General features: G+C 47.0%; 9 protein-coding genes across 17 annotated transcripts in view; 5 read left to right on the top strand and 4 right to left on the bottom strand.

Annotated features, from left to right (window-relative positions):
* Positions 1-336: 336 nt before the first annotated feature.
* On the bottom strand, positions 337-3,300 carry LOC122185961 (secretin-like). Its single transcript, XM_042882204.1, has 5 exons — positions 3,212-3,300; positions 2,090-2,194; positions 1,723-1,827; positions 1,494-1,598; positions 337-409 (listed from the first exon to the last, which is right to left on the bottom strand). Exons 1-5 carry the CDS (start codon positions 3,298-3,300, stop codon positions 337-339), a joined length of 477 nt encoding a protein of 158 aa, XP_042738138.1.
* A 9,473-nt stretch (positions 3,301-12,773) lies between these two features.
* Positions 12,774-18,600, top strand: DRD4 (dopamine receptor D4). Its single transcript, XM_042882087.1, has 4 exons — positions 12,774-13,040; positions 17,179-17,291; positions 17,422-17,975; positions 18,330-18,600. Exons 1-4 carry the CDS (start codon positions 12,774-12,776, stop codon positions 18,530-18,532), a joined length of 1,137 nt encoding a protein of 378 aa, XP_042738021.1. The 3' UTR covers positions 18,533-18,600.
* Positions 18,601-20,244: 1,644 nt separating this feature from the next.
* Positions 20,245-37,616, bottom strand: DEAF1 (DEAF1 transcription factor). Of its 4 annotated transcripts, none has more exons than XM_042881884.1 (13): positions 37,388-37,616; positions 36,810-36,907; positions 36,355-36,484; positions 35,471-35,617; positions 34,301-34,440; positions 33,962-34,027; positions 33,282-33,408; positions 31,947-32,075; positions 31,105-31,233; positions 28,942-29,192; positions 23,060-23,125; positions 22,032-22,121; positions 20,245-20,927 (listed from the first exon to the last, which is right to left on the bottom strand). In XM_042881884.1, exons 1-13 carry the CDS (start codon positions 37,614-37,616, stop codon positions 20,823-20,825), a joined length of 1,707 nt encoding a protein of 568 aa, XP_042737818.1. In that variant the 3' UTR covers positions 20,245-20,822. The 4 variants fall into 4 exon arrangements, with proteins under 4 accessions (XP_042737818.1, XP_042737819.1, XP_042737820.1 ...); XM_042881885.1 differs by having other exon boundaries at positions 22,032-22,118; XM_042881886.1 differs by lacking the exon at positions 22,032-22,121.
* Positions 37,617-37,929: 313 nt separating this feature from the next.
* Positions 37,930-43,166, top strand: TMEM80 (transmembrane protein 80). Of its 2 annotated transcripts, XM_042881888.1 has the most exons (5): positions 38,291-38,310; positions 38,672-38,688; positions 40,443-40,536; positions 40,640-40,732; positions 42,037-43,166. In XM_042881888.1, exons 1-5 carry the CDS (start codon positions 38,292-38,294, stop codon positions 42,240-42,242), a joined length of 429 nt encoding a protein of 142 aa, XP_042737822.1. In that variant the 5' UTR covers position 38,291; the 3' UTR covers positions 42,243-43,166. The 2 variants fall into 2 exon arrangements, with proteins under 2 accessions (XP_042737821.1, XP_042737822.1); XM_042881887.1 differs by lacking the exons at positions 38,291-38,310; positions 38,672-38,688 and adding an exon at positions 37,930-38,266 and having other exon boundaries at positions 40,464-40,536.
* A 2,445-nt stretch (positions 43,167-45,611) lies between these two features.
* EPS8L2 (EPS8 like 2) lies at positions 45,612-87,539 on the top strand. The gene is made up of 21 exons (XM_042882098.1): positions 45,612-45,901; positions 59,504-59,568; positions 60,277-60,332; positions 68,965-69,029; positions 71,469-71,630; positions 72,378-72,527; positions 73,018-73,097; positions 73,248-73,387; positions 74,726-74,805; positions 75,254-75,380; positions 75,645-75,733; positions 76,680-76,754; positions 77,527-77,675; positions 77,836-77,962; positions 78,175-78,290; positions 80,973-81,084; positions 81,373-81,480; positions 82,514-82,655; positions 84,465-84,648; positions 84,901-85,033; positions 85,347-87,539. The coding sequence occupies exons 2-21, from the start codon at positions 59,525-59,527 to the stop codon at positions 85,416-85,418; spliced, it is 2,211 nt and encodes a 736-aa protein (XP_042738032.1). The 5' UTR covers positions 45,612-45,901; positions 59,504-59,524; the 3' UTR covers positions 85,419-87,539.
* Positions 87,540-87,940: 401 nt separating this feature from the next.
* On the top strand, positions 87,941-93,877 carry TALDO1 (transaldolase 1). The gene is made up of 8 exons (XM_042882139.1): positions 87,941-88,145; positions 88,968-89,091; positions 89,382-89,489; positions 90,307-90,438; positions 90,890-91,065; positions 91,675-91,872; positions 92,828-92,973; positions 93,640-93,877. The coding sequence occupies exons 1-8, from the start codon at positions 88,049-88,051 to the stop codon at positions 93,670-93,672; spliced, it is 1,014 nt and encodes a 337-aa protein (XP_042738073.1). The 5' UTR covers positions 87,941-88,048; the 3' UTR covers positions 93,673-93,877.
* A 10,523-nt stretch (positions 93,878-104,400) lies between these two features.
* GATD1 (glutamine amidotransferase class 1 domain containing 1) lies at positions 104,401-113,780 on the bottom strand. Of its 4 annotated transcripts, none has more exons than XM_042882011.1 (8): positions 113,672-113,760; positions 113,331-113,407; positions 110,555-110,660; positions 110,021-110,128; positions 107,198-107,292; positions 106,494-106,587; positions 105,761-105,872; positions 104,401-105,325 (listed from the first exon to the last, which is right to left on the bottom strand). In XM_042882011.1, exons 1-8 carry the CDS (start codon positions 113,727-113,729, stop codon positions 105,322-105,324), a joined length of 654 nt encoding a protein of 217 aa, XP_042737945.1. In that variant the 5' UTR covers positions 113,730-113,760; the 3' UTR covers positions 104,401-105,321. The 4 variants fall into 4 exon arrangements, with proteins under 4 accessions (XP_042737945.1, XP_042737943.1, XP_042737944.1 ...); XM_042882009.1 differs by having other exon boundaries at positions 104,401-105,251; XM_042882010.1 differs by having other exon boundaries at positions 104,401-105,248.
* The window catches only part of NLRP3 (NLR family pyrin domain containing 3), a 26,553-nt gene continuing 18,277 nt past the window's right edge, over positions 113,621-121,896 (top strand). For both annotated transcript variants that reach the window (XM_042881975.1, XM_042881974.1), the window contains exon 1: positions 113,621-113,703. The gene's annotated coding sequence lies outside the window, so the exon portion shown is untranslated. The remainder of the gene's footprint in view (positions 113,704-121,896) is intronic.
* Positions 120,339-121,896, bottom strand: part of CEND1 (cell cycle exit and neuronal differentiation 1) — a 12,869-nt gene continuing 11,311 nt past the window's right edge. The window contains exon 2 of the mRNA XM_042882018.1: positions 120,339-121,896. This exon is cut by the window's right edge and continues 2,564 nt beyond it. The gene's annotated coding sequence lies outside the window, so the exon portion shown is untranslated.

Here is a 121,896-nt window from a genome sequence, read left to right as displayed (position 1 = left end):
AAGTAGACAGTCAGATGCCAACGCATCAGAAGTGATGTGCTTTGCACAACCTCCACCTATTGACACCAGTTCATACCAACATGCATTTTAATCTTGATTATCTAAGAGGTTTTATTGTTGGTTGTGGGGTTTTTTGTTTTTTTTTTTGTTTTTTTTTTTCTGCTTTCCAGAATTTTGTTTTATTTGCTGATCTCAAGAGCTTTTCCAAAGAAAAATCCAATGACTTTTCGCTTTATTTTCAAGGTTGTTTACATGCAAAATCATCTCCTTGGTTGTTTCTGACAGAACATTGGTTTTCCTTTCACCTTCAGTCAAAAACAACTCCCTTCACATCTGTCACCAGCTGCAGAGCGGGCAAATGTACCGGCTGGTAACTGCAGCAGCTTCCTTGGCATCGCTGTCTGAGTGACTGTGGAGAGGGTGAAAATGAACAGCAGTTTGTTATTTCTGTGGGAAAGGACCACGGGAAAAGGGAAAAGGGCACCTGGCAAAATTCAGAGGTGATAATAAGGAGGAGATGTGTGATGGGGGGGCCTGGATTGCTGCTACCTGATGTCAAACACCTCACAGATGTACAGACAAGGTTACTGACCTCACCACAGAATCACAGAACCCCATTATGGTTTGAGGTAGAAGGAGCATTTATAGACAATCCAATGCAACCCTTCCCATGGGCAGGGACACTTTCCACCAGACCAGTTTGTCCTAAGCCCCATTCACTTGGGGCATCCCTGGTCAGCCTGTGCCCTTACCACCACATAGCAAAGTGTTTCATTCTCACATCCTATCTAAATCTACCCTCTTTTATTTAAAGCCCTGACCCTTTTCTTGTCAGTACAATACTCTTATAAAATTTCTGTCTCCATCTTACAATTCCCCTTTATGTACTGAAAAGCCTCAGTAATTTCTTCCCTGAGCATACTCTTCTTCAGCCTGAACAACCCAAGCTTTCTCAGCTTTTCTTCATAGCAGAAGTGCTCCAGCCTTGTGACCATCCCTCATTATTCTAGGCAATGCGGGCAGCTGGCATATTCCTCCTATTTTTAGTGGTTTTATACTGAGATGTCTGGTTGAAAACAATTGGCCACTGGGAAGATGCAATGTCCAGACAAGGGGTGTGCTTGAATCATTTCCTGAATCCTGAATGGATTGGGTCTTCTGATGAGCTGTGCCATCAGCTTAGTCCAGAATAACAACTCTACAATTAGAAAAGGATCTTAGCTCATTTCCCTGGGTTTTATTATTTTTTCGTTACTGGCTTTTATATGGCACATCTTACCTGTAAATCTTAATGTCAACATTACTTCAGATAAAGCACAACAGAGTGCCAGGCAAGCTCAGCAGGTAGAAATAGAAATTACCATGAATGCGGAGACAAAAATCAATTGAGATTGCACACATCTTCCTGCCACCTTGCAGTCTGACCAAAACATTTGATTTTTTAGCTCTGCAAACCACCCCTGAGAGCACAGCTTTTGGCAGAGCACACGCACCTGCTGTTCAGAAAGCTCTGGTACAGCCACATATAGCAAAGGTCCTCATTGCTGCTTTCTCTCTCCTTCTCCTGCACTTCTGTTTTGACCAGGCCTGAATTGCTGCTTTAAATAAAGAATAATAAGAGCAGTAATAATAAAGGAGGGTAACCACCACTGCTGTGAAGCAGCACTGCCCTCTGGAAGGCAGGTTGACCCACCAGGAAGCCCAAAAAAGAAGAGCTCTCACCTGCGCTTGCGGCCCATTAGATTTTGGATAAATTTCTGAACCTGAGCGTTTCCTCTCATCTTGCTGTATTCACTGGTGAACAATCCATCTGAGTGCCTCTGAGTTCTGCAGCAGGAAAAAAACAACAGAATGACTGCAACTCCCAGCCATGCAAATTATCTCAGCGCTCGGAAATTTCTCCACCGTTTGGGAGACCTGTATCCCTCCCCTTCTGTCTCCTCCCATCTTCTGCATCCACTGGATGAGGCCACCACTGAGTCTGGCATTGGAATTGGAAGAAACTCAGCCCCATGGACTTCTCATTCATTGCTGGAATCTCATCTCCCACTCTCCCTGTGCCAGGAGGTTGGATTCAGCTCCTTCCTACCTCTCCTTGAGGCCCACCAGGTGTTTCACTAGCTGCTGCACAAAAGCGTTGTCATTCATCTTGCTGAGCTCACTGTGGAAAAGCCCATCAGCATGTCTCTCAGTCCTAGAGATGAGAAGACAACGAAAGACATGGTTTTAAAACTGGAGAATAATGGGCACTTAAAATTGCTCTCTCAAGAAAAGAGGGTCCCAGGCAAAGATGGGTAAGAATTTGTGCTGATTTGGCAGTTTCACCAAAAGAAAAAATACACATCTTAAGAAGTTAAAAGAAATCTCTCTCCTAACCATCACACAGCAAAACCATGCTCTTGTTTCTTGCTAGTATCGTCAGCTTATCAAAAGGATGTGGGGGTTTGAGGATGTCTGGTTAACACTTAACTGAGCACAAAAGTGTGGGACAAGAGAATGGAGGAGGAAGAAAAAGAACATCCAGACACACAAACCCTGAGGACAAGGTAGGTTATGGTAGTCCTACTACATTCAGCACTCACTGGTGGCTGATTCACAAAGCACTGACAAACGTGCTCAAAACCTCAACGATGTTCAACCAAAGCCAGCAGGCTCCAAAGCAGGCTGAGCAGTGGGTGGGATAAAAGGTCTGGGATGCTGACGTTGGTCTGGACCAGCTTCAGGAGAGGGCCCCTCATGTGAGTGTGTGTCTACAGCAGTGATAGCATTATGGATAGTGATAGCTAGGCCAGGCAGTAGTAGTGGCCACGGAAGGGCTGCAAGGGTCTTAGCTCTGCCCTGCAGCCTAAGACCTTTAGTTACTCTGGCCTTAACTGCTCTATTTAAACTATTTAAAAGAGAATTCCCCTTTTACCAAGTACTTAGCAGGACAACAGATTCAGAAGTGTCTTTTTTTATGTAGTTTGATCTGTTTGGGGTCATGATTTTAGTTCTCAGTGAAGTCCAATCAATGCTTCCACACTTAAGCAAGAAAAACAATGTTTACGATGTTTACATTCATTGAACTAAATCCATCTGGGGAAGAAAAACAGAACAACAACCGAGCAGCTGCAGCTTCTGGAAGGAAGATGAAAAGTTGGCATTATGGCTGGCAGGCTCTTCCGACAAAACAACACAGAGAAAAGGAAGCAGAGGCACAAGGAATGCTTACCTCTCTTGGGATGGAAGAGATGCTGAGAAGTGCGACAGGACGATCATGGGAATAATTAGCCGACTCAGAGCAGTCATCAAGGAAACCATGTTGGCTCCTGAATTAAAGCACAAAGTTGTATGGTGGGTGGAACGAATGACCTGTATCTTTGGTAGAGATCATATGCCACAGAGAAGACATGGCTACATAAATAACATAACTCTGACTAAATTAGGCAGGAATTCCTGCCAGCAAAGATAGCGTTTCTTTAAAATATGAAAGATGAACAATTCAAGTCATTCATGTTGCCAGGAAGTCGTAGCTGTCACTCTACCATCATGACCAGCATGCCATTTTGGAGCTTGGACCCAAGGGTGCCTTTCATAGACGATGTTTGTGCTGGGACTCAGTATAACACGCCTTGAATACGCAGGGAGAATGAGTTAACATGAGATAATTCATTGGTGATACCACCATATGAAATAAACTCCACTCTACTATAAGCGCCTTGAGAACTGAGTCTGCAGGGAGAGGATTTCAAACAGCTAAGAAAACTTCCCGCACCACACTGACAGTTAGCAATATACCTCGAGGGTGTCCAGGAGAAATCTATTTTTCTCCACTTCTAAATTATCAGGCAAAAAAAATTGGCCTGTAACAAAGAACTCACCTACACATAAGAGAAGGAAAAGCCCCACACTTGTGCTGATATCCATCCCTCCTCTAATCTTTCAAGAGGGAAAAAAGAAAAAACACACGTTTTCAGTAACAACAACAGCTTGCATTTTGTTTTCTTACTGAAATAAGAAGAAAATTGCCTTTTGTTCATCGCAAGCCATTGCATTTTCTTCCCTTTTACTTCCAACCTCTTCTCATGGCTCCGTGCCTGCAGAGATGCGTACGTGCCTTTGAAAGAAGATGCTCACATTTCCCCAAGGGATACCCAGAAGCTATGTCTTTAATTTGAAATACTCTTCTTTCTCCTGCAAAGGAGTGGGCTTTGGTTTCTTGGCTGCACTCTGGGAAATTCTCGGGCACTCCTTGCTAACCTAATGTCAAAGCTCTTCCAATTTGGTTTTATTCCAGCCTGAAACTCGACAGTACAAAGAGCATTAAAGGACTTTTGGTTTCCTGAACTACTTTCGTTCTCCCCGCACTCCTGGAGTAATTTTCTACTCTAGAGATGCTGCAGGATGAGATGGGGCAAGAAGAGGAAAGACAAAAGAGGAGATTTATACAGACGTTTGTTTGCAGCAAGCCATGGCAACTATTGAATACGAGCGGCAGAGCAGAGAGGTCTTGCAGAAGAAGTTCATGGTTAGAAATCTGTGAGCTCCATCTCACACGCTTTTGATGCTTTGGGTTTTGTTTTTCCTGCCTGATTTCGCCTCAAAGGAGATGAAATTAAAAAATAAAAATAAAAAAGTAGAAAGGGCATTTCAAATATGACAGCGACAGCTGTTGGGGAACTTCTCCTTTATGTCAGTAACTTTATATTGCATTGTTGAATTGTTCTGATCATCCAGACCTAGGGAGGAGGTAGATTTTCAGTTTCATAACTTCCATCATACACCTCCAAGCTTTTATTGCCCTCCTCAGCAATGCTGGCTTTCAGTGAATGCAAACTCCTTCAGTTGCAAGTGCTTTTGGCTGAAAGTGCCCATCAACCCAGTCAACCTAAAACTAAGGACCATGTCTCTCTGGTCCAGCTGCTGTTTGGTCTTTGTTCTTTCCTCTATCTGCTCCAGAGGAACAAAGCCTCATCTCTTATCAGCACAACTGCTCAGGAGATGGATGTTCTCATGGCAATGGCTCTGCAATCCAGCACCCAAACCTGCACAGCAGGGAGGATGCAGCCCACCCAGCCTGAGCACGCCAGCACAGCAGTACTTACCACAAAGTGCTTGCTCTGGTCTCAGCCAACTCACAGTGTGCCACTGGCCCACTTCTCTCCACAGCCCCCTATAAATCTACAGCCCTTATCAAAAGCAATTATTTGTGTAACGAGATGAACATGAGCAATTGTAGTTAACAGCAAATAATGTATCCGGGTTGAAATGTCCTTTTAATTACTCTTGAAACCAATCATGTCTTTCACAGCAGTTCAGTGGGCCGCATTTCTGCTGATGCTTCTGTTTGTGTGTCTAATCACAGTAATTTGTTGGGCAAACACCCCTGTACCAATTGATTCATTATTATTGGCATCATTATCTCTCCTCCTGGCTTTAATTACTTCTTGATAGGAGCTTCATCTTCTGTTCTTCCTTCCTTTTTAAATTCTGGCATGGGTTTTGTTTGCAATTACCAAGACGATTCAGTGCATATGATCTGGCTGAACAACAAGTAGTGTTTCCTCGGGCAAACGCTCTCCAATCAGTGCCAATGGTGGGGCAGGAGAAGACAGTGTTTTTCAAGCTGTGGTTTCACAAGCACAACCGCTACAGGTCTGGCAAGAGCAAATTGTACTACAGATTCAAAGGAGGGAGAATACTGATGCATACATAGAAACACCCTGGAAATACTCCCTGCCTTTGCTGGGTTTTAAAGTTCGCAAACACTACTGCTACTGATGACATAGAAATGGTGGGAAGAAGATAGGACTACGACTGTTCTCTTTATTTATACTGTATGAAGATGCTTGGAAGTGGCATCAATGGTGATGGGATCAGATGGAACTCCTGGGGTTGCCAGGCAAGAGAGGAAAAGAGCAAGGTGGAAGAAAAGAGAGGAGACCAGAAGAACAAGAACTGAAGGAACCCAGTTTATCTGCTTAGCAACAAAGAACGGGGTTTGCCTTGTGGCAGTGGCAGAGAGTGAAAAGGTGGGATAGGAAGGAGCGTGGCCAGGCCTAGTGCTGCTCTGGCTTGGCACTGATTAACACAGCATGGAGAGACCCGTGATGAGCTGCATTAAGGAAATCCCATTGCAACGGTCGTAAGGGCTATTCACAGCCTGCTGTCAGCTGAAGTCACCCTGGTGAGAGACAGAGAGGATAGCAAGCCTGCAGTGTGACATGCATCAGCTTATAACTCTGTTGTCCACCAAAATGCATCTCCAAAAAGCTGTAAGAGCAAGCCAGGTCTTCTAGTATATTGTTGTTGTGCTTCTTGTGTGTTGTGTGGATGTTGTAACTCCTGCTGTGGGCTGGGAAAGCCTGTTCAGCCTTTGGGGTGTCTGCTTATCCAGGGCAGCCCTTACAAGGTAGCATCCGTTGTCAGTTTGTCCACTGTCCATACCTGGGATGTGTTACAGCAGCAACTCAGGATCTTCAGGGATTGCTCTTCATGGATAGACCTTCCTTGGCCAAAAAGCCCCTACAGCCTTTGTGCTGCTCTTTGAGATTGGTGGCCCTGAGATGGCTAAGTGCACAGGAGCCCAAGTGGGCTGAGAAGGTTGCAAGAGACCATCTCATCCATTACACAGGTCCAGCAATGCCATCACGAGCCCTGATGAAGCTGTCAAAGGGAAGCCCGCCTTTGAGGAGCGCAGCCTGTGCCAGCATCCAGCAGAACGCCCATGGATGGCATGGGAATTTATTGAGGTCAGACAGTACACCGAACTGTGTGGCTAAATCCTTCCTACGTAAAAGTAAAGTACCCTTTAATCAGCTTACAGGGTGTTCAGGAACTTCTACCTCCCCCGTTCTTTCTTTTTTCTTAACATGTATGTGTGTGAGCCCATGTGTGTCATAAAGATTTTCTCTTTCACGCTTTCAGGTGAGCCCTCCCCAACACCCAGGGCCTGGCCACAACGCTGCTATCTACAGAATGAAGGTTGGAGGTGTTTTCTCAACCCTCAAATCTGAAAGAGAATGGACCCTAATTGGAATAAGGGGATTGACTGGTGGATTTAGCCTCCCAGATACTCCCTTCTTGCACAGGATGGTTTCAGGAGTGGTTTTAATCTTTGCCACCTGATCTGCAATTTTGGCTGCAACAGACAGGAGTGGGATATGGTGAGGGCAGCTGTAGGTGGTCTGGAGAAATGGAGAGAAGAGGACAATTAGAATACACGGCTAAGTGGGACCTCAGAAAAATGCCTACTCAGCTCCCACATCCCAGGGTGGACTCAGTTATTCCCAGATCCTGAGCAGGGTAGGCAGCATTCCTTGTCACCCCTGATACAGAAGCCTGACAAACTATTGCAGTCCCCTTTGGAGGCTTGTGCTTAAAGCAAAGCATAAAACAAAGGGGAAAGCTCTCTGTTTTGTTGGCATCCCTGTGCCTCTTGTCTGTGCAAATGGTCTACAGCAAACCCTAAAGGATCCCCCTGTGAGCAGGGAGTATGCACCTTCCCGTGCTCAGTATGATAAATATCTGGGGTTCATTCAAGTCCCAGCCTTGGAGAGGGAGAAGGAAGGAGAAACATTCCTTGAGGCTACGCATCCCTCCGGAGCAGCAAGTGATGTAGCAAGGAGCAAATAACCCCAAGCAAAGATGTTGGAATTTAGAGTTCTCAGAAGAGAGAAGTATCTCCCCCCATTCTATCATCCTCTAGGGATGTGAGGAATGTGCATGGCTCTGTCTGTCTATCTGTCTGTACTGCACTCAAATCCTAAGATGTTTCAGGATTCCCTTGGATTGCTTATGCCTTCCTGCTTTCTTCTGGGCAGCAGAGCCCAGAAAGGCATGGCAGAGATGTGCTGTGCTTTGGCATATCATTCTTCTGGGTTGCACCTGCTTAAAGACAAAGTTAAATATGGGGGATGAGAGGAAATCACTGGCATAAGATGTCACATTCCTGAAAGTGTGCCCATTTGCTCTGAAGTCTGGAAGATGCTGGACATGCTAGTTATCTCTGAAATTGACAGCAGTACCTGTGGGGAAGGACAGCAAAACCTTTGTGTGAGGAGATTTGGGCTGTGCTAGAGCAGACCTCAGCTATTTGGATCAAAGCCATATCTGCTTTGAGCCAAACCCTTGGGTGAAACCTGCCACAAAATCCAGTTCTTTAGGAATAAAGTATTAGGTACTTGACACACACAGGAAAAACAAAATCCTTTGAATGTTTTGCTAAGAGCTGGGAGGAGGGGGGGTGATGGCACGTCTCATCTAGCATGCTGGCAAATGTACTGCTTTCCCAAGGGACTGGGATGAGAGATGCTTTGGGAGCAAGCCAAGCCATCCCTTATCCAACTGCTTGGGGGAGGACAACGTGCAGGGACAGGGCTGCCCAGGCTGTCCTTGGGCTCTTGGTCTGGCATGGCTTTTCCCAACTGGACACTGCCTTGTTCCTTAATGCAGAGGAGCTCTGAGCACAGGCTCTCTGCAGCAGAGCTCTGCGCTAATGCTTCCCATGCACTTGGCTTTGCCACAGCTCTAATTGGCATCAGCATCTGTAATCTCAGCCTCCAGCTGTTTGCTGTGTCTGGGGAAGAGGAGAAAGTACTTTGGGGAATTAATTTTAAGTATAAAGATAACATGCTCCATGACCTAGCTGGCGGGTGGCCCGGCCCAGCTGTTCCAGGTGTGCAGTGCCAGCAGTGAGCATGGCAGCTCCCAACACCTGGATGTCATTTTGGTGTCAGGTGTCAGGGACCTGACAGGGTTTGTGAGATAAGTTCCTTCTGAGGCTCTTGCTGATCACAGGTGTGCCTTTCCATGCCTGTTTGATACCGTGCACGTCTCCTTCCCAGGAGCTTTTTCTTAGGGAATAGCCCCAGTAAGCTCACTGATGTTTCAAGGGCAGGAGGGGCTCTCGAGCTACATTAATTTGATCCATCCTGTGACACAAGCCCTTGTATTTCAGGAGGTTACCCTTGTATGAGATCAATTATATGGCTTAGTCTGAAGCCAGGCACCCACAAAAACATCTAGATGTGATTATAAGCTAAAAGAGACAGTAAATCTCCCTGCCTTCTCTGTAGCTTCTTTCCCACAGCTAATCACCATTAAAAATGCATGAGATTCTATGACTTACATGGGTTTACATCCCCGTAGCTTCTTGGAGGGGGGGGCTTGGAGAGGCTGGAAGCCCGGAGAGCCCTGCTGTCTTCTTCCCTCCCTGGCAAAGACAGGACACTGTCTCGGTCTCTTTTCTTGGAAATGCATTACAGGCAGATTTTGAAGCAGGACAGTTTCGCTGTGGATGGTGCTTTCACAGAGAATCACTCAGCTAAATATGTCAAATAAAAGGAATAGGATTGGCAGTAAAAGCTCTTTATTTTCCTCCCTTTGTTCTGAACCTGAGGACAGCCTCAGTGATGTGTTGCCCAGCTATCAGGGTACTATTCAACAGCTGACTTCAGGCAAATTTGTGCTGAAATTTTGACAGGTAATTTTGTTCTCCTTTTCTACGTAAAAATTCAGTACCTCAGGCTTGAACAACCACAGTGATCAAAGTTCTAAGTGCCTTGGGACATTCTGAGACATCATGTCTCACAGGCAACCTCCCTGGTCCATTGAACTGATTAACAAAGCAGACTCGCTATAACCTGAGCCTGGGGAGCCTTTGGGGTTCTCCTTCTGCCTCCTTGGCTCCCTGCTGGGGTTGAGCTCAGAGCTGGCTGCTGGGCAGTGATGGTGGCATTGCACTCTCTAGCAAAGTCCTTGCATGCCACAGGCCGTGGTTGCAAAGAAGGAAAGAAGGAGGTCCTGGAAAATACTGAACACCAGAGTCTTGTTACTGAAGACTCAATGTGAATCTGCAGAGGGTCTCTTCCCTTCCTGATGCAAGGGAAAGAGCCATTATGGGCAGATGGTTCTTTGATGGACTGGTCTTACGTGACGCTGGGGTGGTTCTGCTGGAAGAAATGTGCCACTGTTCACCCCTTGTGTCCTTCACAGTGCCTGCTTAGTACAGAATAAAGTGTTTTTTGTATCAAGAAAAGCAGCTGCAGGTGATTTCACAACCTCTCCAGCCCTTGGACTGAGCCCAAAGGGTGTGACAGTGTGCCTGGTTAACAAGGACATTCTGCAAACTGTATACCCAGGCAAAAAAAACACTGTTCAAAATTACCTATCTCATCAGGAACTCTTCAAAGGTGCTCTTAAATATTCACCGTCCATCACTCAAACATCCCAGCCCTGGCAGGGATGCCTAATGATGCTTCTTGCTTTCTGCAAGGGTGACACACAGCTCTGCCGTTTGCATTTTTGTGCTTTTTATTTTTGCAGTGATATGAGATGACTTCTTTGGGTGCGTTGACGTGTTGCCCTGTCTCTTCTGCTATGAGCACAGTTCCTCTTAGCCAAGCAATGGACTGTGTCTAATGCTCCAATCTACTAGCAGAGAAGAGAAAGCTTTCTGGGGACACTCACAGCAAAGCTACCAAAACCTTCTAGCTCACGACTGCTTACATGGAGCTGGGGATGTGGTTTACAACCACTGTATTTGCTAAGGGTGCGCTGCGGGCAGCACACACAGAGAAACCACTGGACTTAGAAGCAGTGGGCAAGCATTGCTGTAGCCTGGGAGTTTGCACTGGAAGAACTGCCCTAATAAGCGCCTTGCATGGCTGCTCTCTTTTGGAAGTCAAAAGATATATTTCACATTAGATTAATCTACTCCAGGATTAAACTGGTCTAGGATTAAAGCACCGCTAGCCTGGCAAAAGGACTTCCACGCAGTTTAGAGCCATCCTGCGCTAACCCACGGGGAAAATCAAGATAATTAAAACAAATTGAGTGTTAAAATAGGTTAGACAAATGGCATTAATCCCTGTGGGAAGGCAGAAGGCCTGCAGTTACAATTCAGTCCTGATCCCTGTGCTGCTCAGGGTGGTTAAATAGAAATAAATTAAGGGCACTCTGTCCACAGTTCCACTAATGCACCTCAAGGCCTCCCTTGACTAGTTTGAGCTGTTTCCTTGGAGCCCAGAAGGGCTCTGCTACAAGTGGTGTTGCCAAACCAGCTCTTCTTGACCTGAGAGATGAGCAGCCCTGTTTGTGCCCACCTGTGCAGGAGGTGAATTGTTCCAGAGGAACGTGGAAGCTCCAGGCAGAGCTGAAGGCCGGAAGGAATCCCTCTGCGACTGGCAGGGAGCCAGCAGGACAGAGCTTTGTTCTGCCTTGCAGGTTTAATTCCACATCAAAGTTGGGTCATCTCCAAGGAGCAGAACAGACTCACACACAGGGATTGGGATCAACGGGAAAATGGCAATGCTATGCGGGGGGTAGGAGGCAGCTCCCAAAGAGATGATGCTCCTGTTGATTTTGGAAAAAAGCTTGGAAATCACATCTCTGGGGACAATATTTAGCGAGGCAGAGTGCCCGCTGAGTACGTAAGCCAAGGTAATTTTCTCCTTCTCGCATATGCAGCGAGCTGAAGCAGCTGGATAAAACAGTGGGATTAAGTGCTGTTAGCTGCAGGGCAAGGATGGACCTGAGATCCAAGTCCTCGCTGCTGGAAATGGGGCTCTGGCTTTCCCGTGCTGCAGATGCTGAGGATTGATTGTGTCTTTCAAACAAAAGTAAAGGAATTTGGGGATAAGGGGCAGAGAAGGCTGGAGCGAGGAATTTTATGTCAGTCTCCTCCTGGGTTAGATGGAAGTGATATCTGGACGTTTTAGCAGCTCTGAGAAGCTTCTTGTCTCATAAAAAGCAGGCAGTAATGCAGTTTCCCCCTTCCTTCTGGTGTAAATGATCCTTTCTTGCAATGCCTTCCCTTGCTGCTGCCTTCCACAACAGAAGGCTGATCAGGATGGGATGGTCAGTGGCTGAGCAGAGGTTTGGCAGCACAGCTGGAAAGATGCCCATTGATGGAGGATGAGGTCTCACATCTCCCAGCCCACCTGAGCTAGAAATGGGGGTCACAGCCCTCCTGTCCTTCCCCAGCCTCTGGCTCTGCTAGAAATGCAGTGTGTTTCTCCACCAGCACAGGGGTCGATGCAGTGATATGCCCTCTGAGGGGGCAAAGGGATCAGGTCGGGACATCTCAGTGCCCCACAACCAATACCCTCCCCCATCAACTCCTCATAGGGAAATCATTGAACAAGGTCTGCTACTCAAAACAACACAGATTGCTCTTTAGTTCCCTGATCTCCTGACTCTCTCCATTTAAAAAGAGGTAGCGTTTGCCATTTTCTGCACTTCCAGAGTCTTCACAGTCCTTCAAATGCTCTTGGAGATCAGAGCAATGATTTCTCTCATCACCGTTGGTACCAGTGCTTTGAATCTCCTGGGCAAAATCTTCAGTTCGGGCTAACTTGAAACAATTTTCTACTTGAAGACCTGTCGGTTTGTGTGTGTGTTTTTTTTTCTCCTCTAGCTTTGTCAAGGCTTTGCTAAGATCCGACAGCGCTTTGATCCACCGCCGTATTCGCAGCGCAGCGCTTGTGGGACCGATGCCTCCGCTATTTCCTAACTCCCATCAGCGCAGCCAGGCTCATGACAAGGGAGACGGCTGTGTTCGAAGCACACAAACACGGCACGGCTGGGCTGGAACGGATCTCACAGTCCCCCTTCGTCATTCCCTTCCCCCCCCCGCCTTATCCCGGTGAGCCGCTTACTGTCCCGGGGCGGCACGGGGGAGGCTCCTCCCATCACCTCGCAAAGTTCGGAGCCGGCGGAGCGCCTTCGCTTCTCCCTGCCGCGGGGGGCTGAGCCGGGGAGGCGGCGGCTCGGCGGCTCCATGCCCCGGCGCCATGGGGAACGGCAGCGCCGGGGCCGCCCCGTGCAACGGCACCGCTCCGCCGCCTCCTCCTCCTCCTCCTCCGGCCGGCCACAACATCGCCGCCCTGGTGCTGGGCATCGTTCTCATCCTGCTGATCGTCGGGGGCAACGGGCTGGTGTGCCTCAGCGTGTGCACGGAGCGGGCGCTCAAGACCACCACCAACTATTTCATTGTCAGCCTCGCCGTCGCCGACCTGCTGCTCGCCCTCCTCGTCCTGCCCCTCTACGTCTACTCCGAGGTGAGAGATGCTCGGGGGCGGCCGAGGAACGGGGGGGTGGGGGGGGGGGGCGGTTCTGCCATCCCTGCTGGCGTCCTGGACCGCTGGAGGTGACAGCAGTTGGCTCTGCACAAGTACGGCTACTCCCCCTTGTCCTGGCTGCCCCGGATGCCCCCCTGATGCCCACAGGGTCCCGAGACCCAGTGCCCCAAATGTCCCAAGCTCCCAAACCCCAAGCCCCAAATGTCCTGATCCCCAAATTCCCCAAGCCCCAGTGCCCTGGGATATCTGCTCTGGGAGCCGCTGCACTGTGAGCATCCCAATTTGCCATCAGCCAATGTTTAGGAAGAGATGGTGAGCTCCCATTCTGTATTCTGGCTGCTGTGAGTCGGGTTGTGAGGAGGTCTTTAGCCAGGTAGCAGATTGCTGTGACAAGTTGAGGAGGGGATGCTGCCTCTTTAGAGATGTGGTCACCCTTGAAGTGGCTTTGGTGGCTTCCTGTTTGATTCCTCCTGGCTGGTGTGCTCTGTTTGGCAGGCTTGGAGTCACTTCTGAAACCTGCTCCCCTCCGAGACCATGACAGCTGAGGGAAAGGGAAGCAGGAGCGAGAGGTAGGAGTGTGCAATTCAGGTGCTCCTGAGTGGTTTTGCATCTTGTTGTGAAATAGAAATAAATTGATTCTGCCTGAGGACTGATGATGCTTTGAGATTGCAGGGAGATTTGTTGCTCCTCTTCCTGGCCCAACCTGCTATTTCAGAGGGGTTTGTTGGACCTGCACGTGGCTCTCCCTGCTCCCATCGAAACTCTATTAGTCCTCAGACAAATGGAGGATAGCACCCATAGGCCAAAAGAGCTGACTTTTTGCACCTATTCTTGCAGTAGCTGGGAGTGTAGAAGACAGAGGACCTCTTTTCAGATGTGGGAAGAGCAGAGGTGTAATGCCATGCAGAGGGAGCAGCCCCAGAAAGCTGTACCTGCAGGCTCAGGATGGCTGTCAGTCAACTTTCCTGAAAGTGTGATTTTTCATTGCCATAGGATTTGTAAGAGCTTCCTAAGGGATGGAAGGGGCTGTCGTGTGGCAGAGTGGTGTTCCTGTCCCTGAAGGCCAGCACAGGATCACGCTGGCTGTGTCCCAGCATGAGTGTCTCCTCTCCTCTGCTACACCAGGGCTGGGCCTATATTTTCTTAAGCGAGGAAGGCAGCGGATTAGAGCTTAGGATGCTTTTAGTCCCTCTACCTAGTCCTAGGATTTGTTGGGACATTGTGACCTGTCTCCCCAGAGCTCTTCTAGAGGCAAACGTTCTGCTAGGGACCCATAAGGACCAGTGACAAACAGGAGTGTAAGAGATTCCCCCCTCTTTCCCCTGCACCAAGAAGAGCCCCGCCATACTGCTTGGGCTGGGTGCATTTGCTTTTCCCTGCATGTCTCAATTTTGGTCCTTAGGAAGCCTCTGTGTTTTATCATTCTTCTTAGCTATTTCTTGCTGATTGGGTTTCTGCCCTTCTTCTGCCCTTCTCTTCCTCTTCCCTTCCCCTTTCCCCTTTCCTGTCCCCAGCTGACATACCCTGCTGTGCCCCTGAGAAGCATTTCCAGCTGGCCAGCGCATTGTGGATGTCTCCCTGGGGATGACAGACACTTGCTGAATGCTCAGGATGGGTGGTCAGCCCTGCGTGAGCTTTAGGAGCCTGAGCTGCCCTGCCTGTGCCTTAGCAACGATGCTCCTTTAAGTGCACTCACTTCAGTACCTGTCCAAAACTATCAGTTCTGCGCTGTAATCCTTCGGTGTCTTTGCCTGCCTTAAGTAAATAACCAGCCCAGGTTAATACTTGGGGGTGTTGAAATGGATGTGATGAAGCTCGTCTTCCCTCAATCCAAACATTGCTGTCCTTGGTCAGCTCTGATCTTCCAACCACCATGGGAAACTGAGCTTTCAGTCTACAGTCATGCTGCTCAGCTGTAGCTGTGCCTCCTACCTGCTTTGCCCTGCTCAGCTCCTTCCCTAATCCTTGCCTGAGCCATGAAATGGGGCCGAGCCAGGAAGCTGCTGGCAGGAGCTGTGCGAGGTACAGTTATGTAAACATCTTTGCCACTAAGATCTGTGTAAGCATTTACGAAAAAGAGGAGACAGTTTTAGCAGCTCTGCACTCTTACCCTGCACCTCTACAGGTCGGAGAAGATGATTCTCTCCAGCAGGCACTCTGCCCGCAGAGCAGAAGCAGAGGCAGTCAGCTTCCTCTGGACACTCAGGAAACTTATGGAATCAGATGTAGTAGACTTTGCACTCACACACCAGGATTATTGCTGGTGCCACATCCTTCTCAGCAGGCTCGAGCTCTTCAGATCAGCACTTTCTTTGTGTTACACCCTTGAACTGATGGTTCCGTCAGCCTTGCTGATGGTAGGCAGGTACCTGGAAATCCAGCTGGGCATCTCAGGTCAGATATTAGGGAAAAATTCTCCCCCGAAAGAGTGGTGATGCATTGGTACAGGCTGCCAAAAGCGTGGTAGAGTCACTGTCCCAGAGGAGTTCCAAGAACGTGGAGATGTGGCACTGAGGGACAGGGTGGGGGTGGGTGAGGGATCTTAGAGGTCTTTTCCAACCTTAGCAATGTTAAGATTCTACAGCCTCCTAATGTTTGCAGCCTGCTACTTTCTGAGCATTGTATTTTGGATGCCATCCCCGCCGAAGTCCTCTTCATGTGCTCCCATTGAGCCTTCTCACAGGGATGGCAAGAGGACAGCTATGAAGCTCCTGTGTGGCAACAGAGAGAAGCATGTATTTTTATCACATGAAATAAGAGTGAAACCTTGCCAGATCTGTGCAGAGAATGCCTTACAAAAGACATAGGCTGGCTCATGGGGTTATATTTGCAGCTTTGTTTTATTTTGGTAAGGAAGACAGCTTGCATGCTTTGCTGTGCAACTGCCTGGCTGTCTCTTCTCAGCACCAGCACTACTGGGAAAAAAAATGGAGGGTCTCATGCAAAAAAAGCAAAGAATGTGGGGGGGGGGGGGGGGAAATTAGAGTTGTTCTGGAGCACTTGTTAAAGGCGGCTTGAGCTGTTTGTGATCCGTAAAGCTTTACACTGTGTACCTTGATGGGCTAATCTTCTGCAACCTGCTGTAATGAGGTACCATTCGGCCACATGACCAAGCAAAGCCAGCTCTGCCTCTAATCCAAAGTCACTCCTCCACCAGAGGGATTCCAGGCACATTTTGTGGGAGTGCTCAACTTCCAGGGCGCCCAACACGAGCTCCACAGCGAAAGCTCTTGGAAGTCCTTGGAAGGTGCTGCAGGTCAGCAGCTCAGGGCCTGTTCAGAACCCATTCATTCCATGAAACCACAAATGGGTTTTGAACACCACAGCCCAGAGTCAAATTTTCTCCAATGAAACTGGACAGGATCCTGGTGAAGCTTTGGTAAAAAATGTGAGGGTTGTGTTTCAGGATTCAGCTCCCAAATTCTGCTTGAAGCAGCTGATCTGCCCTAGAGAAAAGCCCAAATGAAACTCCCAGGTCTGACTCCACTGTTCTTCTGGAAGCTGATGGGGCCTCTCAAGGAGATGGGTGTATAAAAATAGCCCAACAGTTTCTCCAGAGTCTCCTTTGGCTTTGCAGCTCCACTAATCATAATCCTGTGTGTGACATCAGTGCTGACTGATACTAATCCGGGAGAGTGCCTGCTCCTGGAAATGCGAATGGGGAGGACCATGAATGTCAAAAACCTCAAGTTTGCACAGGTCTCTAGACAGCCAAAGAGCACAAGGAGACACAAAGTGCTTGGACCAGACTTAGAAAGACTGTGCTTCAAGCAGGAAGAGCCCTGAGGGAATTTCAACCCTAATATCTCTGCTGGAGCGCCAGACAGAGCTGTCTCAAAGGCTGGTTCAGAAACACAGCACAACTGGAAACCTTCAGTCCAGTGGTGCTGCTTGGGGCCACAGCTGGGAGAAGAAGCCTTTGGTTTGGTCCCTGGCCAGTAGTGCTGGCCTCCTGGTACCCGGCACAGGGTACAGATGTACCTCAGGAATGCAGGAGCAGAAGTCAGGGGACAAGCCCTGCCCAAAGGATGCTCCCGGGGGCATTTTATACACGTATATGCAGAGCTGTTTCCCTGCATGTTAGAGGCACCTACTGACCAGGGATCTTGTCGTTAAGTTTCAGGGTGGCGTGTGGTCCCTCAGCACTGTGCTCTGCGATGCCCTGATGACCATGGATGTGATGCTGTGCACAGCTTCCATCTTCAACCTCTGTGCTATCAGTGTGGATCGGTAAGTGCCTTCCTCCTCCTCACGCCGGAGGAGAGGGCTCATGTCTCTGCATCAAGCTGCTGCCATTCTCTTACCTTACCCTACTAGTGGTGCCACCTTCACACAAGCACCGACCCACCTGTGTTGGCAGGTTTATTGCTGTTTCAGTCCCGCTGAACTACAACCGGCGACAGGTCGACCTGCGGCAGCTGATCCTCATCTCCACCACGTGGATATTCGCCTTTGCTGTGGCATCCCCAGTCATATTTGGCCTCAACAATGTCCCAAACCGGGACCCCAGCTTGTGCCAGCTGGAGGATGACAACTACATTGTGTACTCCTCCATCTGCTCCTTCTTCATCCCTTGCCCTGTCATGCTGGTGCTCTACTGCGCCATGTTCCAAGGACTCAGGCGCTGGGAAGAAGCCAGGAAGGCCAAGCTAAGGGGTGGCGTCTACGGGGGCAACAGAATGCTCTATCACCCCTCACCCTTCATTGAGAGAGAGCGGGTTGGCACGGAGCCGGACGAGTACCACCGTTATGTGCACCCTGAGCACCCCCTTTCTGGGGACTATGTGATGAGCAATGGGCTCCAGACTGTCTCCTACCCACACCTTAAGTACCCACACCCGGCGCACAGTCAGAAGCGGGCCAAGATCAACGGCCGGGAACGGAAGGCCATGAGGGTACTGCCTGTGGTTGTTGGTGAGTGGCCGGTGGCAGAGGCTGGTCGAGGACGGTGAGAAACGTGCTGTGTGGTCCGACAGGGTTTAGGATTTTGTTGAACCCAGTCCAGGGAGTGCCTCAGTCTCCCTTTGATCCAGAGTAGCATCACTCCTGGGAAAAAACACACATAGGGTGTTTTTAATTCAACCTTCACTTCAGCTGTCAGCTTTGTGACTCCTGCTAACCCAAAGACGACACACAACTTACACCTTTTCTTCACTAACATTTAGGAAGTTGACCAAAATTTTTGTCATGGAGAGATCGTAGCTCTGCGTTTGTTAACTCCAACCCTTTTTAACACAATGCTTTCTCTCTTTAATTTTCTCCTTCCAGGTGCTTTCCTCTTCTGCTGGACACCTTTTTTTGTGGTCCACATTACGAGGGCTCTCTGCAAGTCCTGCACCATTCCCACTCAAGTCACCAGCATCGTCACCTGGCTGGGTTACGTCAACAGCGCTGTCAACCCCATCATTTACACCATTTTCAACACCGAGTTTAGGAACTTCTTCCGCAAAGTCTTGCACCTTTTCTGCTGAGCTCACGGAACTGGAGGGAACAACCAGGATATCTTTGTATAGTTCATTAAAGATCTATTTCTGCCTAAGGTCTGCTGTCTTTGTTGGGGAGGAAGGAGAGAAGAAAGATGCTTCCAGGATGGCAGCTGGAGGACGGTGGTTCCCAGCCCTGTCTCCACTGCGAGGAGTTGCAGGCGAGTGCAGTGGTTACAGCTGGGATATTCCCCCCACTGGAAGCTGCAGGCGTCGCCGCTTCTTTAACACTCGGTGCTTGACGTAGACATCAAGAGACCCCACAAGACAGTGGATATTGCACAGCATGGCAATCTTCTGACTAATGATTTTCATGCAGGGCTGTTGCTTTCCAAGGGGTAATTTGTGTGCTTAGAAATAAAAGACTTGCTGGGAGGTCTGGGGGTTTTCTTCGACTAAGGATAACGATTGCTTTGCCAATTTATCATCAACAAATAAACAGCTTACGTTGCCACAACAACTATAATGCAGTCTTACAAGTTCAGTGTGCTGTAGGGGGTAGCTCCCCCAGATGCCAGGGCCCTGATGAGAAGCTTCTAGAGAACTTTAATCACACATGAGTCATACCTACACATCTTCATTTAGGACTCTTGTCCCACTCACGCTCTTCAGAATCTCCTTAATCAGAAGATGCAATAAAAACAAAATTCAGACTGTAACCAAAGCATTAGATACACTCATCCACAAGCTGCGTAGTGACGATACTGGAGAGCTTTTTGCATTGGTATAAATTGCTGCTCAGTTATCTGCACAAACGTGGGTTTGGCAAGCACGGATGAGGTATGGCTGAGCTCATGTCTTTGCGTAGCTGCAGTTGTCCCTGAACCAACACACAGCTCTTCTCCCAGCCCAGCACTGCTCTGCAGAGATGTTCCTCTGGGGAGAATGCAAGATGCAGCTGAGAACAAATGGGTGCTTAAACTAAACAGCACAGGGTGTTCAGCACGACGCACTGCTTCCTTTAGTCAGAACCTCAATGCACAATAGATGGAGGCAAGAAACCTAGTAAATTAGTTGTGTTGTTGTGGGTTCAATTAAGAGCATCTTTTCCATTAAGTAATTATCTTAAAGAGTTTTCTAACTGGCACTCGTCGTGTAAGAAGAAATGACTGCAAATACTGAAGAATGACTTTGGGGAAGCTTGAACAGTGGGTACGTTGCTTGCGATGGGTTTCTACAGAATTGCCTGTTTTCCTCCCCAGAGTACTCTGTGTGTGATTTCTGTTCTCAGCCCGCAAACCTCATGCTTGGCTTCCCACTAAGGAATGGTTTCCTTCAGAGGAGGGTGGCACACTGCTACCTTCCTTCCACCAGCACTGGTGCTCAATCTCAGCACCAAGATGAAAACTCATCTCAGTGAACGACTAGAAAGTTAGTAATAGCAACCATAGCCTAAGTTATCAAAGCAGCATGTTATTAATTAAAGCATTTTGGAGTAGTGAATAAAGCCAATAACCTCTTAATGCTCACCACTGCTTTAATTAGGAGCTAGTAAGCAGCAGTGAGAGGCCAGAACACTCTGTGCACTCTTACCTTGGGGCTGCTCGAATTTTGGCGCTGCAGTCAGGGCATGCTGCCGTGCTGAGAGTTGCTCCTCCCCACTGCCACATCACATCCACACTGATGTCCTGCAAAGACTAAGAGCCAACACCTCTCTGTGCAAAACTCCCTGCGGAAGCACCCCTCACATGCTGCATTTGTTCACGTGCTTTTATCAAATTTTATTGAACAAGATGTGATTTTTCAGTCATATTCAAGTGCAGAAGCTCCAGTGTGTTCCAAATTTCTCCAGCACAGAGGGAACACAGATAAACAAAACAAAACAAAGTCCTTCCAAAGGCAAATTAAGAGTTTGTACTTTTTCAAGGCAATTAAATAAACCAAATGAGGGATCATTCCTTTTTTCAAATAAGAGGTAGGGAGGCATGGGGAAAACAGAACAACAGCAAATCTAATTGCAGCAACTATTCTTAATCCATCTCAAGAGAGACGATGAGGTTCTTGTTATCCACACAGTGGAGATTTCAGTCTGGCAAAATCTAAGCTTCCTCAAGCTGGAGGAGGCTCCTGGAGGGAAGGCTGCAGTTTGCCTCTTCCATCCGGATTTCTCAGTCTCTGCGTTATCCAGAGGTTTGCAGTAGGACTGGAAGTAGGCAAACACTGTCACAGTATGAAAAAGTCTTTCAGAAATGAGTTTGTTCGTAAGGACAGACCGCTGCGTCAGGCCGCCGATCCAGCCGGCTGCACCACACTGCCATGGGGTCAGAGGTAGGTGTGTTCAGACAGAGACCTTCTCCATCACATTGTCTGCCACATGCACATCATCAGCCTGCACTGTCACCGCGTTGGCCTCACCACAGATGTGCTGGTGCTCCTTCCAGTCCTGCAGGGAAGAGCAGATGGAGAGGCCATGAAGAAACAGCCCAGAGATGGGGCACCTGCAGCTTCTCTGGGTAGCTCATGCCAGGGCCTCACTGCCCAATGAGTAAAGAATTTCCTCCTCACATCTAACCTTTACCACCCCTCTTTTAGTTTAAAACCAACCCCCCTTTCTTATCACTATCTGCCTGTGTAAGAAGTTCCTCTCCCTCTCGTCTGTAAGCTCCCTTTAAAGGCTGAATCTTCATGGAGCAGTTATAAGCTGCCTCAGAGGGAGACCAGCACATGACCACTTGGTGACATTTCCCAGCACGTTTCATACTGACAGAACAATGGGGTGAAATTACTGTCTTTGAGATGCTTGGGGACAGTAGGCAGATTTTGTCATTTATCTGCAAGAAGCAATCATTCATTCTTCTGAAATTTCAGCCTTCCTGCTGTGCAGGGATGGCCATCATTATGCTCTGGTATAGGCCAAAGAAACAGTCAAAATTCTTCAGCTGCTCTGTTCAGTTGACAAAGAATGAACCTGGACAGGTCACAGAAGCTGTAGCTAAACCAGATTATCCTCTTTTCTAAAGCAAGAGGTGTCAAGGGTCTTTGTAAGGAACCTATGAGCAACACAAAGCCTTGCAGCTTCCTCTTCTTACCTGTTTCTACCTCCCATTTTAAAGTTATACAGTTTGAGTGTGCTCAATTCATCCTATCATCCATACCAGTACAAATAATAAGATGAAGAATAAGAAAACTGCAGCTTCAGTGGCACAGGATCAGAGGTACTGAGGAGCATGCAGCTTCCAGGGAGCAGCTGGGAGGGCTTGTACAACACTCCCACCAAGCTCACCCCACATTTTCCACAGTGAGGCGCCCACGCCTCACTGCTGGTTGTACTCACACTTTGACATCCTCTTTCAGAAGGGGTGTGCAGATCTTGGGGCCGTTCCTTACCTGTTTGACCCACCCCAGCACCGCACCCTGGCTCACAGTGACCCCCTACTCCACAGCATGTTCCTGCCTGTGCTGCGCCCTCAGCCCGCACGCAGGCTGACTCCAGTGTCATGTGTTCCCTCTGCACGGCTCCACCTGCAACTCAAAGACACTCTTGTACCTTCCGCTGACAGAAAGTGGAGCAGTAGTTGACTTTATGGCATCCCGTGCACTCATTCATTGCCTCGCGGCCACAGTTGACACACGACTGCTGTGAAAACAAGAAGCAAAGGGACCACATCAGAGGGAACAACAACGGAGGGGTGACTGCAGTGAAGCAGAAGGCAGAAAAGTAAACGTAAGATTGTAAGAGGAGCACAAGACTTAAACCCAGAGGTTGAGGTAGCATACAGAGATTGAAAATCACATCTGGTTTTTAAAGGATGCTTCTGTGTCTAGCAATTTAGTCTTAGGCTGGTGACATCAATTAACATAGCCTGTATCGTTAGGTGGAGATTTGCTGATCTCCATTTTTTTGATTGGCCATCCCTTGATTGGCACAGCAGGAAAGCTGAAATTTCAGAAGAATGAAAATCTGATTATTTTTTTATCACAAAAGTAAGTACGCTGCAGAACATTCCGTTCCCAGCTCATTAAGTTACTGACACATTATTAGCACATCAGAGCTAGTCTGGCACAGGAAACTTTCCTCAGCTTGAGAAGCACCATCAGTGCAGGGCCCAACACAAGCACAACTCAGTGCTGCAGACTCACTTTTCTCCTGAGCACTACCATCCCAGTCATCGGCGCCCCGATCAGCACCGAGCTCATCACACCACTGGCTCACAGCACATCCCAGTACCTACAATTAGCAGATGGTGTGACTGAACCACAGTCGTGTTCCTGATGTACAGCCATAAACGGAGGCTACCAAAACAGGGCTTGAAACCCAGCTTACAGGGCAAAAAGGAAAAACCAGTTGGTGCTGCACTGCCATTACTTGGAGCTGCCTCAGACTGACTAACCTTTCCAGAGGACCATAAGGGGCTGTGAAAACATGGAAATAGAACACACTTTGCCAGAGCAGAGCATGTGTCCTGCCAGGGAAGGCTCAGAAGATGAGGCCAGCCACAGAATATATGATTTCTGGACCTTTAAATGCAACAAGACTAAGGACTCCTCCTAAAAAACGACTCAACCAGAGCTTACCTTGATGATGATTTCTGTTTTCCCATCCACATCTTCTGTTTGTTGAAATAACTGGTTCTGATATTGCTGCAAGGAAAAAGCACAGCAAGCGTGTCATTTCACAGCCAGCGTATGCAACAAGGGCTTGAAAAGTGAGGTCTGTACGGAGGCAGTTCTGTGAGGACCAAAGGGAACCTCACTCCTCCCTTACAGGAGAGGGACTGTGTGTCATAGTGCAGTCAGGTGAAGAAGCCAGGCATAACAAGCTGACAAACTGTCAATTAAGTACATTTATTCAAACCTTACTCCATCCAATCTTAAGACATGTGGCCTCACTGTGTACAAAGAACTGCGTCCCACAAGAGACAGTGACAAGTTAGCAAAAGAAACCCAAGGAAATAGGGCCACGTGCCATCTTCCTGGGGAAAGTTATGAGTTGAGCCTTGTGATCCTGATCCGCCAGCAGACATGGGAGAATCCTGTGGGGTGGAACAGCCCAGAGGATATGAGATTGGGTTAGGAGAAAAAAATCAAGACAAAATTAACACACTCAAGACTCCAAAAACAACATCAAACATAACGACTATTCTTCCTTTTAAAAAAACATGATAGGGCTTTCAGACACTTTATTCATTAAACAGCCCTCTAAAGGTGAATTTTAAAGTCACTCTGGATGTGCTGAAAATCAAGTCCAGCTTGGTGCTCCTGCACCTTGTCCTGCCATGCTCAACAGCCAGTGCTGCTGAGAGGCAAAGTGCTCAAACAAAGGGATGCAAAACTAGCCCCGATTTGGTTACATGCAAAACCTGATCTAAACTCTGTGAGGAACAGTTAGAAAGTAAGGAAAAAAACAAACCCTCACCCTCAAGCAAAGCAGGTTTGTCAAGGAGTGATATGACCTAACACGTAAGGAGATGAAAGGCTTAACTGAAGTGCCTCCATGACCTGACATCTCAGTATTTAGTCTCATGTGAAATTGCAACGTTGAGAACCTTTTTTACCATGACACAAAGTTGAGATAAAAATGCTCTTCAGGGAGATGGAGGAGGAGATGGGGAAACCTCTTGCTGTTTGGTGCAGGAGCTATGATCTGGTTCTACCACGATTAGACAAATAGGCAAGATCAAGCTTATTACCAAGACAGCACATGCACTTTACAGTGCTTTTAAACTTCTTTTTGGTGAGAAGAGTGTATGCACATGTGCCAAAGCATTGTGAGATGGCATTTCTTGAAAATCTCTTCATAAATATACCCTGCAACTACAGCCCCTCTGTGACACCGGCACAGAGATAGTCATTGGGTGGAAGATGCAGAACTCCAGTTCTGAGAGCTGCCACAGCTCCAGAGTCCACTGCATCCTTCATAAATGTGGCTTATCCTGTTTTCCAGTGGGATTGCCAAAGAGAAGCCGAGCAGAAGTCCAGCCACCCCATGTTTGTCAGACCCACGGCACCCCCTTCAGCTCTGCTCTGGGTCCCTGAATCTTGCTGATGGAAACATAACTCCCTTCTACCTCCTTTTTATCTTTGAGCCCTCTGGTTCTGCCTGGCCCATGGTGCAAGTCACTCACTTTGTTGAGAAATTGTGGAGAAGGGGAAGGAGTGGGAACAGAGACAGTCAAGCCAGACACACAGAGATTTCTTGCAAAACCATCTCCAGCAAACTGATGAGCCCCAGCTCTCAACCATTTCCACAGCTGCTTTGGAGGATATGTCATTACTTGCTTACCAGAACTACTTTTCGTAAGTGCCCGATCCTTTTTAGATTAATTTCATGCTCTCCAGCCCCAAACTGTTCTAATCTGTCTAAAAAAATAATTCTGATGGCCCAGCTGTTAACAGATTTAATCTTCCACCTTGTTTTCAAATGGACAGGGCTGCATAGGCATCACTGCATCACAACAAGACAATTGCAATTAAAACACTTGTCAGATTTCAACCCTGATTTTATCTTTATACTGAAGATCTGCATCCTCCAGCTGTGTTGTACAGCACAGAACTTGGTGGGTTCATGTGTGATCCCCCTTCCGAAATTTATTTGATACAAACAACAGCTTAATGAAGAAGAAATTACATTTCCAAAGATCTTTGTGAAAAGTACAACCTTTACTCTGCTCCTTTGGGGCCAATCCTACAAGTGGTCAAACATCTTTTCCAAGAGACCCTAAGCCTTTCTTGCCCTATACACCCTCTTCCTAATCGTTTTCTTCTCCCTTAATTAAGAACTGCAAAAATCCCAGCAGAAGCCAAAGGATCCAATATCCTCATCTACAAGCTATTTAATTACAACAGGGCAGAGCTCTCTCTGAACAGCTGCGCAGAGTTCTGACACAGCAGCTGTACTTAGTGAATCCCATGCAAAATGTTGCAATTCTATAAAGCCTACAAGTATTTTGATATTTTAATTTTGTGTAATGATGCATTTTAGATAAACTGAGCTGGAGAGCTTATGGCTTGGTTTTCTTTTAGAACCACCACTCCTCAAAACTTCCAAATAACATTGATGTTATTGATGGACACTCTTGGTGTCCCTGCCAGCACAAAGCCACACACAGGCTGAGCACCAGCTGCATGTTTACTCACTGAAAGCATAAGGTTTATGGCATCCACATTTCCCAAACAGAGCCCATTTCGTGTCTGAACCAACTCTGTGAGGGCTCTGCTCGTTAATTAAGGAGCTGTCATCATCAAGAGTCACATGAGATGCTGCAGACAGCACATACAACGTGAAAGGTTTATTCAGCCTCTTCCTTAGGCTCCAGGAACTGTTCTATTTTAAAAGAAATGATCGCAAAGGAGATACTCTCACAAATGCTGGAACTGCATATTTTGGGGTTACAAACTGTACATATTTCAAGGACTTGACTGGTTGGAGCCTTTCTATAACTTCTTTTACCCAGACACCCTACCCTGATCTTTTGTTATGGCACACAGAGAAATTAAAAAGGACAAAAAATAGCAATAGAGCACATGTGGGGACTTCCAAATTACAACATCTCATGTCTGCCATTCTTTCACATCTGACAAGTGTATTTTTGGGTATTTTTTCTAATCTTACACAAAGACAGGCTTTTATATTCCACTTCTGTGCAGCCCAACCCTAAATACGCAATGCTGCCCAGCTCAGCACCTCTGTTGCTTTTGAAGATGCTGTCTCTAGGTAGGACCATGCGTTTGGAAATGAGATCAATCTGCAAAATTAATTAGACAAGCCGTCTTAAGAAAGAAAGGTGACTGTTGATGCTTCTAAATTATGCTGCACTTATTTGTTATGGTTCTCATTTGCTATTTTTAGCAAATCCTCTTCCTGCTGCAGCTACTCTATGATGCTGGCATTTCCACCTTCAAAATCTCATAGGAAAGGGGAATGTTCCTAACACCCCACTGACAAGTCCTTGATAACACCATTAGAAAGTGGGAGCGGGATGAAAGAGTGATGCCTGCTCTTTGACTTCCCAGGTGACGACAAAGTCTGCAGGCAGCACGAATCACTCTTCTGCTCCAGGAAAGCTTACCTCTTACAGGGGAAAAAGCTTACCTCTTACCTTTCAGAGCTCTGTGACTCCCACAAGCACCTAATGCTGTCATTAGAGAGTACAACTTGGGGCCTCTTTCTCTGAAGGGCAGGTAAAGGCTGTGCTGTCCTGAGCCTCTGCCTCGCTCTTCTGCCATAAGGCATCACTCCTTAGCAGGGAGGGATGCAGACAGTTACAGGATCAAATGCTCTTCAACTCAATATCCTCAAGAAACAGGATGCTGACTGTCTGCACTGATATGAAAACCAAACATACATATGATTTGCAGTCATGGCATAGAAGTTTGTGCATACAGTTAGGAACAAGCTTGCTCCCACTAACAGATTTCATTAATCCTGCCCTGTATGCAGTCACTCTTCCAGGAAGAGCTGAGTCTACAGCTCTATTATAATTTAATCTGTTGTAAAGCCTTTGCTCTGCAGCTCAGATATAACCATACAACCTTTCAATTCTAAATTTGTAGGAACACACTGGCACAACTATGTGTTAAATGGGTCCAAGAAAAATCAGCAACACCACAAAGTAAGGTGACACCTCTTTCCGCCCCTCATACAACTCAAAAGACAAAAGAAATGGCTGGACCAGAGACAGAAAGGAAAAGAGACTTATGTTACAAACCACAGAAGTTTTCACAGAATTGGAAAAACAACTCTGACCAACACAAAGCAGACAGGAGATTATTCAGCACTCACTGTAACTGCTTGCAGTGCCAGGTGTGTACCCAGAAAACTCATTTTTCAAAAAACATGGAACACACCGGAATGGATTAGAATAGCTACCTGCAGGATTGCCCAGCTGCTGGCACACAGCAGCGAGCCTGAAAACTATTATTTGGACATTTTAAAATATAACGCTGTGACCAAGGGGGAACCCATGATAAAATAAGAGGGGTAAGACTCATGAAGAGAGTAATTAGGAATTCACAGTTACAGGGAAAAGGACTTCCTCCAGAAATAAGCACGTGGTCATCCTTGCCTTGTGAAGTCAGCACTTAAAGATCAATACTGAGGAGTGATTCTAACTCCTGTTCATGAGGCAAGAAGATACACACTGAAGTGAGCAGGATTTGGATCAGAGGGTGAGAAGAATGGACTCTGAAACACTGCTTTGAGAAAGCTCCGTAAGGATAAACAGAGGGGATGACAGCATGTTAACTGGAAGAGCAGAGGGTAAAGTTAAACAAAGTAAGATGTCTATCTATAAAACGTCAAAGCTTTTGTGCTGTCCCACAATCTACTAAGCTTTTAGCAGCCCAAATCTGGACAGCAGCATGAATAACCACTCTATCCAGACTGAAGGCAAGGGAGAATGAGACTCCCAGTCTTACACTCTTGCACATCAGGGATGCAGTGTACAGAAGAGTTCAGCAGTGACAACATGGCAAAGAACATCAAAGCTGCTGCAGGGAATGTCATAGGGTTCTCAGCAAAACCTTCCCACACACATTTCTTCACAGCCTCCTGCTGCACACTCCTGCTATGAATGCAGTGGAAAGCTGACATTAGCAATAATGTAACAGCAAATAGTGCCCTGCACAGAAAGGGAAAGTTCCTCAGCTGTCAACAAGGGCAGAGTCTCACAGTACATTGCCCCTGTCCAGCCTCTCTCAAAATCACAGCAGCAGCTGGGAATCTGGGAGAATGAGAATGCATTCAGCAGCACATGGAGTTAGGTGTTAAGAGGAACCTAGGGTCTCTACTATGCATTAAAAAAAGGAGAAAAGAAGGGGAGAACAGGGCAGACCTGGCAGATAATTCCCTACTGAGTAGAAAAGGGCTGCTGGGTAAAAGCCAACACTTTCATCATGCCAGCTGGCCTTGCAGTCTTACTTATCACAGGACACAAGAGAGATCAGCTTCGCTTGCACAGTGCTCAGTGGGACAGCTCTAAATTTTGCTGGTAATCTTCCCAATAAATTCCACAGCTTGCTGCTCTTATTACCTCTCTGCCTCTTCAGGCCATCAAAAGCCTATCTGATAGCCCTGTTCACTTGAGAGAATGAAAGCAGCCACTGCAGGGCTGAACACTCACGATCTTCCCGATACCAGGACACATGGCAAACCATGCCTCCTAAGTGTATGAGTGTCTGATAGCAGAGCTCAGGACTTGTAACAACAAACAACTGATATTACTGCTACCCACAGCTGCTGGAATCCCAGGTACTCTACTCCTTTTTCTACTTTGGGAATAACTTACCTTTTTCTCTGCTCTCAAGACATTAAGAAACAATTTATAAGGGTTACCAGAGGTTACCCAGTGGAAAAAAGTGAGGTACAACCCATAAAATCACAGAATCATTACAATTGGAAAAGACCTCCAGCACTCTGCCGAAAAGATGCCCCATCTCACCTCCTGTGGCGTAATTACCTCTTTTCTCTCCACATCAGCTTGAATCTTGGCTTGTGTGACAGCGGCCTCGCGGAAGGAGGAGCTGGCTTGCTTGGCCTGCTCGATGAGAGACTTGAGCTGCTGCGCCGTGTTGAGCAGCGAGTTGACCATCTCTTCCAAGTAGAGCCAGCTCCGCTGCTCCGTCACTTCCAGCCCGTTCACCACAGCTGGGGATATGGCTTTGGTGGGGGTCTGGGGGGGCACCGACAGGGCAGGGATTGGGGTCAACACTGAGCACAAAAAAAGGAACATAAAATACAAACAATTAGGGTTTCCATGGGTTTCCACTGCGTTTCCATAAAGTGATTTTCTTGCTTTGTTTTGTTGCAAGGTTCACACCTAACACTTCCTGAACTCTGATCTTACAATAACTGTGGCTGACAACTGGGATAAAACCAAGACAGTTATCATTACTCCAGATTACATGTATGACACAAACGTGCAGTCTCCAAAACCACCAGTTTGGATGCTCCTAAAAAGAAATCCTCCACTGCTGTAATCTCTTTGGACTCCTTCACTTGTTTTCTCTTGTATCATCTAGAATGACACAGATACAAAGATGAATGTTAAAGAAACCCAGCAGTAGTTCTCCTAAGCATACAGAAAGGCACATTAAAAGACCCCCAAACTAGTGAGGTGCTGCAGCCTTTGTTTTTTCACACCCCGACCGTGGCCCTGCCAGTAACTACAGACTGAGTGTTATCAAGCAGGAAGCCACCAGAAAAAATGTGACCTCCTCTCCTGGTACCTAATCACACTTTCCTTGCTTAGCCCTGAGCCCCTCTCTTACTGTGGCTCTGCAGTCCTCCATTTTCCAAAGGCTGCACCAGAAAACCTGGATCTAGGATTCCAACAGGATGCAGTTCCAGCTCACATCAGTTAACAAATCCAGGAACAAATTTCATCTGGCTTTACTGGGTTTGATTTTCCAAAATGAAACTCTTAGCAATAAATACTCATGCAAATTGAAAGAATCCACAGGAGATAAGGGAATAAGTCCAAAAGCACTGTACTGTCACTGTGTGCGGGATGTGCAAAGTTTTCAGACAGCACTGAAGATTCATCATACAGGTGAGCTGATATTCTACACTCAACGGCCCTTAATTAAAACAGTAATTTTGCTCCATTCCCATGAATTGGCGTAGAACTATTTGCACTTCTGTATGAGTCAAGAGAAATCGGTCTTTTATCAGTAACTGTTTGCAGAAGAATGTTTTCCTCTGCTGCATTTTCAGAAGAGTATTTATCACAGCACAGTATTTGATAACTTATCTAACAGGAATTACTTCTGACTATGCATTTTAGCAGAGCTGTATCAGCCAAGAAAAAGTAATGATCTTTGTTTCATGGATGAAAAATAATCAATGTTTAATTAATAGCATCAAGAGCTGAGTGAGGCTTAAAACCAACAAGATTGCATTCTGGACAGAGCAGGAATGCATTCTGCTGCTCTGTATAAGTAAGAAAATGAAAGATCATTAAGTTCACGTGATTTAATTACATCTGAAGAGATATCGACCTGAACATCAACGTATCCTGTCCTACTGAAAGGCACGTTGCTTCTTGTATCATCTTTTCTTTTTTACAGCAACCTGCCTGCAGCAGGGCAGACTCCCATCACCTTCGTTAACCAGTTTCTATCATTCCAGCACAGGTGTCAGCAGTAAAACTGACATGGGACACAAGAGTAGCACAGCAAACCTGCTCCAAACTGCTTCCACCTTAAGCTAGTGGATTCAAAAATATATGTGGAAATTTTCAGAAAGGCTCCTACAGTCTGGCTTTAAATCTAAGTGAGGAGATGGCTTTCTTGGATCAAAGATTAAATACATACCCACCCACAGCACCCAAGCAGTGACAAAATCTTCGAAGCAAAAGCCTTCTGAAAGGCAGCTTCTGAGCAGGAAACAACATTTAGGAAACAAGATCACAAGTAAGAACCAACAAATCAGAATGTCAATAACAGAGCGCCTAAAGCACGGGGGAAGAAAAATCTCTTCATCCAAATCTTAACTGTGAAACTCATAAGGAAAAAATTAAAGTTTATTCCTGGCTCAATCTCTACCTCTTGCTGGAAAAGAAGGTTACCACCTAAATCCAGGCACTGCTAATTGTGACTAACACTAGGGACACAGAGCATACCGATTTTGGGATGAGACGTCGGCAGCGCAGCTTCAGGGAAAGGTGAAATCTGACAGTTGTCCTGGTAAGTCGGGTAGTGAGGCTCTGGGTGGGTGACCCGGCACGGCTGCTGGACGTTGGTATCCTGAACTGCAGGAGAACAGCAGCATTACAGATCACTGCATGGCACAGCTTTCACGCATGTCTGAAACTTCTTTCGCCAATTTGGATTGGCTTTTTGTTTTCACGTTTTCTTCAGGTTCCTATTCTCTGTGGTAATTCCAGAGGTTGCAAATGAGAACCAGCAGCAGGATTTCACGTGGACACCAAGCAAAGCAACTGTGCACTGATTTCAAGGCTTCTGCAAAGATTATTGCCAGTCTCCTCCTCACACACTTTATTTTACACTGATAGAAGGACTTCAAGCTACTATTCTCAGAGGATGCTAGCTCTCTCAGCTGCTCCTGCAGAACCCACAGCCACATACAGGAATTAGACTGAAAGAGCTGAAATTTATGGTAAGCATTTCTATTTTCTTGGATTTATTCTGCTATTTTCTAGCATATATTCAGTGTTTTCCACTCGGTTTAAACACTTTTTTGGGCAGTATTTCAGGATGAACAAGTAGCAAAAAAAAAAGCCAAAAAAACACAGAGATAACCATAAAACCGAAGAAATCAACAGAGGTGTACATAAGCAGCTGCAGCATCTGGACGAGACATTCAAACTTCTCTTGTGACAGCAGGTTATGTACAGCATCTGTGTAAGCTCTTAAAATTAAAATCCTTCATGCAGCATACAAGAGGCTTCTTTTTTTCCTACCTTCTCATGGATGTCAAGCAGGCATGCAGCCCAATCCTTACCAGTGGCTCCTGTGAAAACATCCCCCTGGGCTGGACTTTCTGAGATAATTGCTGTGGCTTCCACCGTCGACGTGCGGTCAAAGGTGAGAGCACCAGAGGTAGTGATCTGTCCAGAAGGAGTCACGGTGACTGGAAATAGCAGAAGCACTTTCATAATCAGCACTCACTGCTCAGGCCTCGGCTGTCTAGCTGCTGAGATCCCTGCTCCCAAAGTCACAGAACTCACAGATCAGTCAACGGGATGTGACAGCTAAGTTTGAATTCCCCCCAAGGCCACTAACATCAGAAATGGGAATAAAAGCCCTGCACGGCTTCTCAAGACATCGCTGGCCCTAATATACTACAGAACTTTAAGAAGAATGGCTCCTACTGCTTGAAAATTAATTCAAAAACCCCTTGGATTACAGCTAATTCCATGACAGTTTGTTTACTGGACAGGTTCAACTGTCCATGTACCCAGAGTGATATAACCATGCTCGGCCAGTGCAGGGACCAAGTCACAAAGAACATCTGGATGAAAGTAGCAGTGCAGCTCCAACGTGTTTAAAACCCTTTTTAAGCTGGGTTAGTCCAGCACCACTAAGGGGCTGATGCTGTGGAGCACTGCTCAGCCTGAAAAACCTTTTTACACACAGTTCAGTTCTAAGACACTGAGCTACATTTTTGTTTCTGAGGAAAGATGTGGCTGCCAACAAGACAAGCAGTGCTGCTCCCTCCCAGTGTTAGCACAAGCAAGCATGCAGTCCCCAGCAGCACATGTTCACAAAACAGTACAGACTAAAACTGTTTTGGGGAATGGAAGCAACAAAATCTCTGCAGAATCCTTATGCATTTCTCCTCCTGCTGTTGCTAGTAATCTAATCTTACACTTGGCTTGCTCAGTTCTTTTTTGTATTCCTGTTGCTTTATTTGCTTTCTCCTCAGCTCACTTTGTAATGTTATTGTCCAGATGATGAGAACAGGAGGACAAGAATGTGACAGGGAACCTGTGAGTTGGACCAGCCTGCAAATTAATTTCTGTTCTCACACAGATGGTTTGACTTCAAAAACATGAAGTGACAAAGCGAGTCCTGAACGCCAGAGAGGAGCCTACAGATGAAAGCATCACCTTCTGCCTCTTTCGCTAACGGCTTCCAGACTGTGGATTTCATTACAGTTGCTCAGCGTCTACTTTTCCATGTATTTCAATAGCACAAATCTTACCACATGGCCTCACCAGATATTAAAGGATATAGAAAAGGAAGCACCAAGAGATAATACATTTTTCTCAGTTGACCCCTGGTAATACAAAAAGGTATCTAGCTCGGCCATTTTTACCAGGAGCAAAGAACCTACATGTAGTAGCAGCTGTGGCAGGAAGCAAAGTGATATTTTTGGAGGATTCCTTCTTGACTGGATTTGCAGACATTTCATTTTCTTTTTTTCGTCGTTTATATGGTACAAAGAGTCGAATAGGTCCACTCTAGGGGAAAAAAAGGAGAAAAAGACATCAGCTGAGGCACCTCTTAGGGGAATATCTGTTCACTCCAACCTCTCCAGATGCAGCTACAATTAAGCAATAAGTATTCCCATGGTAGATTTGTAACAATAGACCAAAAAGTTTCTCTTGGACCTGCAAACCAAAAAGCCTCTATGATTAAAAAAGTTGCACTCAGATTCAGCTTTTTCCCACTGTTATGAGAAGACAAGAACTGGGCAAATCCTTCACTACTGATCCAAGGGGTTGAAGAAAAGAAATAAGAGTGAAAGAAGATGGGGAGCATATGGATTCAGTTCTAGACAACAAGGAAACCATCCAGTTCACAGCAGAAGAGTACAAAACAGTGCTTGAAGTGAAGTTAAACACTGCTGCTTAATAACTCTAGCATCATTTTGGAAAAAAGCAAGCAGCCTAATATGGAAACACTCAATACTTGTCAGTGCTTCTAGGACACTCCCGACCTGCTCACAGATGGCCGTGGCAGCTTGGTTGATGAATTGTTTTTAAACTAATGGATATAAAACCTACAACTCACCAGAGTCATGTCATCACAGCAGGCAGCACAAGTACAAGAGGCAGCGTGAGGATTTAAAATCCCATCCTGAAATTGGAAGATTACAAATTCAACATCAGGCGCCAAAAGCAGCGAGAGCAAGACTGTGCTCTGCTCAAAGATTCTGGCAGCTCCCAGGGAGAAATAAACACTAATTCCCTTCTGGGGGGCCCTATACAATAAAAGAAAGGCCAGTTCCCCTCAACCAAATCAATAAGTTGCTTCTCCTTCACCCCGCACACAACTCTGAACACAGCTCTGACTGCAGGGCACTCTGCCCTGCCCCTTCCAGCAGACAGAAGAAAATAAACGTAACCTTACATGAATAAGGCACTGCAAGGGCCTCCCAGCATAGCGAATGCTCCTCTTCCAGTCTTTGCTGCTGGCTCGTCCTGCCATAGCTTCAAATTCAGTGGGGCTGTACCAGTTGTCCCCTTGCTTAATGCACCTACCACGGCCTCCTGTATTAAGAAGAAAAAAATAAAAGCATTAGTAAAGGCTAAGGATTACTTTTCAATTTTTCTAAGGAATATTGAGAGGGGCTGGGCAATGACGAGCTGCATGAAGTTTAACACGCATATGTGCCAGATTCTGCTCCTAGAACAAGGCAGTCCTCTGCTCTGTGTACAGAGTGGGGAGCAAAGGAGGGAGAGCAGCCCCAGAGCTCTGCAGGCTCTGGTGAATGGCAAGTTGGACTTGATGATCCTTGTGAGTCCCTTCTAACTCAGGGTATTCTGTGACTCTATGAAATTACTGAGCAAGTAATGTACAGCAACTACCCAACCTGCTCATCTGCTGCTTCCCATTGCTGAAGGATAAGCATGCCTGTTTCTTAGCCTGGCTGTGACAATGACTGTGCGTGAAGTGAATTCCAATTCTGTGAATCAGAATAGGCTACGTAGGCTATTCTGTAGGCTAGAAAATATTACTCATTCACATGTAGGATAAGTCTTTCTTATCCTACCACAAATTTAAACCTTTCCATAATTTTTGCAAAAATTTCTAATCCATCTGGTCACGAAGTAAACTCTTTCCACAAAGCAAACGCTGTGCTATGCAGTCAGGCTTGCTGACAGTTTCTGCAACGGCTTCTTCAGCTTTCCCTCAGAGATAAAAATGAAGAGAGAGGCTAAGACAGCTAAGGAGGCTCATTAGAAGACAAGCTCTCTACTTTCCAATCCAGCAGGGATTCTGCAGAGCTTTGTAGAGACAAGGGTGTACTTCTCAGAGGTCCACAAAAAGAACATTGGAAGAGTCAGCCTACTATTGGGAAGACTCACTGTACAGCAGGCTGTATCTTCACAAATTAAAAGCCTCTGAATAAAGAACAAGGAAGCAAAAGGGAAGAGAACAGTAATATCCATGGGACTATGCTAACTAGGAAAACATACTTATTTTCTTCATGATTGGCCTTTAAAGGCAATCTGATTAAAAAGAAAGTGCAGTAAGTGAAGAAGGAGCCATCTTCCTCACACAAAAGGCTGTTTTTACCTGAGCCGAGTCTGTTTTTGTACAGAATCCCACTGATGTTCCGGCACCTCACTGGGAGCTCGTTGTCATACACAGACGGGTCCCAGTTATATTTGGTTCCAGTTTTTTCTTGGACAGTTGCTAAAGGGGTAGGAGGAGATTGCGGTCCTTTGGGGAAAAGGAAAAAAAAAAAAAAAAAGGAAGATGACAGCAACCAAAAGGCACAGTGACAACATCTTCACACGTAGTTTGGCTGGGCCAAATGCATCCCGTGGTCAGCATGCCACAAGAAAATTGCTTGGAACAGATGCTTGATGTAAGCTAGAGCCATGGGTCTGCCCTGCCAGCCTCAAGAAGTATAACATAAAGTAACACTCTGAAAATGGCTGGAAATAGAGCAATAGAAAACAGGCTTTTAACGCACGTTAAACACTCAGGCTGTAACTTGCAGCTAGCTGGATCACTTCCTAGAGGACAACGGGCAATGCGTAATTGCCTGCAAAAGGCTTGTCATGCCATCTCGTGGGCAAAACGGGGACTGCCAGGCAGCTGGGAACAACCTTGATGATGAAGGTCACCAGCTACAGTCACAATTAAATTTTAATTAGATTTTAAATTAATCAGCAAAAGGCCTGAATGAAGACAAAACCATCTCAACCAAAGGGCTCTTTATAAAGAACCCAGGTATTAATCTCCTAGTTCCAGGCTTTTATTATCAATACTAGAATCGATTTGCTTTTGGGGGTGGGTTAGGAAGGCATGCAACAAATGAAAAAGCAGTATGTTAAGAGGGGACAGACTGTACAATGCAATTTCACGTCGTGTGTGTGATGCTTCTCTTGTTTTTCAGTCACACAAATAAAGCAAAGAGGAAGCTGGAGAAGGACTCTCAGATTGCCTTATACCTGGTGTGAGGGGTGCTGACGGCCCCTTCAGCCCCGTGGTTTCCACAATGCTGCCGTCTGTGTGAACAACTATGAGAGTGGCTTTCTCAGTATTCAAGCTGTCCCCAATTTGGAGGGCCGTTCTCCCAGACTACAGAAGAAATAAAGGAAAAAATAAATAAATGAGTACTCCTGCAGATCTCTGAAAGGTACCCTAAGACACCATTAGTTAGCAAGTATATTTTTGAGCTTTCAGCCAACCACGTCGAAAGGTTACACATCCCAGGTCATCAGCTCCATGACGGAGTGCACGTACATGGGTAGAATGGCACAGAAAAGACAAAGGGAAAGCACTGCAGGTGCCTCATCTGATGGCTCTGTGGCTCAAAGCCTTGCAGCATACACACGTTCTGACCTCGTGTGCACGCCAATGAAGTCATGGTGCTCCAAGGCTCCTGGACGAAGGGCTGACTTACCAGCACGTGTCCCGAAATGGATGCTGCATTTGCCACGGATGTGGTGAACACGTTGTCTGCAGAGGCACCAACGTTGGCCACTGTTACTGTGGTGACTTCTGGAATGCAAAATAGAAATGAAGCAAAGCAGACCCAGTATGTGAACCCCATAGAAGTACATTCCCTCTTTTTCCCATTGAGTGTCAGTCAGTGCAAATATTAATTACTATTCTCTGTCAGGCTTTGGGTTGAGCAAAGCTTAACCTGTGATGAACTAAGAGGGAAAATGTTTATTTATTCTAGAACCATTCTCTTTTTATTAAAGCAGGGAACGGGCAGAAGAGCAGAACAAACTGAGCATTTTTAGGCTCCGCCTTACACCTGACCCAGCGACCAACGCGTGGCTGCGTTTTGATATGACTTTTGAACGGGAATTTTGCACACAGGGCCACAGTGACTTCGGGCGGGCCGCTGCTGGTCTCTCAGCGCGGTGAAAGAAGCGAGAAGGCGGCGCTGCCCGTACTGAGGCGGCCCCGGGCACCGCGGAGCGCGGGCTGCGCTGAGGTGAGCGGCGCATGCGCAGTGCGGCCCGCGCTGACCTGCGAACGCGGCGGCCTCGTCGGCGCTGGGCAGCGGCTCGGTGCCCATCTCGATGTGCTCGGCGTCCGCCGCCATCACGGTCACGGCCGTCACCTCCTCCCGCCGTTCCGCCTTCCCCTCCGAGCTTTGCGGTTGCTGCCGCTCGGGTTCTGCCGCCGCCGCTGCCACCGCGGCCGCCACCGCCTCCGCTAAGCCCAGCCGCTTGGCCGCCGAGTCGGCGTCCTCCATGCGAGGACGGGATGGGAGGGAGCGGGGCTCAGCCCGCCCGAGCAGCCCCGAGCCCTGCCGCTCCCCCCCGCGAGCGCCGCCGGTTTGGGGGGGGGCGATGCTCCGAGGTCGCTCGGGCGCTCCCGCCGAGCGGTGCCGAACGTTTCCGACTGCGCTCCCCGGGTCGAACCGAGCGTTTCCGATGCGGCCCGAAGTGTCCCGAGTCCTTTCAGGCCTCGTCCGAAGGGGCTCGGCGCGTCCCGAGGCGCCAGGGCCGCGCTTCCTGCCGGCGGCCAATCGCAGCGCAGGACGCGGCCGAGGCCGCGGCGGCGCGGCCCGAAGCGATACCTGACAGCTCCCGAGCCCGCCCGAACACGGCCGAGTCCCCGAGCGGTCCGGCCCGCGGAGTCGAAGAATTCCGAGTCCGCTCGAGTCTTTTCCGATCCCGCCCGAAGGCGGGTGAGGCGGTCGCGAGGAAAGCCGAGATGTGCCGAATCTTTTCCGAGCGCGCCCGAATTCCCTTTCGCCGTCCCGAACGGCGGCTCCCGAACGGGCACTGCCCGAAGCCGCCCGAAAGCGACCGAACCGGGCCGAGCGCTCCGATCGCAGCCGAAGGGAGAGAGGCGGGGCGGCACGAACGGCGCGGGGGCTGCCGGGATGCTGGAGGACTGGTGGGTGGCGGGGGAGGGGGCCGGCATGGCGGGCGTGCGGAGAGGTGAGCGCCGTGCAGCGTTGCGCCTACGCGGAACCAGCAGCATTTCACACTGTAACATGGCGTGCCTGTTTGCACTGCGTTCCTAAACACCTTAACCAGAGCTAACGGGGGATTCGCCGGGCCCGACTGTGAGGGGAAATGGGCCTTGGGACGCTGGTGGCAGTGCGATGGTACAGCCACGTAGGGCCTACGGCTCTCCGTGCCTCTGGAAGGGGCTGCGGCTGTTAAGGGCTACTTAGTAGGTGTTTTCGTGGGCTATTGCTGTCGTATGGTAAGGAAATTCTGGGCAGAATGTTGCTGCAGTGCTTTTGGTAAATATTTGGGCTCATCTTATGCTCTCTTTTTTCTTTTCAACGGAAAGGAAGAACTTCATCAGTTGTATCCTTTTTTTTAGTGTTTGTTACCCTGTGAGGCTTCTGTCACCACCACCCACATGAAGCACAAGCTCTTACCCAGCCTGCAGGCCTGACAGAGGGCTGGCCAGCACTTTCTGGTCGTCTAACTCATTTCCTTTGGAAGCAAGGCTGCAGATTGACTTTGTGGACGTGCAGACACAAGGTTCACTCAGCACACTGCAGGCAGCTGTTTCTGCACAGCCAACAAGAGGCAGTAAAGCAGCTTCCTCTTCTCACTCTATCTTTTCCCATGATCTGAGTAGCCTCCTAAAGGAGACACCCTTGTCTTCAGAGATTTCCATACTTAGAACCCGTTCAGTAATTTTTTTGTTCCACCTCCCTTCAACTGGAAAAACACAAAAACCTGGTTCTGTTTGAATAGAGATTCTCTGGGAACTGGAAGGTGTTCACTGGGCGTGGGTGGGTGCTCTCTTCAAAAACCGGATGGGTTGTTCCTGTAAAAGGTGCCTGGGATGAAGAGTGCCTGCTTAGAGAGACAGTATCTGAGAAGGACTGAGGAGAGAGGTGAGGATAAAGAATGCCTTGAGGCAGCTCAAAGAAATGAACTCTGTACTGATAAGTTCCTTGTATAAATTGCCTTGTCTTATTGAAGACTAAGAAAAACAACTGGTATAATTTTGTTTTAAAAAGCACATAGGAATGGCCAAAACTTTCTGGATTCTTTGAGCCACGCTGCAGCTTTCCCATATAGCAGCGAACCCCAGGATGCCCTTCATGCTTTCTGTATTACATTCATAACGTGCTGCTGTGCCTCAGGAGCGATGCCCTCAGTGTGTGTGTACCTGCTATGTAGGAATTGTACTTGCCCGTTGGGAGGGTGGTGTCCTGAAGGCGTCTGTTGGGTATCTCATATAAACTTAAGCATTTAAATGGCTTTCGTGACCAAAGAGAGAGATGGGCTGGTAATTTAGTTTAACTGCTTGGTTATGAAGGTATTCTTCTGGGCTGACTCCAGGGGGAGCCCCGGTAATGAATTCAGAGCAGAGGCATAATTTTACCTTGTTTTTCATCTTAGGATGGCTGCAGGTGAGAATATTCTGAGCCTGTAAGTTCTTCATATTTGTACATTGGTGTTTGCCATGTTCCCTGCCCTTCAGAGGCATTTTGAGGATGTGTTAAGGATTGTGGATATTTCAAATACCTTCAGCAGAGCCAGGTTGACAGAAATAACTGGAGCTAAATATCACCTCATACAACGCTTTGTTTTGTGAGCAGTGAATTAAGAAAATCTATGTTACAAATTTACATCTCAAAGTTGAGCTTGTGGCCTTTCTCAGACACATTACAAAGGCTGAGCTCAGCTCTCAGACTTTCCATCATGCAGGCAATAATAGGGCTTGTCTGCTTCACAGAGCCACGTATTTTCAAAAACGTGGAGGAATATCGGAGCATGCCAGCCCTCTGCCAGCCAACAGGTACAGAAACTGTCAGGGGAAATGCACGCATGCACACTCTCCCCTCATTTCCTTAGGCTAATGAATATCCCTCTACAACCAAACTAAAATAAACCTGAAAAGAAAAACCAAACGTGCAACAGCAAGCTGTTGTCCTAGCTCCTGGTGTTTGCAGTCTCCAGTTACTTTTTGAAACCTACCCCATAGGCCAGGCATAGTTGAATCATTTAGTATAAGGAGGCACAGAGAATATTCTGAGGTTACTAGAAACTGGTTATTTTATGAGATGGAGCCCACCTAACTCCTTAACAACAGTTACCAGCTCTCATCTGTTCCTTTACAGATTTTATTTTATATAAATGGGTTTTATTACATCTTTTACTTCGTGGTGACACTTGCGATGATTATTTATAAAAGTAAGTTGCAACCAAAAGTAAGCTGCTTGGTTATGAGGCATTTGTGTCTTGCTGGTATCCTTACTGTGTTCTTCTGGCTTATTTATGCTGTGCTATTCTACAGGTCAAGTTTTCAGTTATCCAGATGATTTTTTGGCTCCTGATCTTGCATTGATCTGCATCATGGCCGTTCTGGAAGTGCTGCGGCTGTACTTGGGTATGTCATGCTATCACTGTGCCTTTTCAGGGGGAATAGAATCTTTAAGCATTCATCGTTCTGAAATAGAGTTGGGTGTGAGAACGTGTCAGTTTAGCAGGCAAGCAGATTTTTGGAGGCTCATTCATTTATGTTACTAAACTTTATCTGGTCGACATATTTGCCTAGAGGGTTGTATAGAATTTGCTGTCATATGATGTATGATCTGTAATGCCATATGAAGACAATAGCAGGGCTGTCAGGCAGCAGTGTAAGTGGGACAGCTGGAATGCTGCTATGCTGTTTACCATCAGTGCTGCTCATGAGAATGAACATGCTGAAACACAGAGATTTTTGTACAGTGAAGCGATACAGCTCCTTTCAGCTGCTCCAGAAATGTACAATGGTAACCAGATGGCTGGAGCCTTGTGGAACAGGTAGTACTAAGGATGGCCCTAAGAAGCCCCTGGCTGCCACCGTGACTGCAGCTTTGCCCTTCGCTTCTTCTAAAGACACATGTCACTTCTATCGTCTTCATTTCAGTATGCCAGAACAATGAAGAGGGTTTGCTTGGAATCCTACTAATCTCTATCCAATGCTAGCTGAAGTCCTTTCTTTTAAGCAAGGTTTAAAATTACTATTAAAATTTGTGCTAAATATTCCTCAGATATTTACACAAGGCGGGTCTGTTGAACACAGCTGCGTTGCTGTAGGGCTGAATGCATAGCCTGCTGCCTTAAAGCTTTCTGCATTTATTTGCTTGGAGCCTGATGGATGAGTAAAAAGCAGGTTTGAAGTCTCATGTAATTAAACAGCAAAATCTACCAAGGCAAGCTCAGAAATAAGATGTAAGGAAAGAATAAGTGCAGCTTCTTCGCAACATTAGGAACTTGAAGTAGGAATAGATTACTAGAGTATATAGAAGACTCAATTGTGTAAGATTTTAAAATCAGCATTGGATGTCCTTAAATGCTGTCACATTGCCACATTGGATGTGGGGCTGAGGGTTGTTGGGGGGAAGTCTCATGCTTAGCCAAGGTCAGACTGAGCAATCAGAATGGTTGCGCCTTCAGGACTGCTTGTCTGTAGTAAGAAAAGGCAGGTTTTTTGACTTGGAATGTCAGCTGGTTTCTCTGCATTCAGATTAACTTCAGTCAGCAAGAAATGGGTTGTCCATTGATCTTTGGGTTTATTCTTAAATTTACTGACTGTGCCTTGATTCAGGGCAGTATTTCTACGTACCCTGAACTGTTACAAATAGAGCCTTTTTTGAGTGTTGTCTCAATAAATCAAAGATTCATATCAGCTTTTTGTTTCCCTCCAAGGTTCAAAGGGTAACCTGACAGAAGAAGAGGCTCCATTAGGGCTCAGCCTTGTGATAACGGTCGGAAGCATGATTCTATCTGTGTATTTCCTGACATGGCAAACTTACGTGCTCAAAGCAGATGTCATTATAAACACTGTTCTTCTCTTTATATACGGGCTCGAGTCAGTACTCCAGGTGTTGTCCATTGCTGCTTTTGTTGGCTAAGTCCTAACTGTGACACAGCACGTTTTCAACACGTTTCTTCTTTTAAAGAGAGTTTTTATATTTCAAGGATTTAATTATTCTGCATATCAAAATTTTGTAATGCTTCCTCCTGTTTAAATGACCTATTCTGGCAGAGATCCCCCCGAGCAGGAGGTAAGATAGCCTTTCTACCAGCTGTGTTACACAGCTCATCAGTTAGCGTTCCTCAGGGATCGATATTAAATATTAATTCCCAATACAGAATAGCAGCCAATGCTGCATGCCATTGAGATTGCCTGAGTTTTCATGGCGTAGAGCAACACCACACAAGCAAAGTGACAAGGAACTGAATGAGGCCAGCGTCGTATGGACTCGTTTCCTGCATACACGTATGTGTTTCAAGGCACAGTTCTGCTTTATCACACATCTGCTCTCATTTCTTTTCAGCCCCCAGTGGTAATTTCCCTGCATTTAGTAGGGCAGTACCTGATTGGTCCCAGTGGGATTGGGTTGAACTGAATTTTGCGCCTCGGAGAGCTGAGCCACAAGGTTTGGGCAGCTGCCTCTTACTGACATGGAGACCAAAGACAGTGGTGTGAGGGTCTGGTTGTTTAAACACAGCAGCCCAAAGATCAGCATGAACATTCACCCTTCTGTCCTGTTTTAAAGTCCAAAAGAGGCTGTCAGACGCATTTATATTTAGTCTTTAATGTCTTAAGTGCCACAATTCTGCAAAAATGACTACATTCCAATCCCTTTTATTAAATCAACTGTGTAATTTCCTGGGTTTTTTTTACTCTATCAAAAATATATAATAATGTAAAGCATGGGAGCTTGTGGTTTTTGGTTTTTGTTTGGTGTTGGTTTTTTTTTTTTGTACAGGCAGGTTTTATATTCAGAATTTCTTATATTTATTTATTCAAATAAAGAATGTATTAGATCTAAGAGTGTTTGAAGTACAGTGTTTTGTTCAAATCCTAGGGCACGGCTACCTACACAAAAGGGCGAGACTGGATGTGTGCAAAAACCTTCTGTTCCTGCTGCTCTTTGTAGCTCTTTCTGCACTGAGGAAGAGTGTTTGAGGTTTGTGCTAATTGACACTAGCCAGGAGCAGGAAAAAACGGTGGTATAGGCCCAGTACCACCTTAGCTACATTGGTTTTTCCTTTGCAGTGATGGAAGAAGGGAACAAAATACGCCAGAGTTCCTGTAGAAGCACCCAGTTTCATCCTTCAACATAGCTGGGGGAGAGCTTGCAAGCCAGGTAATGCCAGCTTCTGGCTTCGTCATGCTGTCCAGCAGTCAAAACCAAAACACACACAGTGTCACAGATCTCCTCAGGCCAGATCCTCATCATATTCAAGCCAATGGCACAAACAACCCTCTGCTGATCAGCAGTAGCAAGGCTGCACCCAGGAAAGCAGCAAAGCAGCAGAACTGGGTGCTAAGCAGCCAGGAAATTGAATGGCCAAATGTTTCTGGGCTTGTGCACAAATCAAATATCCACCCATTCATTCTTCTGAATTTGCTTGGCATAATGGAATGCACTCATCACATATTTGTTACAAAGACTGACAAACATACCTACCTGGATCTACCCTGCTAATGATGAACGCATTCCAAGCAGAAGCCCTTTCTGATGCATACAAATAAGAGAACAAATTTTTCCTGGTATCTGTTTACACCTGCCCTGTGCAGAGAGCTGGACACAGAAAGACTGACAGGTTTTAAAGGCAAGTGCTGAATGGAATATTTTTTTTACCTGAATGGAGGTGATAGAGTCACGTGTCAACTTCAAGTTGCAGCCTCTGTGCTTTGCTTTCTGTGTGTGCCATGGTGCTCAATGCAGGCAAAATATAAAATCGCAGCAGTAGAGGGAGAAAAGTCATAACAAAGTCATTGATGACATTTGCCAGACGTAAGATTGGTGGAGTTTTAATTACAAGGCCCAGCCCTTCTGAAACAGGATGAGCAAGTTGGATGGAAACAGCGTAAAAAATTGCGAGGAAGCCACGTTTTGAGGAGCTCAGTATGAGTGTTGTTTGCGAGGAAGAAGTCTTTGTTCTCAAGCCATCATAGGGATGTCTGCCGCCAACCTGATTTAAAAGGCTGATCCCAAGGAGCACGTTGGCCTCCTGGGATGTCACACTCAGATGCTGTGAGTGATAGGGCTGTATCGGTCCAAAGCTCTGTGGGATCTGAGCAAAGGAGTCCAGAATGCAGGCAGCAGTGCAGCAGGGTAATTCCCCATCTGGTGATTGCTCTGACCAGCACCAGGTGTTGCAGGGAAGATGTAAGAAGCTCATTTGTGGTTTTCTTCCCAGAAGAAAAGTTCCCTCCTCTGCTCAGCAGTTAGAGATCTCCTACAGGGCACAGCACTTTGCCTATCTTTGTAATGACCGTGGAGCCGAAACTGCCACATAATGAGGTGCCTTAGCGTGAAACAGCTTCTGCAAGTAAATCCCTCCAACGAGCTGTTTGCACCCTGGGAGAGCGAGCCCAATCCAGCAGTCCCACAGCTGTAGCAGCGTACCAGGCCTTTTGCTTTGCACTGCTGCAGGAACTGGCAGCCCTTCCCCTCCTCGATGCTGTGACATTTTCCAGTATGGCCATCAGCTCGATGAGCTAATCCCATCCATTTCATAAATGCTTAAAAACTAAGTCAGATGAAACGAGGCGCCCTTTGCAAGCAGCAGTCTGCCCACAGGAAGCCTCTGAGCTCCAAACCGCACCATTAGACACTAAAGCACAGTTCTGACATCCTTGCAGTGCGGTGGCAACCCAAGGGATGGATGGGCACAGTGTGGAGCTCAGCTGACACCACGGTGCCTCCAAACCTTGCCTGATGCCAGCAAACCCTTCATTCCCCTCCTGAGCTACAGCAATTGCTTCGCCTTCCTTCTCCCAAAGGGAAGTTTAGAGATCACAGCCCCCTCCCCAGCAGGGTACCCCAGCAGGGCTCCTCTCCTCACCCTGCTCTGCTCTGGAGCCCTTGGGGAGGACGCATTGCCCTCTGTCCACGTCGGGGCATCTGTCCCAGATCTTTCAGCAGACACCAGGGCGGTGAGAGCAGGCAGGAGCGAAGCTGGCGGAAAGCAACCCGCGGCAGCGCTGCTGCACAAAAGCTGCCTTGTTCGCCCCACCGGGCACAGCGTCCCCTCCCTCACCGGGATGGAAAACCCAGCTCAACGCTCTCCTTCATCACCCCCGCCTTCCTCTACCTCCCCATGGGGTACGAAATGTTCTCAGGCGAGAAAAACCTGATGTTTAACACGTTCCCCCCCCTCGGTTTTCACTCAGCGAAGGCCCACTGCACAGCTCCCTGGGGCCACCGGCTCCTAGTTATTCAGTAACCTGTTGCTCCGGGTCCCAGCTCCACCTCTCGCTGCCTCCACATCCCTCCCCTCCTCTCTCTTCTGCCAAGAAACCTCTGTCACCTGCTCACAGACAACCGGGGCGAGTGGCACGGGGACGAAAGGGCAGTGCAGAGGTGGAAGCAGCGGGACCCCAGGTCGGGGCTCCAGGTGGTCTCTCTCCTCCATCCCTGGGGCACCAGTGAAGCAGAGGAGCTGGGCTGCCGGAGAATGGCAACAGGATTGCACTAGGAGGGCACGGCTATCTGGGACAGGAGCGAGAGGAGCCAAGGGGACCACTGGGGATACGAGGTGCTGCTCAGCATCGGTGAGTCTCTCCTTTTGAACCCTAAAACCACATATCCCCCCACCCCCCAGCCCTGGTCCTTCACGGGGGATTGAGTCATGGAGGGCTGTGATCAGAGGGGGCTGTTGCTGGGAGCACTGTAAGCGTGGAGTTTTATATCTATTTGGGTTTTTTAAGAGTGGGGAAAAAGTAATTTTTCCAGCGTTACTTCTGGGTTTATTTGCCGTTCTTGTACGTCCCTGCCGGGCCAGCTCCAGTAGGTGGCACTTTCCTGGCAGCAAAATGTCTGTCCTGCACAGAACAGGGTCTTTTTTCTTGTTCTTAACAAAGTACAGAGAGCGTAGGATCAAGCAGCTGCTTGCTTGCAAAGCTCAGGAATTTGTGCTGTTTGGCACCAGGCTCCTCTGCAAACTGCTGCTTTTGGTGACCTTGGCAAATTCTTTGCCTTGGTGCTGAGCCATCCCTGTGCACAACAGCTTTCTCTTCTATCACCAAGTTCGAGTGCAGCCCTCCTTCCCCTTTCACTCATTTGCTTGGAAAACACCAGTGCAAACTTCACTGAGAACAAGGCTTGGGGGTAACGATGTGACCAACGTTGCTATTTCTGAGCACGGAGAATAACTGTGAGACAAAACAATAGTAAAACATGGTGATTGCCCTGCTGTAATTAGGGCAACGGGGAGTAACGCTTGCATTGCTGGGCTGCTCTGAAATGCTGCATGAGGCACAGATCTGTCATGCACAGCAGCTGTTTGTCCAGTAGCTCTCTATGCGGCTTCTGCGAGGTCCATCCCTAAAAAAGGGCTTCTCTGAGTTGAAGGAATGGCAGCTGATACTCAGACCCTATCTGATGCCCCACAGGGAGACCCACACAGTACTTGCGAGTGCCACTCACAGCTGTGCATTCCCAGCTCTGTTCTATCCTGCGATCGATTTCTCAGTTGACAGGAGAAAAATCAGCCCTTAGCACACACACAGGGCAGACAGGATCGAATCCCTTTAAATTGCAGCTGGGGAGACGGGGTTGGCATCCAATATGGGAACGCGTCTGTAAAGTGGCAAAGGTCCTCGCTTTGCCCTGGAGGAAAGCAAGGTTTAAATTGGTGCATGGGATAATGCAGGATGAGCGTGTTAAGTTCATAGGGACAGAAATCCAGAAGAGACCCCAATGGGCTGAAGGACTGAGGAGGTTTCAGTTCTTACAGACAAAGAAAGGAGCAAAACGGGAAATGTATGAGTTGGCTTGTGTGGGCTTGAGAAACATCCATATGAAATAAGTCCAGGAGCAAGGCTGAGCACACGGGGGGAGCCGTGGGGTGTTACACCCTGAGGGCTGGATCATAGAATCATAGAGCCATAGAATGACATGGTTGGAAGCGACCTTAAAGCCCATGTAGTTCCAAGGCCCTGCCGTGGGCTGGTTGCTCCCACCCCATCAGGCTGCTCGGGGTCCCATCCAGCCTGGATTTGGGTACCTCCAGGCATGGGGCATCCACAGTTTCTTCTCCACACCGTGGTCCCCCTCTGTGTGTTCAGTCAGGACTGGTTTGTGGGGTTAATGACAACTCAGCCATTTTCCCTTTGTGTGGGGCTGAAGTCCAGCCCCATGTCTGTTTCACATAACAGCCATCAGCAGGACTGCTCCCACCTCTGGGGCAGGTGTCAGTGCATGCCCTTTGGCCCATGAGTTTGATGTCATCGTTACCAATAAAATTAATCACCCTCTAAAAATACTCTAAGCCTCACCAACCTTCCCCAGCAGGAGTGCCAAGGCAAGTCTGCTGACTTCCTGGAGTGATAGAGCCAGCTTCCCACTCTGTTTAAAGCACAGTGCACAACAGAGAGGTGATCCAAGCAGGAGGAGATGCTGGAGAGAGCTGGTCTTGTGCACACGAATGAGGCATTGGCTGTGTTTGCTTCCTTTCTCCTGGGCTGGGAAGGCACCACCTGCAAATGCGCTGTGCCAAATGGGTTAAGCAAAAAAGCCCTGGTGGTTTTATTTCCTGGTAGCAGCTCAGCTCTATCAAGAGAAATGGCAATTAGGAAGGGAGGGAAGGGCTCGTCGCTGAGGGCTGGACCAATTTGGATACATTTCCTATCCGCCTCCCCAAGAGAGCCCAGCCCTTGTTCCGTGCACTGAATGCTCCCAAGGGTTTAATTGCAGTGGTGCCACCAAGGAAGCAAACCAAAAACTTCCCAACATTGCTGTCACTCGGCAGGCACACTTGCTTCCTTCCACTGACCATGGGCACTCACCTGCACCATAAGCACTAAGAAACAGGGCAGGAAGGGACAGTGGGTAGGATTTCACAACAGCCCTGGCTGTCACGATGAGCAGGTGTGGCACAACTGGGCCATCATGGCCCACAGCCCCCCAGCCCAGCCTTGATGTAGGTGAAGGCAGCTCCCTCAGTGGCCATTGCACTCTGCTTTTGGTGGCGTCTTCAGCACCGCCTTGGGAGCAGCCAGCAAAACCTTTCCTTGTTTCGGTTTGCAGTTGAGCCACTGCCCCCCTAAACCTTCCCGTAATCGGAATTTGTTTCAATTTTGTTCTTCCTGCTTCCTTTCTATTTTTTTTTTTTTCCTCCCTGCTGTTTTATCAGTCTCAGCCTGTACAGATTTATATCCTACAAAGGTAAACTGCAGGCCATTTGAATGGCAGTAAACCAAAGTTCAGGCAACCAGCAGCACTGTCAGCCATTGCCAGGGAATTTGGAGATCTGCAGCTGGCAGGGCAGTGATTAGGTAGGTTCAAGCCAGCAGGCACACAGGGTTGAGCCTACACCAGCCTTCCCCAGTCTGCTCACACATAACGGGCTTAGGCCAGAACTGAGACTTCTAGATATGAAATCCTCCCCACCAGGTTGGAGGCTTTCATTAGCATGAAATTTTTTCCCTATGGGAAAAATAAAGCAGCAACTCTGCCCTTGCTCTGTCTGCAATGAATGATAAACACAGAGGCGCCCGTTTGGCCGAGCCTGAGACGCTCCTTTCATCACCAAATTCACTTTGTGGAAACACTGAGGAGAGGGGAAGAGAGAAAGCTAATTGCAACCACGACAGCCCTTAATAAATCACAGGCTGGAGCCTGCTCTCCTTCCTGACACTGCTGCCTCTTAATTATAGCTGCGTTCATCTGAGGAGTTAGAGGAGGAGGGCCAGGCTTTATGCAGAAGGGAGCACTAATTAAAACCTCTCTGTTCCCTAGAAAGATATTCATGTTTTCCTCTGGGGTTATGGACTCATTCCTGGCCATTCCTGCAGGAGAACCTCTAACACCAACTTTCACACAGCAAGGCAGTTCTTCTTGTTGGCAGTGCCTAATGCTCTCAGCATTGCTTCTGGGCTGACATATGGGACTTTCTACTCTCCCTCGAAAAGGAAAGAGGAATAACGAACACCCAGGCAGCCTTTGCAGGTGTAAGGCTCCATCATAGAGAATGGCTTCTTGGTGTTGTTGTTCCCCTGGTTGGAACTAGATGGCTTTAGTGGGGTATCCATGCCCAGACTCGCAGGGAGCTACCACATGACCACACAGGGACGTGAGCTGCCGATACACTCTGCCTTTTCCAGCTCCCCAGAATGCAAACTGGAGGAAGACAGTGGTACTCTGCAATATGGGAACAGCAGTTTGCCCCACTGAGGTCAAAGGGCTGATGCCCAAATACTGTCAGCCACCTTCTTCCAGCTGGCCCTGTAGCATTTCAGTAGCAGAGAGCACAGGAAGATCTGATCCAGCATCCCATGAGCTCAGTCCAAGCAGGCACTCGAAGCCAGAACTGAAAAAACAAAAAAGAAGCCAGAAAAGCTTTAGCTTAGCGAGAATAGCTGTTGCACTGAGCTAAGCAAGAGCAGGTTGAACTGGATAAATGGAGAGCAAATGGAGCAGAGCTGTGCTCACCGCTGGTCTCTGAGCAGGTAACACCCAAGGTGTGGTCAGGCCAGGGGCAGCACCCTTTTCCCACTGCTCCTCCATGCTACTGTGACTGCTCTGCTTCAAAACAAGAAAGGAGGGCTCCCGTGTGTGTGAGTTGGGTCACAAAGCTCCCCGTGCTCCTCAGCTTGAAAGAGACACAGCTGAGGTGCTACTGTTCTCCAGACCTGCAGAGCTGCCTGTGGCATGGAGTTAGTGAATAAGGGAGCAGCTGTCAAGTGATGACAGAGCTGGGGGCATCCCGTGAAGCTGGCAGCTGGCGAGTGCAGAGCCAACAGAAAGAGATGGCTGAGCACCCTGGGCAGGTACAGACTATGGAGCATTGTGCCACGGGTGGTTTGGATGTCAGGAGTTTACATGAGTAGGACAAAGTGCAGCGGGACAAATATTGGGATGAAAAGGTGTAGTGAAGAGACTTATATCCCACTGCTGGAGGCTGGGAGACTTTGAGGAGAGGGTCCCCATGCGCCCATCCTGTTCTTGTTCTCTGCTCTGGCCATCTTCGAGGCAGATCCGTGTGCTGGTGTGGTGTGGCTGGGTTGTGCTCCCAGCCTGACATCTGAGAGGTGCCCACCCCCAGCAGGGAGGAGAAGAGCTCCAGCCCCAGGGACTGCTCGATGGAAGGAAACGTCATGCAAGTTTAATCACAGCCTAGGAAGTGAAGACCAAGGCTGTGTGCTCACAGCCCACCTGTCACAGTCACATGCAAACTAGACCAGACAGGTCCCCAGAACATCTGCTGGCAGGAGCCCAGAGACACTCCTGCTCTGCTCCCTGCTGCCAAGGCTTTGCAAGCAAACGGTAAAAGGTTAGGAGAGCATCCACAGCTCTGGAGCACATAGCGGGAGAGATCTGGGCTGTCACTGCTCTCAGCAGTCCTTGGTGTGATGCTGACCCCAAGATGATCTGTCTTTGGCCAGACAAGTGCAGATAGCTGCCAAGGTGCTGCATGCAAAGCTGTTCTCCACTCCAGCTCTGCACAGGTGGCTGACACTCAGCTCCACTTGTCTCAGCATCTCCTTCCCCAACACCTCAAGCTAAATTTGGCCTTGGTTAGCTCAAAACTCCCAGCTTAGCATTAGGATCTAGCTGGAATTCGCCAAATGACTTTGATTTCTCTGTCTACTCAGAGGCTCCCTGTCCCTCTCAAAATGTGTTCCTATGCTTTTCATGCTGGACTTAGCCTTAAACCTCAGGCTGCAGCAGACACCTCCCCTGCTTCCTCCTTTTGCTGTATGAGAATTCATGCAGGCTTTGGCACAGGCTGTGCCATCCTCTACCAACTCCTGCACACTCAGATTGCCCACCTGGCATATAAGGGCTTTCTTGCTCATTCTACCTCTCATCTTGGAAGATCACAGGGTAATTCAGGTCCAAAGGGACCTCAAGGCCAGCTCTGAAACCAGAGCAGGTTGTTCAGGGCTTTACGCAATGGTACCTCTGTGGGCAGCCTCCTCCACAGCACTGTGGTTCCACAGCAGAAACCATCCCCTGTGCATCTACTTGCAGAGCTTTGGTCTTATGGGACTGGAAATCCCAGTGGGACTGTGGGTGTGTGGGCAGTCAGAATCATGGAATCATGAAGGCTGGAAAAGACCTCAAAGATCATTGAGTCCAACCCCAACCCGCCCCACCATGCCCACTGACCACGTCCCTCAGTGCCACACTCCACCTTCCTTGAACACCTCCAGGGATGGTGACTCCACCACTTCCCACCCATGTTCTGATGCCTCACCACTCTTTCTGAGAAGAGGTTTTTCCTAATATCCAACCTGACCATTCATCACTCAGGGAAACCATTCCTCCTCGAGGCACCACAGGAAGCTCTACTACACTCTTCCAGTTCTGTGATCACTGCATTTTCTCATAGCCCAGCTTACAGACTGCCCTCCCATGCTCCCAGCCCGGCCCTCTGCTGCAGGGGCCACATAGATTTTTTCCTCCTTGCCATCACAGGAGGTTTTAATGTATTATTAAAACATTTCTGCGTGGTCAGATTAGAAACTGCCATTTCAATTGCCTCGATAAACCCAACTGCACACATCCTTCTATTCTCAGCGAAACAAAGGATGAAGGGGATGGATATTTTTTCTTGTTTTGGTTTTGGAACCACCTCCCATGGAACTGTTCTGGTTACTGTGTGACCTGCTTTTCCTGCCTCAAAAACCCGCTCCTCCTGGCTTTATGGAAAGCCCAAGTGACAGAAACCAATCCCTAAACCCAGCTGGCAGCTGTCACACTGTGAAAGCCTATAGGGTTTACCTGCATTCAGGGGGAGGCCCACCCTTGGCAGGTTGAACAAATAGATGACTGACAGCCAAAGCTCAGTTTAGTGATCTCCTCTTTCTGCCTTATGGAGGCAAAGGGGAAGGGGCGATCAATATGAAAACACCACACTCCAAACAGCCCAAAATTTGACCCAAGCCCTGTCCAAGGGTAATGGGAGGATGGTTAGACTAGATGATCTTGTAGGTCGTTTCCAACCTTGTGTTTCTATGATTCTACATCCCGGGAATCATGGTGACCACTGTATCACTGAGCTGGTTAAACCCATGTCAGCTCACTTTCTGCAGTGACGGCAGAGCTCCCACATGCCAAGTTTGAACTCCAGTGAATTGTTAGTAAGTGGCCAAAAATACATGGACAGGATATGAGTAGGGAACACAGAATGGGGTGGGAAGAAGTTGCACTGAGTGCAACTGAGTTGCACTGAGTGATGAGGCTGTGAAGGCTGGAAAAGCCTTAAACATCATATGCTTTTTTTCATGGGATGAATCTCCTCCCTCAGATGTTCTTCCCCACCCTCCTGGCAAAAGTCAGAGGGTGAGTTTTATGGCAGGAAATGAAAATTAGTGATGCATTAGCATCCCCGAGCCCAAAGCACAGGCGTTTGGAAAAGGGATGAGGAGTGGCGTGGGACTGCTCCTCCCTGGCACAGGCAGACAGAATGAGGCTGCAGTCCACTCCCTTTCTTTGGGGAAAGATATGGCAGCCTGACCTTCCCACTCAGGGAAATAAGGATCTCCTGGGTTAGGTTTACCCATCGTGCTCTACATCTTGCTGCAACCACAGAAACGTCAGGATGAGCACGCTGAAGTCAGGCCGCAGCCCTGCTGCTGGCAACCAAGCAGGCGGTGCTCAGGTGTAAGCATCGTGGTCCTGGGGCCGAGGCTTTTGCTGGGAAGTGATGTGGAAAATGATTTTGTTTGCCCATTGGATCTGGCAAGCTTTTCAGGTCATCTGTTAATGCAGTAGCTGTAGAGGTGAGCTTGTAAGGATCATGCATAGCAGCGTGAGGTGGGGTCACAGCACACCTACACATTACAGCAAGTGCTTAATGAGCCCTTAATGCACTTGGGTGATCAGCTCAAAGCAGCCACCACTGCATGGGTAATGCCCTACCCATTCATACGGCACGGCTGATGACTGGACCAGAGAACTGGAAAGAAGAAGCACTATCACCCTGTTTGCAGCCCCACTGGGGCTGGCTTTGCTGAGCTTCCCACCTATTCCTCAAATGCCTGGAAAAGCCAAAGGAGAGGTGTTCTTGCCCTGCAGTGAGCTTTCTGTGTGCTTGAACGAGCCCTCAGCCGTCCCCTCCCTGGGACTCACATCATGCTTTCTCCCATTTGGATTGTTTTGAGCCAGGGTCTTTTCATTTACACAATTATAAAGAGCTTTCATGCATCAAGTGCTCATCTGCCTTCTTCTGTGTTTCCAAAAGCATCAGTAAATACGTGGCAGGCTGTTTCTGGGCTGGATTCTCAGGCTCGCTAAGCTGCAGCCCAGGCATGGTGCGCACTCTGCATGGTGCCTGCGGCGAGAGGGAGGCTGTGCAGACACTGCAAGCCCAGACGTGCCCCATGTTTTCCCTAGGCTTCCTTGGGGCTCCTGCAACAGAGAGGAAAAGTGTAAATTCAGGAGCAGTGACTCAGCACGGAGACTCTGCCTACACTTCTTTCAGAGGGGCAGTGGAGTCGGTTTCCAATTCTTTTTCCCAAAGATCTTGGAGACTGTGGCTAGTTTTGCATTTTCACTGGATATTTATAGAGCAAGGCACTGTCTAGACTTGCTTTGGGGTGTTTTACCTGCTGGCAGGAGCAGAAGAACTCCCAGTTTGGTTCAGCCTGAGCAAAGAGCCTCAAGCACCTCTCTTGCTGGCTCTATAGTAGGCACAGCATGAGCCCAGGGACCAGTGGTGCCAAGCCCAACAGCCTGACAGGCACATGGGTGTTCCCCTCTTCCTGCTGGAATCCAGCCTGTTTTCTCAGGAAATACATTTTAAGCGCAAATCGTTGTTCCTGAGGAGGTTAGAGAACAAGGCATTGGGTGTAATGGGTATAAATCTCATCCTGGTTCTCAGCAGAGCACAGAAGGGCACGGCACAGGAGGGGGGAGATACTATTAAATGTGGGGCCCATCAAAGCTGGCAGAGGGGTGGCTGTAGATCTGAGGTGCCTCAGTCTGGAAGAGGTGTTCTGGAGAATCTCTGCAGTGGGAAAAATTCCATGGGCAGAGCAGGGAGTATTCCTTCCCAACATCCCACAGGTGGTACCCACCGCCTGTCACCCTACTGACCGTAGCAGCTCACGTGCTGTGCACAACCCGACCCTACACACCCATTCAGGCTCACCTCTTCATCTGGAGCTGGCATCTTCCCAAAGCAACCTGTAATCCTAGTGCCTCCGCTGCTATGAAGATAAACTGAAAGGTGGGAGGGAGGAAGAAAGGGGCAACAAGACTTGAGATGCTTTTTAAAGCATCTCAGAGAGCACATGGGATGGGAATGGAGGACCCCCGGAGATGAATCCCACCAGGCCATCCCGTATCAATTGGGTGTTTTCCCCTTTTCAACCAGGTTAAGACTGTGGAGTTCACTGAACCACTATGACTTTCAAGGCTTGGTTTGAAAGATGCTATCTGGCTAGCACAAACACTGGTTTTGTTAGGAGTGTGTGCACTCAGAAGAGACCCCCACCAAGCAGGTTTGAATTCCTTTCAGTGAGCCCTGACAAGAGGCATCCTTACTGGCAGGGCCAGTAAGGCATTTAAAGGCAAGAGAAGGCTGTCAGGTGTGCACAGAGCCAACAGCACAAAGATGTTTTGTTAGAGGACCCATGTGGGGTACAGCGTTTTCTATCTGTTAGTATCTTTCAATCCTCTGCTGGTATGGAGGGAGCTGGAAGGATACCCTCAGAGGCTGCCTGTTTTGTGGACAAGCCAAGCAGGGCAGGATACGTGTATCATGGTGCCTGTCCTCCCCCTGATCTGGTGCGTACAAGAGGGCTGAGCTCTGCAGGACAGTCCATCAGACAGCTTTTGTCAGTGTGACGTTCCCTTGCAAAAACACCCAGCAACCCTAACAGACGGTGCTTTGTTGTCCTGGGAAGTTTAAAAGATAACATCGTGTGGGCACACAGCTAATGTTTCAAAGCCAGGCTTTATGTTACTTTCTGAGGCTTTTGCTAATCTAGCATTTCTGCCTGGCGTATCCAGTTGTCTCCATGGATCTGTGCTCCATGGCCCTGGCAGGACCCTGGGGCAGCCTCTCCATCACATATTTTTCACTGCTGCCAGAGTATAGCCATTCTCACCACCACTGCCTTTAGGTTGGCTTGATGGGATGTGAGAGGACCCTTTGCAGTCCCAATGGCTTTAGGCTATGGATATCAAACATATATGACTCCTTTTTGGTTACACATTGATTACTGATACACGGGTATTTCCAGTTTTTTGAGTTATCCAGTCTTCACCCAGAGTTCAGAATTTCGCACAACTCCTTTCCGTTTGCTTGAGAACAAAAATAATGTATGATCACAGCAGATGAACGGAAAGAATTGCTGATGAAAAGGATGAATGGCAATCAAAGCAATCGGACCACACAGAAGAGAGTGGCTATTTTTTCCCTTACAGCTTTTCCACTCTTGCATCTCCCTCTTCAAAGACTCGGAGAAAGCCAAAACAATGCATGGCTCTCTTCCATTTACTAGGAATGTACAGAAGTGTAGCACAGACAACAATGACAGGCTCCTGTCATGACTCTGCGTGCGTCTTTGGGAGGATATTTGACCTTCAAGGATGTCCGGAAAGTCAGGGAGGGAGACTTCCTTTGCTTCAAAGCATGATACTTCACCCTCAGTGTTGCTTCAGGAAAGAGGTGGAGTCACCATCCCTGGAGGTATATAGGAAGCGTGTAAAGTGGCACTGAAGGGTGTGGTTTAGTGGGCATGGCAGTGATGTGCTGATGGTCAGACCTGATGATCTTAGAGATCTTTTTCAACCTTAGTAACTCCAGGATTCTATTTATGGACATGGGTTAGAGGGTATGGTGAAGATGGATGAATGGTGATGCATCCCAGGGTCCTGAAGGAGCTGGCTGATGTGGTTGGTGAGCCACTCTCCATCATATCTGAAAAGTCATAGGTGTCACTGTCCCCGGTGAGTGGAAAAAGGGGAAAAATCACTCCCATTTTCAAGAAAGGCAGAAAGGAAGACCCAGGGAACTACAGGCCAGTGAGCCTCATCTCTGTGCCTGGGAAAGTCATGAAGTGGATCATCCTGGAAGAGATGGTAAGGCACATGAGAGATGAGGAGGTGATCCATGACAGCCAGCACGGCGTCACCAAGAGCAGATCGTGCCTGACCAATCTGGCGGCCTTCGATGAGGAAGTATGATGGCATTGGTGGACAAAAGAAGACAACTTATGTCATCTACCTGTACTTGTGCAAGACCTTTGACATGGTCCCACACAACATCCGTATCTCTAAGTTGGAGAGAGATGGAGTTAAAGGCTGGGCTGTTCAGTGGGTAAATAATTGGTTGGTTGGCTGTAGCTGGAGGGTTGTTATCAACAGCTGTATGTCCAGATGGGGGTCAGTCACAAGTGGTGCTCCCTAGGGTCCATTCTGGGACCAGTGCTCTTCAATATCTTTGTCAGTGACAGTGGGATTGAGTGTACCCTCAGCAAGTTTGCAGGAGACACCAAGCTGAGTGGCATAGTTGATATGATAGAAAGGAGGGACATCATCAAAGCCAGATTGGATGGGCACATCTGAAATTGCAGACTGCCAGTGCTCTTCAAAAGGTGAAGCTCTCTCAGCTCTTTCTTCCTCTTACTGAAGTCTGGCTGTCTCTCAGTTTCACAGAGTAATTAGAAAGGCTCCAACCCCTCAGAAGAGTGTCCTCCCCCAGTCTGCCAGCCAGGATTCAATTAATATCAGACAATTTAAATGGAATTAAAAGAGGTGGTGTGAGGCTGTGTACCAGCTTGACTTGGCCATCCTCACACCACGCTCTCTTTTCAATTAAGACAAGTTTGAACGTGGTCCTCCCAGCACCAGTAAGAACCTGGCAAAGGTTAAATACTGAAAATAGCACTAATAAGTAAAAAGCAGGGAGCTCATCGGTGTAAGGACCTGCTGGCTTTGTTTTGTGCCCCAGCTGGGATGCAGACACCCTGGAACTGAGGGCAGCCTTTCAACAGTGATGGCAAAGAGAAGGATCCATTGGAGTTGAATGTGTTATGACCATGAAGATGAAGCAAGGATCACTTTGTGTGTCCAAAGGAGCAATATGCAATCGGCCTCTTGCTGAAATCAGCAGTGCTGATGCATTTCATCTTCTGCCTGGCATCCTTTGTTCCTGTTGTTTTTTCCTCTCTGAGGCCTGGGAGGAAGCTCTGAACTCCACCAGCCAAATTCAGCAACCCTTGCATGCTGGAGTAACCTGGATTTCAGTCCATTAAGGACATGGCCCTGGGGCAGTAAGTGAAAGGGAGCCAGAAATATTACATTAATAAGCAGAAACACTCCCAGCTCTCGTCGTCAGCCATGGGACTAAAGTGCTCAGACAAGTAAACAGAAGAGAGCTGAGTTTATTAGAGCACGTTCCCTTTTCTAGGTATCTCATGCTAATGTACAGAGAGATTTGAGAGATAGGAACCATTTGAGGACTGTAAGAGGAAACCAGCAGACAGCTATTAACAGAGGAAAAATTCACAGGTACCCAAGCCTGGGAGCAGGGACAGGTTTCATTACGCACAGAGAGGCTGGCAGAACACCAAGTATCGATTCTAACATCTGTTTGAATTAATATCCACATGCACATGTGGGGAGGGGGGGAGAGGGAAGGGGAACTTTTGTGTCCACCAAAACAAATGAAGATGGGGAATTTAATGTGCTTGGAAGCAATTCCTGCCGGTGCCTCAGCACTGAGGAGTGTTGCTCTGATACAAGGCAGGCTGGAAGCTGTAAGGCTGAGCCCAAAACATGACAGGGGCCCCAAAGAGAGAGCATGTCTTGCCACAAAACACATCTCTCTGGCACTCATGCAGCGAGAAAGCTGCATATCTGCCCTGACCTCAGGGTAAAATGCACAGAGCAAAATACTGCAAGTGAGCACTTCCAACACCAGGAATAAAACCGGATATGTGAGGAAGCCAGGGCAGCCCTACCGATGATACAACAAGCCCTGCAGCACACAGGCAGCCTCCAGTGGGGAAATCCCAGACGTCAGGGATGACTCTGAAGTATTCCCCAGGAATTGCATACAACCTTAGTTCAATTAAGAAAAAAATCACAGGGCAGCTCACGCAGCTTCACAGAACGTGCCACCCTCCTTCAAAGGTCCCACTGTGGGAGCTCTCACTGAAGACACTGAGTGAAACCTTCCTTTGGATAAACGATGAGTGTTTTTAAGCCATTTGAATTGGTTGCTCAGAGAAATTGTCATCTCTGGAGGTGCGCAAGGCCTGGCTGAGTGGGGCTTTGGGCTACCTGACCTGGTGGGTAGCAACCAGCCCATGGCAGGTGTTGGGGCTGGGAAAGTCCAGTACAACCCAACCACGCTGTTGTTCGATGTTCTTTAGGTGACTTCCAACCCAACCATTCTATGGTTATGTGATCTTTAAGGACCCTTCCAACCCAACTATTCTATGATCTTTAAGGTCCCTTGCAATCCAAGCCATTCTACTATTCTGTGATTCTATAACTCTGTGTGTTCTGACAACCCTAGAATGAGTGAGTGAGTGAGTGGGGTCTGATCCATGTGAATGAAAAAAAAGGGTCTGAGTGCCCATCCTTCAACACAAGTGCCTCCGATGTTCTTAAATTAAATTGAAGACTTTTTCTTGCTTTTCCTTCAAACTGTGCAATGGAGCTAAGGTCAATAACTTGGATCCCAATATGAAATGTCCTGAGTTTTTTTATTATACCTCATTTTCCGTGCCTTTTTCCCCTTCTAGTTCTGCCCTCAGAGCAGTGCCTGCATCTCTCTCAAGCACTTTTATTGAAAATTCTTATTGCAAAAGAGGCAAAATCTCTCTGAACTAAGCCTGCCTGCCCCTTCCCAAGCAGCCAGCCATCACAGTAATAAGGCCTCATCAAGTCTGTGCAGAGCCATAGGCAAGGCTGCTTTGGTAGAAAATGGAACACCACCAACTCTGGGAGTGCCTGGAGGGGATGGGTAAGAGAGGAGAGGTGGAAATAGGCTTCAGGAATGTTATGTCATCTTCATCTCAGCCCAGGTCAGAGCCATGGGGCAGCGAACGGCCAGAAAACCCCACTGTGCTGCTCTCACTTGCTTGGGAACCCTGAATCAGAGTCAAGGCATCATATGCACCAGTAAATCACCTGAGAGTGTGAAGGCTGTTTTCTAACTTCTAACTTTGTCTCCTCTGCTTCTGTTGAAGCTGCCCATCCTGTGAAGCAACATGAGTCTCAAAGGATCCGTCAGCAGCAGCACTGGCTCAACAAAGTAAGGATCTGTGTGGCGGGCTCCCTCCATCCTATGGGCAGCACTCCTTCCCAGTGCCCAGGGGGAGGCTCCTTGTGGTCCCATCTTTCCCCCTAAGTGCACAGAGTTTGTTTCACCTTTCCTTGGATCCTCACATGTTATCACCATGTGGGATGTGGAGACAGGCCTTACAGGGGATGTAACCTATGCCTGGAGGCTTGACACCCCCAAAATTCAACTGTTTTACACAGAATTACATCCTCCCACAATTGCACATGGGACATGGGTTGTACTTATGGGCTTGCTTTAAAGAAGTAGGTTTAAAAAGTGTCCAAGAACAAGAGCTCTGAGCCTTGGTGCTTGGGTTCAGGTGGACTCAGTTCTAAGGATCAGCCTCCTTTTCCCTGGCCTCCTTCCCATACCAACTCATTGGGAGCACCATTCTCAACACAGCCCTTCCAGAAGTGATGTGCTCCCAGGGAGACCGTGAGCAATGGTAACTCTACCAGTAACAGGCCTGGATGGGCTGCCCTGCTCTTCTTTGCAGCCATTGGGTTTGGTGACACGGGCCCGTGGTGTGGATAACAGCTAGGGTTGCAGAGGGAGCTGCAGAACTCTTCGCCTGGCAGCACCTTCAGTGGATGTGACGATGAGAGCAGGGCTGGTTTCCCTCATGATTGCTGTGGGGTTGCACTGCTGATGCTGATTCGTGCCTTCCTTCTTTTGCAGTGGCAGCATGGGCAAAGCGGACGGAGCCTCCAAGCTGAGTGCAAAGGACCTGTATGGTAAGTGGTACCCACAAACATGCTGGTTTGTCTCAGGTTTCCTATAGGAAGTGTACCTTTGGAGGTCTGGACACTGTTGCTGGGGAGTTTGAGGTCAGCAGTCCATCACGTGTGTCTGCACGTCCTCTGTATGGAGTATGCACTTTATGCTACCGTGTCCCATGCTGGTCATGGCTGTGGTTCCGTGAGGACAGACAAATCTATGCAGGGCACTGCTTCCTCTCACCTGGATTCTCTCCGGTTATGTTAGCAAGATAACTTGATAAAGAATCTAACAAAAGAAAGACTGTCCTCAGCAGGTTAATAATTATACTCCTTTAACTACTTAGTGAACCATGACAACTCCAGTGCCCTTCGGCTCTTTGGAAACAGACGATTGGTGGGATGGGTGCTTGCGCTCAACCCAATCTCCCACCCTCTGGCTGTCAGTTTGCTTGGCTGGGACTGTCATTGGCTCTGGTAGCCCCTTGGTCAGAGAGTTTGTATTTGATCAGACAGCTCCTTTTGCTGCCCTGAAGTGAGGGTGGCTGCAAGAAGTGAACTGTGGGAATAAAGTTAGATGAAAAATTCCATGTTACTGACCATAGGTATCTGTCACCTCGATGCTGTGTGATGAGCAGCTGCCAAGGGAAGGCCTGAGATGCATCAGTCATTTGTCTGGAGATAAAAGCACAGAAAGAAGAGAGAAGGGAGGAGTGGGAATGCCTGGGAACTGCTCCACTGTGCACACAGGGCTGCTCGGGCAAGCTCCCCCTGCTCCTCTGATAGAATCGCTTCCTTTGCTGTGTGCTGAAAGCTCCTGCAATTTTCACCAGGGGCAGAGAGATGTTAGTTTAGAGATAAATACAGAACCATACAGAGAAGTAAAACTGAAACAAGGAGATGAAAAGTGTGTGGGAAACAGAGTGGGTGCTCAGGTCAGCACCCATTGACAGAAGCCCTGAATTATTGGGGTGTCAGGGTGGGACTGAGTTGTGCAGAGGAGACCAGCAAGCACTGACTGCCCCGCAGTGTAAAAGCCAGCAAAGTAAAAAGCCAACAAACTGCTTTAAAACCAAACACACTTTCTCAAATAAGTAATTTTCAACAGAGAGTTACATCTTTAATTTTATTTTATTTTATTTTTTTTTTTTTGTATGGACACACCTCAAAAGCAAATGTCAGCAAGAGCAGGACACCTCTCCCACCAAATTCCAGCAAACCTGAAGTAGGGATTGTAAGGCCAGAGGCCAAACCCTTGGGGGGAATAAATCACCTCCCTTGATTCCCCCACCTTGGCAGCCCTCTACCAGCAGCTGGTGTTGGCTCTGCTTCTATGCACAAGCACGTCCGTGGGGTTTCTGCCTGCAGAACGTGGGGCACGCCCCACTGATTCAGCATTCCTTCTTCAAAGGGCACTCAGCATGTGTGAAAGCAGCATTCAAATGTTTGGGTCCCCTTTCCACTTGTATCTCCCTCCCCCAGCATTAATTTCTACTGGTAGCTGGGGGTGGAGGGCAGACAAGAACTAAAATTCCAGGGAGAATTATGTTTCATAATGAAACAAATCACATCAAGCTGAGCTGGCCTTGATTATGTGATTGTGGTGCTGCTAAGGGACGTTTTGGAGCTTATATTTCCATTTTTCTCCTGTGCAATCAGTCAGGACCCTTAGCCTGTGCACACTGCTGGGCCTTCCAAGAATGAGCACAACAAGCCCCAAATCCACAGCACTTTAAAGGAAGAAACAGCCTCAAGTTGTGCCTGGGGAGGTTCAGATTGGATATGAGGAAGAATTTCTTCATGGAATGAGCTGTCAGAAATTGGAACAGGATGCACAGGGAGGCAGTGGAGTCCCCATCCCTGGGGATATTTATGAGATGCATGGATGTCGTGCTTAGAGATGTGATTTAGCAGTGGTCTTGTAGTGTTATGATGGTGGTTGGACTTGATAACCTGAAGGGTCTTTTCCAACCTCAGTGATTCTACCCATGTTGGTCCACAGAGGTGACAGCGGTGGCCCAGAGGTGGGGAGGGTGGCTGTCCTCCTGCCATAGCTGGTGTCTTTTTCACTGCAGTGAGCACAGAGGGATGTAGAAAGATCCAAATCTCCAGGGAACTCTGCACAAAAATGGCCTAAAGCCCTGAGACATCTTCCCCCATCTCCAGCCCTACCAGAATCCTAGAGCGTTCAGCCATGGAGCTGCCTGGCTGCCATGACAGCAGATGCTCATCCTTCCCACTCCCCTTTGCTAAACAGCATCACATTTGCTCAGCTCCATATTCTGGAAGAGTCCATGACTGCCCGTACAGAGAGAGCAGGGGGAATGGCTGGCACCTATCAGGTAGCCACCGTACCCAACGCACAGCAAGCAGCTGAATAAATGTTAATGCATACCATAAATAAATTAAGCTGCTTCTCTGCTTACTGGTACGTGCCCTGAACCTAGCTCGAAGACAGCAGGGGGAAATGAGTGTGACAGGATGAGCCAAGGAAAGAGTTGGGAAGGAAGCACGGCGTTTGCCACTGCTCGCCATCCCTTTCTGGGGTGGTCGCCAGGAGGGCATCTGAGCTGCTTTCGTGGATGGCTGGCTGGTGCTGTTTCTCATGGAGGGCTGGGTACTGTAACTGTGAGAAGGTGCGTGGAGCCAAGGGGAGCTTAAAGATGACTTCACACGGGGCTCACTTCTGTGCTGCGTCCATCTGTGTGATGCTCGACTGCTTCCCTGTGCCCTGCCAAGAGCTGGCTCCGAGCTGCCTGACACACACTGCTGGGAAAGACCCAAACGTGGTGCACACAGGGCTGGGAAATGGCCACTAGTGTGTGTTGGGCTACAGAAACACGGACTTGAAAAGCTTCAGTCTGTGAGGCGTCATCACTTGACACTGCACGCCTCCTGTAATTTAAGAAAGGCTCCCGGGCTGTAACAGAACACAGGATGCTAACACAAAGACAGGAGCTGCTCATACGAGAACAGTGTGGCCCTGGGATGGTTATCATCTGCCTGGGGAGCCATGGGGAGAGGGGCTGCACCAACAAGCTGGTGGTGAAGGAGTGAGTTGTGTTTAACGGTCACAAAGCAGCTCCTGGTCTCCATAGGGCTCTTATGTCTCTTACATGGAGACCCCCAGGCTGTAATTCCTTGCTGTCTGCTCTCCCACATCCTCACTTGCACACTGGGCAAATGCAGTGTGAAGTGGTGATGCAGCGAGATGCCGTTACAGACAGGAGCTGAGCCAGCTCAGGAACAGCCTCAAAAGGAGAAAGACAGAAACATGGACTCAATACAGTCCATTTCCTAAAGCTGCACTGTAAATACGTGTTTACAACTGATGGCTGGGCACAGCGGCCACCAATGGGGTCATTAGTGTTGGTTATTGTATACCACAGCAGTGCCAACCTAGCAGGCAACACCAATCTGCTGATCTCCTGAAGCAGTGGTTCCCCCTCTCCCTTACCTCCAGCCTTGAATAGCTCCCTTGTCTGCCTCCGTGTGTCACTTCAGCAGCCTTTCTTCACATCCCCTTTCCCACCCAGATTCCAGCTTCAGATTACGCGGCTCCTCTCCACCCTCATGGGTGACCCTTTTCACTTAAAGCCTGGAAATGTAATACTTTAACTGGAAACGGGACTGGAAGAAAGGAAGGAAACCAACATTCCTGTTGGCTCCTGCATCAAAACTCACCGGTGGCTCAGCGCAAGAACAGTGCTGTTGGTTGGTAAACTGCATGGCTGGGGGGTTAACAAAGAGGCGTTTCCATTTCTGGCATATCCCGCCCAGCCTTGATTTTAAAGGAAAAGAGAGTACCTCTCCCCACGAGCTTCTCAGTAGCCTGATTGTCTTTTGCTGAGCAGCCCTTGGGCATGCCAGGCACAAGCAGGCAGTTAGTGCATGCAGGCCTTGCACAACCTTCAAGCTGTGTCAGACTTTTATTTGTTCTTCTGGAGTGCAGTGTGCCTTCAGCTAATAAATGAGGAATGTGAGCAATTGGGCTTCAGCTTGTGGCAACTATTAGGCATGCTGAGCAGGAATTCAGCCTCCTGAGAGCAGCTGGCTGTCAGCGCGCTATCAGTGCTGCCCAGGTCCATTCATACCCCTGGCTGCCGCCAGTATCAATGAGAGCCTTTTCTTTCAACTCATGAGTTTCATGAGTCCCAAAAGCACACGCTTTCCCCACTTAGCAGGAGGCCTTGCAATGCCACATGCTTCTGTGTCTGTGCAGACCAATCTCCCTCTTACAGCTAAGCAGGAACCAGTGGGATGGGCAGAGCTGCACAGTGCAGATGCGTGATGGTGCTGCCGGATCAGATCTGGCCTCCTGCTGGGATTCCGGGACGGGATGCTATTTCGTAAGGCTGCTTTATAATGCAGGCCTGGCAAATCTGCATTACTACCATTAGCATTCCAAGGCATTTGCTGTTTCATTTCTCCTCCAAAGGGCTGTGTCTTGACCTGTTGGTTTGGCAGAAGGACCGACTCATGCTACATGGGCAGGTTACTATAAAAAGCACGTGCATTGCTAGATAATATATAGGTAACATAAAGAACTGGCAAACTCCAGAAGGCAACAACCAGGACTTTCCTTAAGCTGCTACAATGGATACAGAGGCCAGGAATCCTTTGCTTCACGTGTGTCCTTCACCAGAGCTCTGAAGCAAAGCAGCAGTCCTGACTCTTGGCTCCCTTCTAAGTCCTTGCAGGATAACTGCATTTCTTGGCTCATGGTCCCTGTTGTCCTGTGCTGACAGCTCCTGTAGAGACCAGATGCTCAGCAACAGCCATGCTCTTCTTGCCTTTCCAGCCCACCTCCCAAACCTGGGGTTGTTATGCTTTGGTTCCCTCCTGACTGTTTCATTGATGAATTGTTCATCCCCCACATTTTCTACGGAGCCTTCTGCCTAGCAACAGCAGAAAGCAAATACAAGGAGATACGAGGAGAATGAGGGAGGATCCGGTGTGATACAACTCCCTAATTAAGTAGAGAAGGATGTGCATGGAGGAGAGATTGGAGCCTCCCCAGCCCTGCTGTGACAGAAATTTGTCACAGAGGCACCTGTTGGCACCACAAGTGGCTTTGGCTCCGGTGTACACCAAGAGCATGGGTGAATTTTTGTATGTAGCAGCAATGAGAATGTAATGGATGGAAAGAGACAGAATCTTGGGCCTGAGCCTTTGGATTCTGATGTAACTGACCCACAGCACCCTGTGCAGATCAGCACAGCACCATCAGTAGGGGGAAAGGAGTGCTCCAATTCCCACAAACCAGCAGGAATGGTTTGTGTTTATTTATCCCACTGATGTACTGTGTGCACAAAGCACCCAGTTGAGGGAAGCGTGGCCCAGCTTTGTGGGGAAAAGGGCGTTGCATGGAAATGGGGAGGGAACCTGGCACATGGAGTGTGCTTTGGCTTCCCATAACACCATTCTTCCAGGATGTGTATTGATCCTACTTTTATTTTCTCAGTTCCATCCTTTCACTCATTATCATAAAGCCAAGCAGGACGATCTCCCTTCCAAACAGTATTTTGGCCTGTTGTCACTGGATGTTCAGTCCAGCACCCAGTTTTCAGCCCATTTTGAGTGGGTAAAATCCAATCTGCAGTGGTCTCAGCATTTCCCATTTCCTCATCTGCCCTCTGGTGCCAGTGGAAACACCATTTCTGTGCTGTGCTGTGCTGTGTGCCTGCAAGATATTGGTGACAGATAACATTATTTAGAGAATAGCTTTGCAGCTTCTCCCACGCCTGTAAGTATGAGGCAACAGTAAAGCTAGCTGCTTAGGAAAGGATGATGATCTTCATGCTAAGAGAGATTTTTCTTGCCTGACACCAAAAAAAGAAAGAGACAAAGCTCTATTGTTTCCCCGTCTCTTTGACTCTCCTGGCAGGCAGGAGGGAAAAAGTACAGCAATGGTCACTGGGGCTCACGCCAGCTTTTATCACCTTCAGATGTTTGCTGTACTCGTGCCACAGTCCAGGACAATTCTGCTCTTTGCAATCCAGCCCGTGCTGCATCCAGCAGTTCTCCACCATATGTTCTGACAGCGGCTGCCATCTGAAAACCATCTTTAAATTTCTGTCACTCTTATTCATCGTTGGGGATTATGCAAATTCCCTGCCTGCTGAAGACTCAGTATGGATTGGGTGACACCTCACCTCTCCTGAGTCTTCTCCATTGCAAGATGCTGTAGAAATGCAAAGTATTTCCAGCATGAGTGGTGTCAGATGAACCAGGAGGAAATGTGCCAGTGTTCTTTCATACAACCTCTCAGGTTGAGGTGGCCTACAATTGACTATTTTGCAATTTACAGCCTGAATCCTTGCTTCTTCCTGCATTAAAATGAAAGGAGATTGCAGTGTTTTGCACCTCTGCTGGAAAAGGCTGGGAGGGCTCTTATGGAACTCCATCTCCATCTACCAGCCCTTGACACTGCTCAACACCTGTCCTTTCAGAGCTGGAGCCATCTGCATACCCCGCTTTGTTTCCAGTCTGATCACTGAAGCCTTTTCCACTCCCTTTTAAAAAGGAGAGGATGGAATGCCTCAAAATTGAGATTTGTCTCCATCCCACACAAGACGCAGTGTTCTCATTTCCATTAGTGTCATCTATTTACATGAGAAGTGCTCTGTGAGGAAATTGAGGTTACTCAGAGAAAAAAAAGTGCCTCACATCAGAGACAACTCCCCACAGACATGCATTGCTGTGTGCCCTATCCCAGATCTTGCCCCACATCTGAAGTAGGGCAGGCTGCAATTAAAACACCCAGCAAACTGAAAATGCCGCTGACCCCTCAGTGTAAGCCAAAGGGGGGAAAGTAGCCATGCTGGAAGATTAATTCCTGTACTCAGGGTCATTCCAGGAGCTTGTAGCTGAGCTGGGAGCTGTGCAAGGTGTCCAAAGGTCCTCCTGGTGTGCAAGGCAGAGCCCCAGCCAACACCCCTGCCAGCATGCCCAGCAGAAAATAGTTCCTACCTGTGCACAGCAGCCACTTCGGTACTACGAGGAATTAGCTGTGGAAGCAAAGCACGCTGTTGTGTTTTCAGTGACAGGCATACAGGTGCAAGGTGCAAAGTACACAGGTGTTCTGCCACGGTGATGAAATGTCTCATAGGCTTAAAAATTAAAATGCATTAGAAAGCTGTATCTATCAACCCTTGCCAGGCTTTGACTGAAATCATCAGCATCCATTTTCGTTTTCACCTCTCTGGGCCTCAGTTTGTATGTTTAGGATGCTACCAGTGCTGAGCCCTGTGTCTATGGAGAAGCACGAAGAGGGGCTTGATCTAAAAGCTCTCCTAGCCTAGCAAAGGTGAAAATCCCAAATCTCAAGGAAAGCAACCCTTCAGGGCAGTGCTTGTTCTGTGGAGACACCTGCTGGCTGGAGAGGCACCTTCTGCATCGGTGGAAGCCAAGCAGGAATAAACATATATGAGAGACACCGAGGAGTCCAAGGAAAAGGCTAAAGAGTTGGAACCCAAAGCAGTGGAGCCATGGACCTTGACCCAAGCATGGCAGGGCATGGGCTGAGAACTCTGAGCAGAACACCAGCAGTCTCAAATACTTGAGAGATGTGAGCTTGTTCAGCTCAAACGGGTGAGCAAGCATAGATGGGCTGGCTCCAAATCACACCAGGTGCCAAGGACAGGCTTGGCAGATCTTAGAGCAAACAGCTCCACAGTCTGGATGAAACCAAGAGGCTGACAAAAATACCACCAGTATTTCATCTAAGTCTCTGGGGTTTTTTTCCATCAAAATGTTGCGAGATCCTCCTGGCTTTGATGGTTGCTGCAGAGGACAGAAAGGTAACCTAACACAGGTTATTTCTAGCTTAGGATGGGTAAAAATGTGTAATCAGATTGTAAGAACCTATGACAACACACAGAGCTACAATTACATTTTCTAAGCAAACGAGAGGTTAGAGGATGTCCTCTGCTGGTGAAGAAGGTGTTTTCAGTTCAGTTCACTCTGAGCCCAGGTAATCTCTCCTCTGCCAGGCACACAAAGCATACATACAGAATGGACACATACCATTAACCAGTGAGTAAAAGCTGACAGGTCGATTTTTCTAGGATTTTATTCCAGAGCCTCTTGTAAAAAAAAATTTTAAAAGCAGTATTTTTTCCAATTGCTCCTTGCTGCTGTTTACCAGTGAGAAATGCAGGAAGCAATAAAGGTTTGTTGCCTCATAAAAACATTGTTCCAGGCAGGTTCTGGCTGGCTGGCCTTGACCCCTGCAGCCCTTCTCATTGCCAGGAAATATAAGACAGCAAACTAGCAGTGTCGCAGTGCTGCAGAGGGTTTCTTCCAGAGGCCATCTAGAAGGGCTGTTCTGTCCAGGCTGATGGGATGCAGCCTTTGCAAGCTGCTCTTCTGACACCTTCCCTGGTCATTTGCTGTCTGAGGCTTTGCTTTACATAAGGTTTCACTTCGTCTTTAAGAAGTGCAGGAATTGAATTATCAGTGTCATTCTGGAATACAACTGGAATGTGTATCCAGCACACCAAGTTAGTACTTTGATTCTCAGCACTCTGAAACTGGAAGCCTGGACAGTAGCACCCTATGTGAAAGCTCTAATTTTCAGACCTGAATACACTGATAACAGCCTTTAAACTAAAGGGATTCTCTCTCTCTCTTTTTCTTTTTTTTCCAGAACAAAGGAAAAAATATTCCAATTCCAATATCATTATGCACGAGACTTCACAGTACCATGTACAGGTGAGCATGCAATTAACTTTTATGGGACTGCAAGACCTGTATGAGTGATAGATGCTGATAATGAAATATTTCACTTTTCCTGGAGCTTTTTTAGGTCAAAGAGCAGCTGGTAGCCTATTTAACAATATGCAAGCATTGCTTTCCACATCCTGGGAGAGGCAAACAGCAAAGATGCTTGACAATCTTCCATTCATCCTTCAGGACTTTCTGTGAAGCCAGCACCTATTCAGCTGGACACATTTGGCCATTATAGCTATCAAATACAAAAGGATTGATTGGGAGGGAGGACAAAAAACAGTGATGTGAATTTGGTTTAATTAACAATGGATCTCTCTTCTATTTTAAATTAAAATTGGAAATGCCATGCAGAGCCATCGTTTATCAAAAATATGAATGTTCGAGATCTGGCAAATTGAAATATAGAGTAATGAGAGAATGGAGAATGGAGAAAAAAAGATGTAAAAAAAGGTAAATTCAGCATGAAGAAAGAGGAAACTGAGAAACTTGTCCTCATCCTTCTCTACATTTGAAGGAGAGCAATGGGAGCTGTTGTCCCCCTTATCACTCTGTGCTTCAAACCCTTCCTGCTGAACACAGTGGTTAGAGGAACTCACCTGCCCAACCCACACTGAGCATGTCAACTATCGTTTTTCAGCTCTCCCTCAACTACTGTGTCCTCTCCAGTAATTCAAAACCCTTCAGCCATGACAGGCACTCAGCAAAATTCAGCTTCCAGTGTCACAGACACCTACATAAGGGAGGAAGCCAGCCTGTGCAGCTGCCAACCAGCAGGAGCTCCACCTGGCTGGGGACAGCTGGCTCACTTGGCACTGAAAGCTGGCAAGGCAAGAAAGGAGGCTCATGAAGTTCACAGGTGGTGGGAAGGATCCCCTTTTCTCTGGTTTAAGGCCCCAGCCAACCATCCCCATCAGTGAGCCCTGCCAAATAGAATCACTCATGGACCCAGAGAGGGACTTAGAACTTCGTTCCTTATGCCTTGTGCCACTCATCTGTGATTTGTGCCTTCAACTTTGACCAAAGCAAACAGGGCTTCAGTGGCCGGCAGTGAGGCAGGAAGAAGCATTTTATACCCTTAAGTAATCTGTAAGTTGATTGAACTTGAAAAGTGGAAGCCCATTCTTAGGAAAGTTAGCATATTTGGTTCTCCTTCTGGATAGGGGGGTTTAATCAGATAAAGATAAGAACAAGCCTTTATTCCCCCCACTCCAGCATTATTTAAAGAAAAGGGAAAGGAAAAATATTTTAATGAGTCTGAGATGGAGAAGTAGCTTTGGCTTCCTGAAAATGAACTTATTTAACAGTAAATAACTTAGGAATTTATGAAGATTGTAAACCCAGCAGTTATCATAATAGAGCAGATAAGAATGACTGTCAGCAGGTATAAACCAATTCTCCTCACTGCTCAGAAGGCAGAGGGTTTGGCATCTCCGTGCGGGTAATATTGACTTTGCAAATAGCTTTTCGTGCGGCGTTCTACAATTACAGTAACACATACCCAAGCATGTTCTTCATATCTGATGGCACGGCTAATCTCAGCTTTAGCTGCTCACATACCTGCCAGAAGTTTTATTTAGATAGTGCCTCACCCCATACCTTTGCTTTATGAGCACAGAACTGGGCCATCACTTAATTTCTGCTGTGTTTGTCCTCTTCTCTGATCTATCCAGTCTTGGTGAATTATCCAGCAATCACCTTAGCGATGAATTGGTAACCTCAAATTCCCTCCATCCCTAATGTTGACTAAAGACTCAACCCTTTCATCCTCTTAGGGCTGCCAGTGCTTTCAATCTGAGCTTTTTCCTCTTGCATACACATCCCGTATGGAACCAATTGCAATGATAGTTCTCATCCATGCTTCAACAGGGCCACCCAGGGCTCTGGTGCCGTGGATACTCTGGGCCCATCTAACCCCTGGTACATCATCACTGTACCAAGGAGCTACTACCTGATCTCTGAAATGGTTATAACTGATCACTGGGAGAAGGCGTGAAAACAAGAGGTCAGAGGGAGAAAAGCCAGGCAAAACTCACTCCTGTACTAAAGACAACAAAGAGCAGATGCTTCTCCTTTCTGTTACTCCCCCCTGATCTACCCTGCTGGGATTCCCCTCATGTGGAGCCCTGCCAGCAGTCAAAAGCCTGCAGGTGCTGCTCGATTACACAAGTCTGTATAAATTCAGTGCCAAGTGTAATGCTTGGATCATTGCTTCAGGACACAGAACAGGGCTGGGAAAGCAGGCAAGTGCAGTCATGTCTGGTGCTAACAACCAGAATGCACGCTTTGCACAGCAACTCTGTTGAGCCTGTGCAATAAGGAACAACTAACTGTCCAAACTTCCAGAGGTGGTTTTACCCGTGACTTACAATACACCCATCAAAGCTTTTTTACCTGTTTTCTCCCCCTTCCTCTCAACTTCAGCACTTGGCCACCTTCATCATGGACAAGAGTGAATCCATCGTGACAGTGGATGATGCCATCCGAAAACTCCTATTGCTCAACTCCAAGGAGAAAATTTGGACACAGGAGATGCTGCTGCAAGTGAATGACAAGTCCATCCGCCTGCTAGACTGCGAGTCACAGGTAGCCAGAGGTTAACATAGGGGGTTCTACTTAGGGAAACCATCTACGGATGGTTAGTACTTCCCTAAGTAAGGAAACCAAACAAGGGTGAATCACTATCAAAATCCACTCCAGGCTTTGCAGGGGCTGGCTGACTCTAATTGGAAGGGTAAGCAGGTGTGGGTTGGCTCCCGAGCACAGATAGTCCACATAGAAGATACCTTGAGCTGTGCTCCAAGCAAACAGTGTAACTGTTTTCTGTGGGAGTGATGCAGACTTGCAGGTCCACCGAGACCTATATATAACGTATGAGTAGAGAGGAAAGAACTTGTTACTGGTATTATAACAACATGCAGGATTCCCTGCCTGAAAACCGTGCCACATCCAGACAGCAGGAGAAGGGTGGTGCTGCTCTGGGTTTAACAGTGAAAAACCAAAAAGCGTTTGCACAATTTCATCCAAAGAGTCAGTGGCAGGGCAAGCTGCTCACTGCTGTCATCCAGAAGGCATCTTTCTTCCCAGCACTCTGCTGGGATGCATGGCAAGTGGCTGATGCAGGTAGAGCACAACATGGTTCGCGGTGAGCGAGAGAACTCAAGTTGTTTGAGATTCAGGAGATGTTTGGCGTCCACCCCTCTCCCAGTTCTCCATAGCCCCAGGCCCTTTGCAGATGGTAACAAGTATGTTTGATGGGTCAAGGAAATCCCAGAACACAAGCTCTGTCAGGTCTCTCTCTTCAAGCCCAACCCATTCCTTCTTCTTTCCCAGGAAGAGCTGGAGGACTTCCCACTGCCGACTGTCCAGCACTGCCAGACGGTGCTCAACCAGATGCGCTATTCCTCCATCCTCCTCCTGGTGTGCCAGGATTCAGAACAGCACAAACCTGACATCCACTTCTTCAACTGCGATGAGGTGGAGGTGAGCAGAGCCTTCTTCGCCATTGGGATCTGGTGGGAAATGGAGCTGCTGTGGCCCCCAAAACCCTTCTGGGCCATGTGAGACAGTGGAACCTGCGCCAAGTAACCTGCAAGGCTGTCGAGAGCTTACAGACTGGTTTGGGTGAGGCGGGGGGAGGAGTGCCACCTGCATGGATATATCAATATGCAGCATGGCTTTGTACTCCCTTGTTCAAACAAAGGTGTGGATTGTGCAGGCGATGATGGTGGTCAATGGGAACTGTGAGCCACACTAAAGGTTGGCACAGATATTGGTGCCTTGACACTGCCCTTTAAAGGCTCTCCTGCGTTGCAGTCAGTGATGTCTGGCTGCAGACCACCCCAAGGCCAAGCAATCTTGTAAACAGAACAAGATATGTTCCCAGCTCTCTGCCAGCCACTTCTCCCCTTACTCACAATTCAAGCTTTGCAAAGCACAGCCCCGTAGTAAAATATTCCAATTTCTTTTCGAGGCGGAGATGGTTCACGAAGACATAGAAAGTGCCCTGGCAGACCACAAGCATGGGAAGAAAATACGACCACAGACGCTCAAGTAAGTACTGCAGGACTCAGGACAAAGGGGCAAGGTAGGCAGTGTACCTATCACCCCCAGCACCGCATCCCTGCTCCAGCATTCACACAGATCTCTTGGAATTAGGATCAGCATCCTCTGACGGGGTTGTTCTGTGTTGTCGACTTGCAGGGCAAATCAAGAGAAGATCAAGCAGAGACAGTCTATCCTCCCACCACCACAAGGGCCAGCCCCCATCCCGATTCAGCACGACATGCGAGGCCAAGCCATGAACAGGAACCGGGTGGCACCCCCTGCCCAGTATGAACCAGGTACTGGGAGAGCTCAGTGAGTCTGTCCCTAAGGATGGGGACTCATCAGCCTGGGCAGACAACCTTCCTGAAACAGCCTGGGGTCATTTCAGCCCCACTGTTGCCACCCAGTGTCTTTACACTGTGCTGTGAAGCACCCAAAGAGGTGACAGGCCCTCAGCAAACTGAATGATGACAGCTCAGCTCAGTGAAATCAAAATGTACAGACCTGGTCAGAAAGGCACATTCCTGGCCCTTGCGAGCTTCACAAAGAACGCACATTTCACCCACAGAAATTGAGCGATATGTATGAATTCTAGAGCTGAGTGTGGAAAGGCAGATTGGAATTCACCCCTCTAAAACCTTATTCCAACGTCATCCTGACTTCAGTTTGAGCTGCATTGAGAAAAGTTGTAGCCCTCTTTGGAGAAAGCAGTCACAGAAAAAAGCTCCCAGTAGCAGAAATAAGCTCTTTCTCTGGAAGAAAAAAAAGAAAAAGATCTGGAGTTGACTAAAATGACCAGCAAATAGCCTGTTGTACCAGTTTCTGTTGAGGTGAATTTCTCGGAAAGTATGTAATCAGAATACAGTAAGAAAGTTCAAATTGATGAGAGTAAACACTCATTTAACTGGGTTGGGATCCAAGGCCAAGCAGTTGATCCAGTCTCCTGGATGGAGAGCCTATTTTTGGTTCATAACAAAAATAAGATTTATAATTCAGAGCCAGACCATCTTTCAACACCTGAATTTTGTTCTTTTTAGTATCAGCTAAAAACATTTGAGAGACTGCATGCAAGTTGGCACAAAAATGCTGATTTTTGCAGAGGCTTGCCTGAATACCAATCATGCAGAATTCCTGGCAGGCTGCTTTCTAGCGGGCGACACTTGCATTCATTTCCAGGTCTTGTTTCTTCTTTCCTGGGGAGCTCAGGCTAGAAGACAGACTCAGAGTTGCTCCGACCACACTTGTGTTTGTGGGATGCTCAGCAATATTGGGGGCAGCTCTTCAGTGGCCCTAAGGTAGCATAGATGCATTGAGGGCAAACAAGTGGGAGCCTCCCAGCAGCTGGGGCTTGCAGGTCTCTGCCTGTAGCTGGTAGCTGGCTGCTGTCCATGATTTATCCAGTGCTCCCATCTGAAAACAGGCAGCATACAGACACAGGTGCTGCAACCCGTGGCAGATTTAATCGGCATCTTTGATCACCTCCTGCCCATTGTGAGCTTCCGAGGTGCTCTCGGAATGAAGGAATGAACAAACACAGCCAGGTGTTACCACTCCTGGGTCACTGTGTTTGATGGGGCCCATCTTCAATCTTCCATGGTAAGAAATATTTTTTCTCTCCCCTTCCTTGTCTGCAGACTATGAGCGCCGAGGCTCTGCCTCCCAGGACCATGAAGAATCCCGCGCCATCTTAGCACAGAAGATCGAAAAAGAAACGGTTGGTAACAAGAACAGAAGGCAGAAGGAAAAGGGGAAGACAGGAAAGACGCAAGGGGCTCCTCCATGAGGATATTTTATGTGTAGTTCATTCATTTTTAAACTGATATCTACTGTTCAGAAGGGTAAACAAAAGCAAAACTTCATCGCTGGGTTAGCTACCATTTCCTTTGCTGGTTTCAGAGGGGTTCTCCCCAGTGCACAGTCCTCTCTTGGGGTTATTTTCCAAAGGTCCATTAGCTAGGAGCCAGTTATCACACTGGTAAGCACAGCGTGCAAAACAAGGCACAGCTTTGTGTTGGGAAAGGGATGAACCCAGCCTAATTTTTTGCCTGAACTCTTCAGTCTTCCATGAAATGAAGTAGGTAAAGACCTAGGATTCTTGTTTCCCATCTGTGCCCAGTTTGGGCTCTTTCTCACCTGTGTTTGTTGCACTTCTGTTCTCACAGCAAATCCTGAACTGCACTCTGGATGACATTGAAGTCTTTGTTGCCAGGCTTCAGAAGGCTGCAGAGGCATTCAAACAGCTCAACCAAAGGAAGAAAGGGAAGAAGAACAAGAAGAAAGGCCCAGCAGGTAGAGTGCAGAAGCTAGAACAGGTGGGGAATGTGGGGGCACAGGTTGGGAAGCCTCAGCTCCCAAGGCTAGGTCAGTGCAGCCCTGCCTCAGTTTGCAAAACACCACTGGCAAAGTCCTGCTGGACTCTAGGGACTTAGTGCAGAGATTTGACTTCTCTCAATCCATAGATTTTCAGTAGCTGTTACCTGCATGCCAGCAGAAGTGCCATCCAGAAAGGGACACACTAATTAAACTGTCTTTCTCTCCACGTTCTCATTGAAGAGGGAATGCTGACTCTTCGAGCAAGACCCCCAAGCGAGGCTGAGTTCATCGACTGCTTCCAGAAAACCAAACTGGCTTTTAACCTCTTGGTAAGACACTGGGGATCTTAGGCAGCCACATGGCAGCCAGATTCACTGCAGCAGTAAGCATTTGCAGTGAAATGTGTAGTGAAAGCACTATCAAGGGACAAAGGTGTGAATTTCAGATTCTTCTGCCAGAACCAACCACAAAACAAACATTGCGTGAGGTTTGTGTAGGCTCCTTTAGCCAAGCTGTTCAAGCTGAAGCTAGAAGCCTAAAGTCCACCTTTGGAAAAGGCATGTGCCTTCCACTGCCTGTGCATGTGCCAGAGCCATGGTGCACACACAGTGAGCACCTGGCCCCATTTCACAAGCACTTTGAGCTGAAAGGAGCCACCTGCTCCTCTGCCTGTGCCTCCTTTCTCTCTGTGCCATACCAAGCCTTTGTGCCCCTGCTCATGAGGTATCCCTCCTTGCCCCCAGATTCCCAGCTCCTACTCTGTTCCTGCTCTTGAAGAGCTGTACCAGGAGGCATTGAGAAGATGACAAGTTGGAGCACAAAGATGTTCCCAGTGCTGCGAGCACTGCTTAGACAAGTGTGTGAGACCAGGAGGGTAATGAGCCAGAAGGAAATTTTGTCAGCTCTGAAGTTGCTCAGTGAACAAGATACTTCCTGAAAAGTTATCAGTAAGGAAACCACAGAGACTGGAAAGAAGCCTGAGGCAGGACACAAAGATGCAGCCTTTTCTTTTAGAAGCAGATATTCATATGTGCTTGGGATGAGAATTGATCAGGACCTGCTAAAGCCAAGGCCATGCATCCACAGCTCTCCCCACATGCAGGTCTTGGACTTGGCTATCCATATATCCAGAAGCCTGCAAAGAAAAAGTGGGGGCAAACAAGAAGGCGAGTGGGGAATCAGTGATCGTCAGGGATCATGAGCCCTCATGTTATAGCATCCTAACCAAAATCAGGTTAGGATTAAAGTGGGTTTTTCTTTTTTTTTTTTTTTCAGGCCAAACTGAGAAAGCACATTCAGAACCCAAGCGCTTCAGAGTTGGTGCATTTCCTATTTGGGCCACTGGAACTGGTAAGACTAATTCACAGGTGTTGCTGTGAATTTGCTTTTTATTTCTAATGTTGCTTTTGCAGCTAAATTGTGCAGAGAAATCAGAAAGCTGCTCAGAACCTTCCAAAGTTTTCTCAGTAAGCAACCAGCGTTCCTGCTTTCTGATCTGATTTCCAGCCTGAGTTAAATGCCCAAACCCAAGCAAATACGAAACTTTCCACCACATTCACAAAGACTTACTGTGAAGAGAGAGCCAGCTTTGGTTCTTGTTGGGAATCTGCCTGGTCTCACCTTTGAGTAAACGTGGCTCAATATTTGCACTGAAAGGAAGAGGCAGGAATCCAACCTAGAGAAGAAACCAGAAGTGATGCAGAAATACCAAGAGATTTTCCATTTTTCAGCGTGGCAGTTTGTATCCTTTCTCCAGCAATGGCTGGTTTTAAGGTTTATTTGACCCAAGTAGAAAAACTACTGCCTTTCCCTGAACTATTCAGACTTCTGCAGAGAATTAGGCTGATGTTTCTGGAGACAGCTAATGTAAACATTAGCTGCTGCTAGGCTGTCAGGCGATCCCGTGGATCCTTTGGAGAATTTAGTCAGGAATTATTTGCCTTATTTATTTGTTCTTTCTTTATACAGTCTAGAAGGTATACCTTTTCTTTAAGGTGGGCAGGCACAGAGAGTCCAAATGCTTAGAGTGACTGATTTTTGTCTTTGGTTTCTATGTCTTTCATGATATTTTGAACCTTTCCTGCAAAATCTCATACTCCTCTGTGTCTGTGTTGTAATTCAGATCATCAATAGCTGTGGTGGCCCTGAGCTTGCCAGGTCTGTCATCAGTCCACTTCTTTCTAAAGATGCCACAGATTTTCTCAAAGGACACCTGACACCAAAAGAGATAAGCCTATGGGATTCCCTGGGAGAGGCATGGACCAGATCCAGGTGAGGACAGCTGCTGTCTCACCAGCAATCCCAGGCTCTTAAGGCATGCTTGATTTTACAGCTACGTCATCTTTGGTTCTTTCCCTGGCACGCGGTACTGCATGCTTTGGGACAGATGTTACTTTCTCACCATCTACTTCTTCCCTGCTTCACATTCTAGGGCTGAATGGCCCCGAGAAGCAAACATTCCTACCTACATCCCCAAATTCCGCAATGGTTGGGAACCACCCATAGAAATCTTCCGCGGAGCTCCCTGGGAAATAGACATTGGGCACTTGCAAGAAGAGGTAAGTTTTGTGCTCTGGACCATCCTTTCTCCCTTTCACCCTTCCTTTCTCTTCTTCAGAAGGATCTGCACAGCCTACAGCTAATTTCTCCAGCCTCTGCATGTGGCAACAGAGGAACTCAGGGAGACCAAAGCTGTCAGGCACTCCTTTCCCTCTGTTGCAGCTTCCCCCTTTCCACAGTGGCACCACTGACTCCATTTTTCCCCTTCCAGCTATCATCAGCCAATGGATATCCGTACCGTAACTCCTCGCTCAAGCGTGGCCAGGCAGCTGATCAGACACAAGCTGTGGATGCCTTTAAACAGAACGTAACTCAGCATGTAAATAGGTAATGTACCAACACCACCCTGCAAAACACTGCTTTGGCCTTCCCCACGTAACCTCAGCAGCACCCACTGCACCACATCTCGATAACAAGGCATTTTGGAAGCCTGACAGATGGACTTGGGGCCAAGGTAGAGAGAACTTTTTAATCAGGTCTATAAGGAAATGAGCTGCACGTGCTTTCTGCCTGAAGAGGCAAAGCTCCTGGCTGGCCTCATTAGTCTGTCAGTATGTCATTCCATAACATCAACTCACCAAAGTGATGCTAAGCATCATGTGCCTTTTAATGTTTCCTAAGACCTCCAAACTCCAACAAACTCTTCCCAAATTACAGATGGATTCTTTGCCATACTTCACTTTGCAGTGATTTGACATGAAGTTCTCTCCACACAAGCACAGGCCTGGATTACACTAATGAGCCATGAAATGTTAAAGGCTGGAAGTCCAGACACAGCAAAGCAATTAACAGACTTTTCCAAAGCCAGCACTGGGCTGGAAAAAAAAAGCCTAAAGGCACACAGTTTGTTTCATGTTTTAATGTTCAAATCCAAAAGATTTACAAGCTTTACTGCTGTTACAAAATGTTCGGATTCACAGTAAAATCTTCAAATCCAATTGCAACAGCAAAAGAATTTATTCTGCCTATTTGCCCCCCAAATGTCCTGGTTTGATCATAAAATGTTGCAGAAACAGTGCACTGAGTGGAAAGAGAATTTTGGTAACAGATTCTCCAATTCTGTTTTTGATCAGCGATGTTGTGAAAAATAAGAAATCAGTTTACATGAGAACCTTTAAGCCCATCTTAGGTGACTGGTAGGCAAGGCAGAGAAGAAAACAGTTTTACCTGTTAGTCTTAGCATAAGTAAATAATAAATCATAGGATCATGGAACGACTTGGGTTGGAGGCACCTCAAGGATCATCAGGTTCCAGCCTCTAGATGAGGTTGCACAGAGGCCCATCCACGCTGGTCAAGAACTCCTCCAGGGATGGAGGTGCTCCTTAAACAGCCTGAAGTTTGCTCTCCTGAAGTTCTGGGTGCTGACCTCACTCTTTGTCAGGCCCACATTTCTCAGGATCACAAACTCAACCAGGGCACGGTCGTATTGAGTGGAATACAAATTAGCAGCATGCCATTTCACCATGGTGACCATTTCCATGCAACACCACCCAGCCTAACTACAGCATGAGCTCATGGAAGAGTAGATGAGAATGCCTTTTTTCCTTTTTACCTACCTTTCAGACTATCAGCAGCACCTTTTCCTTATGTTATATGTAAGAAAAAAAGCCACCCAAGTTAATGGCACTGAAGCAGATGCTATAATTGAGAATGTTTCCATGATTCTTCAGTCCAGAGCAGGCTTCAGCCAAGTCTGCCCAGATAATTGCCAACATCACAGCCCAGGGACAGAGCATTTCCTGCTAGTTTTCTAACCAAGAGACTCTATATTAGCAAGAGCACCCATGCATGTATTATTATTTATAACAGGGCTCTGGGCTGCAGAGAAGTGTCACAAAAGCCCTAGGCAGAATTAAACAGTGATGCTCACATGTGTTTTGCATGCATCTATGCTTTACTTTACCTTCACCCTCCTCCAGCTGTCCTCTTTCCTCGTGACCCATTTACATTCTGAAATGGTACAAAATAAGTCTGTAACTCAGGCTTTTCACCCCTCTCCCTACCTTCAGGGCACTGCAGGGTAAGGCCATCACTCCCTTTCTTGACTGGTAGATTCCATCTGTCTGAAAGACTGCACCATGCTTTGGTAACTGAGAGCCATTCCAAATCAAGTGAACTGAAGGCCACGCTGCAGAATTAAGCATGGTACCAAGTCACTAAGCCAATGGGTTGCACCTTTTTCAGCCCACCTGCAGCTGTATAACTGGCTTCATCAAATTACATGGACCTTGATATAAACTGGGGTAGCTCCATGGGAGGAGAACCTCACACCCTGCTGGCATGTTTGTTGTGAACATAAGCAGCTGGAGCTCCCTTGCACTGTGTATGTGCTTGTGAGTCATAGGCAGAAAGATCCACGAAAAATGCATTAAAGTATTTCCTGTCTACGGTTACACAACCAGGCAATGCAGCTTTACCCATACTGCAGGCATATTTGGGATTAAAAAATAACACTATGCCCATCCCAACCAGAGAGAAAGAGATGAGATAGGCACATTTTTTCCTAAGCCAGGAAAAAAGAGGGGAAGAAAAACAAAAAACCCAACACATTTCAGCTTGGGCCAAACAAAATCTTTCACCTCACATTTCCACCTTGGACAACCTCCTGCATTTATTGCTCCTTTCCAAACAAAAAGCTGGTTTAACATAGAAAGCCGTGCATTCTTCTGCCACAGATCTCCAAGCAATATACCTGAATGCTTTTCTCCTCCCACCAAGCGTAGAATAGAAACATTCAACTCACTTTTCCTATGGATCTGCGCAATTATCTTTCAGTAGCTCAGTGTTGCCTGCTGGAAAAAAAGAACAAAGCACAGATTTCCAGTCAGTGCTACCTATGCTCGTGTTTGACACCCCTTCTCCCTGCCAAGGAGCAGAGAGGCACTTCCCCTTCTAACACAAACACAACTGGTTCAACCTGCACTTGCACAGCCATCACCTGTGTGGACCTGTAGGGCCTTAGTTCTTCAATAGGTCTCCTCTGAAAATCTTCTTTCTCTCTCCTGCAGGAATTTTGAGGCGCAAGGAATGGCCCAGCCGAGGAGATATGCCAAAATCCGCTACGATTTCACAGCACGAAATGCCAATGAACTCTCAGTGCTGAAGGATGAAATTCTGGAGGTGAGCAATGTGCCCAGAGGTGTACTCTCCTCCCCTTGTAGGAACAAGACAAAGATCTCAACAACGGAGAGACAAACCCTAGCAGAGTTCCCCTGTTATCGTTAGGATAAATTGCAATGCTTTTCAAGAAAGGCTTCACTCCAGAACTGCACGTCAGTGCAGCAGATCTGCTAGTGTCAGCAATATTATTCCAACCACTTCAGCGTGCCATTTCTTTCCATGTGTCCCACTTACAGAGGCCAGAAATCAGATGGTCTCACCAGCAATCCTTTTCCCTCTCTCTGTCAGGTGCTGGAAGACAATAAGCAGTGGTGGAAGTTGCTCAACCGGAGCGGGCAGGCTGGTTACGTCCCTTATAACATCCTGGATGTGGTGAAACTGGAGGAGCTCGAACAGGTGTGTAGCCAGGTGATGTTAATTGCTAGCCTGTAGCAGGACATAGTCAGCCATTGGGAATAGCCTGGATTTCTTAGGATATCACATGGAGGACAGCAGGGACCGTCACAAGCACATGAGCTGGGGTCCGGGTTGTTCCTGTGATAAACTCCCACATTCTGCCATTGTTTATCTCCCCCTGCACTGCGTGCAGCCATCCCAAACAGATAAAAGGTCTCACACAGAGCTGTCCCCAAATATCTGCTGGCTGCAGTGGCTTGAAGTAGTTTCACCTTTTGCTAGTGCCTTCCCGCCAAGCTCATGTACTTCTTAGCCTACAGTTTACCACCGCCTCAGCTGTGAAACTGATGTTTTCAGGGCTGTGCTGTAAGCAGGATGAGAGAGCTAATGCAGCCATAAGAGCGCTTTTTGCCACCAAAGCACTGAGGATAGATGTTGTTGCTGTTGGGAATTTAAGACCAGACAGTTCTCTCAACAATTCAACTCAGCAGTAGGAAAAAACTGCTGGAGTAGAGGCAGCCTGAAATTCCAGCCAAGTGAGCACTAAGTGAATACCACTCTCAAGCACCTCGCGTTGCAAAAATGTGACAGAGAGCTCCAAATGCCTGAAGGAAGCATGGAATTTCTTCCCCCCTTTGGTATTTCTCAAGTTGGGCAAAGGATAAGGTGCTCCAGAAGGCCTTTGGACAAAAAGTTTAATTAAGAAAATATAAAAAGCCTCTTTCTAGACTGCTCTGGGCACTTGGCAATAGTCCCACTCAACATCCAATTACTGGAGCATTGATGTTTTAGCTCCAAATGGGATTTTGGCTTGTTTTCTTCTTGTGCTTATTCCTGTGAGGCCCCAGAATTGAACTCAGTTCCACACAGTGCTTCCTGAGTGAGGGAAGACCCTCACAAGGAGGACGCAGCAATTTATCCCTCCATTTGTTACCATGGCGGGGAGACAAAATATCTGAAAACAATAAATAAATAAAACGCAGGAAATGACAAAAAGAAATATTCTTATAAGTTTATTTTCTTGCTCATCCAGGCTAACCAGAGGTACAAAGGAGACCCGAGTCCCAGAGGATATGGGCCATCCAGCCCAACTCACAAGCTGCCTGCCAGCTACGCTGGGGATAAATGGGGAAGTGAAATGTTGTCACGTAACTCTCCCCAGGATGCCAAAGAACGTATGTGCCTCCCATCTGCCTCTTTTACACCACATGTGCTGCTCTCAGGCAGCTCTGCTTCAGGACTTTTTTGTGAACATGTGCTTGTGTCTACCCCCGTCCCTGTGGTTTCTTCTCTTTCTTTACCTTTGCCATAATGATCTGCCTGCTGTATCTGTGTGCGTGTGGCCATGGCAACCTACCAAATGCACATCCCTTCTCATGAGACTTTGCACAAGAAGTGAGTGCAGCTTTAGTGATAAGCACGAGAGCAGCAATGGTTTTAGAAAAGATGTAGAGATTCCAGCCAGCAGAGCAGCCCAGAGGAGCTCACTGACTGAGCCCAGGCAGCTGAGAAAAGGAGGGCAAAAAGGTGATTTAAAATCGTCTTAACCCTTCTTCCAGCTTGACCTTCCTCTTCCCAAGGAGAGAGCCCCCTTTCCGTTCACAGTGACTTGAAGCAGCCATCCCCACTCAGGTCCATCCTGTTCTCTCACTCCCTTTGCGCTCGTCTCCTGTCACACATGCAGTGCCCAGCTGGCCCGTTCCTTTGAATGGTTCCAAGGAAATCCCAGCCACCAGATCTGTCACATATGAGATGTACATCACACCCTCCCTCTGCAGAAGCCATACAGAGACAAGTAGCATGAGAAAGACCAGGAGCCTTGCACACCTCACCCCCTTGCCTCACCCTAAACACACTTGTAGCATACTGACTGCTGAAAGCCATAGCCAGAGTTCATCTCCTCTTCACCTCCTGTATCCTCCTGGAAGCAGAAGCTCTTCTGGGACAGAGGAAAGCCCCACATTACAGACACTGTAGTCACATATCTATTAATAACACTGAGTTATTCTCCTCAGCCTTCAGGAGTGTCATGGAAAAAGTGATACTGGGTGATGTGTCACTGGAGCTGTACTGGTCACTCCCAGTTCAGGCTTCCTCCCACTTCTATTTGGTTGCAAGGCAAAAGCTGAAGGCTGAAGATTGGGATCTGCAGATTATCAAAAGTCACAGTGAGGACAGAAGAATGCAGGGAGTGGGACTACAGCTTAAAAAGAAGGCTCTAATTGTAGGTCATCACATGTCACCTAATGGCAAGAAGGCAATGGGAAGAAAATAGACAGCAACACAGAGACACAGAAAAATGGGAACCTGCTGTCAAAAATACATTTAGGCCTCTCTGACTTCTGCTGTCTCACATGCTCTGGGTTTTCTTTTCCCCTCTCTGCCACTAAGTTTGCAGGGCAATTTCCTTATCTCAGTAGCCTGAAGGGAACTAAGTAACTCAAGACAGGAAAATGATCGTCTAAAGCAAAAACAAAACAGCATCACAGGGCTGGGGAGTCCCTTGTCACCACCCGATAGCACTGATGGCAGCAAGTCACTGCCAGATCAGGTGTTTTACATTGCTGAGCAACATTCTGCTAGGCTTGAATGAAGCGTGATGAATGGGAGAGCGTAGCAACACAAGAAACAAGAGATCAGTCACTATATATTTTCATATAAATTAGGTCAAATATGTGCTTAGTGGCACTTAGCTGAGGCAGCTTTTTAGGTTCAGTGACCGCTGTGCAGATGATGGGCATTTGGCTGTTGTTTTGTGATACCTCCTCTCCATCATTCTGGAGGAGCAGTGGAGAAATCCAGCTTTCTTCCAAAGAAAAAGTGATGATTCAAAAGCCAAAAGAAGTTGACAGGCTTGGGAGGAAAGGCAAGGAAATCCTGCTCCATCAGTTTGCCACCACCCAAAATCTTGATGATCTCCCTCTACAAATCTGTTCTTGATCACAGTTTGAAGGTGCTCTAAAAAGTGTGCTTTGTTTCCCCAGAACTTCTGCATCAAATGGACGAGGTGAATGATGAGTTGCTAAAGAAGATCACAAACAGTAAAATTCAGCCTCCCCAGAGGAATTTCAGAGTGGAGAAGCCTCAGGAAGTTTTTGTGCCCCTCACCTTTGAATCCAGTGCTGAAGAAGTCAAAGCGTGGCTGGAGGCAAAGTCATTCAGCAAAGGGTAAGATCAGCACTGCCACCAGTTGAAAGGTCGGTTCCTCATTTAAGAAAGTACGTCTGGAGCCCAAATGGCTCCCTTTTTTTCTGTGCTACCCAGTAAATACCATCTTACAGTACAGAGAGTAGATCTAACAGCAGCTGCAAACAAAGCCAGCGTCTCGCTGATCTTCACAACTCACAGCCCAACGCACATCCTTCACTGGTGAAGACCACACATGGCACTGGTTTTAATACTGATTTTGTGTCTTCCCAGGACGGTGGAACACCTTGGCATCCTTACTGGAGCGCAGCTTTTCTCCCTGAACAGAGAGGAGCTGAAAAAAGTGTGTGGTGATGAGGGTAACCGAGTGTACAGTAAAATCACGGTGGAAAAAAACCAGCTGGAGGTAAGCAGCTGTCTGGGCAAAAGGATGCCTGTATCAGCAGTGTTGGATGTCCCATTAAACAAGCATTTTAAGAGTACAATTTAAAAAAAGACAAAGTCAAAAAAGCAAGCAACCAACCAAATCAGCACTAAAAATGATGAGAAATCCTTTAAGCAGAAGGGTCCCAAATCTGTAAGGCAGATCACTGTCTCCACTGTAGAGTCCACCTTTTTGCTGTTCCCTTTGATACTTGCTCTTCTGGAATTAGATATTATAATTCTAAACCACAGTTTGAAGTTAAAATTCAAACTTCCTTTTTTTGTTTCCATTCCAGAAAAACAGAGGAGAGACAGAGCTCCAAGAAATTATGAAGCGTCGCCAGGAGAGGATTGATTCTGCTAATTAAAATCTATCTGCTTTCTTTCAGCTATTAGTTGTAGTAATGCAGAAAAAGGGAATTAAAGCAATGATCCCCAGTCTAGACAAGAGACAGCAGTGCTCCACAGTTAGCAGTGTAATTGCCATCAAAGGGACAATTCCTCAAACACTGTTGATAAGGATAGACACTAAGACCAAATCCCGTTGGGAAAGGTGTTTTAATGTTGCATGAAGTTTTTATATATATATATATGTATATCTATATCTATATATTTTATACTGAAATTGTATGTGCATGTGATCAGAACAGATGAGGATTCACACGGGTATGAATGTATGACAATGGCTGGATTCAAGAAAACAAAACAAAACAGAGCTTTTGAAGCAGGGTTGTCTGTGCTCCCAGTCCCCTTGGGAGCAGAGGGCACAGCACCTGGCACAGAACAAGTCAGCCTGAATGCTTAGAGGAGTTTGGGCCACAGAAATAGTTCCTTTCCCCCACTTTCCTGTCCTTCTCGGTGGCACACACCCCCTGCAGCCCACCAGCAAGGGCTCAGTGTTAGCTCCCAGTCCTTTATGTCCTCACATGCCCTCTCGTTGGACCAGGTTAGAATTGCAACACGCCTTACCTAAGACTGGGCTGCTTCCTTAAATACCCGTACCCCTGAGTGCTGCCTTCCAGCAGTGGAAATGGGCTTTGAAGGGATTTGAATCTGCAAATAGGTGAGCTCAGCCTGATCATCCCTGCTTACCAGAGGCTGGGGCTCTCAGCCCTTCACCTTGGCACTGATCCTGGGCCAGAAAGCTGCAGCGTTGCCAAAGCCAGGCCTCAAATAAGGAGAAGATAAGCCCCTGCTGCTTGCTCACACCCAAAGCCATTCCCAGGGTGGTCACCACTCACCTTCACCTTCATGTTTTCATTGCAGAGAGTAATCTGAGATGTTTCCTAATAAGGAATGGCTGTTTTAGTATCAGTAAAAATCAGTAAAATCAGGAAAAGAAAAGAAAGAACTCTGATTTAGTAGATGCTGCTGTTCTTCAATTCTTCTTTCTCTTATTAATGTTATGTGCATATATATGCATCTTTCTAGTGAAATGTTCCCTCACTCCTACAATCTACAAATAGGGATGAGGGAAAAAATCCCTTTTCCTAGATATAATCAAGTGATTGTGCATCAGTAACTTACTCAAGGTTTTAAAAGCTCAAACAAGCATATAACAGATTTCCTGCCCTCAGCAAGGTGAACTCACCGTATTCATATCTGTATTTTACTGACAGACAATCTTGCAAAGAATGCACTAAAACAAGTATGATGGGGAATGCCTTGCCTTTCTCACTCACACTAACTGGCTGGATGGGTTCAGGCCCAGACAGCACAGAGCCCCATTCGCATGCTCTCCTTTAGGTGCTGTGGATGGTCTCACTTCCTCCACAGAGCACAACCACCCCCTGAAAGGTGAATGCCTTGGCATGGTTTGGGCCCGTGCTTGCTCATGTAGTGGAAAAAAGCCATGCAGGTGGCTGGGGGACAGATGACTCAATGTGAGAATACCAATGACTTTGGCTTAGATCTTCCAAAAATGTTCCCAATGGATTATTTGTTTTCTTCGTCTTTGAATTGGACGTTGTTAGCATCGGCAGAACCGGGGTGCAGGCAGGGAGCTTCAAGGCTTCTGAAAAGGCTGGAATTTGCAAAGGGAGCGATGAAGAGAACAATCCTCCTGAGAAGCCCGGGCTTTGGATTTGGTGGAGATGAGAAGCAGGAGTGAACACTGGCGAGCCATTGGCAGTACAAGCACAGGAGGCCAATCAACTCTGCAATTAAAAGTGAGCAGTGAGCTTGGGAACACAGCACCATTCTTGTGTTTGTGTATGAGGTTGCACAGAATCAGCAGAATTACAGTTACTTGGGATTGGAATGGAAGCGTATGCACCAGCTGGTAGCTACGGGAGCATTTCTTTCAATAAAAGTGTCTGTAAGCCTCACTGGGGGTCACTTTTAGAACTTCCCACGTGACTGAGCGGTGCACCTGCTCTATTTGTACTGCCTGCAAATAATGCTGTAATGCACTGTACATTGAACGAAGGAGAAAATAATATAACCATGCACTGTATAAGATTTATTAAAATAGTTAAGTTATAACTTCATCTCTGTCTCTTGCTTTTGGATAGCAAAGTAAGCAACAGAGCTCGAGAAAGTGTTGTTAAGAGCTGGCTTTTCCTCACGGCTTGTGGCTGTGGGTCTGGGATACGCAGCTCAGCCTCCGTATGGAGACCAGGGACGAGCGGTTTGCCGCAGGGCTCCCTGCTAGGCTCACTGATGATTAACACCCTCATCAATGACGTCCGCAGTGGGATCGCACCAAGCGGCACCTCACGTCACCAAGGTGGCCAATCCGCGCTCTTCCTCAGTCGCCAAGCCACCCAATGAGGAGCTTCCTTCCTCCGCTCGCCACCTGCCTGCCGTCCGTCTTGTCCCCGCGCCGCCGATTGGCTCTCAGCAACCCCACCCGAGACGGGATTGGGCGGGGCGGGCGGCGCGCCCTCCCCCGAGCCGAGGGTGTCGGGAGCGAGCGGCGGGTGCGCGCGCAGGCAGGTTCCCCTCGGGCACGCAGTGTTCGTTTAAGGCGGTCACAGCACCTCCAGTCTTTGGAGTTATGTCGGTATCTCCCGTGAAGCGGCAGAAGATGGAGTCGGCGCTGGAGCAGCTGAAGCACCACACTACGGTGGTGGCCGACACCGGGGATTTCAACGGTGAGGGGGGGGGGGCGGGGAAGTTGCCTTTGTGGCTAACGCAGTTGATGGTGTTGTTTTTTACCCGTGCCGTGGCCGTGTCCCTGCTGGTATGTCCTTGCTACACACTGGAATACTTCTCTAAAGTCGCGTATCTGTTTTTTTGCTGCTTTTATCAGCGCGCTGCTTTACTGCAAGCAGTTGGTGTGAGTTGAAGTGTGTCCTGTTTGTATGGAACGGAGCAGCTGTGGGATCACAATTGTTTCTTAGGGAGAAGCTATGGAAAAACACGCTATTTTCTTTTACTTCTAGAAAAGTAAAGTAGCTGCAGGGCTTGCAGAGGCCCAGTGCTGAGTCAGCCCTGCGTGCCAGGAGCTCAGCTGTGATTAGGGCCTGACAGCGCGTGGTCACAGCCCGCCTTGGCAAACAGCTGTATCACCGAAATAGGCGTAGTGCGGGGCCCAGGTGAGCCCAGCAGCCTGATGTCCTGTGGGACACTTGGAAGGAAGGAAGCAGTACAAGAAAATCACAGAGCCGACACCAGGAAGTTGTCCTCAACTACTCAAATTTCTGCAGTGCAGTAAGGCTCTAGCAGATGTTCTAAGAGATGGGTTTTACTTTTGTTCTGGCTCTAACAGTTGTGGACAAACAGAAATCCAAATGTCTGCCCACGGAGGGAAGTGAGATTCCCTTGCCTTTCCTTCCCCCTGTGATTCCTGGAATTCAGCCATGCTGGCAAACCTGATTATGGAAGAGGGTTTCCGTTTTTACACACCTGAGCAAAATGCTTTGAATCATTCAGGCCAACTGATCATTTCCAACAAGCCATCTCGATTTCCTTAGCAATCGATGAGTACAAGCCCCTGGATGCCACCACAAACCCATCTCTGATACTGGCTGCTGCTCAGATGCCTGCATACCAGAAACTTGTGGATGATGCGGTTGCATATGGAAAAAAACTTGGGGGGTAAGTCAAGAGTTGAGGTTTTTGTTTGTTTTTTAAATATACACCTACTGAGAAGAAGTTAAGACACTTTATTAATGCAAGTAGTGTTTTGTAATCCTAGCAACACAGTGGGTTTTCCGCTCGTCTGCTTGTATACCTTTCTCCAGAGGCAGAACACAACCACTTCTGCTCAATGCACATTTGAGCACAGGAATTTAATGCTAAATGGGCTGTGAAATTTGATCTTTAAATCAATGGCAAGGCTTGAATGCACTTTTTTTTTTTTTTTTTTTTCCTCCCATGGTTTTTAGGTCAGAAGATGAGCAAATCCAAAATGCTTGTGACAAACTTTTTGTATTGTTCGGAGCTGAAATATTGAAGAGGATACCTGGCCGTGTGTCCACAGAAGTAGATGCAAGGTTGGCTCCTTTCCTATGGGTTACCCTAGATCTTGGTACATACAAAGAGAGATGCAATAGAGTTGAAGAAATCCATTCTTGTCTGGACAGCTCAATGTTACAAGGCTAGCAGGGGTTTGTACTGTTAATATTTAAGAGAATGAAGTGCAGTTCATTTACTTGTTTTAACTTGGTGACACAGATCTGATCTTTGTTGTATTCATACTGTTCCTTAAACAAGGGAAATCTCGTGCTTCCAGTACATGTCCCTGGAGGTGTTCAAGGTTAGGCTGTATGGTGCCCTGGGCAGCCTGGTCTAGTATGAAGTGGAGATTGGTGGCCCTGCATGTGACAAGGGGCTGGAACTTGATGATCCTTGGGGTCCCTTCCAACCCAAGCCGTTCTATGATACGTAGAGCTTTGTTCGTTCTCTTCTGTGTGACGTTGCCCTCAATTTCCAAGAGACCAGTTCAGGCGGTTTATTTAGAAGTAGGATTTGCCTGCTCCTTGTCAAGTCACCTTTAATGCTCAGTTTCTACATTCATTATGGAAAACTTGAGAAAAGTTTTAAAAGTTTTAGTCCATAGCTTTCTTATGGAAAGTAACATTGAGCTCTGAATTCTCTGAATCAAACACCAGCAGTGTTGTCACAGTGCTCCTTGTCAGGCTTATGTTCAAGGAAGCATCTCCAAGAAAAAACCCTGCTACTAGAACATAAATTGTGACAAAACAGGACAATTGTTCTGGATGTTACTTCTTTTGGAGAGGGCTATTAAAAAGTAAAAAAAAAAAAAAAAAAAAAGCACAGCTTTGAAGAAGCCTTGTTCTTGTTCCGAAGGTTGTCTTTTGATAAAGAAGGAATGATTCAGAGGGCCAGGCGTCTGATTGACCTTTATAAGGAAGCAGGAATTGGTAAAGATCGGATTCTCATAAAGCTTTCTTCAACATGGGAAGGAATTCAGGCTGGCAAGTAAGTACTTCTATACCTAGTGTGCTGATTCATAGCATGCTTCTGGCTATTCACAGGCACTTGACAAACACGTTCTACACTTAAAATAAAGAGCTGTTTTGAAAGCACAGCACCAGGAAGCCTGTTGCTAGGTGTGCAGTAAGCATAGTGGCATACTAGAGCTTTCTGTTCATTAGGAAAAGTTTGTTCACGCGAGGGGCAGGGTGTTCATAAGAAGCTTCCCAGAATGTCACATTCGGCCATCTGCACTTGGTTCGATGAAAAACATTCAGTAGATCACTGGGAGCCTGGCAGTGTAAAACTTTGTTCTGCTACCTTTGAGCTTTAAAGCATGTAAGCTGTACCATATCTCTAATGTAAGTTGAGGAATCGGTAGGTTAACCTATTAACTTACTGCTAGAATGTACAGCAGGTGAGCAAACTGCCATTTAAAGCCAGCCTATGTCTGCAGGGTTCTGGAAGCAGAGTACGGGATTCATTGCAACATGACCTTGCTGTTCTCCTTTGCTCAGGCAGTCGCCTGTGCTGAAGCTGGGGTTACTCTGATCTCCCCATTTGTAGGACGCATCCTGGATTGGCATCTTGCTAATGGAGATAAGAAAACCTATGAACCTTCGGAAGATCCAGGTTAGCTTTTCTTGTTTTTGAATGCAATAGCTATATGTTCAAGTTTTAATTAACTTTAAAAATCCTCTTGTGAATCAAATGGTTTCTATCTGTATGTTATAGATAACCAATTCACAGAATCAAACTCTGTGTAACCCAGAGTTAGGCTATAAAGCAGGCATGTTTTATCCAGCATCTGGCGCCAAGCTGGGTGCAGGGGGACCCTCCTCCGAACTCGCATCCGTAGGACAAAAGCTTGCTACAGATGTAGGCCAAACAAATCCATAATCCGTGTTTTCCGTGGAATTCGTATGCATATTGTTTCATTTCTGAGAACCCACCAGCATACCCTGACTCCCTCTTGCACGTGGGCAGTGGGGCTCTTCTGGTGGTCATGGGATGAAGGCTCATTGTCTTCAACTGAAGGAATCCGTCTGACCTGTTCCTTGTCCTCTCTTTACTCGCATTCCTATGCAGTTGGTAACCCTTATTTACTGCACATCCTGCTTGCTATGTTCTTTTGTCTTGTCTTCCTTTACAGCTGGCCCGTGTTTACCCTTCACCCCCTAACTCATAACCACTTACAATTCAATTGAAGCCTTCTGAAAGTCACCCATTTCTCCTCTTTAGGAGTGAAGAGTGTCACTAAGATCTATAATTACTACAAAAAGTTTGGCTACAAAACCATTGTGATGGGTGCTTCATTTCGAAATACAGGAGAAATCAAAGCGCTCACAGGCTGTGACTATCTCACTATTTCACCCAAGCTTTTGGCAGAGCTCAGCAAAGAGCATGTGAAGCTAACTCCCACACTCAGTGTTAAGGAGGGTAAGTCCAGTTCTCTGTAATACAGACTTGCTCAGACTGCCTTTCTTCTTGAACATTAAGAGTACATGATTCCATCTAGCTCTGCGGTGCTTCTGTTCTGCTTTAAGGCTAAACCTTGTCCCTTCTCTGAAGGAAATGATCATGGTGCAGTTGTACCATTACAACTGCTTATACAGGGTTATTTCCTAAGGGTTTCAGTTCCCACTGAGGACAATAACTTGAACTGGGTTTTGAGCATGTTTAAATACTTTGTCTCTTCCCTTGAAGATAGGGAGAAGGAACACGGGATGAAATTTTACTGATTGTTAGCAGAGATCCAAGCAGAGTTTAATCATTATGCTAATAGTGCTGTTAGCTCAGACATGCTAAAAGATGTTTTCCTTTCTCCAATATTAGAGAGGAAGCCACACTCGACTTATTTAATCTTGATGGTTTGGAGTGCATGTTCTCATTGCATTATTCTTGTGCTTCTGTAGCTTTATGAAAATGCTGCTTCTCAGCTCAGATGCTGGATTTGTTGCAGCTGTAGTTGGTACTCATAGGGCACTAGCTGGCTTGTAGGCATAGATCAATTGAGCTTTGTTAGGAACTTGCCAAAGGATCAAAGACCCATTGTTCAGCTTGTTTGCTTAGAACATCACTGCAGTGTTCTTGGTAGTATTGCTGAAAGTACCAGACCAATTAGAAACAGTACAAGATAAGGCACACCCCTGAGCACTGTATTTTGAAGGAAACCGATGATCTAGATAACCTTCTTCAGAATGCAGGTGAACATTTTGAGTCTGGCATCCCAAAGCGTGCCCACAGAGCAAGTCTCGCTGAAAATGCTGTTAGAAACTTCTCAGCTTTTCATTTGGAGATGGCCACAAACTTGAGACTGGTTTTAGGTAGCCTGTGGTACCTGATAACAATCTGATAATAGAGATTGGTTTATTTTTTAATTGCCCTGGTGCAGCTCAGGCCTGTGACCTTGAGAAGATCCACCTCGACGAGAAGGCATTCCGCTGGCACCACAATGAAGACCAAATGGCTGTGGAGAAACTGTCTGATGGGATCAGAAAATTCGCTGCAGATGCAATAAAATTAGAGAAGATGTTAAAGGTAGATGCTATACAGGGCTGTCTCTTTCCACCTTCTGTGTTTCTTTAAATACTGCAGCTAACCGTCAGTTGCTTTTGGTACAGGATTAAGAACCTGTCAGCAAGTTGGATCAGGTCTTGTACAGATGGTGCATGTTATGTAGGACAGGCTGCCAGCAAACTGGCCACCTGAATGGAATGAACTTGATAAACTCCAGTGCATTTTATGAAGGAATTCATGACAGGTATAGACAGACAGCTGGGTTTTGAGGCCCAAGGCAGTGTTTAGACTCACAGCTAATCAAGATAGTGCTCCTATCTTAAACAAAAAGCCTCAAAGTGAAAAGTCTCATTCTAGACTTGTTAACTGTCAGCAGTGATTTGAGACACACCAATAATCTCCAAAAAGCTGGAAGTAAGGCACACTTGTATTCTGTGTAGGAGGCTCCAAGAACAGATGCTGAGCATAGCCAAGCCCTGCAGAAGTTTTCTACCAGTATAGGGCAAGTCTTCTAGAGGGAATTAAGTGAATTTTATGGGGTTTTTTGGGAGGGGAAAAATAAATACACTAATCACAAGGTCTCGGCACTCGTAGTCTGACATCTACTCAGTAGTGACACAACTTGCATTACTGAAGCAAAATTCAGTTCCCAAACTGGCACTGATTTGTTCACTTCTCTCTTTTTAGGAGCGAATGTTCAGCGCTGAGAATGGGAAGTGAAAGAGTCAGAGTTCTCCTGACTGCTTAAGGCTGAATGAGCGGATCACCTGAAATTAAATGGATGTACAAATGTCTTACCTGTAAAAGTCTTCTGTTGTGTATGCATAGATTTCTGTATTATGCTTTTTTAAAAAAACAATTTGTAAAGGGACAAAGCTTCATTGTTTTTGTGGCACTTTGATAATATATGCAAATTAACACCTACTTTCCTTGTAATGCATTTACTTCCTTGCTAAAAGGAATGGAGCGATTCAGCTGACATAACAGTTCAATTTCTACTAGAAGATAGTATTGTGGTCTGTAGTAAATTCCTAGTTGTCTATGCTCCTCACATGTTAAGAAAAGTTGTCTCTCATGCTGTCTTACTGTGACTCGAAAAAAAACAAAGCAGTTTTCAGAAACCAACTGTGGTACAGAAACCACATGTACTGGGCTCTTGTCCTTCGTTGCCCTTTTTTTGCAGCCGAGCAGTAGCAACTCACTGAGTGGTAGAATTCATTGCTGCATTGAAGTAGAGCATGGTGCTGTTGTTACAACACCAGCATGAGTTACACTACTTCAAAATTAGGTAACTAAGTCAAGCACGTTTGTAACTGTTTAATCTGAGCTGACAGAATGGAAATCTAGATACAGCTCAGGATTGTTGGTTGTAACTTTGTGTCTTGTCTTTAGGCAAGTTACTGCATCTCTTTCTCCTAGCCTTGGAATGCTGCCAACCCTACCACAAAATTTACTTAAACAAGAAAAGCACTCTGTTATCACTCCTCCTTTATGGACAAATGGATTTGTCCATAAGCTTCTTTTTTTGTGAAAGAATAAGAGCTATGTGGTACTCCTCTCTGAGGAATGATGACCTAATCCTAAATGCATCACTTTCCAGTTACAGGGCTCTCAATTAAGCAGGGATGTATCTGATTACATTTCATGGTGTACTTTGTTAAGACTAATTAAATACCTTCTTGGTTTATGTGGGTCCTGTTCCATCAAGAGCAGATTAGATGTCCCTGTTTGTATGCAGACACTATTTAACTACTTCCTCATGAACGAGCCTGAACTTTTAGACTTAACAGCAATAAGACTACAGTGTTTACATACAAGCTACGTCCTGATTGAACACAAGAAAAACATGCCAAGAGAGTGACTGATCAGTTGGACCCATTGGTAGTACTGTCAGAACAGCAAACTGAGAGCTGTTGTTTCAGAGCCAAAGTGACAGACGCTGTATGCTCACAAGCCAGATGCAGATCTGCTAGGAGAGCTCAAGCAGTCACATCTGCACAGTGCTGGCAGGCTCCAATAAAATCGCTCCTTTACTAACAGAACAGATTATAGGATAATATGGGAATCCTCAACCTAAGAAACATTTCTGCATGTCAACAAGCCCGCTTAATCTAGCGAATATCAGAAGCGACAGCACAGGTGAAGAGCTGGAGTATCCCCACGATCTGGGGCTGTGGAAGTGCACAGACAAAACGCTGCATAGAGAAGCCTGTGCAGTTGCCTCTGTACGTTCACTGGCAGGCGATAACCTCTGTACAGGCTATTAGCTCACCTAGATGGCAGGACGAGGTTCAGCCTGCCACAGCTTGTTTTGTTGCATATCAAGGCAAGATGTCCTAATGCCTTACTTCTCAGCAAAAGAATTAGCAGGTGTTTTAGGGCACCACTGCAGGCTTACAGGTGGAAAGGTTCAGACATGACTATACAGCAGAGATAGCACTGATCCTGGCTGGTCAGTCCTTGTAACCAGCTCAGGTGAAACAGAGCAGGTATTTCTGCATTTACCAGCCCATTGGTATAAAAAAGAATATTTTTGCTGATTTAGCAGAAACATTCTCCAGAGATTCATAATTATTTGACATGTATACAGATACATGCCAAATATACAACTCCAAGGCAATGCAATGCTATCAGATAGCCCTGAGGCACCAACGTGTAATTTCTGCAGAACATGAAAGGCTACAAGCCAGTTTCTTGGAACAGTTCAGCTATACACCTGCAACTAATGCGCACAGTGATTTTTCTGCATCTGACCTTGGTTTTAGTTGCAAAGCCAACTTTTGGCAGAGGGTCAGATCCAACTTTGACATGGAAGGTTCTCTCACAATCAAAACCAATCCATTTGATCTCAACCAAGACAGACTTCTAGGAACATCACCTAGTAGTTACAGCTCAAACAGATGGTGGCTATTGAGGGATTAATCTGCTTCAAAACTCCTTTGCAATCCAGACCCCTTCTTCCCCCTTAGTTTTCAGAGCACCTGTTTTCTTGTATTAGATTTTCTTGGACAGACCTGCTGTGCTAGCTGGTGGTCTCTGCCAAAATAAGGCAAGTGGCATCAGTTTAAACTCCCTATGAGCCTGTGTATGGCCCTTCAGAAACAGAAATATTAGTGGTGTCTGAAGATCTAGCAAGGAAGTCCCATGCTTGTGAAGATGCTGTTCTTTCAAATGAACTAGGAATTAGAAAACAATCAGAGAAATCTAAGATTGTCCTCTGAAATGTACTCAGTAGGGGGACTGATGCTAGCCTTTCACTCTGCCTGAAAATTGCTTCCTCCTCGTCCACTCCCAGCCCCTGTTATCAACAGGTCTCACACAACCAAAGTACAGGCCAGCTTTCACAATCCCTCATTTATAATTTGACACCGCAAGCCGGCCAAACCACCAGACTTCTGTGAGTTGTGCCCACTGAAGCTCAAATACCTGTGCAAAGGGTGACTCCAAGTCCTCAAGGAGCCCAGAGGTGAGGAAGAGCAATTCTGGTCCTCAAAGTGGTGCCATCAGCATAAGCTCATGTGGCAGACCCCTCCACCCTGCACTTCACTCAGCGATCAAATCATTCCCTCTGGAAGCTGGATCTCCACAGCCAAACAGCTCAGGAAATGCCCGGAAGCCGGTCTTTGTGGTTAATCCTGCTGCCCCTGGGAGTGCTCTCCCTGTGTGCCTCTCATTTCAGAGATCATCTTTTAGCCTGGAGTTCTCCTGAGAAAACAACACAGGGATGAACTCACAAGGGAAGAGAACGCAAGCAAAATCTTAGGAGAGGGTACCCGTTAGCCTCCTTTCCCAAGGAGCACGTCAGTGGAGATAACACCTGTTATGGGTTTAGCTTAATGAGACAAATGCCCACAAACAAAAACCAGGCACCTCTAAGGCAGCTCAGTGGATGCATCATCCAGCTGGGAAGCTGTGAACAACAGTTCCTAGTGGGTTTGTATCTCAAGGCAATTTGTCTCCTAAATGAAACAGCATCCTAGGAGTGAGAAAATAATTCATGCAACACTTACAAATATCACGTAATCAAATAGTAACACTAGTAGTTATGAGCTAGAAAACAGAGATGGACAAAGCATTTTCAGAGCTGTGCCAATTTCTGTAGATCTGTCTGCTTTAGCTTACTTTGAAACTTCCTGTGCTGCAACACAATGAGATCTGTTTACACTAGGAAAGTAGAAACTTGAAATGATCAGCATTCCAGGCAGTGAGGTTTAGTAGGTGAGGATCTGGTCCAGCACGAGATGAACAGCTCCACTGGTCCCAGTAAAACACTGGAGCAGCTGGCAAATCCTAATGGTCAGGCTCAGATAGCTAAAAGGTGCTCCAGACCCCTGACAGACACAGCCATGTTTCCCCAGGGGTGGACTGTCATCAAGAAATACATACTGTACAACACACTACTTGGATTTGTCATCCTGGCTTTCACAACAGGTTCCAGCCTTTTGAGGTTTGCATGCTGCTGCAAGAAGCCAGGAGACAGCTGAGAGGAGAAAAGGTGCTTATAGAGGGAGAAAGCTGGGAAAGAAAAGAGCTCTGAACAGCAAAAGCCTCCTGATGGACATGTAGGCTGTACCTCACATCTCCAAACTAGGTCATGGAAAACAGTATGGGCAGAATCAGGAGCAGGAAGGAGAGGCTAACCTCTCCCCAAGCACTTCCACAACCTTCTAGTTAAGGCAAGGCCTTCAGCACCGTTCTCCAAGATTTGATTTAAGGCAAGAAAGAGGCTGCTTTTCCTCTGTTGCTTCTGAAATAACCCTGAAGCAACTTAAAGCAGAAAACAGCATCTTGACCACTGCTCTCCTCTGCTGGTCTCAGTGGGAATTAACCTTTACGCAAGGAAAGGTTACAGTTTAAAACAGTTTACAGCTGTTCTCAGCAATAGCAGCCCAATAAGTACCAATATTGTGCTGCTCTCCTAAAGGTACCTCTAGAAAGTAGTCTGTCATTGTTTAAAGCAGACAGATAACAAGGCAATATCACCAGCAGACTTCAGATAATTGACTGCAGAAAGTACCTCACCGAGGCACGCAGAACATTCCTCCCATATATTCCCTCTCATAGGCTTGAAACTAAATTGAACATTAATTACTAATATACAGCCCCAGGCACTTCCTGGCAGCTGGAGAGAGGATGGCTCAAGCTGCTACCATGAATACTTGTAAACACAGAGCATCACTTCCTCCAAAGAAGCAGATTTAGGGCTGTGATAAGCTGAGACAAGGCGCTGCACTGCATTGAGCAGCTCAACTGTAAGCTGCTGAGCCCTCAGCTCCCACAGAGGGCTGATTTCTCCACCAGAACCACACCTCAAGTTACAGGTAGACTAGAAATAGAATTTACTGCTTTTAAAAGATTGACTGTGGCAGCTAGGAGGGTTTTACTTTTACAACAGTTGCAGGATATCTACTCCCAGGCTATAACAATACTGCCCCATTCTTCCTCCCAGGTCAGGCTGTGACTGCATTCAGTGCCCTTTTGAAGCAGGTCTGAGCAAGACTATTTCCCAGCTTCAAATTACCCTCACTGCAATTTGAGGTTGCAAATCACCAGTTACCTGCTTTCCTACTTCCCATTTGCTAGAAGGAAGTATTTCTTCCTCCTTCTTTAACAAACCTGAAGTTCCTTCAGACACACAATAAGCATTTACAGATCTCTTGGAAATACCCATAAAGGATTCAGCAGCAGTACAAGCTGTACATTTGATCTCTGCTGAAACACTAAACAATTGACTCATCCTCTCAGCAGCAACAAGAGCACCAGATCAGGACTGGGGAAAGAGGGGGAAAAAAAAAAAAAAAAAAAAAAAAAAACCACAATAAGATCAAGCAGCTAAATTTGGCTAGATTCCATTTCCAAACCACAAATATAGTCTTAAAAGCAGTAGAAATGAGTCATAAAAATCATAGAGTAGTTTGGGATGGAAAGAGGATTGAAGAGATTTGGGATTGAAGAGGAACATGGCTGCAAGAAATACCTCTTTTTGCCCCTGGATTAGGCGAGTGCCCTGCATCCTCATGCCACCAGCAGAGCTACAAGGTCTGTAAGCTCACTTATCAGGGAAGCACCTGGCCAGAGTCAGTAGCAAGGTTCAACAGGAACTCTGAGGCATTCAGAAAGTTGCTCAAAAGACAGTAAGATCCTGCAGCTACAGAGGGAGACAGGAAAGAGGTGCTCCAGTAACAGCCAAAGCTAACTCCACTTAACTGCAGACATAGTCAAGAACTGAGAGAGCAGGATCCTTTACATGCACTGATAGCAGCTAGTTTCCCATTTCAGTACTGGGGCTTTTTGTCTTCAGTGCAGGCTGGGTGTTTTGCAGTGACTAATGTACATAGCTGAGCCCCAAAGTCCACATCCATCCTGAAACAGAGCAAGACCCCAGCAACTAAATAAATCTTCAGCCTACGCATCTCTTTAACAACAAGGCTTCCTTACAGAACTGTTTTTTCAGCTTCATTCACCTCTCCTACAGTCATGTCTGAAGCCAGTTCATAAACTCCTTCTAGCAACTGCCCTATGCTTCCTCAGTTAAGAGACTGAGCATAAGAGATACCCATAAGAGATACCTACTGTCTCTCAAGAAAGGCCTTTAGCTATCACAGTCATAGAGGAAAGCTTAGAAATCCTGAAACATAACCTTCAACATTCAGCCAGAAGGGAGAAATAAAACAGAGGAGAAATTCAAAGAACAAGTATGCAAACTTTAAGGCTTGAGTTAAAAATCATTAAACTCACCTAGAACCAGTGCTTCCCAGGCACCTTTGGCAAGCCTTCCTGCAAGTCTTTCCAAAGCCTTAGGGCAGGGATAGCTCCCTTTATCACTTTAGCCCAGTGACCAGGACCTCCCCACAAGAAGGGCTTCACCTGAGCAACCCCAGTCCCAGAAGTACCAGCACAAACAGCTACAATCAACCTTCTTTTTGCTGGGGGCAAATATCTGCAGTAGACCTCTAGGTGCTCTTGGTCGAAGTGCCAGAGGTAAGATTTAGTCTCCCCTGAAACAGTCAGGGAGAGAGACCCCATGCTCTGACAAAGCAGGAATTTCTCTGGGTTGAGGCGAGTGGGGAATGGCACAGTAACCATGCTCATATTGCAGAGGCTACCTTGGGACAAATCCATGTCTGCATTTATAGACACTCCTGCAACTGCAGAGAGAATGCAGCTGTGCCCAAGATTTTGCTGGCATACCAGGCTGGAAAAGATTGCTCTTTCTATGCTTCAGTCCCAAACTCCAAAGAGAAACAGCGCTGCATCTCCCTACACACGTGGGCCTGATCCATTCCATGGGATCCTGTAAGCTTCTGTGCATAGAGATCCTGAGTCACTGAGTACTGCTGCAAGAGAAAAGCACGTTAGAGTAATAGAGTCTCCAACAACAGATACCGCTCAGGGCTAAGTAAGGATCTAAATCAACATTTTAAGCTTTTATTTTCACTGTAGTTCTCAAGCAGGGAATTAAGTGGTAGGAAAAAAAAAAGCAACCCCTTCAGAAAAAAAGCACTTTTTGTTTAACAGACAGTCCAGGCAGCTTAGCTTGGAAGCACAGAATATTAGTGGGCAAGCGAATAATTTCTGCTTTGTTAGGACAACTGAAAAAATAACCATGCTAAAACGATGACAATTAAGTTTGAGGCTTACAATAAGCAGCCTGAGTGAAATTAAAAAGCAAAAAATAGCTTTTATTTGGGGTCAAACGAAACATTTTATCTCACAGTTTTTGCTGCAGCATTTGAATTTATGTATTAGGTACTGGGGAAAAAAAAAAAAAAAAGAAATATTTAATTTCAGTGATTTTGTATCTTGTCTAAAATGTAACCATGTAGAGCACAAAGTTTTTGAAAATGTTGAGCATGAAATTGGAAATTGTAGCAAATTAATGTTAAAAGAAAAAAGATAATCCCATGTTCAACTCTGGATTCCATAGGTCACTTTTTATTATTCATTCCTTAAGTAAATAGCAAGATTACAGCTGCTCACACACACACACACACACACACACACAGCCTCTTCAAGAGCTGTGGGCAATTAACATTTCAGTCTAATCTTTTCATATGGATTTAGCTAATTTTATACTAGAAAATACAGAGACTTAACAGCACAAGTCCCTCTGCTAAAAATCAAGACGCATGCAGAGGTTTCCCCTCCACCAGGAATACAAAACTCATCTTGAAATTGAGATTAACATTGCCCTCCTACATAACTGTCACTACTACAAACAGCTCAGGCTTTGCGCCAAGGCAGGCAGGGGCCTCGACTCCAGCCAACCAGCCAAGGCAGGCAGGCAGGGGTCAGGAAAGGGCTGTGACGGCAGCCAGGATGGAAAATAATAAAATAAATAAATAAAAAATGAATTGGTCTTGTCTAATAACAAGTCAACTTCTCGGAGTGGGTCCAGATGAGGGCCGATAAGGTGATCAGAGGGCTGGAGCACCTCTCCTAAGCAGAAAGGTTGAAGGAACTGGGCTTGTTTAGCTTGGAGAAGAGAAGGCTGCAGGGCCTTGCAGTACTTGAAGGGAGCGTATAAAGAGGAGGGGAATGGCTGATTATGAGGGTCGCAGTGCTTGGACAAGGGGGAATGGTCTTGTTGGAAATATCCAAGTCATCTTGTCAGGACGGGATCTCTGATAAAGCAGAATTGATTCGCGATTGCAATGGCGGCGTCCCGCAAGCAGCAGCGCACCTATGGACACGCTGTGACAGCCTTTAGACCCTGTTTGCTCCCCCTTGCCTCCCCCCTCCCCTGTTTCCCCACTGGCTGGGTACTCCAGGTGCACAACCTTCTCAGAAGGTTGACATTTGCTATTGACTTGTGAAGTTATTTGTTACCTGGTGTCAGTCAGCAGCCATCCTGTTGTTTCCAAGATGTCTCGGTGCTCTCCTTGTCCTGTTGATGTGGCGACTTTCTTTAAAGTCTTCGTTGAACAAAGAGCACTGGGGGATGATGCCAGGCCTTCCCATGTCTCTTCAGGCGCTTCCTCGGGCAGGCCATCACTTGTTGTCTGGTTTGCTCTCGTGCAGGATATTCTTGCGGTGTGTCTGACAAAATATACATCTCTACACCTCTATACAGAGTGTGCGTTCCTGGGAAGGTTCGTCTGGAGGATCAGTGATGTAAACTTCTCCAGCTCTGGAGCCCTCCTTTGGACACTCTCGCCTAGCATCTCATGGAGTGGCAGCCCAAGCTGCACCCAGCGCTGGAGGCGAGGCCGCACAGCACAGAGCAGAGCGGGACAGCCACTTCCCTGGCCTGGCAGTGCTGGGCCTGACGCAGCCCAGGGTACGGTTGAGCCTTCTGACTGCCAGGCGCACTGCCGGCTCAGATTCCATTGGCCGTCAAACCAGATCCCTTTTTGCCAGGCTGCGCTCCAGAACTTCCCCCCTGATGTCTGCACACAGAGCCAGGGCACCCCATCCCAGGTGCAGAACCCAGCGCTCGCCCTTCTTCGTGCAGATGGGAACACCCTCATTTTGTCCAGATCTCAAGGCAAGGCCTCTTTATCCTCAAGGAGGTCTAAACTCCTCCCAGCTTAGCATCATCCACAAATTGATTGATACAACTAACAGATCTTTATTGGAATCAACATTAAAAACAAGATAGAGAAATGGCCTTAAAATGGAGCCCTGCAGAATCCCAGTGGTGACACATAGGGCAACTGTCAGGACAAGTCACCCAGTCCTCCAGTGCAGCCATGTTTTAGATGTCAAGGGACATTCTAAGGCATGCATAGCCAAGGCTTTATGATGCCATGAGCCACCTCCCTGACAAAAGCACTAAATATGGGAAACCTGGCAACAGAACACCAGCTGTGATGCAAGGCAGCCAGCCAATAAAGGCAGGCAGGGGCCACGATTCCAGCGGACGCAATCAGGGACCACGACTCCAGCCAGCCATCCAAGGTAGGTAGGAGGGGGCCTCGACTCCAGCCAACGCAAGCAGGGACCACAACTTCAGTCAGGCAGCCAAGGCAAGCACGCACGGACCACGACTCCAGCCGACCCAAGCAGGGGCCACGACTCCAGCCAGCCAGGCAGCCAAGGCAGGCAGGGGCCACAACTCCAGCCAGGCAGCCAAGGCAGGCAGGCAGGGATGACGACTCCAGCTGACGCAAGCAGGGACCCCAATGCCAGCCAGGCAGCCAGCCAAGGCAGGCAGGGGCCTGGACTCCAGCGAGCCAGATAGCCAAGGCAGACAGGCAGGCACCACGAGACCAGCCGACACAAGCACGGACCACGACTGCAGCTGACAAAAGCAGGGACCACGACTCCAGCCGACCCAAGCAGGGACCACGAGACCAGCCAGCCAGCCAAGGCAGGCAGGCAGGGGCCACGACTCCAGCCAGCCAGCCAAGGCAGGCAGGCAGGGGCCGCGACTCCAGCCAGCCAGCCAAGGCAGGCAGGCAGGGGCCGGGACTCCAGCCGACACAAGCACGGACCACGACTGCAGCTGACAAAAGCAGGGACCACGACTCCAGCCGACCCAAGCAGGGACCACGAGACCAGCCAGCCAGCCAAGGCAGGCAGGCAGGGGCCACGACTCCAGCCAGCCAGCCAAGGCAGGCAGGCAGGGGCCGCGACTCCAGCCAGCCAGCCAAGGCAGGCAGGCAGGGGCCGCGACTCCAGCCAGCCAGCCAAGGCAGGGATCAGGAAGGGGCTGTGACGCCAGCCAGGATGGAAAATAATAAAATAAAGTAATAAAAAATGAATTGGTCTTGTCTAATAACAAGTCAACTTCTCGGAGTGGGTGCAGATGAGGGCTGATAAGATGATCAGAGGGCTGGAGCACCTCTCCTAAACAGAAAGGTTGAAGGAACTGAGCTTGTGCATCCCCATACCACCACACTGTCGCACCGCAGGTGTCCCAGAGGCTGTGTGTGGTCGGTGCCGACACCAGGTCCTCGTGAGTGGATGCACAGACAGGAAACAGGAGGTCTAATTATTTAGACAAAGTTGCATGGAAGCAAAGTTTGAAAAATGACAGGCTTGTAGCCTCTCAAGTACTTTCAGAAAGAAGATTTTGCTTTGCAGTTGCAGTCAGTGTTTAGATCCAGAACTCTTTCATCACAGGAGCCACTCATCTCCTCCAGGATGTGAAATACCCAAGTACAGCCCACGTTCCCTACATAGAAGCTCAGAAAGTCAATGGGGCCTGGGGTGGGAAGACTCATCTTTTGTATTTAAAGCTTTTAAGGACAGAGCATCCTTGCTGTAGCCACACAACATCCAAAACAAAATGACCCTAACTACAAATGCTACTGCAGCACAAGCACAAAAAGCCTTCTACGTCATTTCAGCAGACAGTCTGCTAGAAATCCAGATGGAAAGTATGTCCTGATGGTGACAGAAACTAACAAATCTCTACACAAGCTTGTCAGAAATGAGGATTTAAACCAAAGGTGAAAGTGTTAAAAAAAACAAAAAAAAAAACAACAACAATACAGTTCCATCTGATACGCAGAAAGTCAGATTTTATCTTACAGTTCTTCACAAGACTGATCCATGCTATCCACTACGTCTTTTCTTTTGTCCATAAGATTTCAGCAAGACAATTGCAACATACTTGCCAGAGAGAAACAACAATGGTGACACAAACACCACAAAGCACAGCAGCTAACCAAACAGAAGGCAATTTAAAGATAATTTTAAACTGTAGACCATTCATGTGAACATGCAAGAGGAAAACAAGGGCACGTCATGCCAGCAGCAGCACCACAGTGAAACATCTTCAGACAACTGATCCTGCTTTATTGCACACAGCTCAGCATTTTCCATCCTGTTCCAAGCATACTGAAGTGTCACAGATGCATTCTGAATTCAGACAGTAACTGAAAAAGGAAGGAAGGTTAAGAACACCTCTGAAAGGACACATCCGTGTGAAGATTCTTGTGTTTGAACTAGAAATGATGATTGGTATGATGTCAGCCAAGAACACTGTCTTCATCCTCAATGAACAATATTCATAGCCACTGATTTTTTGTTCTTTGTTTTAAACAGGTAAGTTGCTGGTACCACCAGTTATCACTGTAAGGTAAGGGTCTGGAGAGCAGTGAAGATGCAGTAACAAACAAGGTGGTTTCATAATTGCTTTGAAGCATGATGCACTTCCAAATTCTCTTACCCACAACATTCCTCCATTCTGTATACAGAGAACCTAATACTGCCACTTCAACATCACAGTCACTTCATAGTCCAGGATAGAAATTTAAACACGTTTTATCCAGTTAAAAGTCAAGTGAGTCCTTAGCCTGCTGGCTCTTCGTCCATCCTATTTGCAAAGAGACCTTCTCCTTTATTTCCTGCTGAATGAAACACATCCAAACATGACATCACCTGTTAGTCCACATCCAGGAAAGGACTTCTAACACACATTCACCTGAACAAAAGAAGATTTTTGTGGTTATTTAAAAGCAATCCTCTATCTGACAAGATGAAAGAGACAGGTCAAACGGCCAAGCTATTAGCAAAGAAATTAAGTCTGTTAATTCCCAGAATCCTAACATATAGCTAAATGCTAACCTGGGAAAGCACAAATAAAAACCACACAAGAGAAATTTTGCTTAACAGAACTATTTAGAAAAGCCTACTGCTCCACTCCACCAGTCTTGATGACTAAGTCTGCACTTCCCTACTCACTTTACACAAATGCCTTTTTAACAAAAGACTTATCAGTCTGAAAGACAGATCCAAGCACAGACAATATGCACTACAGCAGCTAAATAAGGAAGAACACGTCTGGGGGCAAGACTCCTGGAGCTAAAGATCCTTTGACATTATCTGTTCCTAGTCCTCACCTCCCATATTGCCTCACCTGACATTGCAAAGAATAAGAAGATTCTGGACAGCTGGAAGGGTGGAATTTTCATTCTGTCCTGTCACCAAGTGCCTGTCCAGCACAACGTGTACAGAATCTGGTTGGCTGGCTGCATATAGGAGGAAAAAAAAACAACAGGTGTGTTAGTGGACACTGCTTCAGTTTCAGTGTTTCACCTCATAAAACTAATGCAGAAGGTAACTACTGAGACCAGGGAGATTTGCTCAGTGAATCTATAGCCCCAACAGACAGGGATGATCATGAGCACCCCGTCCTGCAACAGCTTCACTAGAAAGCCCTTCTCTAAAAGGACAGAAGGACTGGTCCCTTGAATGGTAAGCTTCCACATTTAGCTAATAATAAACAACGAAATGACTAATACTGAAAAAATGAGATTGATCATCACATGTTTTATTCAGAGCTAGAGGATAACTGACGAGAGTAACCAAAAGCATTTAATATACTGCCTCCATTTCTCAACAAGGCAACATGTTCTGCTTGAAAAAAAGCCCCAAATCCTCATGCACTTAACCTCTCCCAGCAGAGCATACGCTCCCTGCCACGCAGCAAAGAAACAGCTACAGAACACTGCCTACACACAGACATTCCCCTGCAGGCATGGACTGCAGATCTGCACAGCAGTGGAAACTCTCCTGCATCAAATGGGCATGCAAATGTTTATTTTCAACACAGCCACAAAACAAAGTGCTGGTCAACAAGAGTGACGTACCGCTAAACGTAGCTCCAGAATCTTTCACAAAGTCTTCCACAATAATGGGCAAACTGGCAAAATTAGGCTGCCTTATTAGTTCATACACAGAGGGCTGAAAAAGAAAAAAGTAATTGTCTTGCTTTTGTAGAAATAAAAGGTGGGCATAACTCTGTAATATATATTTTCTGTTCCTACTACCATGAAAGTGAAACAAAGCAGAAAACTAAGCGACTACAGACAGCTTCTACGGACTTTCCTCAGGTAGCAAACTGAAAATCCTCCTGCAACAAAGGAAAGAATGACACCATAGGAAGATCTGCCCCATGCATTCGATATTCAAACACTTCTTACTCAACTAGAACAGGTAAGCAGCATCTTTAACAGATATCATACCCACAGTTCTCCCCACCCTCAGTTCTGAAGCTTTCCAAGGACTAACACACTAATACATTCATGTCCTGAATGTATATGAGAAATAAAGCACTCCCAGTGTGTGAGGAGAAGTGAAACAATCCCCTCATGAGTGGTGTTGGGCCCCCTTCTAATAACAGCTCCTTGAATGTAAATTAAGCACACCAAGCTGATGGATTTGTGTGTAGAAAGTTCTAGAATAAGTTCTAGCATAAGATGGCATCACCATCTCAAGCCACAGGGCCCCAGATAAGATCCTTGTAAAAGGATAACAAAAAAATCCCAGGAAGCGAGATGAAAGCTCAACCTACCCCTGTCAGGCTGTATCCCTGAAATACCCAGGTTTTATCCTCATTGGTGGCACAACACAAAGCTGCAACACCATGTCCAACAGCACAGATAGGCTCTAGAGAAAGATCAAAGCACATTTAAGAAACTGTAAGCATCTTCAAACTGCCAAAAATACCAGTCTGCTGGGGCTTTAATGACTAGTCTGGTATATCCCATATTTGGCTTTGAACCTTGAATCCTATCAACCAGGAGAAAAGCATTTCTGTATCTGAGAATCTCCTCACAAAAAAATATTTGCACAAAATTATTTATTTGAACAAAGAAGGTACTATTTAAGTGAAGATACCCCCCAGAGTTAAAGCCACCTCTTTACAATTCTGAATGCTGCAACACTCCAGAACTACCATGTAAGCATTCTTCAGGTAACAGTCCTACTACTTAGTATTCATGCAAGACTATCTCGTTTAGCAAAGTATCTAATTATCATAAAATCATTAAGGTTGGAAAAGACCTCCAAGATCATCTAGTCCAACCATCCACCCACTCCAATGTCATCCACTAAACCATGTTCTTTAGTTCCACATCTACACATTTCTTGAATCATCTTCCTGGGCAGCCCATTCCAATTCCTGACCACTCTTTTGGAGAAGAATTTTTTTCCAAACAGCCAACCTGAACCTCCCCGGTGCAACCTGAGGTCATCCCCTCTCATCTATTTATGGTTACCAGGGAGAAAAGGCAGACCCCCAGCTTCCACACAGCCTCCTTTCAGGAGGATGGTAAGGTATTCCCTGACCCTCTTCTTCTCCAGAAGAAACAATCCCAGCTCCCTCAGCCACTCCCCATAACACTTGTGCTCCAGACCCCTCACCAGCCTTGCTGCCCTTCTCTCCAGCACCTCAATGTCTTTCTTGTAGTGAGGGGCCCAACACTGAATACAGTAGTCAAGATGTGGCTTTATCAGAGCTGAGTACAGGAAATACCATCATCCCCCCGCTCCTGCTGGCTGCACTATTTTTGACACAAGCCAGGATGTCACTGGTCTTCTTGGCTACCTGGACACACTGCTGACTCATGTTCAGCCAAACACAGACCTGGGGGTGTTGGTCAGTTTCTTCCAGCCACTCTGCCCCACACGTATAGCATTGCCTGCAACTGTTGTGACCAAAGTGCAGGACCTGGCACTTGGTCTTGTTGAACTTCATCCCATCATCCTCAGCCCAGCAATCCAGCCTGTCCAGATCCCTCTGAAGGGCCTTCCTCCTCTCAAGATTAATATTTCCTCCCAGTTTCAAGTCATCTATAAACTTACTGACAGCACACCTCAATTCCCTCATCCAGATCATCAATAAACATTAAACAGGATGAGTCCCTGTACTGACCCCTGGGGAACACCACTCATGCCCAGTTGCCAGTAGGACTTCATTCCATAACATCTGCCCTCCGGGCCCAGTCATCCAGCCAGTTCTTTACCCAGCAAAGAGTGCACTTGTCCAAACCATGGGCTGCCAGCTTTTCCAGGAGAACACTGTGGGAGACAGAGTCAAAGGCTTTGCCAAATTCTAGGTAGCCCACATCAACAAGGCAGTTCACCCACTCATAGGAGACCGTATTGGTCAAGCAGGACCTGCCTTTCATATACTCATGCTGACTGGGCCTGATCTCCTGGCTGTCCCACACATGCTGTGGGATCTCATTCAAGATGATCTGCTCCATAACCTCTCCTGGCACTGAGGTCAGGCAGACAGGCCTGTAGTTTCCTAGATCCTCCATACAAGCCTTCCTGTAGATGGGAGTCATGTTGGCAAGCATTCAAACCCCCAAGACCTCTCCAGGAATGCTGATAGATGGTGGAAAGCAGCTTAGCAATCAACTTCACCAGCTCCCTCGGCACCCTCAGATGGATCCCATCTCAATCCATGAACTTGCAGCAGTCCAGGTGGGACAGTAGGTCTTTAAACCCCCCCATGATTCAGGTGGAAACAATTATTCTGCTGCCCATCCCACACTTCCAGGTTAGGGGGTAGAGTACCCTGAGAATAACTGATCTGACTTTTAAAGGCAGATGTAGAGAAAGCACTGAGAACCCCAGCATTTTCCTTATCTTCAGCAGTCACGTTCCCTGCTGCACCTACTAAAGGATGAAGATTCTCGTTAGCCCTCCTCTTATTGCTAATATATTCATTTAAGTTTTTGTTGCCCTTTATTACAGTGACCTTGTTGAGTTCAAGCTGGGCTTCTGCCTTTCTAATTTTCTCCCTGCATATCCTAACAATTTCTTTGTACTCTCCCCAGGTTGCCCATCTCTTCTTCCACAGGAGGTCAGACTTCTGCTCCTGGAGCTTCAGTTCCCTTTTCATCCACATCAGCCTTCTTCCCCACCAGCTCATCTTGTGGCACAGGGGACATCCTGCTCCTGTGCCTTTAACACTTCCTTTGTTAAGAGTGACCAACCTTCTTGGACCCCTTTTAACTTTCAGGACTGAATCCCAAGAGACTCCCTCCTCTCCCCCCCAGTGTCCTGAACAATTCAAAGTCTGCCCCTCCAGAAGTCCAAGGCAGCAGTTTTGCTGAGTTTCCCTCCTGACTTCACCAAGAAAATCTAACATCTCATGGTTGCACTGCTCAAGACAGTTCCTAACCTCTGCATCTCCCAGCAGTCCTTCCCTGTTTGTGAACATCACATCTATGAGGCACCTCCCCGGTATGCTCTCTTATCAACTGCATCATTAAATTATCTTCCACACATTCTAGAAACCCCTAGACTGCTTCTTCTGTGCTGTATTACATTTCCAGTACATGCCAGGGAATTAGGACTTCCCTATGAGACGATGTTCACTTACTGTTCTCTGTGCAGAAGTGCTGCAATATCTTTGCCAGGTACCCACTGTTTGCAAGATCAGTCGTAGCCCCTGGGCAGTTTGGAATCAGCAGTGCATGGTATCTAGCACCTAGTATAGAGGAAAAAAAGTAACTTAACTAAAAAACCACCTGACCATAAATTCATTTCAGATTCAATAAACTTCAGACAACAGTGTATAAGTTGTTCAAAAGCTTCATAGACTGAAAGAACTAAGGAAACTGAATGATCTATGTGGAATAGAAGAGGAGGTAGGAGTTCTTTGTCCTAGGACACATTTTTAATGAGATGTTTCTTACATAGACAAAGCTTAAAAGCTCTGTCTGCTACTTCAGATAGTAATTTTCTTAATAAGCATTTTGCTAAAATATGACATAGTAGTAAGAAGGAAGATAAACGCGGTTGCTATGGCTTCCACTTAAAACAAAAGCTTTCATGCCTTTTCTGTACCCTTCTTCTCTAAAAGCACAACACGAAGAAGAATCTGTTTCCCTGATAAATGGAAGTGACACCTTACCATCAATTGACTCCAGCTTGGCAGGGCTTGCATATGACTTCATACGGAAGTCCTGTATCCAGCGCATGTTGCTCTCATTCACATCCACAAAATCAATCGACTTGCCCTAGTGGAAAAAAGGTTTGCAAGCTACAGTTAGCATCAGCACACAGGTTTCTACTACATTTCCTGAAGGACAAGCACGGGAGATTTCGAGATGCTTCAGGAATAGGCACCTCCAGCTTCTTCTGGCAGCCTGTGCCAGTGCCTCACCATACTCTGAGCAAAGAATTTCTTCTCCACATCTAATCTTTTACTTTACAAAATCTCCCCTTTTACTTTAAAATCTTCCCCCTTGTCCTATCACTACCTACCTGTGCTGCAATAAGGTCTCCCTAGAGCCTTCCCTTCTCCAGACTGAAGAAGCTCAGCTCTCCCTCAAACTTTCCTCATTGGAGAGGTGTTCCAGCCCTCTGAGCATGCTCATAGCCTCTTCTGGATCTGCTACAACTCCACATTTCCCTTGTGCTGGGGGCCCCAGATCTGCACACAGAAATCCAGATGGGGCCTAACAAGGGCAAAGCAGAGGAGGACAAACAACACTCTTGCCCTGCTGGCCACCCCTCTGTTGATGCAGCCCAGGATACAACCTGTCCCTCTGGATGGCACTGCTTCCTTTCATTGTATCAGTTGCACCACACAGCTCAGTGCCATCAGCAAAGTGCTGAAAGTACACTCCATACCACTGTCTATGTCACACAGGGTTCGAGGTGAAACCACACCAACAAAGAGCAGGATAATCTCTTCCCTTGCCTAGCTGGCAGTGCTGGGCCTGATGCATCACCTCAGGGTATGGTTTGGCCCCTTGGGCTGCCAGGGAACACTGCTGACTCAGCTTCAGGTTGCCATCAGCAAGAACCTCCAGATCCCTTTCTATGGGGCTGCTCTCCTGCCTCTTGTCCCCAGGACTCTATGTATGTCCTGGATTGCTGCAGCTCAGGTGCAGAATTTGGCACCTGCTCTTAACTTGACACGCTCAGTTACTGCCCAGCCCTCACATTTGTCAAAGATCCCTCTGCAAGGCTTTTCTACCCTTGAGACAGTCAACAGCTCCTCCAATTTAGCGATACCTTCAAACTCAGGATACACTCAAATCTTGCATCTAGACAACATCTCTACATCAAACTTTGCCTTTACAGATTAAGCGCATGATCTTATAGAGAAGGGTGTGATTTAGAAGGCACAAAGCATGTAGCTGATTTTGTTAGCTCACATCCTGATGTTTTCAAGTAAAAGCACAGGAATCATAAACATCTCCTGTTTATGCCATCAGCAAAATGGATGTAGTGTCTTTTTCTGGTTGGACCTACAAAGCAGTCTTTGGGAGACTGCTGAGCACTCACATACACAGCTATTTCCTTGCAGAACTGTGCTACTGAAGTCAAGGAGCATCTGCAAAACATGGTGACAAACTGAGAAAATATTGCTATTTGCTTTTGTTAATGTTGCTTGGGAAACTGATTTCTGGTAGAGAAAGAAGCTCATAGAAAGGTACACCAGTTGCTCAATTCACAAACCAACTCCCACCATATTCTGGCAGAAGGGATGAAGGTTCCAATAAAATAAGCAGTAATAGAGGAGATGAGAATGACAGCAGATGTTCTGATCTTCACTTCTTTCTCTGGCTGTTTCAAGGTATTTTAGAGGTGGCATTGCTGAGTAGTATAAATATGGATAAAATAAGTTTGGCTTCTATCCAAGTTTGAACTCAAGGAATAGAAAGAAAAGTAAATCAGGATATGATGAGTCTATTTATTTTAACTATTTCCAACACATCTTGTTTTAGTCAGCCTAAACTGTAGGATTAATCTGACTGATAGACTTATTTAATAACCATGTTTGTCTCTAGCAACATGGTTGTCTGTTCATCTTTGTTCCTGTGTCTTGCTGTCTCAGTCTCAAACCGAGAACAACTAACTCTTTTCCTTTGTATTTTTTTTTAGTTACTTTTCTACTGCTACCCATGCTTCAAGAGAGATTATCCACAACTGCTTGAATACTTCAAGTGAACAGCTGGCCTGAAGCAATGAGACACAGACATTTACACATTGGAACAGGTTGCCCAAGGAGGTTGTGCATGCCCAACCCTGGAAGCATTCAAGGCCAGGCTGGATGTGGCTCTGTGCAGCCTGGTCTGGTGGTTGGCAGCCCTGCACATAGCAGGCCTATGATTCTATGGCTGCCCCTGCTCTGCAGGGTGATATCTGAACAAGAGCCACCTGAGGAGCAGTGCAAGCACCCAGCTCATGCAGGAAACAGCTGCTGGGGAAGAGAGGCGCTTGCTAGCACCTGTCCAGGCAGTGGCACCCATGGGTCCCCACCAGTCAATCATCTTAAGAAAGCCACTGCCCACTGTTCCAACTCTACCAGACTCTGCTGCAGCAGCAGAGAGGGAACAGTGCCAGCCTCTGGCCCCCTCCCTGCTGCCACCAAGCAGCAGACAGGCTTCAGGTGCCTCTCCTGCTCCTCTACCTTACACAGTACCCAGTTTTACAACTGGTCCATCTCAGCAGGACCTTCCCCGCACCTCATATAACAGAGTGGCAGGCTCCTTGGGCCCTGCCTCTCTTTACCTCATCCCTTGCAAGCCATACTGGCAGCATGCATGCTGATACAACCTGATGGGCAACACCATACTGCCCAAATTGCACCCGCAGCTCTCCCAGGGTGCATGCAGACAGTAAGCTCACACATACCAGGGATTTAGCCTGAAATCACAATTCCAGTTCTTACTCACCCCGGGAGTGGCAACTTGCAGGTTGAAGGCAGAGCTGCTCAGCGTGAAACACTGCAGGAAGGACTGGGCTGACACCCCTGGAAAACAGAGCCCAACAGCTGCATTGTACCGCCAGCCGGGATTTTACCTACCTCAGGTCATTTAAAAGCTCAGGAGATCGTCAGAATGTTAATTCAAGGCCCCGCGCGGGAAGCGGGACCACACGAACACCATAGGGCCGCGCACCGCGGAGGGGAGGAGCCGGTCTGACAGGAAAAGGGGCCGGAGCAACTCGCACAGCCGGGCCGGGAGGGAGGGTGGAGAGCGTTGGGCGACTCGGGGCTGCCCCCAGAGCGGCTCACCCGCGGCGGCAGCGCTGGCAACGAGGAGGCAGGTGGGTTTGCCGAGCCGCTCCGACATGGCAGGGACGGGCGGTGGTGCGCGGAGCCGGCGCCTCATGCAGCCGCGCATGCGCACTCGGGGCAGGCGGAGAGCCGCGCGCCGCGACCCTTGGGCGGGAAAACTGAGGGCAGCCGCCATGATAGGTTGCTCTGCGCTGCCTTCCTTTAAACCCGTCGGTGCTACCCCATCCGCATGCGCCTTGATGTGTAGTGGCCGCCGTGCTCAGGTACCCTTCCGTAGGCTCTGTCTTTCCTCATCGGATTTTATGTTGATATTTGGCTTTTTATGCCGGTTTTATATCCCGCCCTCTTCAAATCTGTTGGGCTGAAACGCTGAGTGCTTGCACCGACGACCTCCCTATGCCAGCGATAGCATGTTGCGAACGAAAAAACAGTGTAATGTCAATGTATCGCCTAATATTCAGCGCCCAGACCAGTGGCTGCTGTGTTGGGTTTCCACCTTTCTCCCCAAATCCCTCTTCATCTGAACCAGAGCCTCTCAGTGGAGCCCTATGTCGTGAGATTAATAAACCCATCCAAACCTCCCAGAAAGTGTCCTTCCCATCCCGTCCTTCACGTGTCTTCTGATTCGTCTTCTCTGTGTTCAGTCTGGGATTTTAGTAACGTTCCTCAAGGATAACATTTATTGCAGGCATTGCTGCTCTTGGTTACATGGTGGTATGGTTTCTGTAAACCCTGGATTTGCGTTTTCCATCTCTGTTAATTTCATTGGTCTGCGTCTTGATGGTTGTGAGTGTGTTACGAAGAAACTGTCACAAAATGATAGGTTATAAAATGAAAAGAAGACAATTCTGCTGCTACTTCTGTGCGATTTTTGGAAGGGACCTGATTTCCAGCCTGGTTTCCTATAGGAAAGGCAGCTCATACCTCATGCTGTCTGTCTGCCAACCTCGTTTTTTCTCAAGAAGTGTTCCAAACCCACAACTGTGTTACACATGGAGGCGCCTGGACACTCCTGTCTTTTCAATCTGAGCTCCCAGAAAATGATTAAACTCCAAACAAACTGCCTTATTCTCTGTATCCACCTTGCAGGGAACGTGGTGCTCCTCCAGCAGCTTCAGTCCTTGTGGTACTGAGCTTTGGATTTGTAGTCCTACTTCCTTACCTGTGAATCCATTTTAATTTATTTTGTAAATGCAAGAGCAGAAAGCAAACCATTGTGTCAAGTTCTGCTCCACCAGCTCTTCCTATCCTCCCTAGACTGCCCAAAAATATAAAGCATGAGTGCACCTGGCAGTGATTTAAGGTGAGAACATACAGAAAGAAAAAAAAAAAAAGAAGAAGCGTATGAGAGCCCCAATTCCTTAGAAATTAAATTATAGGGTGACCTCAACTCTCGATCTTCCAGTGCCAGTGTCTCTGCTTTGCACATGCAGAGAGGTTTTGTAAAAGCTCTTCTGTTCATTTCTCTTGCAGTGAGGACTCTGCTGAATGTGGGAGGTTAGCAAGCAGCTAGCACTGCTGTAGAATCACAAGGATGATAAAAAATATTTGCTACTTCTCTCAGTTTGCTTTAGTAAAGCCTGGATGTTGCAGTTGTGTTGAGTTGGCTGAGTGCTTCCTCTTTGAATCTGGTGTGGTACAACATAACCACAGCATTTCTCAGGAGTGCGGTGATTTTGTATCATGTCCTTTTGGGCTGAATGATGGCTAGAAATGAAAAGAGAGGGGAAGAGCAGTTTGTAGCTTAGGATAGTTGCAAACATAGCCTTGCTTTACATGCATTTAAATTTTTTTTTAATAAGGAAGGATAAAGGTAAAGGAAAGACAGGAAGGATGATATCATGTCTGCACACCCATTTCTGCTACAAGGGCCTCTCTCTGGAAGGAAGATGCATTTCCCCCTGCATCAGTGCTTTTGAGCAGCCCATGGAGGGCAGGAGAGGTTTCTACCCTTCCAGATGCTCACCCCTTCCCCACTGGCTCAAGGAACATTAAGCTTCACACTCACTAGCTGGAAGAGCAGGCATCTGCCCATCCCAGTTCCCCAGAGACAGGATTCCGATTCAGACAAACCAGCCAGCAGAACGGGGATCTCTGGGATCAGAAGGTGTTGCCTGGATGGCTCTGGATAAGTCATTCAGCTATTCTACAGTTCATCCCCTATCTGGGAATAATAATAATAATAATCTTCCTTGGCCTGTTTTCCTCAGGTAGGCTGGAGTTTATTCTGGGCAGGGATTTCATTTTGCTATGGTTCTTACTGGGATCTCTGATCCTTGCCTTCAGAAAACATGACCGTGACTGAGGAGTGAGAGGAAGGGAGGTATTTTCACTCGCGTACCCGCATAAACAAAGATGCTCACAGGAGGAATTATACAATATATCTATATCTGTATATATATCTCTATATATAGTTTATTTCTCACAATCCTTGTAAGAGTTACAGGTGTATTGGGAATCATTTACAGTTTCACAGCATATGGAGTGGCCATACAGCTTCTAATGTGAGTAACATACAGTGTGTAGAGAGTACACATTTCCAGCCCATCCACCCACCACTCATACAATGGGTTTTCAAAGCTAATACTAGATTCAGCTATGTAGAAAGCCTGGTAAATGTTAGGATACAGCGTTGGGTGTCGTACAACACTGTCAGTCACAACGGGACAAGCTAAACTACTTTAATTTTCAATCTAGTATTTCTAGTCTACCTGCATTATTGCATTTATACGCTTTTTTTTTTTTTTTTTAAGTCAAAGTAAATAGAATACTATATGGGAAAGGAAAAATTCTTGACTATTTTAGGATTTGAGCTGCAGCCCATACAAAGTGTCCATAGAAGCATAGACAAGGTTATAAATTCAACAAGGTATAAATTAGCTCTATAGCTTTGTGTGTAGGTAGGTGTCCATTTCCCTCCAGGAAATGTATCTAGCAGCATACTGTTTCTGAAATTAAAAAAAATAAATAAATAAAAATCAACCCAAACCTGTATGTTGAACACAAGTAAATATGTGTAAGTGACAAGCAGGTCTGCAGAGTGACAAAATGTCACTCTGAAAATTATTATCAACTGGAAAACGCATCCAGGGGCTGATGCAAAACCCACGGATGTCACAGCAGGCATTTCCCTGCTGCTAGTGGTTCAGCTTCCCATCTGACTTCCAGGGGCTTTGAGTCAGTCCCTGCGAAGTAACAGAATAAAAGCAAACTGAAAAGAAGAAAAGAAATCCCCTGTAATCGGACCTTCGAGTTCCCTTTCTACAATTTTAGTTTCTCTACAAGTTTATAAGCAACCTGCACCTACTACTAGAAGGAAGCTGGTTTGTACTGGAGAATTGAGGTTACACCTTTTAAAGATTTGGACTGAAAGGGTTATAACCAGTGACTCAGAAAAAGGCATCAGGCTGAAGAAGGGCTGCTCAAAACTGGATAAAGCCAAATGATTCATTTGTTGTTGCTGTTTTTGAAACAAACTGTATGGCACCTTGTTCTTATCACATTGTCCCAGAAACTTGGCTGCTTGAAGCTGATGAGGCAAAACCAGGGATACAATGCAGGTCTTTACGGTTGCGGGGTTGATTAAAGAGTCCTCTCTTCCTGCTGGGAGTTTTGGTACTGGAGCATCATCATGCATGGACAGAAGGAAACAATAACTTTATTCTTCGGATCCTGCACTGCAGATTTGCATTATGAGAAATTAAAAACTAGAATGGAGTAGTCTGGGAATTTCAAGCTGGTAACAACTGGAAAAAAATAATGAGAGCAAGAGTAACATAGCCCAATGCTGCTGGTCTAAATCCTATTTAATCCAAATTATATTTTTCAGCAAAAAAGATCTATTTAATCCGAAGAGCACAGCCTCCAGGAGCAGAGAATGTGTCTCCCTACACACTGCTTGTCAGTGTCCAAACAGAGCAAACACTTGGAATCATTTTGGTTGGAAGAGATCAAGTCTTTACAAAGCAGCCAGCAGAATGAGAGTGCGGGGTAGAGCCAAACTCATGCATTTGAAAACCAATTACTGTGATCTTTTCTGCATGCACTGAGTGCTAGCTTTTTAGTATGGTTTTGTTGAATGATGTGAATTTTCCAGGTCCCGCCGTCTCGTGTAACTTCATAAAACTCGAGCAGCCCAGTCAAACAGAAACATTCCTGCAGTCTTCTGTGTCCTCAGTCCTGCAGCTTGTAGAGGATGAGGGCTGCAGTGCATTACCTACATATGGTCTGACTCTGCAAGGCCAGCAAAAATGCAGAACCTTGACTTCAGCTGAGAGCCAGCTCTCTGCCTGTATTTCTGGTGCTCCAATATGTAGAGTACCAGAGCATTCCTAGCTTCAGCCAGGTGTAGTGTTTGCATACGCTGCATTAGCATCTCTCCAATAGCCTGAATACCCTCACATCCAACTGGCAGGCAGCTCCTGGGTCTCCAGTCCCAGGAAGAGCTTGCAGCCATACAGCTTTTCTCTGAGTAAGGACAAGAATGTGACCTTCCAGCAACGGTTTTCTTCTCTACTGAGCTCCTGTGGCAGGCAAGCATCTTGCATTTCAAACCCCACAGCTTTAGCAACCGGGATAAATGAATACTTGGTATTTCCCACTGCACCACACAGTCTCTGCATTCCCTCTAGGTGCAGAGAGGCTGAACTTTGGCTGTATCTGTTAGGTGAGGCTGCCCAAAATCTGCCTCTGCACTGGGGCAGGGCTTCTGCCTCTCTGTGGAGAGGTCACATCTGCAGAGTTGCCTGGGAATACAGTTCAGTAAGTGAAGCAGCAGTAAAGAACAAGCAATGAACCAAATTTCTAGAAACCAATGGAGCCATGAAAGCCTAGTGTGACCAACCTAAGAATCCAGGCTTTTAAAAGGAAAGTAGGTCACATGGCTGGAGTGATGAACTAAAAGGAAGAAAGTCTTCATCATGAAGAATCCTTTACTCAACAGGTTTAACTCCTCAGGGCCAATCGAGGTAATGTGATCTGAGCTAAATAATGCAAGAAGCAATAAAAGGCTAAAAAATTATGTTGGAACAGAGCTGAATGGCACGTGTGGCATGCTCCTAAGCCAGTGACTCAGATAAATTGCTGTCCCCTCAGCAGCACCTTGTATCATCATCTGGGCTGCTAAATTCAAGCTATCATAGTCTAGCTGAATGGCAGCTATGTTCTGGACAGCTGCATTTGGTAGGATGGACTTAGATTAAGCACTCTCTATCCTGTTTTTGACAGCTAAGGCTGGCGTTAACCTTACTAACCTTATTCTATGTTCCTCGCACTTAAAAATAGCTTCTCATTAATGATCAACACTTCAGAAAGATAAACTTTGCAATAGTACTCATTTCCAGTTGAAATGGAAGCAGGAGACAATGGACAAATAAATGCCAAAAATGGTTACTGTAGTACATGAAGCACTTTGGGATAGATTACGGGCTGTAACAAGAGCAGCAATATTTAATCCACTAAATGAGGCAGACACTGCTCACGTTGCCCTCTTCTGATTTCTTTGTAGCACACAGCTTGCATCCTGACGTATGTGGGTGGGACAGCGTGCCCTGGCCCCAAAGAAGTGGATAGGGTATAAAAATTAAAAGGTGCTGAAATAACGATGCCATGCTTTTTGCTCTGACCTGGTTCTCACCCCTCCTCAGCAACACTGACCCAAAGCTCTCTGCAGAACTGATTGCAATTCCTGGAATTTCACTCTTCAGGTACTCTTTTCATTGCCTCCATTGTTTGGTTTGTTTCTTGAAGAACATTTTCTTTCTCACAAATCTTCAGGATTGCTATTTTCAACCAGTTCTAAGAATAGTTAGAACAAGGCAGATTTCTGAACCCTCATGGCATTTCCAAGAAAGGAGGGGAATTTTAAGCAGGAATCATCTCTCACCAGAGAGTTTTTTTGTTTGTTGGTTTTTAAAGTTATTCTGATGGCTATTGGCAAATATCACTGTCCATGTAGGCATGGTTGTGCAGATAAACACTTCCCTTATACTCAGCAGAGGAATAAGAAGCTTTTTTGCCAATTTTGTGCAAACATGACACTGAAATGCCTTTGAATCTTCCAGTGACCCGCTGTCATGTCCCTGGTGCCAGTAAGACCCCAATGCCTGATCACAGCATGTGAAATTGATGGAAAAATCCCCTTTGTTTCCAGCAGCCTGTGGCTCAGCTGCTAACCTTTGATCCTACAAAGACACCAATCCATTTTCAATTTGTCACTAAACCAAGTGGGGCTGGGAAGTGCCCCAGGGCAAGCATCTGTGCAGTGCTTGTCATCCTGAAAGTGCTGCTATGTTATCCTTTTCTTCACAGGTTTGTTTGCATCCTGCTGCAAAGCTGCTGGGGGGTAGCAGGACTTACCACAGCCTATTAAGCCAGCGGAAAGTGAAAGCAGACCTGTAACCTCTTCCATCTTTCTGAAAGATAGAAGCATCAAAAACCTTCTAAAAAGTTGCCCAAGAGAGTATATAACTTCTTTGAATCCAACCAAAACTTATGGATCGGGTACAGTAATTGAATCTATACTTTTAGTGATATGCTGCAAAGTCTGTGAAGTCAAACTTCTAATTTAGACTTTATCAAAAGAGTAAACTAGCAATCTAGATCTCTTCAAAACCCAAGTGCAGAACCTTATTAGTTTTAACCATTAGTTCATTCTCCCCATGGAGATATCACTAGAAGGACTTCATGTCACAAACGCCACACAAAGAATAACATCAAGCAAATAACAGCATGTGCTCAGTACGAGAAAAGACAACTATTTATTTAGCACAGCGAGTTCAGTCATTTAAGCCTTCGGCTTCTTGACAGCTTTGAGTTCAATCTCGCTTCGATGCTGAGAGAGAGGAATTTGCTCTCCTCAGCCTACTTCTCACTGGACATTTTCACTCAGAATGAAACCACCGCACAGCCGGGCACGTTAAGGCAGAACGGGAGGTGTTTGCTAAGAGGAGGTCACTTGCAAGTGCGTGGTCCCAGCACTGGGAGCTCGTGTGGCATCTACGCTTCATCTGCCTGACTCAAGCCAACGCTAGACCCACACTTTGACAAGTGCTACACAGTCCATACAGTTCAATATAGTCTAAAAGTACCTTAACTTCAAGCGAGTAGCCCACACGACTATCCAGGGAGAGGAACAGTAGTTTTGAGCTTTTAGCAAAATGGGCATATGATACATTCAGCAGTTCACCAGCCATACATTCTTTGCACTGAGCAGAAACCAGGACCAAAGAAACGTGGGTGCTGCGTGGTGTGATGCATGGCACAAAAAAGACACCATGAACACTCTGTGAGAATGCAGGGGAGCAAATGAAGTGTCACCTCCAGATTTTGTTTTGGTTTTCCCTACAAGGAATGTGACTTTACTGCGGTTGTATAGATATGTAAATATACAGACGAACACAGAATATTCTTCAAGGCAGGGTGGTGGTACAGACACACTCACATGCACACGTAAAGAGGTGTTTCTCAAATCGAACCAAAGAGGGGGGCTCCAGATGATAGGTCTGGACAGCAGTGTTAAGTTATGGCAGTAAGCAGAAGATCTCTTATGGACAGGACAATTACAGTCCCTGCCTGGGGAGGGCTGCATGTGGTTTTGTACCCAGAACATGAGCTGCTGTCCCGGCACCGCCCCTGTGGGGTGTTTCTGGATGGGGTTACTGGCCTTTCACACACATGCCCTAAGGGCAAGGAGGAGTCAGATGCAAACAGGAATGGTTAAGGCCCACGTTGGCTGAGAATTGTTTTTCCTTTTTCTGTTGCCAAACTTTAAGCACAGAAAATGAAAACACTTCAGAAATAAAATAATAAGATACTCAAATGAGGCAGGCATTTCCCCCCTCTCCCCCGCATCGATCTATGCTGATCAGTGCAGAGTAGATAAATGCTGCATCTGTAGTGTCACACACTGCTAAAAATATCCCATGTCAGGAGAAGACAGGACTGGTGGGAACATCTCTTAAAGGCAGGAGTTGAAAATAGAGGCATTAGTCTGAAAATCACCAACCCTGCTTTGGTAAAACATGAATCAGAACAGGGGTGGCCAACTTCCCTTCCTCATAAGCGGTACAAGAAGAGTCCGTACAGCCAAAAGCTTTTTTCGAAAGGAAGCAGAGCACAGGAATATCCATCCCTGTATCCAAACACCACTGGTTTGGATATGTTACTCTGTACCCAGTGGGCAGTAACATAGATGAGGTTCCTGGCTGGACTGCGCCGCCTTT

Source organism: Lagopus leucura, unplaced genomic scaffold, assembly GCF_019238085.1.
Source record: "Lagopus leucura isolate 7727_CA_CO unplaced genomic scaffold, USGS_WTPT01 Super-Scaffold_100033, whole genome shotgun sequence".
Taxonomy (NCBI): Eukaryota; Metazoa; Chordata; class Aves; order Galliformes; family Phasianidae; genus Lagopus; species Lagopus leucura.
This window is presented reverse-complemented; position numbering and strand designations above follow the sequence as displayed.

Excerpts from the sequence above, each read along its gene's own strand:
- LOC122185961 (XM_042882204.1), bottom strand. The coding sequence starts at position 3,300 with ATGGTTTCCTTGATGACTGCTCTGAGTCGGCTAATTATTCCCATGATC. Across the intron at positions 1,828-2,089 it reads CTGGTGGGCCTCAAGGAGAG|AACTCAGAGGCACTCAGATG; the intron begins GTAGGAAGGAGC and ends TTCCTGCTGCAG. Across the intron at positions 410-1,493 it reads CAGAGCTTTCTGAACAGCAG|TCACTCAGACAGCGATGCCA; the intron begins GTGCGTGTGCTC and ends CCCTCTCCACAG.
- DRD4 (XM_042882087.1), top strand. The coding sequence starts at position 12,774 with ATGGGGAACGGCAGCGCCGGGGCCGCCCCGTGCAACGGCACCGCTCCG. Across the intron at positions 17,292-17,421 it reads TGTGCTATCAGTGTGGATCG|GTTTATTGCTGTTTCAGTCC; the intron begins GTAAGTGCCTTC and ends CTGTGTTGGCAG. Across the intron at positions 17,976-18,329 it reads GGTACTGCCTGTGGTTGTTG|GTGCTTTCCTCTTCTGCTGG; the intron begins GTGAGTGGCCGG and ends TTCTCCTTCCAG.
- DEAF1 (XM_042881883.1), bottom strand. The coding sequence starts at position 37,616 with ATGGAGGACGCCGACTCGGCGGCCAAGCGGCTGGGCTTAGCGGAGGCG. Across the intron at positions 36,908-37,387 it reads CGAGGCCGCCGCGTTCGCAG|AAGTCACCACAGTAACAGTG; the intron begins GTCAGCGCGGGC and ends TTTGCATTCCAG. Across the intron at positions 35,618-36,354 it reads GTCAGCACCCCTCACACCAG|GACCGCAATCTCCTCCTACC; the intron begins GTATAAGGCAAT and ends TTTTCCCCAAAG.
- TMEM80 (XM_042881887.1), top strand. The coding sequence starts at position 38,081 with ATGTGCCGAATCTTTTCCGAGCGCGCCCGAATTCCCTTTCGCCGTCCC. Across the intron at positions 40,537-40,639 it reads TGCGATGATTATTTATAAAA|GTCAAGTTTTCAGTTATCCA; the intron begins GTAAGTTGCAAC and ends GCTATTCTACAG. Across the intron at positions 40,733-42,036 it reads AGTGCTGCGGCTGTACTTGG|GTTCAAAGGGTAACCTGACA; the intron begins GTATGTCATGCT and ends TTTCCCTCCAAG.
- EPS8L2 (XM_042882098.1), top strand. The coding sequence starts at position 59,525 with ATGAGTCTCAAAGGATCCGTCAGCAGCAGCACTGGCTCAACAAA. Across the intron at positions 69,030-71,468 it reads CTTCACAGTACCATGTACAG|CACTTGGCCACCTTCATCAT; the intron begins GTGAGCATGCAA and ends TCTCAACTTCAG. Across the intron at positions 85,034-85,346 it reads TGGAAAAAAACCAGCTGGAG|AAAAACAGAGGAGAGACAGA; the intron begins GTAAGCAGCTGT and ends TTTCCATTCCAG.
- TALDO1 (XM_042882139.1), top strand. The coding sequence starts at position 88,049 with ATGTCGGTATCTCCCGTGAAGCGGCAGAAGATGGAGTCGGCGCTGGAG. Across the intron at positions 88,146-88,967 it reads CGACACCGGGGATTTCAACG|CAATCGATGAGTACAAGCCC; the intron begins GTGAGGGGGGGG and ends CGATTTCCTTAG. Across the intron at positions 89,490-90,306 it reads TCCACAGAAGTAGATGCAAG|GTTGTCTTTTGATAAAGAAG; the intron begins GTTGGCTCCTTT and ends CTTGTTCCGAAG.
- GATD1 (XM_042882008.1), bottom strand. The coding sequence starts at position 113,780 with ATGCGCGGCTGCATGAGGCGCCGGCTCCGCGCACCACCGCCCGTCCCT. Across the intron at positions 113,408-113,671 it reads TGCCAGCGCTGCCGCCGCGG|GGGTGTCAGCCCAGTCCTTC; the intron begins GTGAGCCGCTCT and ends TCTGTTTTCCAG. Across the intron at positions 105,873-106,493 it reads TTCTGGAGCTACGTTTAGCG|CCAGCCAACCAGATTCTGTA; the intron begins GTACGTCACTCT and ends TCCTATATGCAG.